General features: G+C 36.9%; 6 protein-coding genes, 2 long non-coding RNA genes and 8 pseudogenes across 14 annotated transcripts; 6 read left to right on the top strand and 10 right to left on the bottom strand.

Annotated features, from left to right (window-relative positions):
• Positions 1–14362: 14362 nt before the first annotated feature.
• On the bottom strand, positions 14363–16431 carry LOC147563657 (tetrahydroberberine oxidase pseudogene; annotated as a pseudogene). The gene has a single exon (XR_015224963.1). The product of XR_015224963.1 is annotated as a tetrahydroberberine oxidase pseudogene (transcript).
• A 1915-nt stretch (positions 16432–18346) lies between these two features.
• On the bottom strand, positions 18347–20314 carry LOC147563656 (tetrahydroberberine oxidase pseudogene; annotated as a pseudogene). The gene has a single exon (XR_015236607.1). The product of XR_015236607.1 is annotated as a tetrahydroberberine oxidase pseudogene (transcript).
• Positions 20315–25452: 5138 nt separating this feature from the next.
• Positions 25453–26765, top strand: LOC147563655 (uncharacterized; annotated as a pseudogene). Its single transcript, XR_015224961.1, has one exon. The product of XR_015224961.1 is annotated as an uncharacterized LOC147563655 (transcript).
• A 2540-nt stretch (positions 26766–29305) lies between these two features.
• On the bottom strand, positions 29306–30415 carry LOC147563654 (uncharacterized). Its single transcript, XR_015224962.1, has 4 exons — positions 30020–30415; positions 29884–29947; positions 29475–29542; positions 29306–29361 (listed from the first exon to the last, which is right to left on the bottom strand). It is a non-coding gene; the product is annotated as an uncharacterized LOC147563654 (long non-coding RNA).
• A 903-nt stretch (positions 30416–31318) lies between these two features.
• Positions 31319–33198, bottom strand: LOC147563653 (F-box protein SKIP28-like). Its single transcript, XM_086639341.1, has 2 exons — positions 32781–33198; positions 31319–32192 (listed from the first exon to the last, which is right to left on the bottom strand). Exons 1-2 carry the CDS (start codon positions 33078–33080, stop codon positions 31542–31544), a joined length of 951 nt encoding a protein of 316 aa, XP_086495467.1. The 5' UTR covers positions 33081–33198; the 3' UTR covers positions 31319–31541.
• A 647-nt stretch (positions 33199–33845) lies between these two features.
• Positions 33846–36537, bottom strand: LOC147563652 (Dynein light chain type 1 family protein). The gene is made up of 2 exons (XM_086639363.1): positions 36174–36537; positions 33846–34115 (listed from the first exon to the last, which is right to left on the bottom strand). Exons 1-2 carry the CDS (start codon positions 36405–36407, stop codon positions 33942–33944), a joined length of 408 nt encoding a protein of 135 aa, XP_086495489.1. The 5' UTR covers positions 36408–36537; the 3' UTR covers positions 33846–33941.
• A 543-nt stretch (positions 36538–37080) lies between these two features.
• LOC147563651 (uncharacterized) lies at positions 37081–45278 on the bottom strand. 2 transcript variants are annotated; one of them, XM_086639301.1, is made up of 11 exons: positions 43997–45278; positions 43128–43385; positions 41880–42122; positions 41539–41688; positions 39630–41038; positions 39163–39236; positions 38950–39031; positions 38751–38876; positions 38522–38628; positions 38086–38246; positions 37081–37608 (listed from the first exon to the last, which is right to left on the bottom strand). In XM_086639301.1, exons 1-11 carry the CDS (start codon positions 44435–44437, stop codon positions 37330–37332), a joined length of 3330 nt encoding a protein of 1109 aa, XP_086495427.1. In that variant the 5' UTR covers positions 44438–45278; the 3' UTR covers positions 37081–37329. The 2 variants fall into 2 exon arrangements, with proteins under 2 accessions (XP_086495427.1, XP_086495435.1); XM_086639309.1 differs by having other exon boundaries at positions 39630–41035; positions 43997–44977.
• A 10134-nt stretch (positions 45279–55412) lies between these two features.
• Positions 55413–64356, bottom strand: LOC147563649 (endoglucanase 8-like). The gene is made up of 7 exons (XM_086639320.1): positions 63975–64356; positions 63478–63885; positions 63297–63389; positions 62935–63096; positions 56419–56530; positions 56137–56300; positions 55413–55935 (listed from the first exon to the last, which is right to left on the bottom strand). The coding sequence occupies exons 1-7, from the start codon at positions 64215–64217 to the stop codon at positions 55606–55608; spliced, it is 1512 nt and encodes a 503-aa protein (XP_086495446.1). The 5' UTR covers positions 64218–64356; the 3' UTR covers positions 55413–55605.
• On the top strand, positions 57685–60351 carry LOC147563650 (uncharacterized). The gene is made up of 3 exons (XR_015224955.1): positions 57685–58008; positions 59046–59220; positions 60016–60351. It is a non-coding gene; the product is annotated as an uncharacterized LOC147563650 (long non-coding RNA).
• A 7314-nt stretch (positions 64357–71670) lies between the features above and the next one.
• Positions 71671–73314, top strand: LOC147563648 (tetrahydroberberine oxidase pseudogene; annotated as a pseudogene).
• A 14316-nt stretch (positions 73315–87630) lies between these two features.
• Positions 87631–89012, top strand: LOC147563647 (tetrahydroberberine oxidase pseudogene; annotated as a pseudogene).
• Positions 89013–98000: 8988 nt separating this feature from the next.
• On the top strand, positions 98001–102417 carry LOC147563646 (tetrahydroberberine oxidase-like). The gene is made up of 2 exons (XM_086639286.1): positions 98001–98662; positions 101302–102417. The coding sequence occupies exons 1-2, from the start codon at positions 98002–98004 to the stop codon at positions 102228–102230; spliced, it is 1590 nt and encodes a 529-aa protein (XP_086495412.1). The 5' UTR covers position 98001; the 3' UTR covers positions 102231–102417.
• A 429-nt stretch (positions 102418–102846) lies between these two features.
• Positions 102847–104595, top strand: LOC147563645 (tetrahydroberberine oxidase pseudogene; annotated as a pseudogene). The gene has a single exon (XR_015224947.1). The product of XR_015224947.1 is annotated as a tetrahydroberberine oxidase pseudogene (transcript).
• A 2129-nt stretch (positions 104596–106724) lies between these two features.
• On the bottom strand, positions 106725–107747 carry LOC147563644 (disease resistance protein RPS5-like). Its single transcript, XM_086655751.1, has one exon. It carries the CDS (start codon positions 107745–107747, stop codon positions 106725–106727), a length of 1023 nt encoding a protein of 340 aa, XP_086511877.1.
• A 573-nt stretch (positions 107748–108320) lies between these two features.
• Positions 108321–112690, bottom strand: LOC147563643 (disease resistance protein SUMM2-like; annotated as a pseudogene).
• Positions 112691–115365: 2675 nt separating this feature from the next.
• On the bottom strand, positions 115366–117686 carry LOC147563642 (conserved oligomeric Golgi complex subunit 4 pseudogene; annotated as a pseudogene). Its single transcript, XR_015231181.1, has one exon. The product of XR_015231181.1 is annotated as a conserved oligomeric Golgi complex subunit 4 pseudogene (transcript).
• Between the last annotated feature and the right edge of the window lie 16480 nt (positions 117687–134166).

Here is a 134166-nt window from a genome sequence, read left to right as displayed (position 1 = left end):
CTTTTGACAAGGTTCCCTTTGTCGAAATAACTCAAATAACATACCGTTGCGTTCGTCTCGTCAAGGGCTTGAATTTCAAGCTTTGGCTTGCTCAAAACCGATTCCGTATGAATAAGATATTAATTTTCGAAGTTTGGGTTTAAATATGGAAATATGTGAAATATTTAAGGAAAGTCCCATATCGGGTAAGTTAAAGGAATATGTAGGGTTTATAATAAGCTGCTCTCCCATACTATAGTATGAATGAAATAAAGGTCCAACGATTTGCGTGGTTTGCACCACGCAAACCACGCACGCGCACGCGCACGCGCGTGGGCATTTAGGGCGCATTGGGCGCTTTAGAGGCGCTCGCACGCACTTTGCACTTTGCACTTTGCACTTTGCACTTTGCACTTTGCACTTTGCACTTTGCACTTTGACTATACGCTAGGAGCATAGAAGCCTTTGTTTTATTTTAAATACCAAAGGCAATCCGACGGACAAGATTAAATCTACATCCGACGGACCAGATTAAACCCGTGGATCAGTACCTCCTTTCTTCAAGAGGGTTGTGACTTTTCCCCCCAAAAGTGAGGGTTGTGACTTTTCCCTCCAAATGTGACTGTTAACAAACAGTCACCTCTCACCTTTAAATAAGCCATGAAACCAGACTTCAAAATTCACTTCGAATTAAGAGAGTTTAAGGCATTCAAGAGTTTTCAATACTTACTGACGTTCGAAAGAGTTTTCAGATCTAAGTACCTCCGATCCGAAAAGGTAATCCGTTGTATCCTGGGAGACAAATCGCCTATACTTTTGGTACAATAAACAGGGCGAATTATTGTCTTAAGGAAAGAGATCACTCGTCTCAGTTCTAACTAATATAATTTCTGTTCTTTATCCTCTTTCTTATTTTATTAGTTAAAGATACAATTTGTATCTGAAATTTAAAAACAGAGTACTAACCTTCTGTTTTTCATTTAAGAAATTTTAGTTAAAATACTGACTGTTTATCTCTGAAAAATTTCAGAAGGATATTATCATTGTTTAAAAGAAACAAGACGATAATATAGTATACGGATTAAAACAACAATCTTAAGACAATAATTTTATTTTGATTTGTATACTGAAAGGTGTATTCTGTTTTTCAGAAAAAATGGCAAGCAATGTTGAGTCAGAATGAAATCAGTTGGTCCAACCACTCATGCTGAAAAACCCGAGAAGTTCTGCGGGATTGATTTCAAACGCTGGCAACAGAAAATGTTGTTTTATCTGACTACCCTTGGGTAGGTCAAATATTTAACAGAAAGCAAGCCTGTGTTGAACGAAGATGGTGATGTTCAACACGTATCAGCAATCGAAGCATGGAAACATTCTGATTTTCTATGCAAGAATTATATCCTTAATTCCTTAGATAATGGGTTGTATAATATTTATTATGTTATGGATACTGCAAAGGATTTATGGGAAACTCTAGCAAATAAATATAAAACTGAGACTGCTGGAGTGAAAAAATTCATAGTAGGGAGATTTCTTGAATTTAAGATGACTGACATAAAGTCAGTAATGTTACAAGTTCAGGAATTCCAACTCATACTACAAGAATTAAAATCAGAACATATGGTTACAAATGAAGCTTTCCAGGTCAGGGCCATGATAGAAAAATTACCTCCTGGATGGAAAGATTTCAAAAATTATTTACGTCACAAAAATAAAGACATGTCCCTTGAGGAGTTAATTCTAAAACTCCGAGTGGAAGAGGACAGTAGAGTTGCAGAAAAGAAAAATGAAAAGTCTTCTTCTGATTCCAAGTTTAATATGATTGAGGGTGGTTCCACACCCAACCAAAAGCGTCAACGTCCTCCTAGTCAAGGAGCAGCCACAGGTAAGTCAAATAAACGAAAGTTTGAAGGTGACTGCTACACTTGTGGCAAGAGAGGACATCTTGCAAAAGATTGTCGTTCGAAAAACGGCAAAGTCAAGAAATATAAGAAGTCAAAAGGAAAGATCAAGGCAAAGAATCAAGCTTCTGTAGTAGAAGATAATGAGCCCGAAAATCTATGTGCTATGGTGACGGGAGTAGAAGACATTTCTGAAAAATTTCAGAAACTTAACTTGTGTTCTATGATTTCTGAAGTAAATCTCGTCGCAAATTCTATGGAATGGTGGGTTGATACGGGAGCAACAAGGCACATCTGTGCCGACAAAAATCTTTTCTCAAACTATACCGAAATAAATGGAGGAGAAACTTTATTCATGGGAAATGACGCTACCTCCAAGGCCGTGGGAAAAGGAAAGGTTATTCTGAAATTTACTTCTGGAAAAGAAGTAACTTTGAACAATGTACTGCATGCCCCAGATGTTCGAAAGAATCTTGTCTCTGGGTCTCTACTTAGCAAGAACGGTTTTAAACTTGTTTTTGTTTCTGATAAGTTTGTACTTTCTAAGAATGAAATGTATGTAGGGAAGGGATATTGTACTGGGGGGTTATTTAAGTTAAACGTTATGACTGTAACTCCTAAGAATATTAATAAAGATATTAGTTCTGCTTACATTGTGGACTCTTGTGAAATTTGGCATGAAAGGCTAGGTCATGTTCACCATAACTCTCTGAAGAAGTTAATGCACATGAACCTAATCCCGAAATTTAATACAGACTCTAAAACAAAATGTCATGTATGCATAGAATCTAAATTATCTAAGAAACCGTTCCATTCAATTGAAAGAATAACAGAACCATTAGACTTAGTACATAGTGATCTATGTGACTTAAAAATGGTCCAGACAAGAGGAGGAAAAAAGTACTTTATAGCCTTCATCGATGACTGTACAAGGTATTGTCATGTTTACTTATTGAGAAGTAAAGATGAGGCGATTGAGAAATTTGAACTTTATAAGAATGAAGTTGAAAATCAAATGAACAAAAAGATCAAAGCTTTAAGAAGTGACAGAGGTGGTGAATATGAGTCACCATTTGCTGAAATTTGTGCCAAAAGTGGCATTATTCATGAAACTACTGCCCCTTACTCACCCCAACAAAATGGTATAGCTGAACGTAAGAATCGAACTTTAAAAGAAATGATGAATGCTATGCTAATAAGTTCTGGACTACCCAAAACTTGTGGGGGGAAGCTATTCTTTCAGCAAATTACATATTAAATAAATTGCCTCATAAGACAACAGGTAAAATACCATATGAGATGTGGAAAGGAAGACCACCGTTGTTTAAATACATCAAAGTGTGGGGGTGCTTTGCTAAGGTGATGGTCCTTCCTCCTAAAAGAGTCAAAATAGGACCAAAAACAGTAGATTGTATCTTTATAGGACGTGCCATAAATAGCAGTGCCTATAGATTCTTGGTACACAAATCTGAGATTCCGGATATACAGATAAACACTATATTGGAATCCAGAGATGCTGAATTCTTTGAAAATACGTTTCCATACAAAACGAATTCAGATAGCTCCTCATTAAAAAGAAAACGTGACCAAACCGAAGTGGTAGAAGCATCTAACAAAGATGAATCTGAGTTAGAAAAAGAAACACTTCAAGAGATTGAACCCGAGTTAGAAACTGAAGAACCTCGAAAAAGTAAACGGACAAAGGTGGCAAAAACCTTTGGTCCCGATTTTCTGACATATCTATTGGAAAATGATCCACAGTCATTTGTAGAAGCTATGAGAAGCCCAGAAGCTTCCTTCTGGAAGGAAGCTGTAAACGATGAGATTACGTCCATCATGTATAATCACACTTGGGAACTAGTAGAATTGCCTCCAGGTTGCAAGCCTTTAGGTTGCAAATGGATCTTTAAGAAGAAAATGAAAACAGATGGATCAGTCGACAAGTATAAGGCAAGACTTGTAGCAAAAGGGTTCAGACAACGAGAAGGTCTTGATTACTTTGACACTTATTCTCTTGTAACTCGAATCACCTCTATTCGGTTGCTACTGGCAATAGCATCCATACATAATTTAGAAATACACCAAATGGATGTAAAAACTGCTTTCTTGAATGGGAAACTAGAAGAAGAAATATATATGAGTCAACCAGAAGGGTTTGTCATTCCCGGCCAAGAAAGAAAAGTATGCAAGCTAGTAAAATCACTTTATGGGCTAAAACAGGCTCCGAAGCAGTGGCATTTGAAATTTGATAATATATTGATATCAAATGGTTTCAAAATTAATGAATGCGATAAATGTGTCTATACTAAGACCACCGCAAATGGATGCATTATCCTATGTCTATATGTAGATGATATGTTAATTATGGGAAATAATTTAGATATCATAAATAAAACTAAGAAGATGTAGTCTAAAAATTTTGATATGAAAGATTTAGGCAAAGCAGAAGTCATCCTTGGCATGAAAATTTCTAAAACTGATAACGGAATAAGTTTATCACAGTCTCATTATGTTGAGAAGATTTTAGAAAAATTCTGCAAGACTGACCAAAAAGTTGCAAGTACACCGATAGACCCAAGCATTCACTTAATGAAAAATACGGGTCAAGGAGTCAGACAATTAGAGTATTCTAGAATTATCGGCAGTTTAATGTATCTAATGAACTGCACTCGACCAGACATAGCTTACTCAGTTAGCAAACTGAGTAGATATACAAGCAATCCCAGTAACATACATTGGAATGCTATCATTAGGGTTCTAAGATATCTGAGAAAAACTAAGGAATATGGGTTGAATTACACCAAATATCCCGAAGTACTAGAAGGGTACTCCGATGCAAATTGGATCTCAGATACAGATGATAGTAAGTCAACTAGTGGATATGTGTTTACACTAAGTGGGGCTGCCATTTCATGGAAATCTTCAAAGCAGACGTGCATAGCTCGATCCACAATGGAATCTGAATTCATTGCTCTGGATAAAGCAGGGGAAGAGGCAGAGTGGCTGCGAAACTTCCTGGAAGACATTCCAATTTGGTCCAAGCCTGTGCCAGCAATTAATATACACTGCGATAATCAAGCAGCGATTGCAAAGGCACATAGCAAAATGTATAATGGTAAGTCTCGTCATATAAGACGTCGACATAATACCGTAAAGCAATTGCTCTCAGAAGGAGTCATAACTGTAGATTATGTCAAGTCCAAAGATAACAGTGCGGATCCATTTACAAAAGGGTTATCTAGAGAGTTGGTAATTCCATCATCGAGGGGAATGGGGCTACTGCCTAATGAAAATGAGTAAAGTCATAACGGAAACCCAACCAAGCTGACTGGAGATCCCAAGATCTTGGTTCAATGGGAAACTGAAGTTATATACTGACTCGATAGTAACACTGAAAGAGAAATATCTCTTACCCATTCCTATGATGAATCAGTGTTGCCTGCAAATAGAAAGGATAAGCATTTGGCTTTTAGTAATTACTAATTTTAGAATTTCTTCTGAAATATGGTATTGCAGGATACCATTAAAAGAATTACCTATATGTGTGTGAACTGAGGCCGGTTCTATGAGAAGGTCGTAAAGGCAGACTTCTTTAACACACACACGAAAACCTGGGAATGTTCACGGCCGAAATGAACACAACCGAGAACTACAGAAAGTAAGGAACTAGCTGTGTGATAGTTATTGCATTGGTATGCAGTTCATAAGACTCAGTTCAAGACATATGTTCACTAAAGTCTTTGCAAACCCGATAACTATTCGCTACGGAAGATTCAAAGCCAAAAGCTATCTTTCCCGATGCAGAAAACTTCCGTTTGAGAACTATAGCAATGCTAACAGCATATTCGAAAGATCAATATTTATTCATGTGGGGGATTGTTGGAATCGACTTTCCAGTAGGAGCGTTTTTTGCCCTTTTGACAAGGTTACCTTTGTCGAAATAACTCAAATAACGTACCGTTGCGTTCGTCTCGTCGAGGGCTTGAATTTCAAGCTTTGGTTTGCTCAAAACCGATTCTGTATGAATAAGATATTAATTTTCGAAGTTTGGGTTTAAATATGAAAATATGTGAAATATTTAAGGAAAGTCCCATATCGGGTAAGTTAAAGGAATATGTAGGGTTTATAATAAGCTGCTCTCCCATACTATAGTATGAATGAAATAAAGGTCCAACGATTTGCGTGGTTTGCACCACGCAAACCGCGCACGCGCGTGGGCGAATGGGCGTTTAGGGCGCATTGGGCGCTTTAGAGGCGCTCGCACGCACTTTGCACTTTGACTATGCTTCTAGGAGCATAGAAGCCTTTGTTTTATTTTAAATACCAAAGGCAATCCGACGGACAAAATTAAATCTACATCCGACGGACCAGATTAAACCCGTGGATCAGTACCTCCTTTCTTCAAGAGGGTTGTGACTTTTCCCCCCAAAAGTGAGGGTTGTGACTTTTCCCTCCAAATGTGACTTTTAACAAACAGTCACGTCTCACCTTTAAATAAGCCATGAAACCAGACTTCAAAATTCACTTCGAATTAAGAGAGTTTAAGGCATTCAAGAGTTTTCAATACTTACTGACGTTCGAAAGAGTTTTCAGATCTAAGTACCTCCGATCCGAAAAGGTAATCCGTTGTATCCTGGGAGACAAATCGCCTATACTGTTGGTACAATAAACAGGGCGAATTATTGTCTTAAGGAAAGAGATCACTCGCCTCGGTTCTAACTAATATAATTTCTGTTCTTTATCCTCTTTCTTATTTTATTAGTTAAAGATACAATTTGTATCTGAAATTTAAAAACAGAGTACTAACCTTCTGTTTTTCATTTAAGGAATTTTAGTTAAAATACTGACTGTTTATCTCTGAAAAATTTCAGAAGGATATTATCATTGTTTAAAAGAAACAAGACGATAATATAGTATACAGATTAAAACAACATAGTTTACATAAGATAACAATGAAAAGATTTACTAAGATACAAATCTAGGTTAAGTAATTGACTAAGTCCAATTCGGTTGTGAGGAGAGGATCGGCTGGTATATGGGTAGACCCGGATGGGTCATGTATACACAGTGTTAATAGTTTTGGCCCGGTCGTGGATGGGGGAAGCTTCATAAATGGATGTATTTGGATCATACCTTAAGCGAGAAAGAAGGTGTTTGTCTGGCCTCGAGGAATTCATTGCTTTCCCACAATTGAGAGTTCTTCGGAAAAACATCCGTCATTACATTGAATAGCATAGCTAGGGTGTTAGATTTCCTTGGTAAGAATTCTGTTTTATTTCAATGAATCTTTAAGTACAATTCTAATCTCCATTTATAGGTAGAGTTTAGAAGAAAACTAAAGTTAGTTACAATCTTAACAGAAATCCTAATTAGTTAGTTTTCCTAACTAATTCTTTATTTGCTACAGGTGCCTATAGAAGTTTCTTGTTGTGCTTGACCATCACACCAGACTTCCACACCAGACTTCATGGACTATTTTGACTTGGACTGCTTGACTTGGACTTGGACCACAACCCTAGTCTGTATTGACCATTTGACTAGAGTTGACTGTATAAAAGAAAATGTCTTGCCCTATTTTCATTTCATCTGGTTCTCTCAAACCCTAGTTCTTACAACCCCCCTCAAACGAATGGGGAAGAGAGAGACGATGAACCATTAGTTTGGATCTCAACTTCTGAAACAGATCAAAATCTAAACCCTTTGTAAAGATGTCCGCTACTTGATCTTTTGTGGGAATATGAAGAACAACAACCAACCCTTCCGAAACCAGATCCCTTACATAATGAAAGTCGACTTCAATATGCTTCGTTCTCGCGTGGAAAACTGGATTGGAGGCTAGGTATTTCGCACTTATGTTGTCGCAGTAAAGCTTAAATGGTTTCTGTAAAGGAAACCGAAGCTCGGCCATCAGGTATGAAATCCATACGACCTCAGTTGCCATTGTTGATAAGGCTTTATATTCTGCCTCTGTAGAGGACTTTGCTACTGTCGCTTGTTTCTTTGAGCTCCAAGATATGATGTTTGACCCTAAGAAGACACAGTACCCAGCAGTAGACTTTCTGGAGTCAGGACATCCTGCCCAGTCTGAGTCTGAGAAAGCTGTTATTGTTGTTAGATCACTTGGAGATAATCGAACTCCAGAACCAACTGAGCCTTTTAAATACCTGAGAATCTTCTTGACCAAAATTAGATGGGTTGAAGTAGGACTATGCATGAACTGAGCTGTGTAGTTTACAGCAAAAGAAATGTCTGGTCTGGTTAATGTCAAATATTGCAGAGCCCCAACTAGACTTCTGTATTCAGTTGGATTGGAGAGAATTTCACCATTGTGAATAGATACCCTTTGTCCACTAGACACAGGGAGCTTTGAAGGCTTTGAATTTAATAACCCAGGTTTCTTGAGAAGTTGTAGTGTGTATTTATTCTGAGTTAACAATATGGAACTTGAAGTTGTATCATAAGTAACCTCTATACCCAGAAAATATGATAATAAACCCAAATCTTTCATCTTGAATTCTCTGCTGAGATCAGTAATGAGAGTACTTATTTGAGTATTTGAGCTTCCTGTTAGTATTATGTCATCTACATAGAGTAGAAGAACCATAATATCTGAGTTACTATGCATGACAAACATTGATTGGTCTGATCTGCTCTTCTGAAAACCATATGCATATAAGAATGTTGCAAATTTATTGAACCAGGCCCTTGGTGCCTGTTTTAGGCCATACAAGGCTTTGTGTAAGTGGCAGACATGAGTCTCTTTTCCTTGTTGAACAAATCCAGGTGGTTGTATCATATATACTGCCTCATCTAAAGTTCCATGTAGGAAAGCATTTGATACATCTAGTTGTTTTATTTGCCAAGATCTTGAGACAGCAATAGAAAGAACTAATCTGATGGTATTGGATTTAACAACTGGACTAAATGTTTCTTCATAGTCCACACCCTCTTGTTGGTGAAAACCCTTTGCTACCAATCTGGCCTTATATCTTTCAATAGTCCCATCACTTTTCTGTTTCAATTTAAAAACCCACTTGCAGCCAAGAATATTCATATTATCATTTGAGGGTACTAGAGACCATGTCTTATTGTCTTGTAATGCTGAAAATTCTTCATGCATAGCTTTCACCCATTCATTATGTTTTGAGGCTTCTTTATAACTAGTGGGTTCAGTAGGAAGCTCCAAAATGGATAAGAAAGCAACATCTAATAGGTGAGATGATGAATAGTGGGCAACAAAATCAGATGGAAGTTGCTTTTGCTTCACAATACCATTTCTGCCTCTAGTGATAACACAATCAGTCTGTTGTTGTTGGACTTGTAGTGTTGAGTTTGCTGGTGTACTAGTAGAACCACTAGGAATGCCCAACTCAGGAGAATATAGACAACTAGATACTGTGTTTGTTGGTGGACTAGTGTTAATACTAGATGTGCCCAAATCAGTTGAGACAGGCTGAATTGTATCCAAAGTAGGCAGAGGTAACAAAATCTGAGAACTAGTATTCTGATCACCACTAGGCATAGAATTATTGATGTGAGCATAGGGAAAATTGTTCTCATCAAAAGTGACATGCCTAGACATGTAAATCCTTTTAGAAACAGGATCATAACATCTATAACCCTTGTGTTCAGCACTATAGCCCAAAAATACACATTGAACACTCTTAGGGCTGAGCTTATCCTTTCTAAGTTCTCCTAGATGAGGGTAGCAAGCACACCCAAAGATTTTCAGTTGTGTGTAATCAGGAGATAAATGAAATAGAGTCTCAAAGGGAGACAAACCCTTTAATGTGGGTGTTGGGACTCTATTGATAATGTAGACAGCAGTATTGAAAGCATCAAACCATAAAGTTTTTGGTAATGAACAGTGAAAGGATAAGGTATTACCTAATTCAGTGATGTGCCTGTGTTTTCTCTCTGCCTTACCATTCTGTTGTGGAGTGTAAGGACAGGAGCATCTAAAGAGAATACCATTTGAATCCAAAAAGGCTCTAAAGTCACCTTTCTTTAGCTCAGGTGCTCCATCAGATTGGAAATACACAATTTTTGTCTTGAGTAAGTTTTCACTTGTTGCCTTAAAGTGAGTAAAGCACTTTATACTGTCTGACCTGAGCTTCATTGGGTATATCCAACTATATTTGCTATAGTCATCTAAGAAAAGTATATAATATCTTGCCCCATTAGGAGTGCACACAGGGGCTGGTCCCCAAATATCACAATGAACTAGATATAAAGATGTATTAGTTGTGGATGAAGAAGTCTCAAATGGTTGACACTTGCTTTTACCCAATTCACAAGACTTGCAGAAAACCTTACTTGTGGTGTTAGAAACAACAATCTTATTCTCCTTATGTAGTTGCTTAATGATCCCATTATGAGAATGTCCTAGTCTGGCATGCCAAATGTCAAAACTAGTAACAACATGTGCCACATGAGCCTGATCAGAATGTAGATTATGTGAATGAACCTCTATAGGGTAAAGATTGTTCTTAACAGGACCTTCTGCTAGAACTTTTTGTGACCAAATATCTTTAATATTGTAACCCCATGGTGAGAATTCAACAGAACATGAATTCTCTTTTGTAAACTTGGATATGGACAGCAAGTTTCTTTTTAGGGTAGGAACACAAAGTACTTTATTTAGAGTAAAATCATGACTTGATGTAGATAATTGAGAATTTCCAATACTAGAGATGGAGAGAAGATTACCACTACCCACCATGACAGCCTCTGTTCCATTATATGGCTGAATAGACTTGAGATTTGCAGCTGAATGTGTCATATGGCTGCTGGCACCAGTATCAGCTAGCCAAGCTTGATCTTTAATATCTGTCTTATGTGATGAGGTGAGAACATGACACTCTTCATTTATAATAATATCATCCTCTGTCTGATTTGTATCATTTATGATTTCTGACTCACATTCTAGAAATATATCATCACTATCAACACATATTGTTGTATGACATTCATGAAATACATCAGTAGAGTCATCATCCTCATACACATAGTCATATATAATAGCATTATTGCATTCTAGAAGGGATTCATCTTCATATAGAAAAGATTGAGACTCAATAGGTTCCTTGGGTGTTCCTGAGCCTTGAATTTCCTGCTCACTTTTAGACTCAGTATGATATCCACTGTGGGACTTGTTTTTGATAAACCTAAAGTAACAAACCCCAGCAGAGTGACCCCATCTTTTGCAAATGCCACAAGGAACAGTAGAGAAATCAAAATCTTCTGCTTTTTGATTCTTATGCTTGATGTTATCTGAATGAGTATGCTGCTGTTGGGATGAAGACATATCCCTTTTTGCAGAATTTTGATTTCTATAATATGAAGGAGATGGCTTTTTAAATTGTTTATTCACTGTACTCCTAACATAATAGGCTTCTTGATCTTCTTGTTTGGAAATAAGCCACTGTTCATGTTGGGTGAGTCTAGACTTAAGTTGTATGAAGGACAATAGTTCATTGTTAGCTCTTAAGGCAATGATAAATTGATCATAATCTGAACTAAGTCCCTGAATAGCAATCCTGACCAAGTCTGAATCACTAATTCTATCATTGACAGATATAAGAGAATCTGCCAATTGTTTGATCTCTCTGAGATATTCAGAGATTGAAACATTTCCCTTCTTGATGGACTGTAGTTTCTTTCTAAGTTGGTCTTTCTTAGACTCAAGACCTTCATTATGGGTAAGGTTAAGACAATCCCAAATTTCTTGAGCTGAATTCAGTCCATATGTATCATAATAGACTGACTTGGATAAAGTACTCTTAAGGTATGATTTGACAAAACTCTCTTTACTTCTCCATATTTGATAATCAGGGTTAACTTGCTCAACCCCATGTATTATTTTAAGTTGTGGTGGTGATTCAATGGTACCATTAACAAACCCTAGAAGATCATATGTTACTAACAATGTTTCCACTTGATCCTTCCACATCAGGAAGTTAGAATCATCAAGTTTTTCTGTGATAAAACTAGTAACAGAAGAGATAGGAGGAAGGTTACCAAGATTTGCTGAAGCCATGATTGAATGTGGAAGCGTGCTTGAAGACAAGTCTGAAGAAACAGTAAGTTTTCCTTGAAAACTTGATTAGATTTCTTCTTCTTTCTTCAAATTTATCTATAGAACTAAGAACTGATGATGAATTTTACTGAGTTTTGATCATCTTTTTGCTTTGTGTTTGATTTTACGAGGTTTGAATTGATTGCTATTGAATTCAAGAGAAGGAAACCCTAATTTTGGATCTAATCTGAGTCTGATACCATGTTAGATTTCCTTGGTAAGAATTTTGTTTTATTTCAATGAATCTTTAAGTACAATTCTAATCTCCATTTATAGGTAGAGTTTAGAAGAAAACTAAAGTTAGTTACAATCTTAACAGAAATCCTAATTAGTTAGTTTTCCTAACTAATTCTTTATTTGCTACAGGTGCCTATAGAAGTTTCTTGTTGTGCTTGACCATCACACCAGACTTCATGGACTATTTTGACTTGGACTGCTTGACTTGGACTTGGACCACAACCCTAGTCTGTATTGACCATTTGACTAGAGTTGACTGTATAAAAGAAAATGTCTTGCCCTATTTTCATTTCATCTGGTTCTCTCAAACCCTAGTTCTTACATAGGGACTAAAAGATACAATTGAGAGATGGATTTATTGCATGAAGATTAGGGCAATAAAATAACTTGCGAAATGGGACTTCATTGATATCGTATTGAAATGCAGATGAAAGACTGACAGTCGACTTTTATCTGGAATGCGAGCCAATAAGAAATGAATAAATAAAACAAAATAAAATAATGGTACGTGGTTCCTATTCAGTAATACTTGTAATTGTATTACGAAAACTAGCCTAGAGACGAACGGACCTATTATATAAAAAACGATTCACATTACTGCGGATGTCACTGGTCTAAGATGCTTAATGACTGTATGGGCCCCTTCAAGCCATTCGTGGGGAAGGTGACTGAAGAGAGCATGAAGCAGAGCAACTATATCACCTCAAAAGAAACACATTAGAGTTCTTACTTGTATTAGTGTAACTAAGCATAGGTTACTATAGAAAGCATGAATCTTAGGTTACAGACAGCTGTTTCCAGGAAAAGTATCTCTTGTGTAGGTCTTTTCGATCTATGGCAAACTCTCCAATTGCTCTAAGCGCATCAATCGGTCAAGGGTCTGAGAGAAACTCTAACACACTATGGCTAGGTTAGCATTCTGGTCTTAAGCAAATCAGTCCTACTCGGTCACTCAGCGGTTAGAGTATCGCTTTCATACGGTGAGAGTCGTCGGTATAAATCCAATAGTCGGTAAAACCGGCCGAAGCCCTTGCTTTTGTCAGCATCATAACAAGCAATGACTGGCGGCAAGGAGTCCGACCAAAGCATCAGTTGCTTCCACTTTTGGCCTCCTTCGTCTGACAGACAAGGAACCCCCTCTTATTCTCTTCATGTATGTGTGTCGTCTGCACCGTCTAGGATAGACGAACAGTTGGGTTTGTGTACCTGGGTCCTAAATTTGTTATAATGGTTTCTGGCTAAGATACCATTTTAAGTTTGTGATCATCAAACTCAAAACTAATTGGCAACGAGTAGAGAGGAACAAGATATTAATATTGGTTATTAGAGTACCGTTTTCCCATGTGGCTTTAGATAATTTAAGACTTGTCGAAAAAACTGACATTGAAGTTGCTCGAAATCGACAAGGAACTGATCATCTCCTGGAGGAAGCTCAAACTCTTGGTTGAGAGTTTTGCCCTCTTTAGAGGTTTGTTCCTGGGTGAAAATGTGTTAGTTTGAACAAAATAACCACACATTCATTAATGCAATCAATCAAGTTAAGGTTGATGAACTACTTTAAAATTGATAAAGACATTCAAACGGATCAAGATTTTAGAAGTGAAGAAACAATTCTTAGGGCAAATCCAATGTATGGGGGTTGGACTCCCAAAATTCAAATTTGGGGAACCCAGTTCCCAGCCCTCATGCTCCAACCCGGGAGCCCCGGTGCTGGGAGGCCCATGCTCCCGGACTCCCAGCCCCGAATGTGACCGTGGGGGTGTTCCCAACAGTCACATTTGGGGTGGATTTCCACTCCACTTTATTTTATTTTAAATTTTTTAAGCTGATTATTTTTATTATTTTAAATACTTCTTTTTAAAATATTGTAGAGTGAGGACAAATTATACCCAAGCGCAAGTACAAGCACAAGCACAAGCACAAGCCCAAGCCCAAAACCCAAGCCCAAGCCCAAAACCCAAGCCCAAGCCCAAGCACAAGCACAAGCACAAGCCCAATCAGAAGCCCAAGCACAAGGTAGAGGTTGAAGAAATCCATGAAAGCAGTTCGAGAACGATGGACTTCATAAGCTCTCCGACAAAATGCTCTTTGGTTTTGGTCCTTTGTTATTTGGTCCTTGGTGGAAATTTAGGTAGTTATGGAAATAGAAAAATGTCGCTAAAATATATCAAAATCTAATTCTCTCGTTTTAACTAAGGGGATTTCGTACAATTTCTTAGACTGTGATAACTGAAATATTTGAAAACATACTCATTTTATAACGATCGATAATCTTACCATCAAGAAATCATTCCGTTATTATACTATCCATAATTTATATTTATAGGAGTAATTACCATTACCATAGGTGAAGGGATTATGTTGGAAAAAAAAAAGACTATGTGTTGAACATGATTAGTTAGAATAAAAAATACAAGAAGGCGTATTTGATAAAAATCCTAAATTCAATTATCAAAGCCAACTACGCTATCTCGATCTTGTATTCTTGTTTGTTTATTCCTATTCCCAAACTAAGAGTAATAGGAGGAATACTTTGTTTATTTTTGAAGAAATTACCAGGATCAACCATGCTCTTTACTTTCACTAATCTCTCGAAGTTGTTCTTGAAGTATTTCCTACCCCAAGCCTTAGCTTTGGAGTAACTCATAGCTTCACCGTTCTTGTAATGACCCAAATCAAGATCACCATAGTTGAGATATGCAGTTCTTGGAAACTTTGTAACATAACTACCCATATACTCATACAACCTTCTCAACCAATTGACATGCTTTTCCGATTCACTTTCGTCAAACCACTTTACCATGTATAGAATATTGTAAATATTTCCAACTCTATGTGGAAAAGGAATTTCAGATTCCGAAATCTCCTTCATCCTTCCACCATAAGGAGTTAAAAACACCGAAAGCGAATCTCCTTCTAACAATATTTCCCATAGCTTTTCGAGACCATCTTTTGGTATTGGTACCTTTACATGATCTGATTTCACCTTCATGAAAGCCTTGGACAAAGGATCTCTATATAGTAAAAATTCTAAAGGAGTACCTGGTGCTATAGAATATAGACGAGATTCAATCCAACTCATTTCAATGCACTTCTCAGCTTTCAACCCCAATTCGGGGAAGCTTTGTTCTATAATGTGGAGGAGTTTGGTAGTTTCACCAAGAAACACGACGGAGAATGCAGCTTGTACCGTTCTTTCCCGTGATCGGTTATTAGCATTAACTAAAGTAAATGTTAGACCAATATAGAGATCTTTGTCGAGCTTATCAGCAACGAACTGCCACCTATGAACAAGATCGGTTGCACCTTGTTCTAATGTTCGGTCGATGGTAGCAATGGTTACAACTGGTGGAACAGGAACCAACTTGATTTTCCACGAAAGAATGACACCGAAACTCGCCCCTCCCCCTCCTCTAATTGCCCAAAATAGATCTTTCCCCATTGTTTCTTTGTTCAAAATTTTGCCATCAACATTGACAATTTTAGCATCAATGACAAGATCAGCTGAAAGCCCATATTTCCGGACCAAAGTACCAAGCCCACCACCACTGAAATGCCCACCAACACCAACAGTAGGAGCAAACCCAGCTGGGAAGCCAAGGGTTTTGCTCTTCTCTGCTATTCTATAATAAACTTCACCAATGGAAGCTCCTGCTTCAACCCAAGCATTGCTATTTTCCACGTCAACGACGATGTTCCGAAAATTGACGAAATCGATAAGGACGAACGGGTTATCGGATATATACGAGAGACCTTCCACGTCATGACCTCCGCTCCGAGTTTTTAGATCTAATCCAGTTTTTTTGGAGCAAATAACAGCAGCTTGAACATGGGACTCATGGGAAGGTGTAATTATGAAGAGAGGTTTTGGTGAAGTTGGCTGCATGAATCTGAGGTTTCTAGCAGAGGAATGTAAAATGTTCAAGTAAGAAGAGTTGGTTTGGGTGTAAAAAGGGATTGGGTTGTTCTTGGGTATGTGAACAAAGGAAGAAATAAGGCACTGAAGAAAGTGATCTTGAATTGAACTTGATGAAATAGTTGAGAATTGGAGGAAGAATAACAAGAAAGGAAGTATGGGAAGTATTTTGGAGATTCTTGACCTTGAAATGCCCATTCTTTTTAATCTCTTACTCTTTCTTGTTTCTTGATTAGAATTATGAGATATTCCTAATGGTATAGATGTCTTAAGTTGAAAACTCATCAGAGTTGAAATAGACATGAATTTAGGGAAATGCTTTCAGTGATAGCCTGATAGTTAGAAGTTGACTTAAAAAAACCTATGTGGCATCTTGTTTACCATATAATTCCATCACTTGTCTTTTAAATCTCAATTATTTAAAATGGAAGGTAAAGATTGTACATTTAGTGATTCTACCTTATTGTAAAATTTCTTTACTCTAGAGTATATTTTTCCAGTTGTTCGAGATAATCACTCTAAGTGGTATCTGATTTGACTTCTTTCTTAGCATCGTACTCTTATGGATTGTTTTTCTTCTTAATTATTTAAAATGAGAAAGTACGATTTGTATCATCAGTGTTCAGTAAAACTTTGCATTACTATTCTATTTCATAGCGATATTTCACGTAATATATTTCTATTTTTACATAGCATAATACAATGTGATAAATATCTTCTTCAAATCTTGTTATGATTAAAAGAATATACTATAATAACTGGCATTCTAGAACAATTTCAATTATGGATTCTCTTAGTAAGTCATTAATTCCTTCTATAGCTAGAAAGATCTTGAAGATGGTAGTTAAATGTAAATTTATGAATAAAGTTATATAAATGTTAAAAAAACCCTTGAATTATTATATTATACTCTTCAATTATTGAACCCCCTCCACTTTTATTCTCTTCTCAATAAGATCCTTCCATCCTTTATCTTCATTTATCCTTATCTTCGGTCGTGACACTATTCTGTCTTCACTTTCGTCCTCATGACCTCAACCCTACCTCCCCCCTCATCTTCATCTTCTGTTACCATGAATTACCACCATCACGACCATCGTAACCACCATCTTTGTCGATTCTATATGCTCTCTTCCTTGGACATAGAGAGAATTTCGGAGGTTCAAAAGTATTAATCCAAATGCAATGAAGTTACTTTGGTCAACCTAGATTGACAAACTTCTTAGAAAAGTTTACCGTCCATCAAACATTCTTTATATGTGTAGAGCCCACATCTTTCTTTAAATAGATTTAAGTGTGTGTCACATGAATGAAATTTTAAATTCTTTTAATTGTCATTGTTACCAAATATAAAAAGGGTTATTTCCCATATGGCCCTTTACTTTGTGACCAGCTTCCCGCCTGGCCCCCCACTTTACGAGAAATACTCATATCCCTTCCGTTATAACACCGTTACTCTCTCTTCCAACATGTTTTCTCTCTCTGCCACCTCGTCAAAACCAGCCACCTCATCACCTTCTCCGGCAAGGTCGCCGGCCGGCCAAATTTCCGGCCGGCGACCTTCAAATATAAAAAAAAAAAAAATTTCTTTTTTTCTCTCTCTTCTCTCTCTCTCTAAAAAAAAAAAAAAAATTTTTTTAATTCTCTCTTCTTCTTCTTCTTCTTCTCTTCTCTCTCTCTTCTTCTTCTTTCTCTATCTCTTTCCCCCCTCTCTCTATTCTCTCTCTCTCTCGACCTCCGGCGACTACGCCGGAGGTCGAGAGAGAGGGGGGAAAGAGAGAGAGAAAGAAGAAGAAGAAGAGAGGGAGGAGAGAGAAGAGAGAGAAAAAAAGAAATTTTTTTTTTTTTTATATTTGAAGGTCGCCGGTCGGCGACCTTGCCGGAGAAGGTGATGAGGTGGCTGGTTTTGACGAGGTGGCAGAGAGAGAAAACATGTTGGAGGAGAGAGAAAAAAAATGGAAGAGAGAGAGTAACGGTGTTATAACGGAAGGGGGCCATATGGGTATTTCTCGTAAAGTGGGGGGCCAGGCGGGAAGTTGGTCACAAAGTAGGGGGCCATATGGGAAATAACCCATATAAAAAAGAAATTAGTTCTCTTATTCTTTTCACTTGAGAATTTGTTCCAAAGAAAGATATCCCTCCAATATTGTCTTTTTCTCTTAAAATTAATAGAATCTCTTTTCCGACAAAGATTTGAGTATAACTAAGAAGTAAGAAACGATACCATTTTTTAACATCACTAACCGTTATTTCTTAACACCATAGTGCTATTCAGGATAGAAGCTAATACCTAAGACAAGATGACAAGGTTTAAATTTATTTAGTACATATACTACCGGTTATGTTTGTGAAAAAAAAAATACTTAACATGTGAATACGACATATAATATCTCAAATCACAACTTGGACCACACTGACAAGAAAGATGCAGGCATAAGAACAAACTAAACGAGGCATAATTGATCTAAATCGCATACCTAATATCTAGGCTTCCTCATAGACTTGTTTGTTCGTCGTTGTACCTAAACTAAGACTAATTGGAGGGATGCTCTGTTTGTTCTTGAAGAAATTACCAGGATCAACCATGCTCTTCACTTTCACTAATCTTTCAAAGTTGTTCTTGAAGTATTTCCTACCCCAAGTCTTAGCCTTGGAGTAACTAATCGCCTCGCCGTTCTTGTAATGACCTAAATCAAGATCATTGTAGTTGAGATACGCCGTTCTTGGAGATTTAGAAACATAGCCACCCATATATTCGTACAACTTTCTCGACCAATCAATATGCTTCTCAGATTCACTTTCGTCGAACCAATTCACCATGTATAGAATATTGTATATGTTTCCAACTCTATGAGGGAAAGGAATTGCAGATTCTGAAATCTCATTCATCCTCCCACCAAAGGGAGTCCATAACAACACAGGCATATCTTCTTCTAACAATATTTTCCATAGTCCTTCGAGCCCATTTTTCGATATTGGTACTTGTACATGGTCTGACTTCACCTTCAAGAAAATCTTCGACACTGGATCTCTATATAGTAAAAATTCTAAAGGAGATCCTGGTGCTAAAAAGTAGATATGAGATTCAACCCAACTCATTTCAGTACATTTATCGGCTTTCAAACCCAACTCAGGGAAGCTCTCTTCCATAATTTGAATGAGTTTGGTAGTTCCACCAAGAAACAAGATGGAAAATTCAGCTTGTACCGTCTTTTCCCCTACTCGGTTGTATGCTAAAGTAAACTTTAAACCGATATAAAGATCTTTGACAAGCTTATCAGCAACAAACTGCCACCTATGAACAAGGTCGCTTGCCCCTTCTTCTAGTGTGCGACCGATGTTAGCGACAGTTACAAGAGGGGGAACGGGAACCAACTTGATTTTCCACGAAAGAATGACCCCGAAACTCGGACCTCCTCCTCTAATAGCCCAAAATAGGTCTTTCCCCATAGTTTCTCTGTTCAAAATTTTCCCATCAACATTGACAATTTGAGCATCAATGACAAGATCAGCTGAAAGCCCATATTTTCGGTTCAAAGTACCAAGCCCACCACCACTGAAATGCCCACCAACACCAACAGTAGGAGCAACCCCAGCAGGGAAGCCAAGGGTTTTGCTTTTCTCTGCTATTCTATAGTAAACTTCACCAATGGAGGCTCCTGCTTGAACCCATGCATTACTATTCTCCACGTCAACAACGATGTTCCGAAAATTGACGAAATCGACCAGGACGAATGGATTATCGGATATATACGAGAGACCTTCCACGTCATGGCCTCCGCTTCGAACTCTAAGGTCTAATCCAAGTTTCTTGGAGCAAATAACAGCTGCTTGAACATGAGATTCATGAGAAGGTGTAATTATAAATAGTGGTTTTGGTGAAGATGGTTTCAAGAATCTGAGGTTTCTTGCTGAGGATTGTAAAATGGGTAAGTAAGATGAATTGCTTTGGGTGTATAAAGGGATTGGATTGTTCTTGGGTTGGTGGACAGAGGAAGTAACAAGGCATTGAAGAAAGTGATTATCACCATTGTTATCATGAATTGAACTTGAACAAATGGTCGTTGAGAAAAGGAAGAAGAAGTAGAAGAAAGAAAGTATTTTTGAGATTATTGATCTTGAATTCTCCATTTCTTGATCTTTTACTCTTAATTCTTTGTTTCTTGAGATGGATTATGTAATTCAAAATGATCATATTTATAATGCCTATACAAATGAATTTTTAAAAATAAATGTGATTCACAGATTATCATTATTTTTTAAGAAAATCAAAAAAGTCTATACCAAATCCTGTTGTCATTGGCATTCTAGAAACATATTCTAAATCATTATGTTACATTTTTATGAAAAAGAAATGTGAACCAGCTATATGTTATTATTATGTTAAGAAGGCAGGTATAGAGTCTATGAGGAAAAACAGACTCCTTTTGTGTTGAAAACAGAGTAAGTGTGAATCACATTACTAATAATGTAAGAGTCAGTGGCTCTTTTTGTATTATTATTATACTGTTATTATTACCAACTACAAAAAGAAATAGATTTTTCACTAGGATTGTATAACATTATTTAATGGGAAGTTGGTATCCTCGTGTTACAGTTTATTTGTTCTTTCCTAATAGATACTAGATAATATACGTTGGTATCCTCTTGTTACTTCCAGATTTATCTAATGTAATTTATAGATGCTAAAAAAATTTAAAAGGTAGTTTGTTTCACCCTCTGCCAATCGTTCTGAATAATAGTTTGTCTATTGTTCTACAAAGTTCTTTTTTATAGGCTTTAGTATAATGTCACGGTAGTAATGTGCTTATTTCATCCTTACTATACATATGCTTTATTTCAAATACGAGGATGCAATCTACATGGTTTATTTCTAAAGCCTCTCACATTAAGCTTGGTAGCAAATACACTATCTTATATACTAAAACACCTCGGTCAATTATGAGAGAGATAAGTCTGGTCATCCGTTTTTTGTTGAGAATTTGATAAAGATCAAATTTAAGGAAAGAAATTTTCGTTTTCAACAGTTTCTAACCCTTTAAATAACTTCGAGAACAACCAAAGGTTATTTAAGTCATATCCACATACAAAATGTTGGAGATAAATTCTTTGATTTTAATTGTAGTTTAAATTTATTTTCTTCCTTCGCAGAGGCGACTAAAACTCTTATCGCGTGACTAAAACCATGGGCGGAGGTACTTGGAGACCATTCCTGGCTGCAGCCAGGGATGGTTTTCCCAAGTATCTCTAGATAATAGTCATTAAGAAACATGCAGCCAGGGAGTTTTATTATGCATCTCAAAGATGGTAGTCATTAGGTAACAAATAGCTTAGTGGTGAAGCACTTACTTGACACACTTCAGGTTTTGAGTTCAAATCCCACCTTAGTTCAACAAAAAAAAAGTTCAAATCCCACCCAAGTGCACTCATTAGTTTTCTTAGATTTGTGCTCTCAAATTTCAATTTTTTCTTATAAGAAAGTGTTTCTACACTTATAACTAATCATTTTACCAGTTCTATTATTTCAAATAATATTAATGGTGATTAAAGTTGTAGTTTACTGATTGAAAATTTGATTTGTGTCCGGAATTTCAACTCTCACAAGATACGATTTTATTCCATAATTTAAATGAGTAAATACTAATCACTAGTATATATTTACATTGTAACATTTACTAAGATCAGTCAAGATTAATAAAAATAGTATATTCGCAGAGAGATGTGTGAAGATCAATTTTGTCAACTTTCAGTTTTGCTCCCGCTGCTTTGGTTCTTTTACGCTTTAATTTGAACTATATGCCGCTAATGAAATAAGACTATACTACATTTACAATGGATTCGTAAGGATGACAAATTACATTAGCGATAATCTCAGTAGTTTAAATCATTGTTAAGAAATTCATTAATCATTATTCTTGGGGTTAATAAAAGTTTTGGCGTTCTAAATCAATATCGACTGACTTTTGGCGAGAAATATTTGGATACACGCTCGTTAATTAACTTAGTTAACCAATTATAAGTGTACTAAACTTACGTCTTCAAACAAGAGATCCACGAAAACAAAAGACATCTTTTCTACCATTTATTTTATAGCAATTATAGGCTAGTCAGGTGTGATTTCAAATCCTGGCTCCGCCCTTGACTAAAACCCTCCATGACGGTTCACCTCAGACCCTGGCCGTAGAGATAGACTATGAAAGAGATAGAGGTTTGATGTGGTGTGAAAATGTCACATTTAGGTCACTTAACTTTGATGAGTTAGTTCTTTTCGAGTCTTATTTCTAATTATTTATGTGTTTTTATTGCTACGTAGTTTATTTGTGGTTTGGCGTGTAATTCGGAATAAAGAGAGCAAATTATCACATTTTCATCTTATGCGGCAAAAGGGAAGAAAAGAGCACCAGGGGTATTTTGGTCATTTTGGTCAAAATCAGAAGTCAAACAACAAGTGAAGTCAATGACGAGTCCGACGGTGAAAACGGAAGTTGATTCGGAGTTCGGACGGGGAAGTTGTGGAAGAAAGAAGTCGAGGTTCGGTCTTAAAACAAAGATTCTATGAAGGCACCCCCCTTGATTTCCAAGTGAAGATTAAAGCCCAAGTCTAAAACCCAAGAGCCTAGATATGAAGGAACAAAACCCAAGCCCAAAGAAGATGAAAGAAGGAAGAGATTTTGGAGGCACCCTCTTTATGGACTCAAGTTTGAGTCAAAGTCAAGTCTTGACTAAGTCTAGGGTTTGAGTAAAAAGAGAGGGTCAAGACACTATTCATCTTCTTCATCAATTGAACAACCAAGCTAACAAGAGGAGTGAGGAAGAGGAGGCTAGGTTTTGTTTGTTCTTGAGGGCTTTCTAGGGTTTGGATTTGAAGAGAGAGGAAGAGAAGAAGGAGAGGTCGGCCAAGCTAGGCCGGCCAACACATGAGGCCGGCCTAGTCTTGGCCGGAAGAGCAAGGTTGCGGCTGTTAGAGAACAGCATCTCGAGCTCCATTGGAGCAGCTCGGGCAGGAGCACTCAAGCACGGGACGAGCACGGGACTAGCACGGCAACAGCACACACCAACAAGAACAGCACGGGCTGTTCTTCACGGGACAGTGAGCTGCTCCGAGCAACAGCTTCTTCACGGGACGAGCTGTACTTCGCACGGGATGGCTGCTCCATAGCTCGGGACAGCACGGACCTTGCACGGGACGCGGCTACTAGCTGGAGGATGCTCGGGTTTGCTACATTTGGCCGGATTTTGAGTTGGCCTGAATTCCCCTTTCTTTGGCCGGATTTTTCATGGTGTTCCGGCCACTTTTTTGGCCGGAAACCATAGGGCTCTTACTCCACATGTCATGGCCTTGCTACCCCTTGTGTTCGATTTGATTTTTGGTTGAAATTGCTTAGAGAGAGAAAGCTTGGTGAAGCTTTAATGGAGGTTGTGTTCTAAATGGAGAAGATGATGGTGGTCGCTATGGGGAACCCAAAATTTGCTAAGGGGAGATCGGCTGAACCTTATCTACTCATATTTTCCGACGAACCTAGCCTCGAACTACATCGAAAAAGGGGGATTTCTCATCATCTTCTTTTCATTTATTACTTATCACCATGTTTAGCTAAATCAAGTGTGTCGAGTATATGGATGAAATGTGATGAATTTGTGATTATGTTTGATATGATTTAATGTTTTGATAATAAATTGATGTTCTCTTATTTTGATTACTTGTTTCAATCGTTTTTCATGTGTCTTATCAAGTACTTCGCATAGTTAATCGATTAGGCAAAGTGATCAATATCGATCGTAGTCTAGATTCAAATTTCATGTGTCTTGTCATGCACTTCACATAGTTAGGCGACTAGACGACACATTCGATGATTCGGTTTTCATCGTTTAGGAAGTTTGTTTGACTAAGTATTATCTCCGGACATACGTAGTGCTTATGAACGTCCACCTTAGGAATCGAGACTAGATTTACATCAATCCATTCGATTGGACCGTACATAGTTATAGGTTTATTATCATGGATTCCCGGACTTCGACACCTCGCTCACTTATTTGTCTTTCGACTTTTGTTGCTTCCCGACTCTTGTTTCTCCGAACTCTTCTCTCAAATCTCTCTCGCCCTCTTACATTGATATTTTAGTTTGTTTTACTTGCTTTCTTCTTTGTTGCTTATTCGATTATAAACCTCACATTACTTTCTTTTATTTCCGCTTTTGTTTAAGTAAGCCTTTAATATCTAGACCGAGGGATAAGACCCTTCGATATCCAAACTACCTTCCTATCCTTGGATCGATCCCGGCTTTGCCGGATTACTACTTGATACCTCCGCTTGGGTGTGCAACCTTTTCGGGTGCATCAAGGTTGATGGATGTCCATAGTGGTGATCAGCCGAGAGGGTGATCGGTCATGATGAAAAACTGCCCTCTAATATAATAAAGTTAATTTAGTTAAACTAGACCGACTAATTTTTTCGAAGTTTTCCATCCCTTAAAGTAACTCCAATCTTGGAGGGGATGAGCCCCCAAAAACCACTTTTCTTTAACATAATTAAATCAAAGCGCTCTACATCAAAAATCAACTCTAACCGTGAGGGGGTTCAGGCCAAAAAATTGTGCATGTATCAAACACGTGTGTGGGAAAAATGTGTGTGATTTACAACTCCTTAACGTACGCTCTCAGACCGCCAATATATTATATTCATCGGATATTTTTCCAAATAACTTCAAATTTTTTTTATTTCTCCCAGTCACCGTATCATATGTGAGTTTCAAATAACAATAAACAAGTAAAACATCTTCTTCTTGTGTATACGACACCCGTGGAATTTTTGTGGTCCTAGTCGGGTCATAAACACCATCAAATGTTGAGGAGATATGTAGTGGTGTTTGTTCGGTGTCATCATTTCCCTAATTCAACAGACGGAAAATTAAGAGACATCAATTCCATAAACCTTTCGTCGAACATTTTTTGCACATCTTGAGGATCTGTTATATGAAGAAACAGTTAAAATAAGAGAGAATGAGAAAATTATAGAAGAGATAAAAAGAAAATGCAAAAAAATAAGAGAAAAATGAGTGTGCGAGTTAAGTACGAGTTGGTTCTCTATTCATAGGGGAACCAACCCAATTTGCACCTTTGATGAGCCCCTCCACATGACTGTTAAGAGCCCCAACGGTCATGTGGGAATCGGCTTTAAAGGGACTCAATCGACTCTACAAGAGAAAAATGAGTTTGAGAGTTAAGTAGAGTGGATTGAGCTCCTCTTTGGGTTTGAGCTTCAGTTTAACCCCTAGAGGAGACAGTTGGAGGGGTTGAATTTTGGGCCTCAACGGCTCACCCCCTTAGGATTAGAGTTTTTTTTTTTTTAGAATTCGACTACGATGTACGTTAGTCGTTACAAGACATTGATACATCATGAAGATGTGATGAGCACGATAACCGCCTAATTTAAACCATGAATGAAAGAGGCCTAAAGCCTAAAAACATGAAAGAGACCTAAAGCCTGAAAACATGAAAGAAGCCTAAAGCCCGACAAATTTATGACATACTTTATTTATAGCCTAAATTACATGGGATAAATCTTGATGGCAAACTGGTTCCACCGAGACTCGATCCCACGACCTCATGGGCTTAAGAGGGGTGTCCAACCTCAAGGCAAACTGTTTCTACCGAGACTCGATCCCACGTCCTCTTAGGCGATATCGGTTGGCCCCAAAGCATCTCCCTTAGTAGACCGGCCCTTCCCTAACATTACAGGTTAGCCGTGTTCAGATAGAAAACAGTTTACCTCCCATACAAAAGCAGATCCGTCATTAGCAGATAGCCAAGCCAAGAGCAAAACCTAATAACCTAGAGAGAGAGAGAGAAAGAACGATTTATATCTTCTAGTAATCGATTCTTTCTGTAATGGCGTCGTCTATACTATCTTCATTCAAGTACTCAGATAGTCTAGTAGTTGTTGGAATCTCAATTTGCACAGCTTTTCTTTGTGAAGCAATTTCATGGCTACTCATCTACAGAACAAATTCTTACAAATCTCTCCGTTCAACAATCGACAAAGCTTCTAAGAAACTAGAAACCATGAAAACAATTGAACCTAAAGCTTATACAAAGAAATCAAAAACTAAAAAGATCGATCGTGTTGAGACTAGTCTTAAAGAATCAAGTCGTGATCTTTCTCTCTCTAAAATCAAATCTGGAGCTGTTGTTGCTCTTGTTCTTTTCGTTGTTTTTGGATTCTTGAATTCTCTTTTTGAAGGCAAATCTATAGCTAAATTACCTTTCTCACCTGCTAATATTGTTCAGAAGATGAGTCATAGAGGTATTCCTGGTGATGATCCAACTGATTGTTCAATGGCTTTCTTGTATTTCCTTTGCTCTATTAGTATTCGTACGAATCTACAAAAATTTCTAGGGTTTGCTCCTCCGAGAGGTGCTGCTGGAGCTGGACTTTTCCCAATGCCCGATCCGAAAACAGCTTAACTCGATTTCAGCCCCCGGTGAGGATTTAGGTAATCGGTGGTGATCTCTTTTTTTTTTTTAGGGTTTATATTTTGATAATTGACTTGTTAATCGCGTTTTAACACGCTATTTGTACAAGTACTCTGAGTAGCAATTGTGGATACATTGTGGTTTCTAATTCATGATTTAATGCATATTATGGTTTGTGTTATTGGTTTGATTCAGAATCATTATGGAGTAATTGATGAAATCATGAAATACATCTAAACTTAATTGAAATCATTAACCTAGTACTGATATTCTATTGATGTAGTTTAATTAGATGAAAGAGGTTTATAACTAGTTTGAACACATGATTAAGTGAGAATTAGTGTAGTGTTTGTTCATGAGACTTTATTGGAATATCAAAATTCATATAGGATAAAGTTTACAAGAATATCAACCTCTGTCGATTATCATCACCCAATGTGGAGAGGGCAAGGTTTATCATCTTCGAGTTGCAACCCTATATGTTATGAGAGCTAGAAATTTAGCCCTAGAAGTTCTTTGGAGCGAGAGATTCGTAGATAAATAACTTTCGCTATAGTTAGTATGTCGTGTTCAGTGTTCTTCTATGTCTTCTCACTATAAGAGATCCTTGGGTTTATATGTTACCATATTTCCGATAAGAAGGCAAAAAAGTTACTCCATAATTTTCTTGATCGGCTTTCAAATGTAACCTTTCCAACCTATCTCTGTTGATTTTCGATAGTTGAGTAGTTTTATGAAATGGATCCAAAGCTTCAACGAGAATACACACCCAATTAGGATGCCTGCTATATACCCTTTCTAGTTCGTTTGGTCATGTTAGGATTTTATGATAGTTACAAGAAGCTAGAGTTCAGTTCTAGGGGTGCATTTTGGTGACCCCAAATTCCCAGTCTTTAAATGCTATTCGTTACTTTGGGTTAGAGTCAAATTGTGACATACGAAACTAGGATTTAGTTCTAGTTTTTTCTGCAGTCAATGCCATAGGTATTTTGTTCTATTTAAAGTTTGAAGCTTGTTCTATTTATATTTACAATTGTTGGATAAAGGCTCTGCTAGAGAGTTTGGTGTTTAAGTTTCGCCATTAAGTTAAGTCTAGGACTAGATAAAGTTGTTGGTAAATGCTATTGGGTTTAATGATAAATTCCCGAAATGTTAAGAGTGTAATTGGCATCTGCCGATTATAGTTAGGTTCCAGGAGCCAGGGAGAGAGGGAGGCTGTTCATCTGGAACATATCTGAATTTCTCTCTTTAAGGGAGTCTCCTTTTATTCCAGCCCTCAGCGGAGTTGCAGATTGATTATATTCTACGATATAGAGATGGAGCAAATGCTAACTCTTCTTGGGAGATTTGTCAGAGTTGAAGTTAGTTACAGTAAGATTGGGATCGACTGCGTGTAAGAAACATCCAAATAGCATTTTCTTTCTACTCTTCGTACTGTGTTTTGTTCTCGAGTGTCACTTGAATTGGCAAGACTGGGGAAGATAAATGTCACTAGATAGCTCAGTAAAGTATGGGACAAAGAGCTCTATTAGGAGTTCCATGTAGCTGGAGCTCTACTCCTCTTTTCCTCTGTACTTCTTTGCTCTTTTAGAGCTGCATGAGTTGTTTACAGAGAGAGCTTATCATGTTAGTGGAGTTGGCAAGAAACCAAACCAATTCCCTCAATTCTCTTCTTTAACTCTAATTCTTATTAATGGAGCTCAAATTTGTTTAGTTCTCTTACTCTCAAAAGGTGCACGAAATTTAAAAGCGGCTTTTACAACCACAATTTCTCAGCCGAGGTGTATATATATGGTTGGTTCGAGAAAGAGCTAACATCTAGTGTCTCCGTGACTTGGTCCGCTTCGATTCTCACCTCTAACATGCCTCGATTCCTCTCTCGAGTTCTTTTTTGTGCGTTACGATTAAAAATGAGATTGAGATCAGAAAGATACACATGGTACCACCCCAAGAAAGAACAAGTTTACATGACCCACCTCTTGGACTCCCAGTTGAACCGCCTGTGAGAGAAACAAAGATTTCTCTCTCCACGAAGAAAAAAATGGAGTAGCTTTTATGCCTCCACATTAGGTTGTGGAGTAATATATTGATCACATGCGAAGGGCAATTTCGTAAATTATTAACAATGAATCCTCAAAACCCTAGCATAAACGGTTATAAATATAGTAATACCTCAAATGTTTTCTTCATCTCTTTGCCGTTCTTCTATTCTCAAGTTTAATTTTATCTCTTCCCTAACGGGGAAACATAATAGTAGGAAGGTTGTGGTTCTCCTCTCCATAAATTCTGTCATTCTCAGATCTAACTCATAGGTCTGACTGGTATTAATTCTTAATCTATTTCGTATGGTTAAATTTGTTAGATATTTTGTTGGATAGATTGCTCGATGATGATGATTTGCTTTAACCACACTGAATAAAGAATCCTTCTTTAGAGGAATAAATAAAACTTTGTTTATAATATCTAATTTACTCTGATGTTTAGTGGTTTAGGCTAATGATTCTATTAATCAAAGGTTTAATCTCAGTTGTTTTAATATTTTTATAACAACAGTTTGGGATTTTTCTTTTGATTAGTGGGTGAAGTCTTCTTTTAAGCATCAAAGTTTGATTTTTATGAATGGAGTTTGTAAGGCGCAAGATTAACGGAGTGAAGGTCAAAACAAACTTCTTCTTTTAAGCATCCTAGAGTTTGTTTTGACCTTCACTGAATAAAGAGTTCTTCATTTTACTCATCACTCCGTTAATATTCATCCTAGAGATTCCAACCATAAATGCCTGCCATTTACAAGTAGTTTCCCTAAAAAAATATGTTAGACTCGTCCTAATATGGAGTTCCTTAACAAATATCTAGTCGGGAAGTGAAGGGAAGGAAGAAATCTAAAACGCACCTCCTTATAATGGCCATGTTTGTAGGAACAGTTGTTCCAGCTCCATTCATCACACAAAGCTTGGGAAACTACATTATCAACAAAAATAATATAGGAAATAGGAATTTCATAATGAACTAATTAAAAAAGAATAGCTTAAAGACTACATAACAATGAGTCTGTGATATAGAATAGTCGGATGTTGTCAGAATGATACTTGATCTTTTACCTCATTTGAACATTTTTGCAACACAATTTGAGAGAAAAATGGATCAACATTCTAAAATCTACAAAAATCTTAAATTTTCTATGATGAAAGAATTTTAATAAAGAAATATTAAATCATGGAGATTTACAGTAATATCTAAAGAATAAGAAAGATCAAATAAAACCCTAAGATTGAGTTGAAATCTTTTTTTAAATTATATACCAGTTTTTTGCTAGTTAAATAGTAGCTTCATTCCACCATTGAAGCATGTTTTTACCAAGCTTCCCTGCAAAAGACATGGAAATTCTGAAAAGAAATTAAGAGTCAAGTTAGAGAGATAAAGAGGAAGCCTGCGAACCTAGAATAAGCTGAACAAATGATCCACTCCAATCTTGATTCCAAGTTTGAATTTACCCTAATAACACTCTCCATGATTTATTACAATCAAGGAAGAAACAACACTAACCCAATCAATTGAGATGATTTTCAACAACTCAGTTTCAGGGAGTAAAAGGATAAGGAACAGTTAGAAGAAAGAATGTTTATGAGGGTAAATGAAAGGGTGTATTAATGGTGTCTATGTGCATCAATTTGATAACGGAAGGAGGAGGACGAAATCGATCGACATACATTATTTCATGGACCAGAGGAGCATCGAGAGGATGAGCTGATAGGCAGTAAATGGGATTTGGGCGTTTCCTTTCAGAGGAACTAATAGGCAGTAAATGGAGAGAGAGATAAAGCTTTTCTCAATAATCAGGCACATAGAATCAACTTATCAACATAATATAGATTAGAAATGATGGGGTTCAACCGTCCAGATTCATTCACTTGTTTACTTTCTTGTATAAGTGGGTGAACTAATTTTCAATTTATAAGGTAGGTAATAGATCTAACCACCAACATTTGATGAAAAACGCAATAAACGGCCAGATTTATCTTTCGATTTGTCCCAGTCAGCACAAAACATTGTGTTTTGTTATATAGATCTATAAACGTTTATTTTTCAGATAATGAGATTTCTTTTTAATAGTAGTTGACTTAAAAGACATGTGAAAATAAAGATATAGTGTCAAAAAATAATTACATTTGCAACATCTTTGTTTCATTCTTATCTCACTTGTTAAATTAGACTTGGATTTACCAAAGCTTATAAAAGGTCTCTCTCCCTTGTCATCTTACACTTTTAGATATCAACTAATCTTTGTTTTTCATTTTCTTATTTTGGTTCCGTTTTCTTCATTATACTTCCTCACTTCTGCTGCCTATAGACGAAACTAATCGCCAATGTGCATGTCCAAGTTGTTCTATCTACTATAATTGAGACACAAAGGATACAATAATATCACCAACTTTTCTTTTGGAGTGGCTCAACAACATAAAGAGGCAATGCTGTTCTTTCCAATTATCAAATTATCTTCTCTTAAATAGTAAAATTTTATTCCGCCTAAACGGAAAAAATTGAAGGATCTTAGGCGTCAACAACCCTTGGCTGGCGAGTGGGTATAAAAAATTGAAGGATCACGGGTTTGAGACATGGTGAATTGGTGACATTGCCTTATAATTATGACAAATTTACCTAGAATTAGTGTACAGAATAGTTCGATATGGGGTAATTGGAACTTGCAATGAAGGCATGAATAGGAAAAAAGAAAAATTTTGATCAATCCTATTCTTATTCTCAATTGGAAAATGATACCTACTATTTTATAAGCAAAATATCACAACAAAGATTTAACAAGAGTCAAAAGATTATAATAACAGTGAAGTATATACTAGGATTGTGCTCTATGACCCTTTGAAAAGCTTCACCCACATATTGTATGAGACTTAAACTTCCCAATCGCCTTTCACCTTTGATGTAATATTGAGCAAGATGTTCATTCCAATATCGCTTCTTCGATTGTATTCATTGATATACAAAAATCACATATAAATCCATTGGACGAACAACCATCATCGCTTCTCGAACTATAATAATCATCAGCATGTCTAGGACAATAAGGCTTATTACATAGATTGCATTTAGGCATCTGAAGCCAGCAATTCAAACACAACACATCCATACAAACTGTCTCCTCCATTTCTTCATCTTGTTCATTCATACACCCACCGCACCCTTCACACCTCGAAATGCAAACACTGCATCCTCTACACTCTGTTAACACTATGTCTCGTTTCGTTCTACATCTCTCTCTTGGACAATCGAAAACCAACTTGACATCATCGCACCTTGGGCATATTTCCACGTCGATCGGAATACTGGTTTTGTCGTTGTCGTCATTTTCGTTCTTGAATTGTGAAAAATGGTATCTTTGTTGGTGAAAGAACTTGTAATTTTGATAATGAAGGTTGTTCGGGTTTATATTTAAGTATGAATAGAGAAGTTCTAGATGTTCTTTGGTTATGTTATAGATGCCATTCAATTTTAGGTATTTCAAATTGTTGTTACCCACAGTTTGATCAGTTAGGGTTTTCACCAATCTTACAATGCCATCAGATGTTAATCCAGTGCATCCTGGTACATAGAGCTGCAATGAGAGAAGAATGAAACTATGATGTTGGAGTACACAAAACCCATAACATGTTGATTTGAGGTAAATAAGAAACCACAATAGGATCATCAAATCATCATTTTTTCTTCATAATGAACTCCAAAAATTGGGTTTTGTAAAAGAAACTTTTAATGTTCTCTTACAAAGAACGAGCCTATAACCCAACTAAACTATAGCCTAAAGCCCAACATTTAATGTTTTTTTTCGAAACGTTTATGAACTCCAAAACTTGGTTTTTGCAAAAGAAACTTTTTAATGTTTTTTATCGAAACGTTTTAATGCAATGTTGCCACTTTCATAAGCAAACCTGAGATTTCTCTTGCCCTATCACTAGTGATAAGTCTAATTATGTAAACCCTACTGAAAATTGAGAGGGCAAAACGGTAAAAATGAGTTTTTTGCTATACCAAATGAAACAAATTCTTACCAATCTTATCTTATCTCCAATATCACCACAAGCATTTATTTAAAAAAAAAACTAAATCAAGAAAGGAAGAAGGAAATTGATATCTCCCTAATCCAATTAAGCAAGAAAACAAGATATTGATAGATTAAATTGTATACCTTAGTTATATGAGGATTGTTCTCTATCACCCTTTGAAGCCCATAATCTGTAATACCCACACAATTTATCATACTTAAACTTCTCAATCTCCCATTTGCTTTCGAAGTGATCTTAAATAAGATATCATCTTTAACTCGAAAATTCAGAGGCCGGTCGAAAAGAATATCAAGCCAAAGTAATGAATCGTCGTTAATTACTTCTCTTATTGATCTACAAACTTCACTCATCGAAAGAAGCTCAAACAAGTTTAAGTAAGCTAGAGATAAGAATAAGGCTTCATGTGGTTGCTGTGGTTCCATGGTTTTTAAATTCCTAATATTAGTTATGACTAGAACAATATAGGAAATTCATGGTATATATAGACTACTAGAGATACATCTCCAATAGAGTTTAATTTGTTTCACCCACTTGTAAAGTGAGTGTATGTAACGACACAAACTCTTGTCAATAAGCTCATTCTCCTCATACGAAGGCGTGGTCCACATTATACTAAGGACGGTTAAGATGAAGGCGTGGTCCACATTATACTAAGGACGGTTAAGATTTTCTACTCTGCTCTCAGCGTTCTAAGTAGGTAAGCATTGTCGCTCACACTCACCGAGAAGGTCAGCCGACCCCTGCCCTGACGGTTGACGTGGTCGGCCAAGATGGGTGAACCATCTGAGAGAGATAAAATGCTTGGTCCATCCTGGCCAACCACGTCAGTTGTCGGCCAACTTTTTCGGACCAAGCATTATGACTGGTTTTAATCACTTGGCCTACAAGAACCAGAGCAAATGATATGCACAAGACCAACTTGACCTTTAAGAAGTTCTTACTGGATTGTTTGGAACCATCAATATATGGATCTCTAGAATCCTGTGTAAACTCTGTAACGGTGTCTTCCGTTTTCCAAGTTATTCAAACAGCTCCCATATATTCTCCGAAATGGTTTTGGCAAAGTTTGGCCTGTGAACCCAACTGAACTCAGACAAGGTGGTAAAGCGAAGTTCAATTTTGGCTCAAGAAGAAACAGAGATCTAACATCAGTACCCGATTATAAACCCTAAAGAACAAAAGAACAATTGAGAAATGATATTTTGTGCAATGTTCATAATGTTACATTCTCAAGTTGACTTCCATATTATCGTGACATAAACACAAGAATTCAGTACATAATTTCAAATCACATCATTAGTAGGTTTTGTTAAAGGCTCAACAGCGGTCCTAAAAAGTAGAATATAAACCTTGTCGATGGAGAAGTACAAGAAACCTCCTACAGAATGTGTGACATATGAACCGAAGCTTGTTCCGACAATGCAGTGCCATGCTGGACCGTAAGATGAGTCAAATTCCTGCCAGAAAACGAGAGAGAAAATAACATCAAAATGAGGCCACTTAACGTTCATATTTCCGAGAAGGCGAATGAATCTGCAGTTCAAAAAAAGGAGGGATATGTATATGTGATCCAAAATAGGGATCACTCGAGCCCAAAAAACAAAAGAGAATTATAATCCAAGACATATCCAAAGGACTTTGTTTCACTAAGGTCAAGGTATCAGAAACAATGGTCCCAAGTTGTCTGAGCAGAAGGAACAATAGTGAGAAAATGACAACTAAGGTTCCTCTACTAACAAAAATTATAAAATATGGAGGATGGGATTAAAACGGTCCTAATAGGCGAGTAAGAGTACTGAAAGAATAGTATCGGCCTCAAAGTTAATTCGAGTTCGTTCGTCTCTGATCCTTGGAGATGAAGAAGTAAACATACTCAAAAACCTAAAATTTAGTATACAGAACCCACTTGTGGAAAAACGTAGGTTGATCACGAAACTGAAAGAGTAGCAAACGGATGACTGAATAATTTCCTAGTGTAAATAGTTTGAGCTAAAAAATCTGAAAGCCGAAATCTAATAAACATTTGAAGATGTCAATTAGCAGTCATACTTGTCAACGTTATTTTGAATTAATCCACTAGCTTACAATCTTCACAAAAGCTAAGGTAAACTCGGTATGTAAATAACAAAAGAAAAAAGCCAGACTACAGCTTAAAGGGTGGTCACTAGTTTTACATCGTCAAGACTGACTAATATCTTGTCTTAGCATTTGTGGAACAGTTTATGAAAATCGTGGTCAGAGTCGTCAGACAGATCTAAAGGAGCATTGAAAGCTGTTGTAGATTCTTAATCAAGTTATATACTCCTCAAAGAACCCTTACAACCCATAACTCCCTTGATTTTATAGGTTAGTTTACATACACAAATTGCATCTTATGGCCTCTTTATCGGAAAAAAAGAAGTTACACAAGAACCGAGTTAAAACGGTGTGGGAATAGTTCCACAAGGGAAAGGGTTACTCTAATAACCAAGAATATAAGATTTAGGTCCTCTCTACTCATAGCCAATTGGTTTGGAGTTGGATCACCACAAACATATCATGGTTTTAGAGCTAGGCCTACACGTGATAGGCATAATGATCCATGCTACCCAACAAAAAGAATAAAGATATGAGTTGGGCTTAAACAGTGCCCACTAGGGGACATATGCGAATAATCTCACTCCCATATGAGAAAAGGGTTCTCTAGTAACCAAGAATACATCTAGGTCTTCTCCACTTATTGCCAGTTGGTTTTTAGTTGGATGAGCACAAACTCATCATATGATGCTGCGACATAGGGCATGCCAACGTATTCAAACAACAGGCCAAAGTAGAAACTTTAAAATGAAATGGTAACCCACTTAAGAATTAAGACCTCATATTCATGCACATAGGGAGCATCAAACTCAGTCTACTAGAAACCACACATGCATATGCTTCGTAATTTAAATCTTGGGATTAAAAAATTCAAATAACATCATTGCTCTTGGTACCAATTTCGTCTATAAACCTAATTTCAACAAAGTAGTCAACAACGATTTAGGGCTCAATTTGACCAAAATGCAGCACTTTATCAAAGCATATTAAGTGAGTCTAGACCCCTAAACCACAGCCCTACCTTCTTTTCTAAAGTGGCCTTAATTCCACTTAATTTTTGAGTAAGTTGGACCTTTTTCTATGTCTAGGACTCACATTGGATTATTTCCCAAAAAACCCATCTTTCCTAATTAACTTGTTCCTCAAATGCAAAGAACCCATTAACCATTCTTATAGTTCCAATTGTTAGATTGGAAAAGATCTACTACAAAATTAGATCTGGGTATCAATTTTTTCAACCAAAAATGGGGTTTGTTTGTCAAAATGAGAATACTTTATAAGAGTTAAAATGGGTAATTGTTCTTGAAATAAACAAAATAAAATTGTTGATTCAGAAAGACAGTTAGAAACTTCAACTAGAAACCCTTTCCTAAACTGACAAAGAATTTTAATCAAGAGTTAGAGAGAGAGAAGAAAAGGGTAAGTGAGATAGTTAGTACCTTTTTAAGGGCAAGAGCAACACGTTTGCTATCAAGTTTTTTGTTGGGCATGGAATCAAGAGAGTCTCTAGCACAACGGAAAGCTTGGTTTTGAAGGGGAAGAGGCATATCAGAAGCTCTAACTCTGATATTGAGTAGTTCATGATGTTCATGTTGTTCTATAGCTTTCTTCTTCTGAATAAGACTGTTCAAATATCTACTTCTTCTCTCTAACTCTTCCTCTGCTCCCGCCATTAATCTCTTCTCAAGTATGGGTAGTACTACTTCTGTTCATCTTCTTTCTCTCACTTCTCTTGAAACAAACAAGTATAGAGAGAGAAAGAGAGAGAATCCAATACCCAAAAATCTTGTAGAGAGAGAGAGAGAGAGACTTTTGCGTGTAATTTTGTGTGTGTTTGCGTGTACACAAGGACTCACTCCATCGAAACTGAGAAAGACTGGAAGGGGGTGGGGGATGTTTTCTGGTCAGACAGAACAAATTACAAATCTGCTGTCACAGTCAAAGCTACTGTAGATTTATTGACCAATTAGTTCTGACAATCACCTGCCACATCACATTCACATGATCCAGTAATATTTCTGATCTAATGGTATATGACTATACGCCAAAATTTATTCAAAAATTTCATGCTCATTTCTCTTGGGAGTATGGTGTGAGAAATGGATCCAAGGTGCAAAACTAAATCAGAACACATTATAATACTTACACTTCGAGTGGAACATTTCGACCATCGACTGCATGAGACCGGCCGTCTCTCTCTCTCTCTCTCCAACTGGTTCAACTAAAGGCTCGTCTCAGTTAACCTAATGAAACACCAAGGTGTATCATCAAGGTTATAATCTCGAGCGGGGAAAATAATTTATTAAGAGCCAACTCCTAATTAATAGTAAACGTTCCACTCCAAAATTGATTTCCACATATTTTCATACATAAATCTTCACATAATTGATATTTTAAATCTGAGCATATGTTACTGTACATTTTTTACAGGACACTGACAAATAAGGAACTCAAAAAAAAAATCAACAAAAAAAAAGGAACTTAAAAATCAAAGAATTACAACCACCAATGAACTATAATCAACTTTTGAACAAAAACTAATATGGGAAACCCTAAAAGATCAAATGAATGAAATGAACAAATACAAAAAGGATTTCAACCTTCAAGTGTAAATTTAACAGGTAGAGGAGACTCTTTCATTCCTGCGTGGAGAGCCTTCAATATGGTAACGAACTTTAGTAGCGTCTCCTCAGACGACCATTTCAATTTCCATACCTGAGAAGAGCCTGTTGTTGCTTCTGTTTTCTTCTTCCTTGATTTCTTCGCATGCTTCTCTTTTTTGTTGCTAGGATCCATAACCGAAGAGTAAAATTTGTTGGGCACTATACAATCCAGTGTTAACATCACAGACCGAGTTTCCCTGGATTCAATAACCTGAGAAATGGAGCTTAAAGTTTATATCATGCTAATTTCCTTTAATAACCAAATAACAGTAATAATAACATCGATTCAGGTTCCAATCGACAAGCACTCAGGTGGTGTTGGTGTTTCTTTTTTCTCATTGTCTGAATCTGAATCGTCTGACTCAAATGGACCCAAAAGATATTCAAAATAGCCACCCAGTCAGATATTTCAAGTCAGACAAAAACAAACACTCCGAAATCTGATTTCAGTCAATTTAGAGCTCGAGTAAAATTTCAGATCTGAATTGGAAAAAGAACAAACATTACGTCGATTTGGTTTTGATGCTCGCGTCATGGAGTTAGTGGGCATAGGATTTCTATTGAAAAGCCCTATTAGTTGAATCGTACAAAGAAATTCCCAGGGAGAGAGTGCACATTAAAGAATAGAACCTAGAAATTACTTTGTGTAGAAAGTAAAACAGTAAAACGGACAGAAATTTACACTCACCACCTCTGATATGTTGCTAATGCAGCAGCATGAGTCCAGTGAGAAATAAGGGGATGCTGATTTATCATCTATTGCAACTGAGCTTAATTGTTTGAGGTCTTCAATACAAACAAACACATAACCTTCAACTACGAACAGGGATCTCGAAAGCCATGATTCCTCTGTCAAATTATAAATTCAAAGTTTGGTATTAATAACTACGGTAAAATATATCAGTGACCCAGATCCATATATTATACAACCACGAACTGCTGATGCTCATGCGTTGTTGGTCACTTGGTCTCGCTTTTGAAGTTTGAAGTTGAACATAAGGGGAAATGTTCTACCACATTATGGTGAAGAATGCCACAAAGAGTTGATGTGTAAGGCCTCATGTAGCTCAATGTGTGTCAACTACTAATATAGATGTGTAAAGTAACTTAAAAGCAGCACTCACCTTCACTATTGCTATGCCAGAACAACAACATTGAGTACATAAATATGCTCACTTTTAAACCTCCATATATATGTTTCTCAAACGATTCGACTTGGACTTGCTCCAAACTGCAATTTCAAAATTTCAAGGCTTCAGACTCGTCGTATGAAATGAGTCCCCAAAGTACATTGAGATGGTGAATATCAAAGTGTCATCGGAGTCACAGGGGTTATGAGGCTAGAGAGATTACCTCTTTAGTGGACATTCAGTACCAGTTGATCTACAATCAGAGATTTGCAATAATGCTAGTAATTCCCTTGATTTATCAACACTCCTTGTTATGAAAAGATATGTTACATCTGTCCCAGTACGCATCCTAAATAACAGAAATATGAGCAAAAGGGGTTGACCGGTATAAGTGAAGCTGAAAACAGGGACCTCATACTAACCTCAAAAATTGTAGTCCTATACCGATTACAACTTCTTTAATATCACATAGCCTGTGGCACCCAATAACTTTTGAGCTAATCACTGCCAAGATAAACCAATATACACTGCCAAGTTACTAAACAAGTTAAAAATTCAGATGATGATTCTGATAGGATAACTCTGAGCAAGAAAGTAATAAAATATGCACCTAGTGCGACAAGTAAAATGAATACCTGTTCCATCAGAAGTCGCATCAAATAGTAGCATATACAGCTTGTTTTCACTGCTAAGCAGTATGACTACTTCACTGTACACATAACAGGAGAGAAGCATCAGATAATTGCGATTAACAATTTCGAGTTGTAAACTAAAGGCTCACAAGCTACACAAACAAGACTCATAGCTGATAAACCTGGAAAGCAAAAAAATTCATGAATATAACCTTTTAAAAGCTTCAGTTTCCTAAAACTATTCCGCTACTACCAACTACCAGACGGTGCTAATATAGTAAGAATTCCACTCTTGACATTAACAATATCTGGGAAACAAATATTAATTGAACATAAGCAGCTCAAAGATGGGTTACTACCAAAAAGATAGCCTTCATAAAGGCTCCATTCATTTTGTACACTATGAAAAGATTATCGCTTGGTTTAACTGAAACCTACACTATTTACACTGGAAACAACATTACATTTACCTCTCTCTATATCTGGATTCTTCCACAAATATACTATCACAAAGCATGTAGCTTAAACAAGTCTCTGAAGCTTCAGAATCCGCAATATTTGAGTTGAAATAATTCTTTATGGATTCATTAGTCAAAAGATTATAAGTGCTGATCTTGGACAGTATACCTGGTCCACATTCCAAGTTTGCTGAACTCAAGTCTGAAATGCCATTTTGTTTTTGAGATTGCACTCTCCTGTTTTCTGCGCTATACTCATCTAATAGTGGAACAACCCTTCTTTTTGACTTTCGCCTCACTCTCTTCTTCTCCAAACATTCTTTCTCCTCACTCTCATCAGTATCCATGCCGTCAACAGTAGCATTGGCAAACGTGTCATTAGTGCGACTTTGTTGAGTATGGTCCGGTTCTAAATATTCTAGAATTGTGGAGGCTTGTACCTCCGAAGAATTATAGAAGAACTTTCTATTTATTTTGTGAAAGGCGCCACGTCTTCTTTCCCAGTAATCATCACCAGAACGCGCTTCGGGATGATCATCTACAATCCTATTCAATGATTCCTCGTTCAATAAAAGACCAGCTTCAAGTAAAGATGCGTCAGATTCACACATATCATCAACACTACAACTGGTATCACTGTCAGATGATGCAAATGAGCGAGACTCTGCTGAAAGCTGCATAAATTCTTCTTCTAAGTTGTGGCGGCGACGCAAGATGTTTTCTTGGTAATGTGGTGGTGATACAGAGTGAGAAGAGAATGAGTGAGACTCCAGTATCTCATCAATGGCTGCTAACGGTGTACTGCAAACTTTTAGACCTCTACCATCATTGCCCTGGGAAGTCAAAGTTTCAGGAAGAATGGAATACTTTTCTGATGGGAGATGAGCCTGCAATTTTCCCTCCTCTGAATCTAGTTCTCCGAAGTTCGGTGGAGCTTCTGAACCAATCTCCATATTTGGAGTCTTCACCCCTTCACTGGTAGAACGGAAGTACTTACGGGTACCAGGGCCACTCAATATATATGCAGGCATGGTGTCAGATTCTATAGCATTTGGTGTGCTCTCTCCTGAAGCTTGTATAGAGTCAGGGACATACGTTGAGCCTTCCCCGACATGTTTGTAGTATGCCTTGTTCGGCGCATAATTTTCTTTACCAGGACTACTCAACCCTGTAAAGCTGTGGCTGTCAATATCCTCAGAATCCATCCACTCCTTGAACTCGCGGAGCCAAAGAACAGATCTCTCTTTCTTCATGAATTCTACTTTATTCATCAGCCCAACAATTTCTGCTTCACCATCGGAAATGATGTTCTCTTCCCTACTTTGGTTCTCACTGTCACATGAGATCTCTTGTTCAGCAGCCTCTGAAACAAGTCTCCTTTTCTCCTCATCCGCGATAGAAGCGAGCCGAGATATCTTCTTCTGACATAAAAAGCAAAACAAGTTTCAGAGATGATTATGCTGGTACAAATACATTCAATGAAGGTAACTAGCACAAAGTTTAAAAAAAATTTAATGCGCGGAGAGGTGGTATTTTTCAAACTGGAGCGTGGTATCTTTGTATATCCCTATTACTTGCAAAATACCTTTTCTTAGGAAAAAAAAGAACTTGTACAGAAGACTTGGGGCACATGCTTTTTTGATTGTCAATTTCTTGTGATTTAAAATTATTAAGCAAAGTGGCAAACTATGTCTATCTGTTGTTTACTTCTCCATGAATGGTATGTAGTTTTTCTACTTCTCTAGTTAATTTACTTGCCTTATCAAAGGAAGCAGCTTCAAGTCAAGCCTAGAGACATTTTTGAAACATTGACGAGAGAGAGCTAGATAAATTACTATAATAAGCATAAATATTAATATTACATGAGAATTTAAACATAGTAATTTGATTATTATGATAGACTTGTTTAAAAGTCACAAACCCTTTTTGTGTTGCAGGTGCCCTTCCCATGAGCATCAGGTTTAGCAGGAGAATAAAATCCAAACCCAGCAGGTCTACTCAACCTGCTCGCAATAATAATCTGCCTTTCCCAAGCTTCTCTCGTGCTAATTCCCTTGCCATCTAGTTTTAACTACGTCAGACATGCAACAGACACATAACATGTTAAATCAGTAAACATACTCAAAGCTAGAGCAGTTACTATATTATGCTCGAACACAATCAAATGAATTGATGTAAACATGAATGACCTATACACAGAGATAGAGGAAATATATAGGTGGGAAGAAGCGACACTCAATTGCAAAGAGAAGTGTAACTTACTTTTTCTACGTTAGAAAACAAGCTAAATACTTGAGCTCGATACCATCGTGCACAACAAATCGGATTTCCTTCCAACCATAAATTTTGAAGTGATGTAATGCTTGCTAGAATCTCCAACTCGGAATAAGAGGAAATGATATTGTACGAAAGGTCAAGCCCTTCAACTGACTTCAAATTCTCGATCCCGCGTAAAGTTGTTAGAGCATTGTTCCTCAAAACAAGTTTAACGATTGAGCATGCAACCTGCAAAACAAGCCCTCGTTATCGCTCAGCGCTAATGATAATATTAGGTGTTATGATGCGTGAAGCAACTTCGTGGTGCAAAAAAAATTTATGTTCATGAAGTTATTTCACTCATGTCATAGTGGTCCATCTTGAAACAGAAATCCCCGGTTCCAAACTCACACAGTTGGGACTGGGTCAAATTGAGTAACCTTCGCCCTAAAAGGCTAAAACACCATGGGTCAAACTAGAGGCTCAAATAAAACTGAAGTATCAAAAAGACTTGCCCAAACCTCCATGATAATTTAAGCCCATGAACTATGGAAAGACCTCTGAAAGACTAAAACACTACTATTGAAGTATATATTCTTCCTGATCTTCGAAGATTAGTCACTTTGTTAGACACTTGTACCTAGCAACTCTTCCAAGATTTGGTTCCTAATTAATGAACTCAAAAAACAAAACCAGAGAAAACGTTTATTTGCATAGTTATGTCATGTTGATTTAGAGAACCTTGCAATCTTGAAGAAAATTGAAATGGTAGTATAACTCATGTGTTTAACCAAAACCGGCCACCGGAAACGCAGATAGACAGTAAGTTCTGAACCTGCCTATCTTGTGATTTCCGAAATTATTTATTGTGAATCTTTCATATCCTAAATCCTAATACCGATACATTCTACATATACCAATTGAAAGGACGAAGCAAATTTTATACATTTTAAAGGACAAAACATTATGTAGGTTCAACAATAGACTCCTAATTGATAATACCAAACTATTTAAATGAACCTGTTTGATAGCTTGAAAAAAAAACTGGACGCAAAGAAGATATAAACAAGAAGAATATGTCAGGATAAAACAAGTTCAGTTTGTATCATATAAAGTTCACAAAAATGGGTTACTTTTAGATCATATTCTGAGGTTTTTGAACTAAAATTTTCCTATAACGCTATGCGTCATTCACCTATTCTGAGAAATTAAATCAGAACAAACATAAGCAATCAAAAGTCCAGGCACCCTTACCTCTGTAAATGAACCAATTGTCCGCAGGTGATTAAAGCCGAGATCTAAATGTCTGAGCTTATGACATTTATGTAGGTTATCCACTTTCGCAAATTTGTTTCGACTTAAGTCGAGGGTTTCTACAGCAGGGAGCAGTTGCAAAGACTCGTCCATAAGAACCAGGCCATTACAAGCACAAGAAACGAACGATAATCTATTCCACACTGGAGAGTCCTTTATATCCAAAATTCTACTAGCAAAGACATGTCGAAGGGCATCCTGAACAGTGGAAACCATGTTACATGAATATAACACCGTAAGTTTAAAGTAAATTAACATGGTAGTATGGTACAGGATTGGTTATTTAACATGGTATTAGAGCAGAAGACTGGAGAAGGTCATCAGTCATGTATCAAAACTAGCAATAATCGAAATGGAATGTAGATGTGATGATTGCCACTCACTAATGAGTCAAGTGTTTGATGAAAGGTCGTGCCTGTTACTGAAAGACGGGTTTTTCTAGCATCTACCCTCTAGTCATGAAATATTTTCCACTTTTGGAAAGTAATCGTTCAAATCACATAATTGATTGTTACTATCAAGAAAAAAAACTTAATCGTCTATCCAATTGTACCGATTCAAATATTTTTCGTTACAGGGAAAGAACTTCTGACATAACATCTGCCCCTAGCTCTTAGGGGTCATTAGGAAAACCCCTCAAATAGTTACGGTGACATTTATCTTTAACAGTATCAATCTTTTATAGTAATTGGAATTGAAATTTGATTAATTGTTCTTGTCTTTGTTATAAGAAAAAAAAGTAACTGATTCTTAGCACATAAATTCGAAACAGAAACAAGCAATAGAAAATCGCAACTAAACAAACTTACAGTAGAATTGTGGCAAATAATCTTCTCCAAAGTGTGACGCAACTCCAATAGACCTTTTGCAGCTGAAGTTGAAAGATCACATCCACGAAGTTCCAAAACCCTAAGTCGTCCAAAAGGCAACAACGACAATGGTGTCGGATCTCTCACAGACGGTGGCAATACCGAAACAACTTTTAGAGACGTCAATAGGCGGAGAATTCGTCGGAGTTGTTCAAGTGCACGGTGATCTCCAAGGTCGGAGACATAAGCTCGTAAATAATCAACCGGAGCTCCGGCTAAAAGACCTTCAAGTTCTTGAAGAGCTTCAATTCGTGATTGTACATAGTGAAGTCCAACTGGATTTAACTTCAAAACTATTGTTCCTTCAAGCAACGGACCTGCTTGTCTATCTACAAATTTAACCAGGAAATCAAGGTATCGATCTCCTGTTACGATTGCCATATTCCGGCAATAATTTTAGGTCAGAATTAGGAATTTCTTTGGAATTGATTTTCAAAAACAAAAGTAAGAATGAATAAACGTTTAATTGTTGATCGTATATAGAATTGATCAGAACATTTAACAAGGAATTCCATTCGCGAAACAATTTCTTATCGAATTTGAAGATGAAAAAACAGAGAGAAATAGAGAGAGACTCAAATTAGGGTTTCGGAGAAGTTAGAGAGAGAGAGAGAGAGAGAACATCGGAGGAAATGAATTGGAGTGGGAAAAGGGGGAAACCGCCATAGGTGGCCGTTCGGGGAAGATAGTTATGTTTGATTATGTCCAGTCTGGCTTTGCGTAATTAATCACCCGATCTAATCATTGATTAACTCTTCTTAATTTTGTTTGAAATTTATGATATTGACAAAAAAGAAAAGAAATTTTGAAAAATTGGAGGACAAAACACAATGACAGCAAGACTGGACCAAATGACCAACACATCTGGCTGACACCTGGACCTACATGCAGATGTGTTAGTCATATAATTGGAGCATCTCTAAAAACATTTAAAACGAAAAATTTGATCCTCTTATGTGTTTAAATGACTTGGACATTATATTAGTGGTTAGTGTATCATTCTCTCTTATTTGGGATTATTTTCGCTCACCTCCTCGCATCTAACATATTTTTTCTTTTTTCTGGTGACGTGGTTTTTATATCTCCTATGTGTGGGCCTAACTCTGATTGTGTTTGTGATCATCTAGCTCAAAACCAATTGACAGTGAGCGGAGATAACTTAGACATTATATTGTTGGTTAGTATAATTGTATTGGAGATGGTCTACGAGATATGAATTATTGATATCTGAGCCTCAACTAGATTCGTTTAAGTCCTACCTATTTTTCTATTTTATATAACTATAAAATAATTAAGCTTCGCATTTAGAAGGGATCTAGTCATTGACTGTTAGATTTTGATGAAAAAATATATATAAATAATTCTCAAGACGAAAATGCAAATAATAGTAAATTCTCAAACACCTTCAATCGGACAGGTTGCACGGTATTTATAGGTGAAAACAATAAACTATTCAAATTTTTCTTTAGTTTATTAGTTCAAGGGAGATATGAAGTTTAAGTATTGAAAATCCTTTTAGACTTTTAATGAGCAAAAGAATCTCGTTTTAAATGATATTGGTTAGATTAATGGTAAACTCTTGGACCATAATTGGACTTACTCTAGACATAAATGTGCAATTGAAATCAGTCATTTTAATTGGTAACTAGATTTACCTCTTCATCTTTCAACAAAAAAAAAAACAGTAATTTACCTTTCATCTTCTTATCAATTCTCAATACCTTTTCTCTTTGTTATAGTCCAACCCTTTTCGTCCTCAAAGAGAGTATAAAATCTTTTTTTTTTGCCTTTCAATCTATATAACATTCTTTTACTACACATAATCCAAAATCTGTCACGATTGGGTTCATCATAAATTAAATCATTTACTTTATTTTTAGCTTCAAAATTGTTCATCAAGGTAGGATTGTTCAAAGACAAACCACGAGCGTCAAGACAAATTGAAAATAATGAAAGATAGAGATTAGATATTTAAAACGTGTATGAGATATACTTTCTTAAAGCATTATTTGTCCCCCTTTCTGGGTTAAGATAATAAGATTACTAGAAAAATTGTTTTCGAGGATATTACAAGTCTTTCGGAAATCGACACCAAGTAACTTGTGAAGATCCACATTTGAAATTTAAGAATAAATTGTAATTGACAAAGTAATCTCATCTGTAAACGGCAAAAAGAAAATATAAATCTATAATTGCCTCAAAAGGTCTAATAAATTCTAATTTTCAAATGCATCTTTTACAAAAGAAATGATCATCAAAATCTGATTTTATGACGCTTATATAGAAAACAAAAGACATCTTATGGTCCATCACCGTTTGGTGTAATTGTTGGACAGTCGCTCTTAAACCCATGAGGCCCTGAGATCGAATCTCGGTGGAAGATGTTTATCATTAAGATTTACACCGCTTAATTAAGACAATAAATGAAGTAAAAATAAGATTAAGGTGAGCTTTCAGACCCCCTAGGATGGATTGGGGTCTTTATAAGAGCCAGGATGTCGTAATGATGGCGGAGGGCGGAGTCAGGATTTTAAGTTAGACTGGGTTACTCTAAAATTCTTATAGATTATATTTTTTCTTACGAAATATATCTACTTGTAAACTTTGATTTTGGATCAATTTTACAGTGAAAAAGTGTATGTTTTTCTACCACGATCAACACATATTTTAACTTTTTAGCTCAATTCAAAATGAATATATTGAAACATAAACAAATTAAAGCACACAAGTATAAAGTATGCAAAACTATTATTATCCGTTGCTATTATACTCGGTATTTTCAAAGAAATGGCAATCGTAGTAAATATATGACAAATTACGATAAAACAGGATTGTTACTCTTTTTTCGTTGAGGATCAGGATTTTTACTTGAGAAACTAAATATATAGACAAATTATTAGCGAATTATGGACTTTAGTCTGCAAAATTAAGAGTTTAGGACATAGTGTTTCCCACACTTCTCCCTGCTGACGGATGACGTGTCCCGGTGTCACGGCCTTTTTGTCCCGTTAGGTCGACCCGGCATATTATGCTCAAAGACACGGGTCGATAGTGCGGAATATCAAATCCTAACGTACCGTGCGGCGCTATGTATTCCCTCCTAACACATAGCCAGCCTTCCCGAACATATTCGGAGCATCTCGACTATCAAGTCATCTTGGTTCCCGACCAATAATGCGGCATGACACCAACGCGTCCCAACCTACGAGCATAGCTCGAGCCGTCCCGTATAACGCTTCCTTGAGTCATAGACTCTCGCCCACTATAAAGGATACCAACATATGTGCGGAGCACACCAAGCCGCATATGCGGATCTTGCCATCCAGTCTCAAGCATCCGGCACCTTATATCTCGGCTTACCATCCGGACATTGGGCATAGGAGCATCCATCTCTAATAAGCTACCTCATGCCCAACATAGCACATCAAGGCTTGACCCCTTGAATAGCTCAATCCTCCTTATGGAATATGCTAGCACGACGCACGCCTCGCCATGGCATGAGAACATGCAACACCTTTTCCAAAGGAACCCGCAGTAACCTATCTCCAGGTACTGTCCCGAGCCATTTCCTATGACAAGGGAACCCGTGCAATATGCTTCTCTCGCATACGCTAGGCCGGCCTCATGGGTTGCGCCACGAGGATGCTCACTTTCGTGCATACCATGCTAAGGATGGGCGAGCTCCCATCCACGAGGTCTTGACATATGCTGGATGCATATGAGGAAGGGAGACCACCGCCTCCTAAGATGCAAACTTCTTGTTTTGCCTATTTCCACAAGGAAACATCAATCCTTTTAACCAGGCATACTCTCGTCCAAATGACCCTTCGTATCCTTGACAAAGTCTTGAATGCCACGGATGTCCCCGTGCATGGCCTAAGGAAGCTTGCTTGGCACTCTTGCCCTATCTCGACCTCGTATTCGGCCCTACGGCCTATATGCTCGTACGTGCTCCTAGCACTCGTCACGTCATATGCATGCTCAACAATATGCACGTGACATACTCCCCCACTTGTAATGTCGACGTCCTCGTCGACTAAGTTTGGAGTACTTCAATCTTCTGCCTCCACTCCGATGCTACCACTGCACCTTCATGCCTTCGGCAGACCGCACCTCCGTGCGAACTCAACTACGCAGTCTCGTCGCGCAGGTTCCCCCTCCGGGTTAACTCAATCTTCCTTGCAGCCTCCGCCGCTCCTCGAACTCAGGTACCTCACCTCCTCGGCTTCACCTCGAGTTAGCATCTCGACGCCACTGCGTCTTGCCATGTGCCTGCAATGTTGCCATCGCAAAGCAACTCGTCTTCAATGTCACTCCCCTCTGGATCAGACCCAACGTACCCATGTACTCCACGTTCTGACTCCTTGGTTTGCTTGTTCATTGAGACCCTCGTTTCGACCACTGTCCCCAACATCAAGTGCACTCTAGTACCTACGTATCCACTACTTGTACCCTTGAGTGTATGTCACTTGAACTCTTCGCAATGTCGCCCCTCTCTCGATGACCCTTGCCTCGATTGTGCCTCTGCACCTGCACCTCTGTGCAACTCAAACAAGCCTCTGCTTGTGCGCCTCCGCGCTTGCGCCACTTGCGCTCGGCATCATCCGTGCCATCCCTTCCTCGGGAAATTGTCGTGTTGCCTTCGATGTCCACTAAACGAGCACGGTAACTTCTCTCCGCGAGAATTACATGGTACCAAACCATCCACCATTGGCATACTCTTGAGAACGTCCTCCTGACTACATCCAGACACACACTTGCCATTTAATCATTGGCGATGCTCCTTAACCCGAGCATCTTGGTAGGCTCGTGTCCCTCTTGAACACATCCGAACGTACCACCGCATAAGTTCCAACACATCTCATGCAGCACCATACGGCTTACAACTCAATTGCAAACTCGACGTTGTCATATGTCTCTGACGATCTGAACTTGGTTCCAACTATCACCAGAACTGGACGATGCTTAATGTCACCACGACACACCATCCTGAAATCCCAAACGTGAGCTGATCTCTTCTTAGTCACCACGTACTCATTGCACACTGTAGGCTTGAACTCGGTTCCAACTTACCTCCAATGCATAACTCAAACATGGGCCGATCTACTTCAGATACAACGACCCTCATATTACTTGACGGCTTGAACTCGGTTCCAACTACCATCAGTACTTCACTTGGTCTCGTGAATCTGTCTCCATAGACTTCACACCAATATGTCCATAAGCTTCAATGTTGGTTTCGGCTTATAGCACTCATGCGACATACCACACACAAACGTGCTAGCATATCCATGTCTCATCTCAAGTGAGTCCATTCTCTTTGGAACTCAAATGCACTTATACCACATAAGCACAACTTGATCTAGCACCAACTTGCCCAACGATGTACTCTGTCCATCTATCTTACTCTTGACCTCTGTCTTCTGTAAGAAGCTTGAACTCACAACATCACAAGTCACTCGATGCTACCTTCGGCTTAAGCATAAGAGAGTATCCTTCAACACCTTGTTGCCATACCCTGCTCTAACGCTCAAGTATCACTCGGATCAACATAGCTCCACTCTTGGATGTCAATCCAACAAGCTTACTCAGACTAGCTTACCACAAGCTCTCAGCCTGACTCTACTTGCCATCTTGGTACACTTCATACCAATCATGTTGTCCACCTCAAAGGACTCTAACATATGATGTACCCAATGCGCACCAAATCGTATTGAGCATTACTGCACTAAGCTCGCACGCGACTCACCGTGCCATTCTCGGTTCATCCCATCTCTGCACTTGTCCTTACCTCTAAAGGACTCAAGTATATATGGTACCTTCTTGCGCACCAAGTCACACTGAACTCTTACAGCTTGCACATGACTTCTTGTGCCAATACGGTTCCATCTCATATCTCGCATATGTCCTTCATCTCAAAGGAACATAGACCCAAGTATAGCTACCACCGTAGCATCCGTGCACACGGCCTATTCCTTCCATCGGAACTCTCGTCGTCTTATGCACCATGCATCCCTCGACAAAGGTCCCATCCTGTATCACAGCTTCAGAGACCCTATCACCTTGAATGCATCTCACTCTGAAAGCCATCTCTTGGAATCATGCTCTCAACGCTGCTCTTCAAACACACTCCAGTATACCACATACCATAGTGGGAGAATCACTAAGCTCTTCGTCACACTCTTCGAGCATAGATACCAACTCTTAAACCTGCCCTCCAGGCTCTAGAAGTATGCTTCCAAACATACCACATGTTCTTAGGCATAACTTCGCGCTTGTCTCATCAAGCTTCCAAAACATATCCATTTGCCACTATAACTAGGCTCTTGGAACATATCTCGTAAGCTAACGAGCTCTAAGTCCATCCATCACAAGGACCAGAGCAATATACACGCTTGCCTATCCACTAGGCTATTATACCAATTGTTAAATGGGTATCAGGATGCAATACATCTTCACTCGTGCATCTTCATCCTGCTGCTCAGGCTCTGACATCCATTTCTCATCTAGGATCAGAGCACAATACTCTAGCATGTCACTCGGACTCTGATCACAATTCTCATATGGGATCAGAGCACTAATATATCTCTAGCCTGCACCTCTTCAGGCTCTGATACCAATTGTCACGGCCTTTTTGTCCCGTTAGGTCGACCCGGCATATTATGCTCAAAGACACGGGTCGATAGTGCGGAATATCAAATCCTAACGTACCGTGCGGCGCTATGTATTCCCTCCTAACACATAGCCAGCCTTCCCGAACATATTCGGAGCATCTCGACTATCAAGTCATCTTGGTTCCCGACCAATAATGCGGCATGACACCAACGCGTCCCAACCTACGAGCATAGCTCGAGCCGTCCCGTATAACGCTTCCTTGAGTCATAGACTCTCGCCCACTATAAAGGATACCAACATATGTGCGGAGCACACCAAGCCGCATATGCGGATCTTGCCATCCAGTCTCAAGCATCCGGCACCTTATATCTCGGCTTACCATCCGGACATTGGGCATAGGAGCATCCATCTCTAATAAGCTACCTCATGCCCAACATAGCACATCAAGGCTTGGCCCCTTGAATAGCTCAATCCTCCTTATGGAATATGCTAGCACGACGCACGCCTCGCCATGGCATGAGAACATGCAACACCTTTTCCAAAGGAACCCGCAGTAACCTATCTCCAGGTACTGTCCCGAGCCATTTCCTATGACAAGGGAACCCGTGCAATATGCTTCTCTCGCATACGCTAGGCCGGCCTCATGGGTTGCGCCACGAGGATGCTCACTTTCGTGCATACCATGCTAAGGATGGGCGAGCTCCCATCCACGAGGTCTTGACATATGCTGGATGCATATGAGGAAGGGAGACCACCCCCTCCTAAGGTGCAAACTTCTTGTTTTGCCTATTTCCACAAGGAAACATCAATCCTTTTAACCAGGCATACTCTCGTCCAAATGACCCTTCGTATCCTTGACAAAGTCTTGAATGCCACGGATGTCCCCGTGCATGGCCTAAGGAAGCTTGCTTGGCACTCTTGCCCTATCTCGACCTCGTATTCGGCCCTACGGCCTATATGCTCGTACGTGCTCCTAGCACTCGTCACGTCATATGCATGCTCAACAATATGCACGTGACACCGGGTAGATGCAGAGTGAGAAAGTTCCATGCAGTAACTTTTATAGGCATTCTGTTTAATAGGCGCAGATTTATCTATGTGAAAATGCTTATTAATTTTAACTAACAAGAGGGCAAATTACATTGGCACTGCCACGGGCAGCAAGAATGCATGTGTTGTATAATTGATAATTGTGCCTCAATTAGATCCATATGCTTATATTTGCCATTTCTTATTGTAATAAACTAACCTTAGATTTTCAAACGGATCTATTAGTTGACTCTTAAATTTAGATGAACAAGTATAAAAATAATTCTTAAGACTAATACACATTCTAGTAGTTAATTAATTACTAACCACCCTTGAGGCGAAATTATACGTGACAACAATAAACTAATCTAGGGTTGAGGAATAGAAAATTACTAGATCTAGGGTTTGATCCTTTATCCTTGAGAGAATATAAAAGATTTGTTAATTAATAGACATAACAGTAATGAATCTTGGTTGGTATATACTTTGTGGAACGGGTGGAAGATGAGAAATAACCTGATGTTCAACTCCAAGAGTTTGGATCTACAACGATGTTGGTGGCTTATTAAGAATGAGGTAAATCTATCTTCTCCACCAGTTATTTCTGGTTCGTCTAACTCTTCAGTGCAGATCCAGCAGTGGCTACCCCCTCATCTGTCGTTGATTAAAATCAATGCGGACGGGTCTTTCAAAGAATCAGAGGCATCAGTAGCTGCCTTAAGTCGAAACCATTACGGCGATACAATAGGGTTTTATCGAGAAGGTTTCCGGCGCTTTCGCCGCTCCATAATGAAGTAAAGGAATTCTCGCTAGGGTCAGATTTGGCATAAACCCTAGGACATGACGTATTTATTCTGGAAAGCGACTCATCTTCAGCAGTTGGGTTTCTATTCAACGATAACTAGTGTGTTCCATGGCGTTTATCCAACTTGGTTTCGACCATGCGTGGGCGGCTACGATCTCGGTGTATGGACATCATCTACACACCAAGAACTTGTAATACGGAGGCTCATAATCAGCGCATGTCGCTTTAACCCTTCAAGATTGATCTTTTTAGATTTAGTCATTTCAGTTAACTGTCGGTTTAGTTTGTCTTTGATCTTTCGCTTGTGGTTTACTTTTCTTCTACTCAAAGACAGATTATTTTGATTATTTTTGAAAAATTATTTTTGCTCAAAAAAAAAACAATAAACTAATCAAATTATGTTTTTTAGATTTTAATTGAATGGAGATTTGAAGATATACCGATAATTGAGTTTAGACATTTGTTTTAGTCTTTTAATTAACTGAAAAATCTCACTTTCAAACAATCTCCGCTAGAATGATGGTGTTTCAATCAAAATCGGTCGATCTAACATTTTTTTTTTTTGTTGAATAGATAAAATGATATTAAACAACAAGAATTCTATTACAGTACATATTTGAAATAAAATAAGGGATATTCTTCTATGTCTGCGTTTTATTCCTCTTCCTTGCCCACTTTGCCAATCTGTCTGCAACTTGATTAAATTTCCTGTTCACATAAGAAAACTTAACAGATTCCAACCTGGGAATGATTTCCTTTATTTTTTGTATGTTCTTTTTGGTTTGTCATTGTATTTCATTTCTATTTTTTTGCAAAATATTGGATCATTTCTCATAAAATTCAAATAGTTCTTTTGATTTCTAAATTTGATTTGAAAACTTATAAAGAAAGTTTTTCTTCTTTTTTAAGGGTTATTTCTGTTGGGAGATTTTATAGGCAACGCCTAAAGTTGTTATAGGCAATGTAATTTGCAAGCTTGACTTGGTCAATTTATTATGGCCAAATTTGGTTAAAGACAATGATCAAAGTTGTCTTCTTCTTCTTTCTTCGGTGTAAGAATTACATTATTAAACATTGAAGAGTCCAAGTCAAATGAGATAAATAGCCCAAAGAAACAATAGACGTGATTTCTCAAGTTAATCTAATGGAGTAGTGGTACAAACTTTCCATTTTTCTAAATGTATAAACAGATCCCAAAACATCAAAACCCTAATACCAATTCCTAGATTCCAAAATTTTCCAACTCAATCAATTCACATAAAAACATAAGATCCTAAAATATCAAAAACTTACCCTGGATGTCCATTACGAACGTCAATGAACCAATGAATACAGAAATTAGAATGAAATTCTAATGAAGAAGAAGATGGAGAAGGAAGGAAGAAGAGAGAAAGAAAGAAAAAAAAATTAGTCAAGGTCGCCGATCGTCTCCCTCCGACAGTCGGTGACCCGTTAGGTCGAACATTGGTTGAGGCATTGCCTCTTAAGCACCCATTGCCTTTAACCAAACTAGAGATTGTCTTTAACCAAACTAGAGATTGCCTTTAGCGAGATTGCCTATAACAACTTTAGGCATTGCCTATAAAATCTCTCATTTCTGTTTAGTCTCCAAGTTGTGACCAATTGGCAGATTTGGTCTTCAATTGTGTCTGGAAGTCCGAATTGTCACCTAATCTCATCACGCCTTCTAATTCTACCTTTATGACACTTTTGTAATTATGTATTTTGTTTAACTCATCGCCACTTCATCCTTCTCTTTCCTCCATTCACCTTCTTCAACCTAAAAAGTTCGTCGGGAGAAAGCCACCATCCGACGACTTTCTATTGCCGACTTTCATCCTTTTTTTTATTTTTTTTAACGCACTTCTTCCACCACCTCCACCACCATATTCCCCCTTTCTTTCTTTCGTTCTTTCTTTCTCTCTTTCTTTCGTCTTCTCTCCCTCCAACCCTCCTTCTGTTTCGACAAAGGGGAAAATCCTTCGTCAGAACAGAGAGAGGATTATAGGAAGGGAGAGATAAAGAGGGAGGAAGAGGTTGAAAGAGAAGATAATGAGATAAAGAAGGTGGTGGAAGAATGAGCTTAAAATAATGAAGGTCGCCGATAGAAAGTCGTTGGCCAATGACCTTTTGCTTGCGAGCTTGATAGGTTCAAGAAGGTGGTGTGATGGAAAGAGAAGGATAAAGTGGAGGTGAGTTGGGCGTAAATAAATTAGTTACAAAAATGCCATGAAGGTAGAATTGAAAGACATCATGACAAATTTTAAGGATCAAAATAGAATTAAGATCTTTTTGTAATATGCACTCCAGAGTCATTACATGATGTTAATACATCATGAATACATTACTTCATGAACTGTATAAACTCATTATCTACCCTCTCAAAGACATCTTGGGTCCTACGAGTTATATAAAGACTCTTAAGACAACTTAGTTATATAAAGACTCTTAAGACAACTTATGACGCATGAGAGTCCATTTATTTATATCTCTACTTTATTTATAACAACGCTTAAATTTTAATAAATTATAGATTTTCATTTAAACGGGAAACGAATTAGGACCTTCGGTATGTAGAGCGGGAGTCTAACAACTACACCGTAACACCAATACCGTTATAAGTATATTCACATATCATATTTTTGTAATAATTAACTCAACAGCATTTGTCAACATATTAACGACTTGTTTTTGTTGGTTGAATATTGAGGACCATATATATTACATTTTATCACAATAACATTCCCTTTCAACAAAAAAAAAACAATAACGTTCCTATTACATATAAGACTTGCCTCTCTCTCTTTGAACCTAAACCATGTCTGTTTTTGCCTCGTTTTAGTACCTTATATTGTGATTTTCTTATAGAAGTACCTTATTATGTTTGTTACATCGAACCTAAAAGTAATTATGAACTTAAATGTTATATTATTGGTAATTAGACTTCCTTGTCTTCTCTCTACTCTTTCATTTTTATCAAGACGACAAGATCATCTGTTACATAAAAGTTTTCAACTCATTGAACAAGAATTATATACGAAATTCTTACTACAATGCATAATGGTGCCTATTGCGGACCACTATCTCTATTACAATGTTGTTAACAATTTGGGTGAGCCCAAAAATAACCAAGTACGCCCACTAATGGTGCATTAATGTAAGTTGTGGGCTCTGATTCTTGAAAAAATGGTCTTGAATCCGGAAATGCATCTGAAAGATTAGGCCCACCAACAACGGCGCCAACTAGCAAATTTGGATTTGGATTTGGGCTAAGAAAGTAGCGGGACCCTGCTTTACATCCAATCCGCGCTGGGTGGGCCTGAACCGATGGAAGAGAACTGCCACGATGGTGAATGTGTAATGGGTACCTCGGACCATACCCGACCATGTACGACATCTTCATTGGATTATCCCCAAGAATGTAATCAACCTGCAACCAAAAAAGAAATAAATAAGTCAGATATTCTGGGCCCAACTTAATGTCCTATAGAGGATTAGGTGACAATAAAACTTCTGGGCCCAACTTAAAAGTTTGAATATTCTGATATATTTAACTACAAGTAAATCTGACCGTTAAAACTAAGATTAGATTAACATGATGGTTCTAATACGGATTGACCAGATTCGTTACCTGACGTTTAGCCAATCGTCTTAACTGAGTAGCAGAGACTGACGTCTGTCCACATGGCACAACCTTATTGGCGTGGCTTAGATAATTAGAGTAAGCTAGAAGTAGGAAAGATAACGACGTTACATGCTGCATGTTACTTGATCCAGCTTTGAATATTAGTCCACCTTTTTCAATGTCACACACAAAAAGAAGAAAAAGTTAGAGACGATTATGTCGTACAACCGGTGGAAAGTTAATAAATATACAACTTTATTGACAGCCATTAGATCCAAAAACTTGTACCAGGAGAATATTGAACTTGTGATTGAGATAATCCAGGCACTAGTGAACATATAAAGCTATCAGCATTTTGTTGGAAAGATTTGAAATATGGTGACTTTCCCATTAAGACTTCCTATAATCAAAGAAACAACCATTATTTAGAATCACAATATGTATAGTTGGCTTTAATAACAAGTACATTATTCATCTGTCTCAGACGATTGAAAAAATGAGAAACCCCCAAAAAGAGAGAGCTCGAATAAAAGCGAAAACCGATCCAAGTCTAAATAGTAGAGTCTAAAAGATACATTTCGCTTCTTCACTGTTAGGCCAAATATGTTAAGATATACGAATATAATGTGAAATGAGACGGAGAATCTAGGCCAAAATGGCAGCTTAGTGGTTTCCCATGAGGTGGTAGAATAGAATAATAAGGGAATTTTGTCATGTATACACAGAGATAGAATAATATAGTAGTTTATGTGTTTTTATGTAATTTAGTTGAATTTTAAAGTAAGATGTTGGATTTTAAATACGGAGCACCGAATCAGTACTTAATGTCAGTACGGAATACCTTTACAGAAAAAAGATTGAACTGTCATCACATGGTGAGTAAGATTAAAGTTTGACTTAAATGTCCATTTCTGATTGGACAGAATAAACAGCTCAGCAAAATATGTGAAGTGTAGTTTGACACGGTGTACACCATGTGGTTACCATTCCCAGAATGTTAAAAAGCTAGAGAGAGAAAATATGGGCTCAAAAAGCCCAATGGTGATCCAGTTGTCACATCTCATTCACCCCTTCTCTCTCTCTAGATATCTCTATCTTCTGCATATTCTCACAGGGGCCACATGCTTTAGGTTCAGACCAGGACCCACTTCAAGATGCGGCCCCAAGAAAAAGACGGACCGGTAAAGTCAAAGGTTCTATTTCTCTCAACTTATGGGCAATAATAATCACTTGTCAGGTTCTATGGTTTCTGATTCTTCTAACTCTTAATTGAATGGGTGATAGATAGAGAGGAAAATTCTAAAGCCCAAAATTGGGCCCAAAATACTAAACAAAACCCAACCCGGAATAATATCTAAAAAAAAACCCAAAAGATGAAAAGACATTACTAACCTCTTAAAACATTAGCCTTACCTCTTGTGTCCCTCCTCCATTTCCTGCCTATTTCTATCTCTCTCTCCATTTCCCCAAAAAAGCATTAATTACCCTCTCTTACCCACATGACTTGAGTCAGCCAGAAGTGACACTTAAAAGCAAATATTTTCTCTCTCTTCTGCACCACCTCCTCTTCTCTCACTCAAACACTCAAACGCTCCTTCTTCTCCATTTTTTTTTCTCTCTCTCTCTCTCTCTAACGTTTCAAAGCATCCAGTGAAAAGCTCTAGGTTCGTCTCCATTTTCTCTCTCTCTCTCTCTAACGTTTGAAAACATCCACTTTCTCTCTCTCTTAATCCTTCAAAGGCATCTTAATCTTCTCATTTTCTGTTCAAAATCGTTTCAACAAATCTGCTTCTTCTCTCTCTTCTTCGAGCATCAACAGACCCTTATTTTCCGTTGGAAAGAGTTTCACCCACATGTTCGTCAGAGTTTAACACACAGGTACGTCTCTGTTCTTCCTCTAAATCTTCTTCCTCTCTCTGTTGTTGGTCAAGTTTTAGGGTTGTTTGAACATTTTGGGTTGTTTTAAAAAAATTAGGGTTTTGTCTTTCAGATTTAGTACTTTGATCTTGATTTTTGGGGTTTAACTTGCTCTTAAGTTGTTGTTCTTCGTGATTGTTGTCGACATTTTGGTTTGTGATAAAATATTTATGAATTTTGTTTGTGATTTCGGAAGCATGCATCTTCACAGAAGGTAATTTTGGGGTTTATGGGTCTTCATCAAGTTTCTAGATTAGGTTTATTGTAACATTTTGAGTTGTGATCAGAAAATTAAGTTTCTGTGGAGACATTTAGTACTTTGTTTTCGATTTTTGGGTGTTTGTGTTTGTTGATGAAATGAATAGTTTGTTTTAAAATTCTCATTTTCTGTTTTCGACTTTATGTTCTTCGTTAATGTTGACGACATTTTGGTTTATGATTTAAAATTTTTGGATTTTGTTTTTGAGATTCTGAATCATGCATCTTTACAGTAGCTAATTTTGGGGTTTATGGTTCTTCGTCAAGTTTTTAGGTTTGGTTTGTTGATGAAATTACGGGTTTGTTTTAACATTTTGGGTTGTGTTAAAAAATTAGGGTTATGTTGAGACATTTAGTACTTTGTTTATGATTTTTGGGGGTTTTACTTCATTATTACTTTGTTTATGTTTTACCATTTGGGGGTTTGTGTTTGTAAGTCCAGTTTTTGTTCTCTGGAATGTTGATGAAATGAATGGTTTGTTTTAACATTTTGGATTGTGTTCCAGAAATTAGGGTTACGTTAAGACATTTAGTACTTTGCTTATAATTTTTGGGGGTTTTACTTGATTATTACAGTGATGTTATTAGTCAATGTTGCAGACATTTTGGTTTATGTTATACATTTAGTGGTTTTTACTGAGTAAAAATTGATATGTTGTTGACATTTTGGATTGTGTAGAAACATTTTGGTTTTGCTATCAACATTTTGAGGTCTCTTACAAACATATCATTTTGTGAAGAACATTTAAAAAGATGGTGAAAACAACAACAATGAAAAAAGAAGAAGCAGCAACAACAAAACAACAGCCTGTACAAAGAGCTAGCCCTAGAAAGAGGGCTAGTGAAGAGACAACAACTGCAGGGCCTAGTAAAAAAGGCAAAAAAATATTAAAGGTGACTAAATCACAGACCAAGGTAAGATATTCTCTAAACATTTCAAACTATGTTTAAGCATTTTACATAATTTCAAAATATTTTGGAGTATGTTTCATGAATGTTCCTGCATTAATGTATGTGTTTTGGCATTTTGAAGAATGTTTAGGACTGCATATGAAATGACATAAGATGTTTCTCAAACATTTTGCATAATGTTCGGCATTGTATGTAATTTTCAAACATTTTGCATAACGTTTAGGAATGCATACGAAATGATATAAGGTTCTGTGAAAAAAGTTAAAATTTGTGGAAAACAGTGGCATCAGATTTTTGAAAATGTTATCTCATTATTGATTGTGATCTAGCATTTCATATAATGTTTTCGCATTATTGGCAGTGTCCTGGCATTTTGGAAAATGTGGCTTGCATTATTCCTAGGGTTCTGTGTATAGTTATGGAAACTAGTGGCATCAGTTTTTTTTTTTTGTACACAATTTGCAAAATGATCTCGCATTATTGGCAGTGTTCTAGCATTTTAAATAATATTTAGGGGTGCAAGGTATTAACAACAATTATTCCTCAAACAATTCGAATAATGTTAAAGCATTATTGATAATGTTAGAACATTTTCAAGAATGTTTAGGAATTGTAGAAATTGTTCCTCAAGCATTATGTATAATGTAGCATGCAAGTTACCTAATCTTCATCCATTTCAGAATATATTTGTACATTAGTGGTGGTGGTATGACATTTTACAGATTGTTTGCATAAGTCTTACAGTGTTTGTTAGTAATATATAGAAATACTAACATATGTATTACTGTGTTTTTGAAGCATCGGGCGGTGTCATCAATATTGAAGGAAAACACAAGATTGTGGAGATTAAACCTGAATTGAAAGTGTGGTTGATATTTTGTGCTTTGGGGAAAGAAGTTCTAAGCAATAGTGAAGTTGTTTTTGAGAAACGGTGTTATGTTCACATTCGTAAACCCGCAACGACTTCAATTTTGCTTAGAGGACAAACAAAAAATGATTGTAAATTATTTTGTATGGTATTGTACTGTTTTTGTTTTTTTTTATGAAAGAGTACTGTTTTTGTTTGCTGTAGGATCTTGATGTTGAAAGAATATGGAGTACATTTGTTTAATATATTATTTTTGTTCTTCAAAATATATGAGATGCATAGACAATAAATAGTTTGTCTGAGGAAGTAAACAAAATGTGAAGACACAACCAAAGATGTATAGACATGTTAGAGAATGTCGACAAAATGCTGGCCATGTTGCTAACCTTATATGATTCAAACTCTATATAAATATCATTTTTGTTTAAGAAAATATATGAAGCCACAATCGATAATGTTCTAACATTATTATGAATGTAATCTACAGTGTTGCCTTTGTTTTGGATGAAAAAGAAATCTACAAAAGAATAGTTAACCAAGTAAGTATCCATTCTTTCAACATCTTTCGGAATGTGTAAAGAAATAAACAAAATGTAAAGACACAACCAAAGATATATAGACATTTTGAGGAATGTTGATAACATTATATGATTAAGAGAAATAAATATCATTTTTGTTTAAGAAAATATATGAAGGCACAATCCATTCATTCAACATTTTTCAGAATGTCTACTTGCAAACACCGGCAAGAGCATGTAAGAGTACCAAGATTGACGGAATGACGTGGAGTGGAATAAACTTAAAAAATAAGTGGGCCTGCCTCGACGTAACTCACGTCTCGGCAACTTTGAATTTCCCATCCTTAACATCATTAATGGAGGGGCAAAGAAATGTATTCCATCCAATAGCGGCGTCTCCGTGCTTTGTCATCTTGTTCATAATCTTCTGTCGAATGGCATCCAAGAGTGTTGTTACAACATATAGATGAATGTCACAACATTATACGGAATGCTTAGTTTGTTTGGGTAGTGGCCAGACAATTTAACAAATGTTAAGGCAAATTCGGAAATGTTACACAACGACGGAGTATGCCCGTTTCAAAATCAAAAGTTCTCTCATCAGCGGAGAAGTGTAGGTATTTTAAATTGAATTCTGCTTTGCAATTTAACAAATGTTTTGACACTGCTTAAAATGCTTAGAAAACATTAGACTGATCTGAACATCTTTAATACAAAATTGTGCTGAACATTTTTCAAAATGTTCACACATCCTTTAAATTGTTAACACAAATTGTAAAGTGTTTTTAACAAAACGAGAACCAGTTGCTACTGTTAACATAACTGTACGGAATAGTGTTAACACATCCCGTAAAATGTTTAGACAAACTGTAAAATGTTGCTTACAAAACGAGAAGTGGTTGCTAATATTAACAAATCTGTACGGAACAACAATGAAAACACCATGAAAATACCCTAAAATCAAGAACAACCTCACCAATGGAGCTTCAAATAAGTAGATCTACAAATCTATATATTTAGCTCTCTACAAAATTATGAAAACACCATGAAAACAGATTTGATGTTTTTTTAACCTCCATTAAAGAAGATGATGATTGAAGATAAAAGATGATGAAGGTTGCTCAAACGAAGAAGATGATGAAGGTCGCTCAAACGAAAAAGATGATGACTGGAGATGATGATTGAAGATGATGATTGAAGATGATGAAGATAATGACTGAAGATGATTGAAAATAAAGAAAGATAATGAATGTTCTTGAAGAGGGTTTAGGTTTATGTAGAGACAGAAATCTGGAAAAAATTTAGAGAGAGAAAGAGATAATGAAGAGGGTTGAAGATGATGAAGTTGATGGTTGAAAACGATGAAGTTGATGCTTGAAGATGATGAAGCTGGAAATGTAGAGAGAGGGAAAGCTGGAAAAAAAATTAGAGAGAGAGAGAGAGAGATAGAGAGATTTGGTTTTTAAAGAGTGAGAGGGTGTTGATTTAGGTTACATATATATAAGAGGGCAAAAGAGGGAATATGAAAATAAATAAAGTCTTAGAGATACGAGTTGGGTCCGGATTGAGCATAGGGATGCGTATTTGGGTTTGATTTGAGATATTAGTTGATTATTGGGTTTTGGGTGGGTTAATAATCCCGGTTGGGTTTTTTTTGTATTTGGGCCCAAATTTTGGGTCTTTCATCAAAATTTTCTGATAGATATAGGGCCGTTAGATTGAAATGGACCCACTTCTGAAATAAGAACGTTGATGAGGGTAATTGTGTCATTTTCAAAGGACCCACTTTAAAACGGTAGTTTAACGGTCAAATAATAAGGGAGAAAAACACAAAAAGACAACCTAAGGAATGCTAGAGGACTAGCTCAAAAGTGTACCTTGATGGTTAGCATAGATAATCTATTTTATTTTCTTCAAAAGACTATTTATTATCAGGTTATTTCCACCCAAACTTTTTGGACAAAATTTCGTTGTCAATTGTACTTCAACCGACGTAGAAGAAGGCGAAAAAAAAAGGGTCAAATCGGGTAGGATGGGCGCAATCCCCTCTTACACCCCGTTAATGGGTTGGGACATAAACCTCGAATTTCGGCTGACTTCCACCCTCTTTTCTAGTATTTCATTGATATTGTTTGTCTTAATGGATAGAAAATAAGGACTATGTTTTGATCATTTAACGTACAAAAACACCTTAAAATTAAGCAGTAAGAGGGAAAAATAGAAAAAGAAACAGGGTGGAAACAATATTTTTCTTATATTAGTTGAAATATTTTGGGTTGTACTTCTAACTATACGGAAAAATTTACTAGTATAAAAGTTATGGCGGATTACCTTGGAAATGAGGACGTTAATACCAGCATGCTTGTTGTCCCAACCGAATTCATTAATACTTTCTGAAGCACCCAATACTTGCTCGTTTCTCACTATATACTCTCTATATTCCCGCCTTCTTGACGCCTTATGTAACCAAACCGCCCCCCAAAGCAGTTCATCCTGCTCAAAATACATTTTTTTTAATATTTCAACCCCAGTTCACAGATATCAAGCAATAGTCAATATTATCACACATTTCAACATAAAAAAAGTGATAGAATAATCAATTTCACTCTAGACTAAATTAAATTATCCCAAAACCAATCCAAAATAGTGAGTCAGATTTCAGATCTGATTCGCTGAAATGTCTTATAATTTACCTGGTACCCACTAACGTCGCAATAAAATGGACAAACTGCGTATCTTAAACTACCACTATATGCACCTCTGTGTTTATCAGCAAACTCAAACACCTAAAAAACCACACGAGATATTAGAAATTGAATTTCTCATGAGATATTTAAAACTTGGAGGGAATGATTTAGTGTAATTGTGACGTACAGAAATAGCTCTGGCAAGTAGTAAACGAGAGTATTTAGGATCACGTTTACGAAATACGATTGAAGCAGCAGCTAAAGCAGCGGCTGTTTCACCAGCCACGTCAGATCCAGGATGGGACCCATCAATTTTATAAACGGCTCTAGATGTATCCATATCTTCAGGTCGTTCCCAACAATTATGATCTGAAAAAGCATTGCCTACTTGAACATAAACGGTACCTTTAACTGCCGTTACTTTTAACAGATAATCTGTTACCCATTTAACGGCTTTAATGGCGTTTTTTAGTTCAGGTCCCATATTTTTACCAAAATCAATTATACTCCATGAAAGTAACGTCGCTGTAAAAGCCATTGGGAAACCGAATTTAACGTTATCACCAGCATCGTAATAACCTCCCGTTAAATCTACCTGTGAAAAATTTAAACGCCGTTAGTTGAGTTCAGTTAGTTTAGGGGGGTAATTTTTTAGTGTAATGGTGATGGATGATGAAATCTTACACCAGCGGCTGATCCATCGTTGAGTGCTGAATCTCGACGCCATTTTAGTCGTTGATCTGGTGGAAGTTTACCTGACCGTTGACCTTCAAAGAAGAGAATACTTTTTCTTAAAGCATCACCGTAGTTGTGGCTGGTGGCGTATGACGGACGATGGTGAATTGTGAGTAGGAAGAAAATGAGGAGGAATTTTAGAGAGAGAAATGACGCCGGAGAAGAAGAGAGGAGGAGTGGGTTTGGCGCCATTTCTAGAGAGAGAAAGTGGGAAAGTGAGGAAGAAGGTTGAGAGAGAGAGAGAGAGGATGGTTTAGTGAAGTCTATATATAGTGGCAGAGTGAGAGTGAGACTAGACGATTGTTGGCTTTGGATTCTCAATAATAAACTGTGAGACGAATGGGCGTGACACGTGGCTTACAGTGATTGGTGGACTCGGTCTTCTATGTAAAATCAGAATAGGACTTGCTTTACTAGCTGGTTTAGTTCGCATAATGGATCTACTGATATAAGGGGTTAGTTTTTGGGTTGTGATTATTTTTGGCTGAGCCTAATAGGGCTTGAGACAAGTAATGTAGTGAGTAATTAAACAAGAGAGACCGTGAATATACAATACGACCACATGAGGGTATAATTCGTATTCAGTGAGTGCAGATAGCCCTAAGATCTCAATTTTTAAAATTAATTCTGAGAGGCGTGATCTTAGTCAATTTAAAAAAAAATTAGCAATTATAATTTCAATTATTTGATAAATATAATCTCAACTTTTAGAGATAAATTTAGGAGATGTAGTCTTACCCATTACAAATGATGGTTTATTCTAAAAAAGACATCATCTTTGGTCTTCCCTTATTATATAACAATGGTTCATAACATCGATAAACAATTAGTTTTGGTAGTTGTGAATTTCAGACTAACTTCAAACCACACATGTGTCATTTTAACTGGCAATTCTACCTAATAATAGTCTCACATGGGAGAAGGGCGATGTAGCAACCAAAAATTTAATATCAGCTGAAAAAAAGGCACACGTGTTTCGTGTCAACCAAAAAAAAAAAACTGGACGCCACACGTGAAGGGACATGTAAAAATAGTATCACATGGGAGAATGGCGAACTAACAACCAATAATATAATGTCTAAGTCCTTTCTACGTATTGCCAAATTGGTTTTTGCAATCAAGAATATAATGTTTAAATTTAAATATCTTGTGAAGGACATTTTTGTCAGAAGTTACGCATGTGGTTGATATGTGAACCACTTAAATGATATTTAACGGAAAATTGAGAATGAGGGTCAACGACATACATATTTTCATTTTGGTATTGTAGTCTTATTATCACTAAATAGCCGAGAATGATGTCTTAATAACCCTAAAAAAGTATGGAAGGTAAAGTACTCGCCGTGATGGTAATAAAATCAAAATGTCATTCTTGTATGAAGTTTCAAAGATGCCTTCTGCGAGTGTTGAAGACACCACTTTCCCTTAATCCCTTATGCATTCTTCTAAAATTTGCCTTGGAGGGAGACAACTCCAACCTTATAAACGGCCCCTTTAAAACTTTTCTTACCATGTTATCAATCTTTTATTATGTTTGTCCTAGTGTATCAACTTAACTTAGTATCATGATAAATTAACCCAAATCTATTCCTTTAAATTAACAAATTGAAACTCATCAATTTCTTATGCATCAAATTTTAGTCTATATAGACCCCAACTCGAGTTAAGGTGGTCCGACCGGGTTGAGGTTCATGTGAGGGGGATAAGGCACTTTATGGGGTGGGACATGGGATGAAGTGATAAAGCATTTACTACTTTTTTGTGTGGGACCGAGCACCGCTTTCACCGATTCACACTTGGCACATGTGTGTCGGTTTAGGACCCACCGCTCGAGATCTCTCTTCTCCTTTAATATCATTCTTGGTTGTTGTTGCTACACAACAAACAAACATTCCCAACTTTCGAAAAATAGGCCATGGAATTGGTGAAATCCCTAGAAAGCCCCTATCTAAACTTATGATGATATTTCTCTTCCCCAGCATAAAATGATAGTGATGATTATTAGGTTGTAGAAAAATTAGTCATTTGTTATCTTTTATCATTGTTTACTTTCATCTTCTCACTAGATTGAAATGCCTCTTCATCGTATGTTCTTCTTTTCATTATATCATCATCTTCATTTTATTTTTTATTACATTTGTTTCTCTTCCGCCCAAGGTATACATATAGAGGTTCATAAAATTCTTTTGTTTCGAAAAAAAAGCAATCAAATTGAATTTTGAGCGATAGAAGGAAGCAATACAATGTCAACTTTTACCTTTGCATAAGTTAAAGGATATATTTTCTTCTTCATTTTAAAAGTATATTCTGGTTGCATAAACACTTGTATCACTTTTTAATTTTGAGAAACAATATATAGCTTTTTTTTTTGTTGAAAGGACAATATATAGGTTAATCAAGTAAATTTGTGTACCTTGTCAAGAGAACATTCTCTGCCGGTAACGTGTGAACTATGAAATTGTGATGCACGGTCTTACGTGCTACATCTTAGGTTTCCTTTTTCTTTTATTTTAATTATGGAGTTCATACTAAAGTGTCTTAGACATGATTTGCCAACTTATAAATGTCTAACTTTTATTAAGAACCGAAGCACTAAAAGGTCTAGAGTTTAATATCTCTCTTTTGTGCACTTGGAGTCTTGGACCATCTTTTGTGCACTTGGAGTCTTGGACCAGCAGTAGTCCATTCACTTTGAAAACCCAGAGGTCAAAATTGATACTCAGTCTGGAGTGAGAACTTTATCTTTGAAATGTGTCAAAGATAATTTACAAATGGTTTGTTTATATACTCACAATTCAAAAGCACTCTTTTAATTTACAGCATTGAGTCTATTCAACGGACTTTCTGGTGGGGAAAACCCAAAACTTTCCATACTATCAACTGGAATTCTATTTGCAAACCTCGCAAATATGGTGGTCTCGGGCTTCGTCTTCCTCAACTCGACAATCAAGCTTTCCTTCACAAACTGAACTGGCGTATTATCAGCAACCCGAAGGCTATTTGGGTCCAAGTGCTGAAAGGGAAGTATTTTCATAAATCCCAGAAACCTAAGCCCCCCAAGAATCATTATTCGTGGCCGTGGAAATCTATATCGAAATACTATGATCAAAGTGAGAGTCTGATTTTTTGGAATATTAACAAAGGAGAACTAATCAATATTTGGACTGACTACTGGATACCTAACCATCCTCCACCTATTCTTAATGATAGAGGTTGTAACTATGACCGGGTTTCTCAACTTATCACGAACGGTACGTGGAATTTAAATGAAATAAATAAGTACTTTACTAATGAGATTTGCAGGGCGATACTTAGCATCAACCTTAATCCTAATGATGAAGATAAAGCAATCTGGACATTGACTAAATCAGGTAACTTCTCTCTTAAATCCATATACAATTTTTTACGCACCAATACTATCTATAATACGCAGGACCAGATGGACTGGTTTTTCATATGGAATATGAATACTATTCCTAGGATCAAACTATTCCTATGGAAGTGCTGTACGAATAGCTTACCAGTAAAATCAAGGATCGGCAAATTCATCGGTAATAATTACTCCTGTGAGAACTGTAATGAGGAGGAAACCATAAATCATGTTATGTTGCATTGCCCGTTTGCGAAAGCAACTTGGTTTCATTACCAAGTTAGAACTGATCACATTAGTACCACTATTCAATGCATACACCAATGGAAATCCCTTGACGAAGAAACTATTAATTTGTATGCTAAAATTCTTTGGTTTCTATGGAAAGCCAGATGTGAAAACTGTTTTTCGACGATTAAACAAAATCCAATGCAAATGATAGAAAGGATAAACAAAACCACTACTACCCCTCTCAGAACTGAGAGTTGCACTACCACGAAGGGTAAAAAACAAACGGTTATACAAACATGGAGACCTCCATCGACACCTTATATTAAAATCAATGTAGATGCCTCTTTTGTTAACTTACATGAACAGGCAGGAATCGGTTACATTATGCGAGATGCAGAAGCCAACTTTATACTGGCGGTAGCAGATAGTGTACGAGGGCAAAATGCTGAAGAATGTGAAAGTTTAGCGGTATTATATGGTCTACTTAGCGCGAGGCAAATGCAACTATCTTATGTGCATTTAGAAAGTGATAATAAAGCAATAATCCAAGCTCTCAATGGCGAGGAAGGATGTATTCAATGGCAATCTCAAAGTATCATCCGGCAGATCAAAGACATCAAGGAAAACTTTTCAGGAATTATATTCTCTCATGTGTCTAGGAATAACAATAATTATGCAGATGCGTTAGCCAAATGGGGGCGAGCTCACGGGTGTAAGAAACTTTGGAATGATGTTGTGTCTTTTTTTTCGGATTTCTAGTTGTTATGTAATAGACGCTTGGTTTTAATGGTATTTTCCTTCATAAAAAAAAACTACACTTACACTCTTCATCAAAAAAAAAACTACACTTACACTCACTTTTTATATACTCTCACTTATGCATGACTTCTTAAGTTGCTTGATCTTGTGAGAATCAAATGAGAGGACTACGTAGCTATTTATACTAGTCATAGGATGTCTTTAGATTATACAAGACACTTTCTAGAAACTTTCCTAAAAAGTCGTAGAAACATTATTCTAAAATTAGTTTTCTAGAGTAGACTAAAAAAAGAACTATCTGGACACATTCCATCCCAGAGGAAAAATTCTCCACAGAGAAATTTCTTAGAATATGAAGGAGAGTTTGATGGTGAAAGACAACTACCTGACAATATGAACATATTCCATCCTTATGATGTACCTAAACCAATTAATATATGAATTGTCTACAATACTCGAGTGATCCTGTTGTTAAAATGTCTCTCTTTGCGAATAAACTTCTTTCATGCAGAACAATAAAAGATTTTACGTATCATAAAGTGGTGGAAAAAAATGGAATAACACAGCCCGACCTATTGACTAAGACAAATAGAGTCAATGGGCACCCGATGGACATAACTGTAAGAACCCGACCAACACATTAAAAAAGAGGATCTCGTCTTCTCGATCCGTCACGTACATACATGTGTTACACACGTATATTATTTCTAGAAATCATCTTGACCGCCAGATCTCTTATTTACGATCCATCTTATATAATTTCGTTGTCATTGATATTCGTTCAATCTTTAACCGCATTTACCAACTTTTTTGTTGTGACTTAATCCTTCAATCATCTTCAAAACACATCCACAATATGAGAGTTGCAAGAAGACGAGTACGAAGAATCAACAAGTATTTTTTCTCTCTGCTCCAACTTGCGGGGGGGGGGGGGGGGGGCGGGGGGGGGGTAATAGGATACGTGATATAAGACGGATCGTAAATAAGAAATCTAGCGGTCGAGATGAGTTCTACAAATAATATACGTGTGTAACACATGTATGTACGTGACAGATCGAAAAGACGAGATCCGACGAGCAAGAAGAATTCAGAATATATTTGAAGATATGTGAATATATTTGAAGATATGTGAAGATATGTAATATTGAGTATAATATATTCAGAATATCTCTTGTAACTATCTAATGGTAATATCTTTAAATAGGAGAGGGTTCTAGGAATCAAACTGGATGTAGGTCTTGAGTATCCGACCGAACCACGTTAAATTATCGTGTTATTACTTTTTGTCCGTATCTCTGATTATTATATAATTGTGAATTTAACATATAGAACCAATTTATGGAAATTTCAGTATTGTTCCAACTTGAAGCACATCTCGAGAACGAAACTTCAAGTTTTCTTGCCCATTAGATCAGAGTGATATAACCAGATCTGAGCAGGATTTGACTCCCCATTGTTAAGACTAGGATCTTGGCTCATTAATATAGTAATCAATTATTTATATTGTATTTACTTAGAAAATAAAGTCATAATGAAACCTAAATCTGTATAATTCAATTGAATTAGATACTACTAAAACAAGAAGTAATTAGCATAACCTCATTTCTTAAAAATCAGGTTAAGTCGAAAACAGAAAAAAAAATTTCAGATTTGTGGAGGAATCAGAATTGGGCCCAAAAGGCTAGTAAATAAGAGATATAAGACGGATCGTAAATAGGATACGTATATAAGACGGATCGTAAATAAGTGATCTAGCGGTCGAGATGAGTTCTAGAAATAATATACGTGTGTAACACATGTATGTACGCGACGGATCGAAAAGACGAGATCTGACGATCAAGAAGAATTCATAATATATTTGAAGATATGTGAAGATATTTGAAGATATGTGAAGATATGTAATATTTAGTATAATATATTCAGAATATCTCTTGTAACTATCTAATGGTAATATCTTTAAATAGGAGAGGGTTCTAGGAATCAAACTGGATGTAGGTCTTGAGTATCCGACCGAACCACGTTAAATTATCGTGTTATTACATTTTGTCCATATCTCTGATTATTATATAATCGTGAATTTAACATATAGAACCCGTTTATGGTAATTTCAGTATTGTTCCAACTTGAAGCACATCTCGAGAACGAAACTTCAAGTTTTCTTGCCCATTAGTTCCATTAGATCAGAGTAATATAACCAGATCTGAGCAGGATTTGACTCCCCATTGTTAAGACTAGGATCTTGACTCATTAATATAGTAATAAATTATTTATATTGTATTTACTTAGAAAATAAAGTCATAATGAAACGTAAATCTGTATAATTCAATTGAATTAGATACTACTAAAACAAGAAGTAATTAGCATAACCTCATTTCTTAAAAGCAGGTTAAGTCGAAAACAGAGAAAAAAATTTCAGATTTGTGGAGGAATCAAAATTGGGCCCCAAAGGCTAGTAGTACCTTAGCCTGCAAGAGCAGGACTTTCAGGTAACTCAGTAGGACAATTTTGTTTTTCAAAGATGGATGATACCATAATTCAGGATTTCATAGGTATTTTTTTGGGTATTTTATCGTTTTCAATGATAATTCAGGATTTTATAGGTATTCTTCTTGCGTATTTTATCGTTTTCAATTTGTTTTCATTGACTTTCGTAATGTTTTTGCAAATTTTTTACATAACCCATATATTTGGGAGTAATTCGAATGCCAACTCTTCGTTTGAGTAAGTTAATTTACATAGCAATTTATATATCAAAACTGTTGTATTATTTTGAGCTTGTCATGTCGTTTATAAGTTGATTGAATTGGTAGCTAAGTTTTCTAAGTCATTGCATATAAACAAAACATGGATAGTTGCAAGGGTAAAACTAGGTTGAAGAATTTTTAATTATCTCTTGTATCTATTGATCATCTCAATGATAAGTACTGTCCCGAAAATCATGGTCTGAATGCCGACTTAGAATGCCCTCAAGTAGAAAATGAGCATGCTACGTCTGTCCCTGGGCCATTTTTGGGCCGTGTAGCATTGATGTGCCACTCCCATAGGCCTAAATGAAAAAAATGAGCATGTCATGTCAGTATTCGGACAATGTAAAATCGTTTCGACAAATGTTCCACAACTAAATGTAAATTAAAAAAAAAGGGTAGATATCATACTACAACATGTTTGAGTCAACCCTAAATCCTTAAAAACTAATGACTTAAATTGCCCTCTCTCCAATATTTTTGAGCACTAATTTTAGGGTTTTGTTATTGGTGCAGCATAATTCATCAGTTATTCTTTCAGATGAAGATTTCAGCTAATAGTTCATCAATTATACTTCTACTACTACTTCCATTCTTCCTCTTCTTTATTTCATTTGTAACTTCAACCAAATCTTCAACTTATCATGAAGATTTTCAATCATGTCTTAACACTTATAGTAATCCTTCAACCACTATTCCATTTTACACCCGAAAAAATAATTCTTATACATCAATCTTAGAGTTTCCAGCACACAATCTAAGATTCTTGTCACATAAATATCATACAAACAAACCCCAATTTATAGTTACACCCATGCATGAATCTGAAGTCCCACCAATTGTTATATGTTGTCAATATCTTGACCTACAAATTAAAGTTAGAAGTGGTGGTCATGACTATGAAGGTCTTTCTTATACATCAGACAATGTTCCGTTTATCGTTATCGATTTATTCAATATTAGATCGATCGATATTGACGTGGAAAATCGTACTGCGTGGGTTCAGTCTGGTGCAACCCTCGGCGAGCTTTATCATAAAGTTGCAAGAAAAAGTCCAGTTCTAGGGTTTCCTGGTGGAGTTTGTCCTACTGTTGGTGTTGGTGGGTTTCTTGGTGGAGGTGGGTATGGTAATATGTTAAGAAAATATGGGATTGCAGCTGATAATGTCATTGATGCTCGAATCGTCGACTTTACGGGCAGAATACTAGACAGAGAAACAATGGGTGAAGATTTGTTTTGGGCTATTAGAGGAGGTAGTGCTGGTGGAAGCTTTGGTGTTATCCTTTCATGGAAGATTAGATTGGTTCCTGTTCCATCTACTGTGACTGTTTTCACAGTTGACAAAACCCTAGAACAGAATGCAACTGAACTTGTTTATAAATGGCAAGAAGTTGGACATGAATTTCCAAATGAACTCTTGATTAGAATCATGGTGAAGCTTGTAAATGACAGTAAAAATGGAGATAGAAAAACAGTTCAAACTTCATTCAATTCATTGTTTCTTGGAAATGCAAAAGAACTTGTTACTTTGATGGGAAATAGATTTCCTGAATTAGGGTTACAAGAGAAAGATTGTATAGAACTTAGTTGGGTTAGATCAGTACTATATTTTGATGGATTACCTTTTACTGGTCCAAATGATGAAGAAATACTACTAAATAGAACTCAAGGAAAGAGTAGATATAAGGCTAAATCTGATTATGTACAAAAACCCATTTCAAGGGTTGGATTCGAAGGGTTGTGGAAAAGATTGTTACAAGTAGAAGATCCTCATTTGGTATTACTTCCTTATGGTGGAAAAATGAATGAGATTTCAGAATCTGAAATTCCTTTCCCACATAGAAAGGGAAATATATTCAAGATTCAATACTTGGTTTATTGGAACGACGAAGGAATTGAAGAAGCCGAAAAGCATATTAATTGGATGAGAAAACTATATAATTATATGACACCTTATGTTTCAAAGTCTCCCAGAGCTGCATATATCAACTATAGAGATCTTGATTTAGGTCAAAGCAAGAATGGCACATCAAGTTACTCACAAGCTAGGGCATGGGGAAGTAGTTATTTCAAGTCTAACTTTGAAAGATTAGTACAACTGAAAAACAGATTTGATCCTGATAATTTCTTCAGAAATGAGCAGAGTATTCCAACTAATATTGCTTCTCCTTGGGGGAGAAAGTGAGAGAAAGGAGAGGGTGTTTCGACGCAAATAAACGAATTGAATTATATGTTTTCTGTCATCCCTAATTAAGATTATATATAATGCACCATTGAAATTGATATATTAATATAGTATTAATATTATATGTTGTTTTTTTCTCCAATACTTGTATGGGGCATAACCTAACGAAGACCTGTTGTTCCTCTGGTTATCAATCGATAAGTCGATTCTCTCTGTCTTGGCTTGTTTTAGACAGAGTTTTCTTTCTCTAACTTATAGAGAGATAGACTATAAGCGAATAATGATTTATCAGTATTCCTTCTTTCGGATTAACCGAATTAGATGTTAATGTAGTCGAGGCGAGAATAAGTTCTCTTTCCTTAAGACATTTTACACCCCCGTAACAGTACCAAACGTTAGGAGGTATGCCATCGGGATACAACGACTTTCCTTTCAGAATTTTAAGATGGTAGTTCTATATTCTGAAAGCGGACGAACCTTCGTAAGTATTATGAGCTCTTGGACTAATGCGGATGATCTTCTAGACGCCTTAAGTATTCCGACACACAGAACACTAATGGTTAGAAGAGAAGAGAAGAAGAAAACGAATTACTTCCCAATAAGTATTCCGACATACAGAACACTAATTGTTAGAAGATAAGAGAAGATGAGAATGAATTTCTTCCCAATAAGTATTCCGACATACAGAACACTAATTGTTAGAAGAAAAGAGAAGAAGAGAATGAATTTGTTGTGAAGAATAAAGTGGGTTTGGATGGTTTTATAGGAATCGAATGGGTGCATTTGCCTTTTGGGATCAAAAGACATATCTCTTCAATTCACGGACTAAAACTGAATTTAAGAGTCGGTTGCATTATGGGACGTCAGATTTCACTTGAAAACACGGAGTGAACGCCATCCGTTAGATGGAGAGTGCGCGTGCCCGAGAGATTCCCAACAGAGGAGAAATCTGACCGTTAGATGATGATCTGGTGGGATCCCGCACTTAGCCTTACACGGGATTAACGCCCAACGTTGGATCTTGTAGATCCAATGCTCCTGGAGTTGTCCCAACGCAATCCCGAGAGATTTTGCGCGCGCCCGTTAGATGCGCTCGGGTAGAACGCCAGCCGTCCAGATTTGGACATGCGTGTTTTGCTCAAACGGTCCCAAATCTGACTTGTCCTCTTTGACGATTTAGTCCCTATTTCAACCGATCTTCGTCCAAACTTTAAACTTGAATTTCTCATTCATTCATCCGGAATCGGATTCGAGTGATTCTTTGCTCTAAATTGAAGAGCTCGACGAGACGAACACAATGACACATTTTGTTTCTGAATTTGACGAGTCGGTTCGAGCCAAAATCGGCTCCGTTTCCAACAAGACCAAGTGGAATAATCTTGGGGATGGGAGGCCTCAAATTGTTGTTACCAAATAGTTGGTTTGCCATGTTGTTGAGCTTAGAAAATTATGTTAGTAGGCTTTGAGGTGCTTACAACTAGATTTTTAGATTTAATGTTAAATTGGATTTCATAATCACTCTGTAATAGCTTTAAGTTCCCTTTCTTTAGTTCATTTTCTCTGTTTTTGATTTCTTTGATGTTCCAGTGCAACCACCGTGAGTGCGCGCCTCATAGCTCAAGTCCTCTGCAACCCTCCCTTTTAATCAACGATGATATTAGCAATTTCCAAAAATAAAGATTCTCCATCAACCGGAACGTTGTTCCGTAAATAATAATTGGTTCATAGCTGGGTTACAGTTGATCCAAGTAGGTCTTGATTTAGGTCAAATCAAGAATGACACATCAAGTTACTAACAAGCTGGGCTTGGGGAAGTAGTTGTTTCAAGAATTCAAGTCCAACTTTGAAAGATTAGTACAAGTGAAAAATAGATTTGATCCTGATAATTTCTTTAGGAATGAACAGAGTATTCCAACTACTAATAGTAAAGTGAGAGAAAGGAGAGGGTTGTAGAGAGTTTTTTCGATGCATTGGATTAAATATTTATTATCATCCCTAATTAAGATTATATATGATGTTTTGGTTTCTCTAATGATCAAGTTCAACCACCTTGGTTGCCTGCCTGTAAAGCTTTATGAATTTGTTGAAGGGAATTTGTATTATTCAATCTTCTCAATTCAATAATGTCAATTACAAAGATGTCTCATCTCTTTATATACAACTTTCTTGATAGAAACTTAGAGAGAGAAACACTGAAATTAGGTGAATTAGTTATAACTAACTAAATGTAGTTAGTTACTAATTCACACAAGTTATCTGCACATGTGGTGGGAGTGCTCCTAGAGAAATACTGGTTCCGAATTAATTGACCCAAGAGTGCCTATAAACTTGGTAGTTAATTCAGTTATCTTCATCTCCAACTAGCTGTGATGTTGCTGATGACACTACTCTCTTACAACCCCCCTCAAACGAATGATTCACCACATGAAGAACTATGAGTTTGCTTTCAATAAAGTCAAATTGGGAGAAGAGAATACCCTTGGTAAAAATGTTCGCAAGATTGGCTTCAGAAGGCACAAACCGAATCTCCAATGTAGAACTTAACACCAAATCTCCGATGAAATGAAAATCTATTTTAATGTGCTTAGTTATAGCATGGGACACAAGGTTAGATGTTAGATACTTAGCACCCATGTTATCACAAGAGAGAACCATAGGAACCTGAACTGAAATGTGCAACTCTTCAAGTAAATAGGAAATCCAAAGGAGTTCTGATGTAGCAAGAGAGAGCCCTATACTCAGTTTTTGTAGATGATCTGGAGGCAGTTGGATGCTTCTTGGAGGACCATGACACCAAGGTAGAACCCAGAAATACCCCTAACTGGGAGATCGCCCAGGACAAGCTAGCTAGGAGGCATACTCTCTGTTTCGCCCCCGACACCGAGAGATTAACCCTGGAATCATTAAAAGAATGAGGGGGGTATGTGTAAGCTACGTCTCTGTCTCACGCCCTAAACTGGGGAGACAAGAAAGTGCCTACAGCTTACCGACTCAATCCCGGAATCTCATTAAAAGATCCCAGTCGGTTACAAATCTTAAGTGTTTAAGTACGCTTGGGCTTCAAGAGTCTAAGAGGAGAAAGTATCCCCCCAAAGATCTATCACTTCGGAAAGATATCTACGAAGTATCCTTGAACTTAGGAACTTCTATTTATCCAAGATCAGAGATAGACTCTAAGGGAAACCCTAGATACGCATAAGAGGAAACTTCTCTAAACGGTTTGACGGCCAACGCCTCACCAGAGCCACTAATCAAAGTAGGCTTAACATCGCCTCTACAAAGAACACCCTGACTGTCTTGAGCGTCGGAGAGGTTTTCGAACTCTTTGCAGGTTTTTCCCACTGGGATCAAGGAAACAGAAGCAAGGAGGAGGAGCTGGAGCTTGAAGAAAGGAACTTCCCCAATCTGAATTAGAGAATCCAGAGAGAAGAGAAAGATCACCTACCAGCCCCTATAGTTCCTTCGAGATCTCAGAACTTTCTTCAAAAGAATCAGATGGCTGGACTTAGGCTGATGTATAAATTGAGACAAGTAGTTTACACTAAAAGTGAGATCAGTCCTAGTCATAGTAGCATACTGTAGTCCCCCTACCATACTTTTAAAGAACAAAGGGTTATCAGTGTCATTACCATCCAATTTTGTCACCCTCTTTCCGACTGAGACTGACACCAAACTGGGTTTTGAGTTAGAGAGACCTGCCTTGTCTAAAAGCTCAATGATGTACTTAGTCTGATCAATAGTAAGGATGAGGGAGTCCTTTTGAACCTCAATACCCAAGAAATAATGAAGATCACCAAGTTTTTTCATCGCAAATTCTTATGCAAGATCAGTAAGAAGGTGATCAAGGAGGGAAACACCAGTTCCAGTGAGGGTGATATCATCCACATAAAGAAGAAGAATCATCATTTGCCAGCTGATTGAAAAACAAAACTTGATGTATCTGAGGTGCTTCTAACAAAACCCCACTTCTGAAGATAAGTAGCAATTCTATGGAACCAAGCTCCAGGAGCTTGCTTGAGGCCATATAGAGATTTATGTAAATGACACATAAAGTCAGGACAGTGGGAATCAACAAAGCCTGAAGGCTATTTCATATATATTGTTTCAGTGAATTCTCCATGGAGGAAAGCAGTTGATACATCTAGTTGATGGATGGGCCACTTCTTAGTTATTGCCAAAGTGAAAACTACCTATACTGTTTGAATTTTGACAACATGGTTAAAAGTATCCAAATAGTCTACCCCTTCTTGTTGGTTATAACGCTGAGCTACTAGCCGAGCCTTGTACCTTTCTAGAGAACCATCATAGTTATATTTGACTTTACAAACCCACTTGCACCCAAAAACATTCATAGATGCATGGGATTCTAGGTGTGAGTGACCAGGTCTTGTTCTTCATCAGGGCTTGAAATTCATCTTCCATAGCCATCTTCCAGTGTTCATGTTGAATGGATTCTTTATAGTTTTTAAGTTCAACAATAGAAGACAGAGCCACATAAGAGGGAAAATGGAAGGCATGCGTTACTGTGAAAGGACCACATGATCATGAATAGTCTTTGGTTTGATGATCCCACTTTTGAGTCTGGTTTGCATTGGATGACCATTCAAAGGTGGTAGAGATGAGTCTTCTGTGAAAGAAGAGTCACCCAGAGGTTGAGCGTGATCCAGCTGATTTGAATTTGAAGGAAAAGAGTTGCTAGATGCCTGGGGAAGAGAAGACTCTGAATTGGAAGAAATCTGAGATGGAAAAAGTAGATTTTCCAAAAAGTGTGTTGTATGATAAGAAGGGACTGACATATGAGAAGTGGTTGGTAATGATGGAAGGGGAAAGATGTGATAAGAAGATGATGGCTCAGACAACAAGTTTGTAGGAGTATTGATAGGAGACTGAGGTGTGGCAAAGGGAAATGAGGACTCATAAAAAATGACATGTCAGGATACATATTCCTTATTCATAGTAAGATCAAAGCACTTATATCCTTTATGAATGGGGCTATAACCAATAAAAACACATTGGGCTGACTTTAGGCTGAGTTTGTCATCCTTGACATTTCCCAAATATAGGTAACAAAGTGAACAAAAGACTTTTATCATAGCATAATCAGGAGATTTTTGAAGTAAAACCTTATATGGAGTTTGACAAGAGAGCAACTTACTTGGAGTTATGTTGATAAGATGGTAGCAGTAGAGTAAGCATGAGATCAGAATTCCTTTGGCACAAATGCTTGAAAGAGAGGATTGTTCCCTACTGAGGTAATCTTCCTATTTTTTTTTTCTGCCGTACCATTTTGATCTGGAGTATAGGGGCAAGAGCTTCTAAACACAATTCCACACTTAGTAAGATGAGCTTGAAACTCTCCTTTGCTCAGTTCAGGAGCACCATCACTTTGGAAACACTTGATTGGTAATGAGAAGAGTTTTTCATTTTGTACATAAAAGTGTTGGAAGCATTTAAACTGTCAGACCTTAGCTTCATTAGATATATTCAGAAGAACCTGCTATAATCATCAAGGAACAAGATATAATATCTAACTCCTGAATTTGTTTTGATGGATGCTGGACCACAAATATCACAGTGAACTAGCTGTGGGGAGTAGATGAGCTACTCTATGATGTTGAGAAAGGTAATCTTTGGCTCTTTACCAACTGACAAGAGGAACACACACTTTTAAAGTCCTCTGAGGTGACTCTTATCTTATTTTCTTTTTCTAGGGATAAGATAACCTCTTTAGATGTATGCCCAAGTCTATTGTGCCATACTGGAGCTGTAACACTGGCTACATATGCTTCTTCATACCCTTCTATCTTGATGGAGTAAGATTCCATCTGAAAATCAATACTATAGAGATTGTTAACCATTGGTCCCTCTGCCAAGACATCTTTGGACCATAAATCTCTTATGGAAGCCCCATGAAAGAAATTCAACACTACAAATGATGTAGACTTTGGCGGAAGCGTAAAACTAATAGAATCCATTAATAAAACTAAGAAGAAACGATAAATAAACGGAAGATAAACTGTAATAACTGTAATAAAGAAGATGCAATCAAGAGTTTTTGTATTAGAGAATTCAATTGTATGTTAAAAGACAGACTAGACTTCTCTTAGATAGAGATTATACTTTCCTAGTTAGACTCAAATAAAGAAAGAAGTTAACTACTAATAATACTTTCCTTGATTGCTAGGACTCTAAACATGGAAATCCTAAATACTAAACTGGGAACTTATATTAATATAGGATCTTGGCTGTTGGGCTCGTTGTTGGGTTGGCCGTGAGACCCATTAGTGGGATGGCCGCCATCATACTCCCCCTCTGTGGAATAACTTGTTCCCAAGTTGGTGTTGTCATAAATCGGCTCATCCGGATAAAACGGGTAGATGTCGAAGATATTGAAAGTGTTTGAAATATTTAAGTCCGGCGGAAGATCAATAACAAACGCATTATCATTGATTTTGTGAAGAATTTTGAATGGACCAAATTTCTTCTGACCGAGCTTCTTAAAAGTACCGGCGGGGGTTCGTTGCTTGGAAATATAAACCATAACTGAATCACCTTCTTCGAAACTTTTATGAATACGATGGCGATCGGCGGAAGCCTTATAAGTCAAATTGGTAACGAAATATTGTTGCGAACCTCGTCATGTAACGCGAGGGTATGAGACGCTAAATTGTCTGCGGTGGAGTCGAAGTCCGAAAGCGATGGGAGGAGAACGAGGTCAAGAACATGTTTTGGCCGTGAGGTATAAACAATGTCGAATGGTGCCTTCTTAGTCGTACGATTAACAATGCTGTTGTACACGAATTCTGCATGAGGAAGTGTCGTTTCCCAATTGACACCTTTGTCTTTAATAATACAACGAAGTAAATTACCGAGTGAACGGTTGACAACCTCGGTTTGCCCGTCGGTTTGAGGGTGACAAGTACTACTGAAGTTAAGTTTAGTGTTGAGTTGCTTCCATAAAAAATGCCAAAAGTGACTTTGAAATTTGACATCTCGATCGGAAACGATACTTTTTGGTAAACTATGAAGACGAACAATCTCCCAAAAGAATAAATTGACTATATTAGACGCATTGTCTGTTTTCTTGCATGCAATAAAGTGAGCCATCTTACTAAAACGATCGACGACGACCAAAATTGAGTCGCGTCCCTTTTGGGACCGTGGAAGTCCAAGAACAAAATCCATAGACAGATCTTCCCGAATAGTAACCGCAGTTGGTAAAGGAGTGTAAAGACCCGAATGTTGAGCTTTGCCTTTACTTGTCTGACACGTATAACATCGTTCAACAATGCGGGAGGCGTCCCATTTGAGCTTAGGCCAGTAAAACCGTTCGGGTACCAATGTAAATTTTTTGTCGCGTCCAACATGGCCTTCGTTGTGTAATTCCCGTATAATATGTTCTCGGAGAGAGGAGATAAGAATACACAATTGTTGTACGTGAAATAAGTAACCAGAGTTGATAAAAAACTCACCTGAAGATCGGCTGGTAATGCAGTTATCCCAAATTAAACCGAAATCTGGATCATCCCTATACTGCTCGGAGATGGCGTCAAAGCCTGGAACGTGTACCGTCATGGTCGTTAGGAGACTTGCCCGGCGGCTAAGGGTGTCGACCACGGTATTAGAGGACCCAGACTTGTGTTTAATGACGAAATTGAATCGTTGGATGTAAGAAATCCATCTCATATGCATTGGATCGGCGGTTCGTTGGTCGTTTAAAGTTTGTAATGCCTTGTGGTCCGTAAAGAGTACAAATTCGACCCCTATAAGAAATCGATGCCAATGACGGAGGGCTCGGTAGAGAGCATAGAACTCAGACTCATACATAGTCCACTTGCGTCTGGCTTCTCTTAGTTTTCACTCTTGAATTCGATAAGTTTCTTATGTTGAGAAAGAACCGCTCCTATACCAAGTCCGGAAGCGTCACATTCGACCTCGAAGAGTTTGGAAAAATCCGAGAATGCTAAAACTGGTGCGGAACAAAGTCTTTTCTTAATGGTTGCAAAGCTCTCATCTTGTTGTGGTCCCAAAAAAAAATTGCATTTCTTTAAACAATCAGTTAGTGGAGCCATAACTGTACTGAAATCCCGTATAAAACGCCTGTAGAAAGAAGCTAAACCGTTGAAACTGCGAACTTCGGATGGTGAGGAAGGGGTTGGCCACTCTGAAATAGCTCGGACTTTAGCAGGATCAACCTTCATGCAATTTTTGCTGATAATAAATCCCAAGTAATAAACCTCCTCTAGGAAGAAAAAACTTTTCGGAACATTCATGTATAAAGAATTCTGTCGCATGACATCAAAGACCGCTTTAATATGGTCTAGGTGGTCAGTTTTGGATTTACTGAAGATGAGGATGTCGTCGAAGTGTACGACCACAAATTTATTCAAGAATGGTTTGAGAATCTGATTCATAAATTGCATAAACGTGCTAGGTGCATTAGAAAGACTGAAAGGCATGACCTGTATTCTTTCATAGGGTAAAACTCATCACTTGGAAGATTTTTTTTTTCTCGAAGAAAATACCATTATTTAAATCCTCGCCATTATTAGGATTAAATGATGGATGTACGGGAGGCTATTAAATTAGCTTAATTAAAAAAAGTTTGGGGAATTTGGCCAAAACTCCCTAAGAAATTATGACTTTGGTTAAAAAGGATTCATCAAAGTTTTTTAGGCTTCACCTCCCTGATGGCAATTATGTAATTTTCAATTTCAGTAAAAAGACCAACCTAACCCTAGTCTAAGAAAATACCTTGCAAACACTTTGCACTGCCTTGCAAACACCTTGCACTGCCTTGCAAAGCCTTGCAAACACCTTGCAGAGCCTTGCAAACACTTTGCAGAGCCTTGCAAACACCTTGCATGGTTTTTGCAAACACCTTGCAGAGCCTTGCAAACAAATTGCAGAGCCTTGCAAACAAATTGCAGAGCCTTGCGAACACCTTGCAGAGCCTTGCAAAAACTTTGCATGACTTTTGCAAATACCATGCACAACCTTGCGAACACCTTGCAGAGCCTTGCAAAGCTTTGCAAATACCTTGCAGAGCCTTGCAATGCCATGCAAATGGTTTGCAAATTAGTTTTTGAATTGATTTAACATAAAATTTGTTACAAATTATTATATTTTGTCTAATAGAATGTTGTATCGAAAAACTAGCTAAAACCCCTACAAATTCATAATAGTCATTTTATAAGCTCTAGCACCATCGTTTTACTTTTCTTCGAAAAACTTCCAAAGCTGTCATGAAATTCTCAATTTGAACATAAATACCAATCATGATTGTCCAAGAAAAAATATTTCTCATAGGCATTTCATCTAACAACTTTATAGCTATTTCAACCAACCTAAGTCTTGTATAACCAACTAAAGTTGCATTCCAAGCAACAACATCTCTTTCAAGCATTTTATCAAACACATTGCTTGCATCAACTATACTTTCACAACTTCCATATAAATCCAACAAATAAGTTTGAACATAAACATCAAAACCAATAAACTGTCATCCATCATTCATAACTCAATGAAAATAAAGCAATGAAGAAGTTGGATTATACCTTGAAACACTATCAAATTCTCCTTCCATTGAAAGTATATAAAACTTTCTCTATCTAAAATTTAGAACCAAAAACTAGATCAAACCCCTTAAAAGCCTCTTCAAACAACAAGCAAATAGATTAAATCACCAAAACCTAAAAACATCAAACCTATCTTATAGCCAAAATCGATTCAAACCCCAGAAATTCTAATCGGCGTCGACAATCCAACTCGGTTCGTTCATGAGAAAAACTCAAATTCTTGATTTATTAGTTAGATTATTACTAGGTATTTCTAATTGAATGAAGGGTATTTTTGACTCTTAAAAAGTTGGTGCCTTTAAAAATGTCCTTCAAGCCTATTTTGATAACTTACTTGGGGCCTAGCTAGTTAAAATGATGGGTTGTCTTTTTAACAAAAAAATACTAGAAATTGGGCCTCCTGAAAAAGTTATGGTTAGGGACCTTGACCCCTTCTTGAAAAATAATACATTATTGTTCACATTGGCACCTAACGTAATATAATATTCTTCCGAGGACATATTTTTTTTCCCTAGATGAATAAGATTCTCTTAAAGTTCAACAAAAAAAAAAGAATAAGATTCTCTTTTCTAAATGACATCCCTAATGTAAGATTCTAAAACTTAAAAATGGTTTAGGTGATATATCATAAGTGAACAATTTTGTTTTTAATGTTGAGTGGGGAACTGAGGTCGTCAAAAGCGAACTCAAATATTGAGTTTCTTCTCGAGACATCATAGACTTAACTTTCGCCACATCATCTGTACACCAAATTCCATAGGAGAAAGTCTTTTATGAAAAACTCAAAGAATCCTAGGCAATTCTTCGAGTTTTTGAATATGAGACTTGAATTTAGAGCATGTCCAATGCAACACTCAAACTCTAAAACTTCAAGCGCCATTTAAATTTCAAAAACTATCTCCAATGCAAAACTCATCATGAATATCTAAATGATGTGGCAAGATTTATTCTAGAGATCCTTAAAATGACATTCTAAATTTAGAGTGTCTTCTTGTGATCTCTAAGTGTCACATAAATAAATCAATTAATTTTATGATTAAAAAAACTTTTTTTTTTTTTTTTTGTAATTCCATTACAATTGGTATTGATACATCATAGATGTGATAAGCTCAATTACTACCCATACAAACTCAAACAAACCGGGCCTATAGCCCATCTAAACCATGGCCTGAAGCCCATCTAAACTATGGCCTAAAGCCCATCTACATTATTATTAATACCCTAATAATCCCATTATTAAAAAAACTTTTCTTAAGTGTTACATTTGAAAATGTTTTCTAATAGAGTATCTGTAAATGAAAAATTTAAGACAAAGATCGTTTAAATACTTACTCTCTACATCTTAACATCTAAGATTTTTAGAATATTTCTTGAGTCTTCTTTTGGAAATGCTCAAAGACAACACTAAAATACGTTCTAAAAGTTTTACTAGAAAATAATTACAACCGGCACCTTAATGGGTTGATAGCCTATCCACTACCACAATTTTTGCAGTCTATTTTCAAATGTAGCAAGATCATACAAAAGATATCAAAAATAGAATCAAACACAACATTGTATTATTAAGTGACTAACATATTAATTAGGTTATTAGAAAAAAACAAAACAACAAGTATCTCTTATTTAACTAATCCTTTCTTATGGTTTTTTCTTTTTTTGTTGAAAGGTCCTATCTTATGGTGGGGTATCACTCACTTATTTACCCCGCCCGTTTTCGCTTAAGATATTTAACGGTCGGTGTTTCAGAGAAATAAGAAAGTTTTCCGGAGAAGAAAGTTTTGAGTGGAAATAAATTTTTTTATTTTCTCCAAACACAATCTTGTTTATTTTCTTCTTTTATCTTCCCCTCCCACCACCATAAATTCCGGCGAGCATAAACTCCGGCGACACCACCGAGATTAATTCCACGACCATTAACTCTCTCTTTTCCTCTCTTCTTCCCTCTCTCTTTCCCTTTTTCACTCTTTTATGATTCTGGCGAATGGCAAATCCCTTCGCCGGAAACGTCTGGTTTTCCAGATGAGTCTTGTCTGGAAAACCAGACGAAGCGTCGTCTGAACCTGGAGACCAGATCCAGGCGAAGCTCGTCCGGAAAACTAGACGAAGGAATCCATCCTTCGCCTGGTTTTCCAGACGAAGGGTTCCGACGAAGGGACCATTCCATGACAATAGAAGAAAGAGAGAAGAGGAGAGAGAGAGAGAGAGGGAGGGAGGGAGAGAGAGAGAGAGGGTGAGGGAGAGGAAGAGAGAGACAGATGAAGTCGCCGACCGTCGCTGGCAACATCTGGGCGGCGACTTGTAAGGTGCGTTTGGTTTCCCACCGTCTTCCCCGAAAACTTTTCTGCTTTCCCCAAAACGTTGGCCATATTTAATATTGGGGAGGTAAGAGAGCCCGAGAATAAACCGTGAACCCAATTTCTAAATCAACAACTATAGGTAGCACTAAATATAGAGCGTGGTCATGGCCGGAACTACTTATTTCACCTTATATAGTGCTGATGTGTACAAACCATGTAAGCTTTCGAGAGAGAATTGGCAAGTGTTATTTATTTTTTGTTTTTTGAGATAAACCCGAACTTTCATACGTAGGAGATCAATCCAGAAAATTACACGGTTTGAGGTTTTTGCCTCTTTTGAGTACAATATGAGATTTACACAAGTAAATAACAAAACAAAGTTTACATTTGTAAAGTACAACATGAAGCAAAAGGAGTACAACATGACAAAAACTAAATGAAAGACCTTAAAAAGGTCAAAATGAAAAATCTAAAGATCACGAATGAGAGGATCCTAAAGTCCATAAATTTTATTATACTTAAATATAAGTAGGAATGATGAACCAAGTAGAGAAATGGAGAGCGTGCGATCCCGTTAAACTGAATTTTGTAAGAACACTCACTAAATCTTCTTTCTTGCACTTGCAATCAATTGGATCGTGGACTATGGATTGATAGTTAGATGCCTATTCATTATATTTTCCGTAATTGTTTAAACAAGAAATCGTTGATCTTCATCAATGGACGAATCATGATTCCACACTATTCATGAAGAACCACCAAACTGGCAGTCCCAAAATATCGCTTGATACCGGCAAATGTATCGGATTCCAGAAAAAAGCGACGAAGAAATCCTTAGCCTCCTACAATCAGGCAAAATAGAAGAAGAACTAGATCAGGTGGAAACCACCACCCTTACCAACTTCCTCCTCCCTCGCTGACAATTGATAATGATTAGTATGCCGATGATTTGTCGATATTGGTAAATCTGATTTTCTCCCCGTACCAACATTTTCACCTCATTTCTGTAGTTACACCACTCCGCTATACTCCAAAACTCTGCAGGGATGGTAATAGGTGTAAAATTAAGACAAAGAAACGAAAACAACACACTTAACTATGAAGGTAACATGCCTTCGCAGGAGAAAATCGATGATCTTTTATTATGTCTAATGTCTTATTAAAATAAGAAAGCACTTTTATTATGTCTTATTAAACAACAAAACTTGCACATTACTATTCAGGGGGGATCCATGGGGGTGCGGCTGCACCTCCTGGATCCTCCGGAAAAAAATATAGTAGTAATAGTAATTTTTTTTTAATATATATATATAGGTGTATCTAAGATATATATATATATATATTCTGATGTAATAAGATGACATAAAAAAGGCTTTGGCTTAGTGGTTAAAGCGTGGGTGTGGGACCATGAGGTTTTAAGTTCGAGTCCATGAGGTTTCAGTATTCTTGACACTATGCTACTTAGTTCTCAGCTTAATAATTACATTTACGATATGAGGCAGAATGATGATTTCTCAAATGACATTTGAGCTCTTGCTAGAACATTGGTGGAAACTACGAGAGCTAAAGCATATCATTTAGTTTAGTTGCTTATCACTTTAGCACTTACTTTGCCAGTTGCTTCCATTGAAAGAGCATTTTCAGCTATGAAGCTAGTTAAACACGCTTAAGAAACAAGATGAGTGATCCGTGATTGAATGATAGTTTAGTAGTCTTTATTGAAAAAGAAGTTTTTAGTGAAATTGACAATGAGACGATTATGCGAACATTTCAAAATATGAACTCTCATAAAGATCAATTGCGTTTGTGATCGTTGATGTATTAATATAATTAATGAATATAAGTATTTTGTTAATTACTGTGTTTGCAAAAAAAAAAATAATTTAATTATATAAATCCGCACCCCTCAGTGAAAATCATGGATCCATCCATGTTATTATTAAGCTCTATATTTGCTGTCTAATTTCCTTTCCTTGTTCTAACATGAGTCATGATTAGACTATAAATAGTACCATTAAGGTGAGACTCAAAATACAGTGATCACTATACTAATTACTAAAGAAATATCACAAAAATGAGTCTGGCCACTTCAGCCTGTTTCATACTTATTTCAGTTCTTTCTTCTTTCATTTTGTTCTCAATTTCTTTGGGAGTTTCAAGCTCAGTTCATGAGCACTTTCCACAGAGCCCTTCCCAACATTCTCTTTCATCTATCTTGAAATCCATCATTGATAATCTAAGATCCAGATCACCAAAAATTCCAACTCATCATGAAGATTTTTTTATCATGTCTTAACACCTTTGGTAATCCTTCCATTACTATTCCAGTTTACACCCCAAAAAACTCTTCTTATACATCAATCTTAGAGTTTCCGGCTCAAAACCTAAGATTCTTATCACATAAATATCATATAAATAAACCTCAATTTATAGTTACACCCATGCATGAATCTCAAGTCCCACAAATTGTTATATGTTATCAATATCTTGACTTACAAATTAAAATTAGAAGTGGTGGTCATGACTATGAAGGTATTTCTTATACATCAGACAATATTCCCTTTATTGTTATCGATATGTTTAATATTAGATCGATCGATATCGATATAGAAAATCGTACTGCATGGGTTCAGTGTGGTGCAACCCTCGGCGAACTTTATCATAAAATTGCAGAAAGAAGTCCAGTTCTAGGGTTTCCTGGTGGAGTTTGCCCTAGTGTTGGTGTTGGTGGGTTTCTTGGTGGAGGTGGGTATGGTAATATGTTAAGAAAATATGGTCTTGCTGCTGATAATGTCATTGATGCGCGAATTGTTGATGTTAATGGAAGAATACTAGATAAAGAAACCATGGGTGAAGATTTGTTTTGGGCTATTAGAGGAGGTAGTGCTGGTGGAAGCTTTGGAGTTATTCTTTCATGGAAGATTAGATTGGTTCTTGTTCCATCTACTGTGACAGTTTTTACAGTTGACAAAACCCTAGAACAGAATGCTACTGAACTTGTTTATAAATGGCAAGATATTGGACATGAACTTCCAAATGAACTCTTGATTAGAGTCATGGTGAAGCTTGTAAATAGTAAAAATGGAGAGGAAAAACAGTTCAAACTTCATTCAACTCCTTGTTTCTTGGAAATGCAAAAGAACTTGTTACTTTGATGGGTAATAGATTTCCTGAATTAGGGTTACAAGAGACAGATTGTATGGAGATGAGTTGGATTAAATCTGTGGTAAATTTTGATGAATTATTTACTGGTCCAAATGACGAAGAAATATTACTAAGTAGAATTCAAGGAAAGACTAGATATAAGGCTAAATCTGATTATGTACAAAAACCCATTTCAAGGGCTGGATTAGAAGGGTTATGGAAAAGATTGTTACAAGTAGAATTTCCTCATTTGGTATTACTTCCTTATGGTGGAAAAATGAATGAGATTTCAGAATCTGAAATTCCTTTCCCACATAGAAAGGGAAATATATTCAAGATTCAATACTTGGTTTATTGGGATGATGAAGGAATTGATGAATCTGAAAAGCATATTAGTTGGATGAGAAAACTTTATAATTATATGACACCTTATGTTTCAAAGTCTCCAAGAGCTGCATATATGAACTATAGAGATCTTGATTTAGGTCAAAGCAAGAATGGCACATCAAGTTACTCACAAGCTAAGGCTTGGGGAAGTAGTTATTTTAAGAATAACTTTGAAAGATTAGTACAAGTGAAAAGTAGAGTGGATCCTAATAATTTCTTTAGAAACGAACAGAGTATTCCAACCATTACTACTTCTTATTTGGGGGAGAAAACGGGAGAAGAGGAGTTATAATTCTTTCAGTGCATATAAACAACTCGTAATATTATGTCTTTTCTACCATGTCTGATTAAGATTATGAGTGTGAATGTGTCATGTGCCTTTGAAATTGATATCATTAATATTGATACATTATTTTTGTTGCGATATATGGTGGTGTTCCGATCTAAGCTACTAAACTCATTTTTTCCCCATTTATAGTGGAGTTTTGGTACACAACGGTCTCTCGAAGTTTTTTAAGCTCGCCATTGAAATCAAAACTTTAATTTGATTGATTTTTTTCATCAAACTTCTTTGGTTTTTGTTGAATATGTCCCAAAGATAATATGGTTGACAAAAACATCATTTAAAAAAAAAAAAATGAAAGGACTGATATCTTCACTGTGCTTTACATGACATCCCAACTAGATTGGCACCTCATGAAGCATCTATCATTAGATATCATCACCTGATATTATTAATAAATGAAAAAGAATTACAAATAGAAGGCGGGACTTAAAGCCTGACCCTGATAACAAGAGATCTCATAACGCACCTAAAAATCAAAGTCATCTAAACCTATATGAATTAATACCATTTACATCTTTGTGGACATAGGGTAGAATAAAAGTAGGCGCAACACTCCGCCAATTAGCATTTGCCAATGAGCAACCTTCATTTGCTAGCCAATCAACAACAACATTTCCTTTTCTGTAAATATGTGAGACTCGAAACTCCATTTCTCTAATCTGATCTAAAATGTTTCTCCAATGGTTCTGCAGACGGCAAGGAACTATGAAGGTGTTACTAAGTGCATGCAAAACTAACATAGAATCATATTCCAACCGAATCTTCTTTCAACTTCTGGTCCACCCATATTTACAACATGTACTATACAACCATCAACTCTGAGTAGACCGAGTTTTGAATACCCAAAGGTATGGCAAAACAACCTAATACAAAGCCTCTGTTATTTCTAAATATCCCACCACAACCAGAAACCCCTGGATTACCTCTCGATGAACCGTCTGTGTTGACTTTTACCCATTTGACTAGAGGCACGTGCCAGTCAACTTGAATAATTTTAGGTGCTTTTCTTTGACGCCCTGTCACTTTAAAATAACGAAGAATGGTAATTTCTCACATTGAATTTTGCATAGAACCGCTAACCAGCCGCCCAGACTCAAAAGTAAGACGCCAAATGACCGAGATAGCTTTGAAGATATCTGGAATAGTACTATAAAAAATGTAAAAGCTCCTGGTCTCCCAAATAGTCCAGAAAGCCGAGATTACTGTCGACAAATATAAGCCTTCAACCTGCTCTGAGAAGCCAGTTGTGAAGACTCCCTCAATCAATTCTGAGCCAGTTGAGTGTTTGATATTACGATCAAATACCGAGTCGAGCCAAGGCCAAAGCTTTAATGGAACATTGGACAACCATAAAATGTCTGATTCCAGACGTCAGATACTAAATCATGTAAAGTATGATGCTGTAACCACATAGACTGAAATCTAAATCTAGAGGGGAAGGGTTGCACCTAGTGTTCTGCTATTATAAGAAGAGGATAGTGATCAGAGGATACCCAATTTAAAGTGCAACAGTCCGTAGATGTCCAGAATGACCGCCAGGCCATGTTACAAAGGCTACGATTGAGTCTCATCTCAATGTGTCTACTGCCATGTTGACCATTAGTCCAAGTGAACCATGCTCATCGTGTGTCCATGTGCATCAGGTCACAAACATCTGCCATGATTCTGAAATCTTCACACGGTAGACGCATATGAAGCTTTCCACCATTTTTTCATGAGATCCCAACACTGTGTAAAAGTCTCCTATAACATTCCATGGGCCGACAAAACTTTGAGCTTCATTAGCCAGTCCAACCAAAGATCTCTACGAGTTATATAATTAGTACTAACATAACCTGCGGTAAACCGAACATGAGTGCCATCCACTACAATCTCTATTGTAACCTAATGACGAGAAACTGAGACTATAGAAGGCGAAATGTTAGTAGCACAAATACCCCAAATTGATGGAATAGACGGGGAGCAATTATTAAAAGTAAAAGGTTGCATTTGAATAGAGTTCCAAAAACTACTTTGAATTGAAGATACCTCTACCTTAGGTTTTGATAAGAATAATATATCTGGTCTATGTAAGAGACATAGATTACGAAGTGCTGATATGAGTATAAGGGTTACCTATACCACGAACATTCCAATATATTACTTTCATGGAGAAAATGGGCGGGTGGGGCGTGTCTTACCGTCCCGAGTCCAGGTTGGATATGTTTCTTCTCGCATATTAGGAGGTTGCTTTTGCATTTTTTTTAAGCCATTTCTTTTGGGACTTCGATAGTGCTTCCTGAAAGTTCTCATCTTCTGCCTCCACTTGATCATTCTAGTTGGACATCAGTGCTATATCCTCCCCTGCTATAGTATCAATCTGGTTCTTGGATTTTGTGACCTCTATTTCATTTATAGAAGAATCTCTAGTGTCATTAGTGTGAGCTTTGTTGCCAGTGGTAATACTTGGAGTGGCATAGACTATGGTCTGGTCCTTGTCACTTGTGGGTGATCCCGTTATATGGTGGTGATTGGTGCTCATGAACAACTCTACTTGCTGCAGCAACTATGACTTCTTCCATCACATTTGAAATTAAATTCACGACTTTCACACTATTAATTTGGTCATCGTCTGAGGAATCACCTTTTTGAACATTGTCTCCTCCGTTAGGACTTATCCAGACTATGTATTACTGCCTTGTTTTGATGTTGATTTTCATTGATGTCACTTACAATTGCTCCATTAACTTGATTTTTAGGGTTACAAAAAATCATCAATGGGGAAGAGTTGAGCTCGATTTCTAGGGTTTTGTAACCGTCGAAACAAAGCCAATTCATAGACACAGTTGGAGCAGGGGAGATCTGCCCTGCTCGTGCTGCGTGGATTTCCCCCAAAACACATTGTTTTATAGAATCTTACCATAAGAAAAACGGAAGAACTATCCATCTTTTTCTTAGTAGATGTTAGAAAATTCCGTGATTGATTTCCCACTAGCCGTTTCGTCTAGGACTAGGTACTTTTATCCTTTTCCTCGTACCGATCGAAGAACTCATGTAATCATAGAGAAGATAATTGTCGTACGAGTAATTTGTCAACTCTTCTTCTATCCAATTGAAATACGCACTGTTAATTAAACCCTTTGATTTACTGTAACTTTGGTGATATAATGGTACTATTCAATAGGTTTCATTGAGAGAGCGAAATGACTTCGTCGTTTTAGGGATTGTTCAGTAAACATACAAGGTTAAATCAGGGATTATATACTCATTGTTGGAATCGACTCTCCAGCAGGAGCGTTTTTTGCCCTTTTGACAAGGCTCCCTTTTTCGAAACAACTCAAATAACGTACCGTTGCGTTCGTCTCGTCGAGGGCTTGAATTTCTAGCTTTGGTTTGCTCAAAACCGATTCCGTATGAATAAGATATTACTTTTCGAAGTTTGGGTTTTAAATATGGAAATATGTGAAATATTTAAGGAGAGTCCCATATCGGGTAAGTTAAAGGAAGATGTAGGGTTTATAATAAGCTGCTCTCCCATTCTATAGTATGAACGAAATAAAGGTCCAACACTTTGCGTGGTGCGCACGCGCGTGGACGTTTAGGGCGCTTTAAGGTGCCTGCACACACTTTGCACGTCGCTAGGAGCATAGAAGCCTTTATTTTTATTATAATACCAAAGGCAATTCGTTGGACAAGATTAAATCTACATCCAATGGACCACATTAAACCCGTGGATCAGTACCTCCTCTCTTCAAGAGGGTTGTGACTTTTCCCTCCAAATGTGACTGTTTGTTAACAGTCACATCTCACCTTTAAATAAGCCATGCAACCAGACTTCAAACTTCACTTCGAATTAAGAGAGTTTAAGGTATTCAAGAATTTTCAATACTTACCGACTTTCGAAAGAGTTTTTAGATCCAAGTACCTCCGATCCGAAAAGGTAATCCGTTGTATCCTGGGAGACAAATCGCCTATACTGTTGGTACAATAAACAGGGTGAATTATTGCCTTAAGGAAAGAGATCACTCGCCTCGGTTCTCACTAAAGTAATTTCTGTTCTTTATCCGATTTATTATTTTATTAGTTAAAGATACAATTTGTATCTGAAACTTAAAAATAGAGAACTAACCTTCCGTTTTTCGTTTAAGAAATTTTATTTAAAATACTATCTGTTTATCTCTGGAAAAATTTCAGAAGGATATTATCATTGTTAAAAGAAATAAGACGATAATATAGTATACAAATTGAACAACACTCATAAGTATATATGTTGTCAACACTTTAAAAAAGTGCTTAAAAAGTGGGATTTTTCAAAAAAAAGTTCCGGAAGGTTTTTCACTGAACAATACTTCTGAATATTAGAAAAACTAAGTTGGGTAACGTTGGAAAGAAATACAAAGACATGTTGACCAATTTGGATGGTGCAGTTTGAGAAGTGCCATATGTTACTTGAATAGTTGAAAATATTTACATTAACAAAAAATCTCCTATCCACGAATATAATATGTGACGCTTGCGGCTTGATTAGAAAATAGGGACAAAGTTATAAGTAGATGTATCAAATAATGACTAATATGGTTTCCCCTCTTAGAATAATATATTATAATTAGGGGTTGTTTAGTAATTTGCCCTTTAAAGGTTTTTTAGTCTTTTATCTTTACTATATATTTGCTATCTTGAAAATTTAGTTGAACTAATGAATAAGCCACCGTTAGTGTGTTTCTCTCTCCTTCTTCTCTTTCAATATTGTTATTGATTTTTAACATGGCATCAGAGCCTTTAAGATAAGGAAAGAAAGTTTCATCACCATTAAAGAGTATTAGGAACAAGAAAGACGTTTTGAATTGGATTTGTTGGCTTGTTTCGTTTATGAATTGTTGGCGGGTTTCTTTTAAATTTGTTGGTGGTTTTTAATTTTGGAGAAGAGGACAGGTCTGGTTTGGATTGGTAGGCAGTTTTGAATTGGATTTATTGGTTGTCCTCCATTTTGGATTTGTTGGTGGGATTTGTGGGTGGTTTTACATTTGTTGGTGTGATTTGTTGCTAGTATTTGTGGGCAGTTTTGAAGAGTAGAATTTGTAGGGTTTATTGGCTGTTGTCGTTGTTGATTTGTTGAAGGCTAGATTGGATTTGTTGAAAGCGGTTTTATTGTTTTACTTGGCCGTTTTATATATTTGGGAGGTTATTGGGTAGTTTTGAAGAAGGCTGATTTGTTGAAGGGGATTTGTTTGAAGGCTGTTTTGGAGAAGGTGGTTTTATATATTAGGTAGTTTCAAAGAAGGTTGTTTTATATATGTGGGAAGTTTGAAATTTGAAGAAGGGTGTTTTGAATAATACTGTTTTTATTGGGTAGTTTGATTTGGCAGTTTTGGTTTGGTGGTTTAGTGATATTGGGTTGTCACAGGAAACTTATATAGGGTGCGTCTATAGGCGCCTCCTTAAATTGCTGTAGGGGCCTGTTTCTATAGGCGCATCCGTACGGACATAGCTTTTTGCGTTAGGCGCCTCCAAGCACCCCCTTCTCCTTGACCAGTTAACCCAACCCTTATTTTAGTGTGTTTTCAACTTTGCCCTAACTCTTCTCTCTCTCCTAGGGAACATATGATTCCAAAAGCAACCGCAACATCTTCCTTCTCTTCACACTAATTTCGTGTGCAAATCCTTGTACAGGATGTTCAATCTCAGAAGCTGATTGGGACAGACCGTAGGCATGTGGCATTATATTTTGTAGAGAAGCTGCAAGTACCTGATGTTGCAGCTTCCACTCCTGACTTGTCATCTTTCCGTTTGAGTCATTCTTCTTCTAGTTTTTACTTATGGCGTTCTTGTCTTGGTCATGTTTCAGCATCTAGGTTAAAATATTTAGTGTCTACTGGTTCATTAGGAGATTTGCAGGTTAAGAACATTTCTGATTGTAGTGGTTGCAAACTTGCAAAATTTTCTGCTTTACCTTTTACTCGGAGTCTGTTTGTTTCAGTTAAACCTTTTGATTTAGTTCATTCAGATGTATGGGGTCCTTCTCCAGTTCCCACAAAAGGAGGATCTCGATACTATGTTTCCTTTATTGATGATTGCACTCGTTTTTGTTGGGTTTTTCTTATGAAACATCGTTCTGAATTCTATGATATTTATCAACAGTTTCGAGCCTTAGTTAAAACACAATATTCCTCTATCATTAGGTGTTTTAGATGTGATTTAGGTGGGGAATATACTTCAAATAGGTTTCATGAATTGCTTGCTATGGATGGAATTGTTCATCAATCTTCGTGCACAGACACTCTTGAGCAAAATGGTGTTGCTGAAAGGAAGCATCGGCACATCGTTGAAACTGCTCGTTCCTTATTATTGTCTGCCTCTGTTCCTAGTGAGTATTGGGGTGAAGCTGTTCTCACTGCGGTAAATTTAATTAACAGAATTCCAACTTCTCATTGTTCAGGTTTGTCTCCATTTCAAAAATTGACAGGGCATGCCCCTGACTACTCGTTTTTAAGAGTCTTTGGGTGTATTTGTTTTGTTCTTCTTCCTCGTGTTGAGCGTAGCAAGTTATCTCCTCGTTCTGCTGTGTTTGTGTTTCTTGGTTATGGTGAAGGTCAGAAGGGTTATCGGTGTTATGATCCAATTACTCATAAATTTTATGTCTCTCGTCATGTTGTATTTTTAGAGCATATACCTTATTTTTCTATTCCTGCTAATGCTCATAATGTGACTCCCTCTAACCTAATCCATATTGATCCTTTTTCTGATGTTTGTAATACTCCTACTGCTCATGTTGAACCTGTTGCACCTGATGTTGCTGACCACCTTCCCGTTATCCTCATTGTGTTCGTAAGTCCACTCAGTTACCTGATTTTGTTTATTCTACTTTTTCTCCTTCTTTTACTTCTTTCTTAGCATCTATTCATTGTCACTCTGAGCCTTCTTCCTATAAAGAGGTCGTCGTTGATCCTCTTTGGCAAAAAGCAATGGCTGAAGAACTCTCTGCTTTGCATAAGATGGATACATGGGATTTGGTACCTTTGCCCTCTGGTAAACGTACCATTGGCTCTCGTTGGGTATACAAAATTAAAACAAAGTCTGATGGGTCTATTGAGCGGTACAAAGCTAGACTAGTTGCTAAGGGGTATTCGCAGGAGTATGGGATGGATTATGAGGAGACTTTTGCTCCAGTTGCAAAAATGACTGCTATTTGTATGCTTATTGCAGTTGCATCGGTTCATCAATGGCATATCTCTCAAATGGATGGCAAAAATGCTTTCTTAAAGGGAGATCTTCAGGAAGAAGTTTATATGACTCCCCCTCCTGGTGTTCCACATAAACCTGGAGAAGTTTGTAAGCTTAAGAAAGCATTATATGGTCTCAAACAGGCACCGCGAGCTTGGTTTGAGAAGTTCTCGAATGTAGTTACATCTCTAGGCTTTGCTCCTAGCAATCATGATTCAAGTCTTTTTGTCAAATGTAGTGTTGCTAGTCGCATTCTTTTGTCATTGTATGTTGATGACATGATTATTACTGGTGATGATGTTGATGGTATTGCATCTTTGAAGTTGCAGTTAGCTAGCCAATTTGAAATAAAGGATCTAGGCACTCTCCGTTATTTTTTGGGGATTGAAGTAGCCTCTACCCCACAAGGTTATCTTCTCTCCCAGTCCAAATATACTGCGGATATTCTTGAGCGTGCTCGTATCAGTGATACTCGGACAACTGACTCTCTTATCGAGTCTAATGCTCGTTGTTCTTCTGCAGATGGTACTCCTTTAGCAGATCCTACACTATATCGTACTATTGTTGGCAGTTTGGTTTATCTCACTATTACTCGTCCAGATATTGCATATTCTGTGCATGTTGTTAGCCAGTTTGTGAGTTAACCTACTACAGTTCATTGGGCAGCTGTCCTTCGTATTCTGAGATATCTTCGAGGTACTTGCTTTCAAAGTCTACTTCTTTCATCGACTTCTTCCTTGACTTTGCGAGCATATTCAGATGCAGACTGGGCGAGCGATCGCACAGATCGTAAGTCTATTACAGGTTATTGTGTATTCTTGGGTGATTCTCTTATTTCTTGGAGGAGCAAGAAACAAACTATTGTATCTAGATCATCGACTGAAGTTGATTATCGTGCTATGCCATCTACGATAGCTGAGATAGTTTGGTTACGTAAGTTACTTGCAGACATGGGTGTTTCCATTCCAGAGCCTACTCCTATGTATTGCGACAATCAAAGTGCTATCCATATTGCTCATAATTCAGTTTTTCACGAACGCACCAAACACATTGAGATTGATTGTCACTTTACTCGGCATCATTTCACTCACGGCACCATCAGTTTGCCGTTTGTCTCATCCACTATGCAGATTGCTGACTTGTCCACCAAGTCACACTCGGTTCCACGCTTTCATTTCTTAGCTAACAAACTCTCGATGCTTTTCAACACCGCACCATGAGTTTGAGGGAGGGTGTTAGAACAATATATTATAATTAGGGGTTGTTTAGTAATTTGCCCTTTAAGGGTCTTTTAGTCTTTTATCTATACTATGTATTTGCTATCTTGAAAACCTAGTTGAACTAATGAATAAGCCACCATTAGTGTGTTTTCTCTCTCCTTCTTCTCTTTCAATACTGTTATTGATTTTTAACATCCCCCACAACATTATAGAAATGGGTTACTTGGAAACTACGACAGCTCTAGACTCTTCTAGTAAAGTGAATTAGATTTCTAAATCACAGCTTTGAACAACTTATTTTTATTTCTTTCACCTTTTCTTCCCCAAAACAATCACGGCTTTGAAAGTCCTAGTTGAAACTCAAAGTCCTCATTTTGACCCTTTTTAGAGCTTCCATGAACCTTCAAATTATTTAATCTAACTCTAATCTATAGAAAAATCATGATTAAGTTGAAACAACTATAAATATAAAACCCATCACCTATTTTACATATAAACCTTAAACAAACAAAAATATGGGTACTTCAACCCATTCTTTAGTACTTATAGTTTTATCTTCTTTCCTTTTGTTCTCAATTTCATTGGCCACTTCAAGCTCACTTCATGAGAGTTTTCTTCCATGTCTTTCCCAACATTCTCAGCCACCCATCCCAGTTTATACCCCAACTAGTTCTAATTATACAACTATCTTAGAATCCACCATAGAGAACTTAAGATTCATATCACCCACTACTCCAAAACCCAAACTCATAATTAGGCCTTTACAAGAATCCCATGTTCAAGCAGCTGTAATTTGTGCTAGAAAACATGGAATTCAGATCAAAACTCGAAGCGGAGGTCATGACTCCGAAGGTCTTTCTTATGTATCTGATGTTCCTTTTATTGTTATTGATTTGTTTGATTTTCGATCTGTCAGTGTGGACGTAAGAAGTAGTACGGCATGGGTTCAGTCTGGTGCCACCATTGGGGAACTTTACTATAGAATTGCAGAGAAAAGTCGAACGCTTGCATTTCCTGCTGGATTTTGTCCCACTGTTGGTGTTGGTGGTCATTTTGGTGGAGGTGGCTATGGTACCCTGTTTAGGAAATATGGTCTTGCAGCTGATAATGTTATCGATGTTCGAATAGTCGATGTTAATGGAAGAGTGTTAGATAGAGAAACAATGGGTGAAGATTGTTAGAGTATAAAGATCGAGATGAATCGAGATCCGTAGATATCCGTATCAACCGTCCAAGATATACGAAGATATTATTTATACTTATCCTAGATAGACTCCTAGGAAAATAAGATACCCGAATCACTCTATAAATAGAAGTGACCTCTATGTATTTTATATTGAATTGAGTTGCATTGAGTCTTCGAGTCTGTAACCAATCAATCCCACAATTGTGGAAATAATATAATCCAGCCATTCATGGCTTTCTCCGTGGATGTAGGTCGTGATCCTCCGACCGAACCACGTAAACTATTGTGTTCTTTATTTAGTTTGTGTGTTTCTATTCATCGAGGTTTTACCTTTTCACATGGTATCAAGAGCAGGTTAATCAATCCTGATCAAACTTTCGCATATTCTCGATTTTTTATGGATCGATTAAATTATCCTAAGCAGGTTCATCAATCCTGTTTTATCAAATTTCTTTAGCTTCCGCTATTATCAACGTTGTTTTCGTTGTGATCGATAAATCACTTTGTCGATATTTTTTGTCCAAGTTAATCTTGTGATTCTCTGAGCAGGTTAATAAACCCTCATACATGCTTCCGCACATCTCCGACGTTTTCTTTTCAAATCGTTGCGATTCCATTATCATTCGATTGGTCAATTTTTTTTGGAAGCATTAATGGCTTCCAAAACCCTTCATCTCAATCTTTCAATTTGATGAAAAATCAATTGTTTTCTTCTCGGTTTCGGACAATTTCCATTGCCCTCTTCTTTTTGGTTTTTAGGCCGACGAACATCTCTACAACTTTGGACAACTCAATATTGGTTCAAAGTTAGTATCCCTCGAACAACTTGTTCTCTCTCGGTTATCTCTACTTATTGAAGCCGTACTTTTCGCCGATCGATTTTCCGGCTTCTCTTTTACCAGTTAGGTTATCCGACTGGACCAGTTCCTCCTTCAATGTAGCAATCTGTTGATCTTTTTCCATGGAAGAAACCTTAGGTTGACCATCTTCTTTCCTCAACAGATTTACTTCCTCCTTCATCAGTTGTCGTCACGTCAATTTGAGAGGCATTGATTTTGTTATATACTATAATTTCCAGTTACTCAATCACATATCATTGAATCTAATATAAGCACCACTTCAGTGGATGCTTATCTCTCCTTAAAATCACTGGTTCAATTTTTTTCTCTCCCAATGATTTTGATCTCACATATGCTTTCCACATCTCCACATATTGGATGTGCTTGGAGCAATCCGTATTCCAGCTTCCACAGCTTTCCAATATCCTTTTACTCACCTTAATATTGTTGTTCCATCAGCTGCGATGAGTTCACCTTAATCCATCATTCCCTCTCTATATATATAGATATGTTAAGTTGCAGGGATGAATCTGATTAATGACTTAGTTTTTTTATTCATACTATACTCTGTTTCCAGTTCTGTACAAAACTTTGCTTTTGACTCAATCGATTGGATTTTCCTTTTACCTCAGATTTGGGTAATTCTAGTACCCGATTTCAATTTATTCAAAATCTATAGTTTTCCATCTTTTTGTTGTGGTATAATCTATTTCAATCGGTCCACTGCCTAAAGTTTTCAAGTTTCTCATCTTTCTCCAAATGCCAACTTTTTGTTGCCATTCATTCATCTTATGATGTTTTTATCACTATATACTCATCTTCTGGAGTTGTCTTCTTAGCGTTTATGGTGTTCCATCTCTACACCTCCAACATCAATCTTTTATCATTACAAGTTATCCCAGAGTTCAAATGTCCAATACATCGGTGAACTATCCATCTCTACTCCTCCACCATCTTCTTATGGATTAGCAATGAAGAAGAAATTTAGTTTTACAAGAAATTAGAAACTGCGAAGAAGAATTCTCGTCCAAAGAGATTACAATTTTAAAGACACACACGAAAAAAAAACGGTTATGAAAGCATCACCCAAAAGAGTTCCTCAAGTATTCTTTGTTGGTTTCAAGATGGATCGAAATTAGGTAAGAGAAGGTACATAGTCGGTAAAACAAAAAGATTATGTTTGAATGGGATGGTACCACTGATCAAGTTTTCCGTTCTTGTACTCGACAAGAACCAAGCTAAAGTTACTTATAAAGTGAAGTTGCAGACAAAGTATTCACCGCGATTGCCAATTGTTCGACTTCAAACAAAAAAAAAATCAAGTTCAAGTTCAAGAGCAAGCTCTGACTCCGATCGTATGCGAGCGACATCCATCTTTTCCAAGTACAATTTTCAAGTTGGAAACTCCACAAGTTCCGCTTCCAACTTGAGGGGGAGTGTTAGAGTATAAAGATCGAGATGAATCGAGATCCGTAGATATCCGTATCAACCGTCCAAGATATACGAAGATATTATTTATACTTATCCTAGATAGACTCCTAGGAAAATAAGATACCCGAATCACTCTATAAATAGAAGTGACCTCTATGTATTTTATATTGAATTGAGTTGCATTGAGTCTTCGAGTCTGTAACCAATCAATCCCACAATTGTGGAAATAATATAATCCAGCCATTCATGGCTTTCTCCGTGGATGTAGGTCGTGATCCTCCGACCGAACCACGTAAACTATTGTGTTCTTTATTTAGTTTGTGTGTTTCTATTCATCGAGGTTTTACCTTTTCACAAAGATCTGTTTTGGGCTATTAGAGGTGGTAGTGCTGGTGGAAGCTTTGGTGTCATTCTTTCATGGAAAATCAAATTGGTTCTTGTTCCACCCACTGTGACTGTTTTCCTAACCTCGAAAACTATTGAACAAGGGACAACTGCAATTATTCAGAAGTGGCAAGAAGTTGCTCATATGCTTCCTCGAGAAATCTTCATCGCCCTCACGTTTACTGTCACGAATTCAACGGAAAAAGGGAAGAAGTTAGTACAAGCTTCATTCCTATCTTTGTTCCTTGGAGACGTCGAAAAGCTTCTATCTTTGATGAATGAGAGATTTCCTGAATTGGGTTTGGAGAGAAAAGATTGTTTTGAAATGAGTTGGATTCAATCCGCAGTTGTGTTAGGTGGATATCCTATTGGAGCTCCTTTAGATGTCTTACTGAATAGGACTCAAAACAAGGTATTCTCTAGGTTCAAATCTGATTATGTGAAGAAACCCATTCCACAAATAGGACTAGAAGGACTTTACCAAAGATTAGTAGAGACCGAGACCGCTAGTGTGGGGTTCATTCCATATGGTGGGAGGATGAGTGAAATTTCAGAACATGAAACTCCTTTCCCACATAGAGACGGTAACTTGTTCAAGATTGCTTATTACGTTAGCTGGGTAACACCAACGGTTGAGGCATCTATAAAACATAACCGTTTGATAAGAAGAATGTATAAGTACATGACGCCTTATGTTAGTCAGTCTCCAAGAGAAGCATATGTCAACTACAGAGATCTTGACTTAGGTCAAAGCAAGAACGGTACAACAAGTTACATGCAAGGAAAAGTTTGGGGGAGTAAGTACTTCAAAAACAACTACGAAAAATTAGTATATGTGAAAAGCAAAGTTGACCCTACAAATTTCTTTAGAAATGAACAAAGCATCCCAAGTGTTGCAGCTTAGCACTAGAACTACTCATGTTAATTGCCTATGAAGAAAGAACACGAAACTTCACTTATATGCTTGGAATTTATGTCATATTGTAGTTCTTTTAATTTGTAATGAGTAATCAAAGTTATTTTTGTTAGATACTAGGTAAAAGTGATAATAGTTGTATATCGTTCTGGAATCAATCCCACCTCGATGGCAGTTTGTGAGCAATCTATGTTCAAAATTACGAAAGCCATATGGAGTATGGACTAAGTAGAATATATGTTCTGCCAACAACCCTTGGTCGGAGTGGTAAGATGTTTAGTCTTCTACTTTAGAAGTCAAGGGTTTGAGGCATGCTGACAATTTAGAAAAAAAAAAAGTGAAAATTCTCCTAAAATCAAGCGAAGAGTAATTATTGGAAAGTATACAAGACATATGGATTAGGCGAAACACGTTAAATATACAAGTAGGTTGAATTCTTGACTCCTCAATTCTAGTACATTAATCTATGTTCTTGAAGATAATGATCAAATTAAGAATTCAACTTCGAGACCGTCTAGATTAATTAATGATATTAATCTATAGAAGAATCACAATGAAGTTGAGATTATATATAACAATACCAATAACACAACAAAACAACACAAAGAATATGGGTACTTCAACCTCTTCCATACTAGTTTCACTACTGTCTTACTTTCTTGTGTTCTTGGTTTCATTGGTTACTTCGACCTCAATTCATGAAAACGTTCTTCGATGTCTTATCCAATATTCTCAGACACCCATCCCAGTTTACAGCCCCAAAAGTTCAAATTATACATCTATCTTGTTATCAACCATTGACAATCTGAGACTCATATCACCATCTACTCCAAAACCCAGACTCATAATCACACCTTCGAAAGAGTCCCATGTTCAAACAGCTGTAATTTGTTCAAGAAAACATGGAATTCAGATCAAAATTCGAAGCGGCGGTCATGATTTTGAAGGTCTTTCTTATACATCTGATGTTCCTTTCCTAATTATTGACCTGTCCAATCTTCGAACAATCAGTGTGGAGATAGAAAGTAGTACTGCTTGGGTTCAGAGTGGTGCAACCATAGGCGAACTTTATTATCGAATTGCAGAGAGAAGTCGAAATCTTGCATTTCCAGCTGCAGTTTGCACCACAGTAGGTGTTGGTGGGTTTCTTGGTGGAGGTGGGTATGGTTTTCTCCTTAGGAAGTATGGTCTTGCTGCTGACAATGTCATTGATGCGCGAATTGTTGATGTTAATGGGAGAATACTAGACAGAGAAACAATGGGTGAAGATTTGTTTTGGGCTATTAGAGGTGGTAGTGGTGGTGGAAGCTTTGGTGTTATACTTTCATGGAAGATCAGATTGGTTCCAGTTCCATCTAGTGTGACTGTTTTTATAACCTCTAGAACCATAGAACAAGGAGCCACTAAAATTTTTCAGAAGTGGCAAGAAGTTGCTCATAAACTTCCTAAAGAGATTTTCATTTCTGTCAGATTTAGTGCCATAAATTCAACCAAAACAGAGAAGAAAGCAGTACAAGCAACATTCTTCTGTTTGTTCCTTGGAGGTCTCAAAAATCTTCTCTCTCTGATGGAAGAAAGATTTCCGGAGTTGGGTTTGGAACGTAAAGATTGTACCGAAATGAGTTGGATACGATCGACACTCTACTTAAGTGGATTTCCGATTGAATCTCCATTAAATGCTTTACTAAATAGGACTCAACCCAAGGCTTTTCGAAAAATAAAATCGGAATATGTGAAGAAACCCATTCCACAAATTGGATTAGAAGGGATTTGGAAATTATTATTAGAACTTGAAACGGCTGGTGTTTTGTTTGTTCCTTATGGTGGGAGAATGAGTGAGATTTCAGAACATGAAACTCCATTTCCACATAGAGATGGAAACTTATTTAAGTTGTCATTTTTGGTGACTTGGGCAACACCAGGGGTTGAGCAATCGAAAAAGCATATTAGTTGGATTAGAAGATTGTATAAATATATGACACCCTATGTCTCAAAGTCGCCTAGAGAAGCATATGTGAACTACAGAGATCTTGATCTAGGTCGAAGCAAGAATGGCACGGCTAGTTACTTGGAAGGAAAGGTTTGGGGGAGTAAGTACTACAAGAATAACTATGAAAGGTTAGTCTATGTGAAGAGCAAAGTTGACCCTGAGAACTTCTTTAGAAATGAACAAAGCATTCCAAGTATTGCAAATTGGGAAATAAACTAGTAGAGATGATTTGCTTGATTATGTAATAACAAATTGAAAGATCCATTTTTATGTATCATAGTAATGCATTATTATAGTTCTTTCTTTTGTATTACAAGTAATGAAAATAATAACAAATCAAACTTGTTTTGTGTTGTTGATTCACTAATGGGGTGGTGATCTACTCTAAAAAGAGGTTTTCCAGTTTAGTTAATGTTTAGCTGTCGTTTTAGTTCTATCAAATATTGGCAAAATCATCTAAAAGTTACTAAATTAAAATTTCATTTGAGCAGCATGGTTAATTAACCAAATTATTGGAGAAAACTATGACAAAATTTCGTATTTGACTAATCATTTTGTATGGTATGATATCACTTCGTTAGACTATCTCCAAACCATTTTAACTTAAATGTTTAACATCTGATGCACGGAAAATGATTTAGGGTTTAAAGAAAAAAGATTTGGGGTAAGATAGACCCAAGACTATAATACAATAGGAAATTGGGTCGAAGACTCAAATTTACAAGTTATATCTTTTTTAGTTAAAAAATCCAAAAGTTGTATTTTTCAGTTAAAAATAAAAAATTTGTATTTTGTTAGTTGAAAACCAATATTTTTTGTAAAGTTGTTGCAAAGCTGTCTCAAGGTGTTAGAAAACTATCGCACGGTGTTGTAAAGTTGTTGCAAAGCTGTCACAAGGTGTCGCAAAGTCGTTGCAAAACTGTCGCAAGGTGTTGCAAAACAGTCACAAGGTGTTGCAACGCTGTCGCAAGGTGTTGCAAAGCTATCTTAAGTTGTTGCAAATTAAAAAAGTACCTAAGGAACTGAAGACTAAAAAAATTTACTAATCATTTTTCATCAAAAGTTTGATTAAATTTCCCATTATACAAAGCCCATTTTCTGAACATGTTAGTGAGATTTTTCTAAGATACCGAAGACTTGTTTTTTCTCCCCGCACACTTTTCTAGTCTTGCTACAATCAAGTGGGTTTAGGTAGTTGTCTATTTCCATCAAATATTCGTAAAATCTCAAAATAAAATAAAATATAGGAAAACAAATTGACTACGCCTAGAGTCGTATTAGTTAGACAAAAACTAACACATCTGGTTCTTGTTTAAATATTTAATAAGATCAAAATGAGTCTTAATACAGTTACCTAAATATATTTAAAACAACCAGCATCTATTATCTAAATATATTTAAAATCACACAAGATCAAAATGAGTCTTAATACATTTACCTACTTCTCAAATGCTAAACTAATCTTTCTTGAAAACATTGGGTTTTGTCAACACTTGGTTGCTCAATTGATTGATAGTGTTGACATAAACTCCAAAATCCTGGAGTAATATTAAAGAACAAAAAAACCTAAACAGACTCTAGACAAAAATCTATATAACTTACTGTGATTCGCAGGTTAATGAATTATAATAATGGGAAACACAAACCACAACAAGCCAATTTTTCTATAGAGCCTGCTTTGTTTTTCTTGTTACCTAGCAATTTTCATAAAATTGTGCCTTCTTTGTAGAGATAAAAAGAAGTCTAAGGGAATGGTGGTTAATTTGTGGTCATAAAACTTAAAACTATTTGGTAAGCACAAGAGAGGACACACACCTTCATGTGTGGAGTTCTTTGAGACATGAAAAATGTATCTTTTAGACCAAACTCGGGCATGCGGAGCTCTGAAACTATGTTAAGTTTGTGGTCATCCAACTCAAAACAATTTAATGAGTAAAGCGGACTAAAATATTATTTTTTTGGTTACAATAGTACCCTTTACCAAGGTGGGGCTATTTTCCAAGGGTTCTTCAAGTTCACCTAGTAGAAAATTTCTAACCATCATAGAGTCATTTGGCTTGGGATTGGAGACACAAAAGTTCTTTTCAAAATAACAAATATAAATTAAGATCTTTGCATAATAGCATATACGAGGACTTAATGATAAAAAGGAATCAAAGTTAGAAGTGATTAACAAAAGGATTCACACTAATACTCTACCAAGATTTGATGATGGTGATAGTGAAAGACCCTTAATGTGGTTTAATGCACATGACATGAAATTTAGTGTATAAAACTTGTACTTGCTTATTACAATGTTTTTCGAAGCAAAATCATTCAGTTGTCCAATTTCATTACACACATGGATGAGCCTTCGCTTGTTGAACCAAAGACAATTAAGGAAAAAAAACTTACTATTTTCCATTTTGACGAAAAGATATATAATCAATATCTTAGAGTAGTTCCGACAAAATAAGGACGACAATAGGACTTGATGGTATCATTTTCCCATTCTAAGCTTTCCCACCATTGGTACCCTCCAATCCTCCATAGATGCCTCTTAAAGTATTGTTCTTGATCACACCACTATTGTTGTCAAAAGGTAGCTTCTTTATGAGGTCACAGTCCAACACTTGTATAATTTCGAGAGCAGGGAAATCCAATGGATTTGAACATATCCTCGTTAAGCCATATAATTTAGTCAAATATATATGTTGCAGCTTCGGGAATGGCTCTAAGAACTTGGGATAATCATCACCAATTATTTCTTCCAAGTTTTCCATTTTACGTAGTTCAAGTCTTCTAAGGTTGCGAGCATAAACAAGCCATGTAAGGTTTTTTAATGAGCCACATTTCGCAATCTCCACATGTTGAAGGTTTGCAAGAGAGAACTCTGATTGTTGTTGAGGCGAAGAAGGCAAGACATTATTCATCACAATCTGTATATTGTCTGAATAATCTAGACCCAGATACTCTAGACTTTGCATCCCCCTCCCACTGATTATTAACTCTTTCAAGTCATCACAATATGCAATATAAAGTTGTTTTAAATTCTTAAAGTTGGCAAGACTTAAAGATGAAGAAGATGATTGTGATAGTGAAAGGGAGGTCAAACCATCACATCTTCTAATACATAGACGTCTTGTGCATAACTCAAATTTGCGAATGCTTACCAACTTTTTCAGAGCCCAAAGTGTACTTATCGTGATTCCGAGATCATTCAAGTGTTTCAAGCTTTCCAGTTCCGTTAAACTTGGGCCATCTTCTGTCTCCCAGTTATAGAAACCAGATCTATATACGTCTAGTACACGTAACTGTGTAAGACAAGATATCACCCCACAAGGTATTTTTCCGAGATAATTTGTTTCTGACAAAAATAAGTACATCAATTCTACCAAGGATTTCAACTCATTTGGTAGCTCTGTTATACCTGTACCACGTAAATTGAGGTATCGTAATATTGATAATCGACAAATATTTGGTGATAATTTATCAATTATTCCCTCCTTTATGCTTAGAACTCTAAGGTTAGGCATATGTTGAAAAAATTCATTATTTTTCTTTGCACTTTTTTGGGTGCATAAGAATATCAAAGTTGAAATTTTTGAGCAATTTGGTGAAGGGTGCTTCTAAAGGCACCAAGCCAAAAGGCTGTTAGCATCCATCTCTATTAGCACCAGGCCCAACTGCTCATTTCTCTGTTAGCACCGTTCAACTATGTAGGCACCAGTCAAAGCCAACTTAACCCTAACACCTCCATCCGTTTATCACAAAATTAAACAAAATCTACCGGACGGACTGAACCAGTCCGAGCCTTAAGAGGACCAAACAGATCCGTTGATCCGGGACTTAAGAGGACCAAACGGATCAGGTGATCCGGGACTTAAGAGGACCAAACGGATCAGCAGATCCGGGACCTAGGAGGACCAGACGGATCAGCTGATCCGGGACCTAAGAGGGCCAAACGGATCAGCTGATCCGGGGCTTAAAAAACATCCCAATCCTCACTCTCTTTCTCGTGAACTCGACCATGACCAGCTCCTCTGCTACTTCTCGCAAGGTTTTCTTCATCTTTCTCTCTCTAAAAACCCTTATTCTCATCTCTCTCTCTACCTTTCTGAATCTTGCAATATTTCTTCTACATTTACAAAGGGGATATAGAAGGAATGAAGATGAACATGAGAAGGAAGAGGAGAGAAAATGAGTTTATTTTGTGGATGAAATTTGGTGAAGAAGGAAGAAGAGAGTGGACCCATTCTTTTCAATTTTGTGTATTTACTAACGAGAATATAAAGTAAATAAGAAAAAATGAATTTTTTTACTTACACGATCTAGATGAGCACACATGATTTTTGTTTTGGAAAGAAAATGAATTGGTATTCTTTTTATTTTGGAAGAAGAAGATGGAAGAAGCAAATGAAGGTGAATGTCACCCACATTAAAAACCGGTGCTTATAGAGAACCGGTGCTTATAAAATTTCCGGATGCTAACAGTCTTTTGGCCCGGTGCCTTTAGAAGCACCCTTTGGTGAAATACTCATATGGTAAGAAAATTCAGTAGCCACTGATATCCTTTCTGCCTTCTCCCATTGATCAGGTCTTGGTTCGAAGCCATTGTCAGCCAAATGTTTCCCCTTGCTTTTACCATAGTCAGAGACTATCCATAACGCCAAATCACGAATTACATCATGCATTTGAACAGCCCCACGGCTGAGGATATCACTTTGCAACAAGGAAACACCCTTAAGATATTCGATGATGTCATGACCTTATGCACGACCTTCGTCTATGTTATCAAAATCGTCTAACAATCCTTCAGATATCCAATAATCAACAAGTGTTTCTTTATCTATAAGATGATCTTCGGGGAATAATGAACAGTAAAGGAAACAAGATTTGATTTTTTCGTTTCGCAAATTGTCATAGCTAAACTTTAAAATCTTTAATACTTTATCTTCCATACCTGGGAACTCTGCGGCTGATTTACGGAGTACGGTCACTGCATGATTCCATTCTTGCAGCGTCCTCTTGCTAGCCATAGCTCGGCCAACAGTTATGAGTGCTAGAGGTAGACCAAGACATTCTTTTGCTACATTTTTCGCAAGATCAAGTACTTTTTCATCGCATTCTAACGCTTGTTTTCCTACTTTCTTTTGAAATAGACTCCAAGCTTCATTCCATTCTAAGCAAACTACTTTCATTGTTTCATCAGCTTCCATTTGTCCACAAACAACCTCAGATCTAGTCGTGAAAATGACCATAGATTTTGTATTACAAGTACTATCATTGTCGAAAGAGGGAACACCTAATTTTTCCAAATCAATGCGTGTCCAAATATCATCCAACAACAACACGAACTTCTTCTTGCTTAACACCTTGAATATGTGTCTAGCCTTTATGTCCGGATCCATGACGCAGCGGAAAACTGATAAAAGCCTTAGAACTCCGTCTAAAGACTATAGAACCAAAACTAATAAGATTAACTACTAAAATACTTGAATTTTATTGATTGAGCTGAATGAATGAAACAACTCCTAGATTCCCTTTATATAGACTTAGGGTTTCCGTAACCTAATCAAACTCAAATAACAATTTCTAATAAATAAAATACTAGTTTCCTAAACCTAATCAAATTCTAATAACAACTTCTAAATAAATAAAATACTATAATCTAAAAGCTAAAAGGTTTCCTAAAAATATAAAACTGCTAAAAATAATAATTTTCTACTAACAAAAATATTATGCTACTAAAATAACTAGATTTTAAGATATCCAAGATACTTGGAATATCTCATGAAAATCTCCCTGCATCAGTCTCCTCCACTTCAAAGAAACTCGCCTCGAGTTTACTGATTGATTGGAAGGTTGTCTTGAATGGTACACCCACGAGAAAACTTTGTCGTGAATTGTGCATGGGAATCACCAAGCTATCAGATTGGACGAAAGACTTTCTTAAGTCACAGAAAATTTTCTGACTATAATTGTGATGTGATTCAAACTCCCTTTTCACTCCAAAAATAAACTTGTATAGATCATGAGTATAGTGATTGAAAATTACGAACTTCGATGAAGACTTTCGAATAAAATTACTTGTCAATCCGTGTGAAACAATTTGAGATTCGCAAAATTCTGAGAACGGATCTTCGTATGAAGGAACTTCAATTGGACTAATGTCTGACTTCCGAAGTTTTTCACCTTCCTTTGATTCAGCTTCTTGAACAACGACCTTTGTCTCAATTTCCTGAACAACTTCCTTTGACTCAATTGGTTGAACCACTTATTTTAACTCAATTTTTTGAATAATTTCTTCAGAAATAATTATGTTATTGTGTAAATTGATTTTAGGAGACTTATCCTTGAACACAATAACGTCGGATTTTGCTTCATGAACAATATTGTTTGAATCGTCTATGGTGATAATTCGTGGTGGTTCAACATTCTCTAAGGGAGTCGTTTTTACCTTTTTATTAGTTAAGTGAGGTTGTACTTCCCTCCGAAATCCAAACTTCCTATATTCCCGTTCCTCAACTTCAATTTTTAGGGCCAAGTTGTACGCATCTTGAATAGTCCATACTGTAACTATCCCCACTTTTTCTCGCAAACTAAATTTTAATCCGCTTAGAAATCGATTTGCTACAACATCTTCATATTCTATAATGTTCTCCATATTGTTTCTTTGAGCCAGTTTTGAAAACTCCTCATAGTACTCACCCACCGAACGCAATCCTTGTCAACAGTTCTGGTAAGTCATAAACAAGTGTTGTTGATAATCTGGTGGTAAGAACCTCTCCCTCATGTTTTCTTTCATAGACGGCCAATTCTGGATTGGAGCCCTTCCTTGCCCCTCTCTTTGACGTTGTAACTGATCCCACCAAACAGCAGCACTTCCTTTCAGTCTACAAGCAATAATGTTTACCATCTGTTCACCAGGAACAGTATATGACATATTCACTTGCCGCTCAACCTCATGTAGCCAATCAAGGAACTCTTCGACCGACAAATAACCATTGAAGAGTGGTATTTCTTCCTTGATTTTGTATTCATCATAATATCTACGCGTATATAATTGGTTAGGATAATAGTTACCTCTATTTTCTTGGTTGCCAGCATATTGTTGAAGTGGTTGTGCTCTGCCTTCGTTTCCATTAACAGCTTGGTTGTGGGTGAATCCCTCAACACGTTCTCTGTTAATAGGTTGCCTAGGGTTTGTATTGACATTCAGGTTGTTAATCATCTCCATAACTTGGGTTAGTTGATGACTCAAACCGTCAATTTTTGCCCACATGACATTGTTACCTCGTTCACCGTCGAGGTTTGTGTTTCTAACTTCGTCATCTGCCATTAAGCCAAGAGAAACCTCGCTCTTGATGCCAACTGACGCAGCGGAAAACTAATAAAAGAGTCTTAGATCTCCGTCTAAAGACTATAGAACCAAAACTAATAAGATTAACTACTAAAATACTTGAATTTTATTGATTGAACTGAATGAATGAAACAACTCCTAGATTCCCTTTGTATAGACTTAGGGTTTCCGTAACCTAATCAAACTCAAATAACAATTTCTAATAAATAAAATACTAGTTTCCTAAACCTAATCAAATTCTAATAACAACTTCTAAATAAATAAAATACTATAATCTAAAAGCTAAAAGGTTTCCTAAAAATATAAAACTGCTAAAAATAATAATTTTCTACTAACAAAAATATTATGCTACTAAAATAACTAGATTTTAAGATATCCAAGATACTTGGAATATCTCATGAAAATCTCCCTGCATCAATCCATTTCTCCGGAGGGCATCGACAACCCTAGTGATTTTACGATTTCATTTTGAACTGTTTGTAAGTTTGGATACTGAGAAACCACAACGTAGACCACCAAATTGAAGTCATGGTTCTTTCTAAGGAACTCATTGTTGAGTTTCTTCATGAGTGTAGTCTTTCCAACTCCACCCATCCCATACATACCCAAAGTTCTTACTCTATCATCATTAACAAAACTCCAACATTTTTCTACATTTGGTTCCATATCCACAACCATAGGTGTTGGAATCTCTTGGACTGGATCTGGTTCGCGTATATTAGCAACAACATCAAATTCTCCTTCAATCATTAACTCATTCAAAGATGATAACTTTTCAATCACCAAGTCGCCAAGCTTGTAATCTTTCAGAGTGTTACGTGACCGACAAGAACAACAACAACGTTTGATTATACTATCATTTGAATTGATTAGTTCAATGTTAGCTGGTTGTTGTAAAATGTCATCAACTTCTTGAACAATGGTTTGTACTCTTTCAAGCCAATCCTTAACTACATCGGTTCGTTCCATTGGTTCACTTATGTTTGATTCAGCGACATTAACCCTCTTCATTACGTCGTTTCTTCTAGCCTTTAATTTTCCCACTGAAGTTGACAAAGAAATCAGATTTTTTTGGAGGTTCCAGACCTTGGCAGCTTGAGGAGAAACACAACCCATATACGAACGACGAGGTCGACAACAGGTGTCACAAAATCCATTGAAGTTTAAAAGTTTCAGCTTATAATGGTGAAAGTTATATAGAAGAATGGAAACAAGATGAAGAAGAAATGGCATTAAAGAAGAAGTATTTTATAAACTTACATTATTAATACAATATTTACCAATTACCATCTGGTAAAACAAAATTTGAGGTCAATATTAAAGATTTGTTAATTTGTTAGTCCTTAAACAAAAATCGAGGTCAATGAGGAATCAGACAAGAAATTGGATCAACCTCACATGGTAAGTGAATCTTACTCAATCTTTTGCTTGTCAAGGTAAACAAAAAAAAAAAGGTATCATCCCTAGTAAGCTACCAAAACCAATAACAAGGGGGGCAGTTGGAGGCAGTTTGGGGAAGTTGGTTTCTTTGTTGTTGAAAGGTATCAGAGCTAGACCTACACGTGATAGACTTTTTTTTGTTGAAACATACACGTGATAGACTTAAGAGGCACACATGTTTTACGTCACCCAAAAAGAAAAGAAAAACATAAGTGCTAGGCTTAAAAGAACGCTACATGTGAAAGGGCGTGTGAGAATAATGCCACTTTTTTTTTTGCAATGGGTATCAGTTCTTAAATTTGTTAATTTTAGTGAGAGGAAGTTAGTTAAGAACCTTTTTTTGATGAAATAGTTAGTTAAGAACCTTCTTAACATACTTTATACAAAATTTTATAAAGGCACCTCTCTTAATTCTATTTGCACTTCATAAAGACACCTTTATTCAAACTTATTTCATTATTTGGCGACACTCCGATTACACCTTCATCATCTCATATCCATACTTATGGATAGGGGTGGGATTTTGGCCCGAAAATCCGAAATCCGCCCACGACCGTACGAGTCCGAAGAGTCCGTTACCGTCCAAAGTCCGAGCGTGTCCGTATCCGCCCGACCGAAAGAACTTAAGCGGACGGACGCGCACATAGGTCCTTGTCCGGTGATCCGACCGAGTCCGCCCGCTTATATAGTCCGCACGACCGAACTCGTCTGTTTATCAGACCCTTTATACCCTTCCGCCTATATGATTGGTTTTAAGCCTTTAGATTTGTAAAGTTAACTACAACCATGAGAGTTCAAGAGTAAAAATATCTCACAAGTAACCCTAGAATCCACAATACATCGATCCTAAGCCATGAGAAATCTCAATGATTATCTTTTAATTTTGTATTCATTTACTTTTTCGAATTTGAAGGTGGGAGTTTAGAAAGTTGTATTTAGCTACTAAACAATTTTAATTTCGAATAAAAAATTCTTTATCTGTTCATTAGTGACCGGTGTCCGCCCGACCGATATCCGGTTTGCCCGACTATCAAAACGGTCATGGACGGGTACTTTGTTGGAGAAAAATCCGAAATGTCCGCCCGTTTTGTCCGGATGTCCGAGTGGACACTTAAGACTTGTGCCCATTTCGCCCGGACCGATGGAGTTAGTGTCCGTTTCCCACCCGTCCAGACCGATTCCCACCCCTACTTACGGACATCCATCTCGAGATCTTGTATCTTAGAATGAAAAGAGTTTTGGACAAGCCTATGGTAAGTATATAAGCAGGCTGCTGATTTGTAGGGATATGCCTAATTTGCAGGCGACCAACAACAACCAAGTCACAAATGAAGTGATAATCCACTTCAATTGTTTGGTTATGGCATGACAGATGGGCTGCAATATTTTTGGCACCCAAATTATCACAATAAAGTACGATGGGAGAAGAGATTAAATGATGTAGCTCCTTTGAAACATAGGAAACCCAAAGTATTTCAGCTGCAGCCTGAGATAAAGCCTTGGATTCTGCTTCAGTGGAGTACTTAGCTACTGTGGCTGTTTCTTTGAAGCTGAACCCCAAGGTATTTGTCAATAAGCGAATTTGATTTAACTTTTAGGCGACGAGCAATGATCCTCTTAAATTTAGGATGAGTATTATGAGAGAAGAAAATACTAGATTTATTGAAGTTGATCATTTGATCTGAGGAGCGACACAAAGAGGAAAGAGTATCTTGTAAATTATGAATTTGATCAGAGGAATTTTTACCAAAAATGATATAGTCGTCCGCAAATAGAAAGCGATGGATGTTTAACTCCGGGACTTTTATTGGAAAACCAGAGACATAATAAAACACGTTGAAGAAAGAAGATGACTATGATTTTCCATGGCTAAGATGAACAAGAAAGGGGACTCCGCGAGAAGGAAGGAAAGTTTTGCCAGACCTTCCATCGATGAGAATAATAGTTGAGGAAGTAGAGATGCAAATTGCTATAAGATTACACCAATGAGAAGAAAATTGTAACTGCTTGAAAAGAGTTAAGAGGAACCACCATTCGACACAATCGATAACCTTAGACATATCTAATTTAAGACCAAGATAACTCTTGTTCCTTTAATTGTTTTAAAAGAGTGAATAATCTCATGAGCAATAATAATATTGTAAGTAATCGACCATCTCATAAAAAAGAAAAAGTAATTTGTTGACCCGGGAGGAAAGCAGATTGGAGAGGAGAGATGATCTCGGCGAAACCCGACTTAAGGCGATTGACTAGAATCTTAGTAATAATCTTGTAGGTGGTGTGATGTAGAACGCAGCGGAAATTAAAGAAGACGATAAAATTAAACAAAGAACGATAAAATAACGATGAAATAACTCTAAATACTTAAAACTTTATTAAACTTCAATGGGGTTTCTCTTCAACTTGAGAATAATGGACAAACAAGATATCCTTTTATAGGATTCTGGACTTTCCTAGATAGACTTGAATTAGACTTTCCTAAATAATTAAAATACTGCAACTTCCTAAATAACTAGACTCAAATCTGGACCTTTCCAATTATTGGAAATACTAAAATAACATAATTTCCTAAACCTAAATTCTCTAATAATCATACTAAAATTGGGACTTCCTAAAACTATTCTCCATGGCCGGTTAGCCCTTGACCCGGTTTGGTCATGGAAAAAGCCTCCACGCCGGGTGCCCCTGCATCAGCTTCCCCTTCTTCCACGAGGTTCGTCCCGAACCGTTTCGACGAAGAAAATAATGTGAGCCGCCCGTATACGCTGAATTCCGCCATGGCGATTCGTAATTCCCACTTCAAACGAAAGTTGCTGAAAATCTGTAGAAGATAATGATGTATTAGGGAACCCACTATAATCTGGACCCCGTGACGCGCCGAGATTCGCAAATTCAACAATAGTGAAGAACCATCCAACAAATCGCGACATCGACCGTCATCTTTTAGCTTCAGGAAAGAAATCACAAATACGACCTTCTTTCTTAGACAAACAACAATGAATGTCGTCTTCCATTCCAATATGAATACCACCTTTTGTCGTTTAATAACCACCTGAAATAACCTAACAAGGTTTTGACTATCAAGTGAAAAGGCGAATCGTGGGGAACAAATAAAGATTAACAAATTACTTGGTTCCCAAAGAAAATAACGATAGATTTTTGTCGCATTCGGAACTGTCTTACCCAATCTCAAGTTGGCTCTTGTCTCACCTTTTAACTTAGCTGTAGATATGTCAATCGTAGCTTCACGTGACAATTCATCAATCGCTATAGCCTTCCTAACACTCTCCACCATAAAGGATTCTTCAAAAATCACATAGAACTTAGTAATTTCCTGAACCACTCTATTGAAGTTTCCACTTTTAAATAATTTCGTTGCTTTTGGATCCAAATCTGGATCAACAGATCTCAAACCCCTAATTTTGGACAATATGAATTTGGTATAATCCTCACCCAACTGTGTCAATGACAAGATTTCTTCCAAATACAACTCGATTTCCTTCGGATCGGGACTTTTTGTAGTTCCAACAGAGAGTAGGTTCTTACTATAAGAGTTAATTTCATATTCTAATCTACTCAATTGCCTATACTCCATATATTTCTTCAATATAAGCGAACCTCGAGTATCACATTCCTCTTGAAGCTCACATATGGCATAAAGAATTCCATCTTCACCACAAAGACTCTGCAAAATCTCAGCATTTTCTTCAACAACCAAAACAATATCTCTAAACAGCTTTGTGAAACAACCGACAAAATTAACTTGATTAATTACTCCACCGTTGTTGTGTTCCTGAAGTTCCTCTAAGTGCTCAAATTTTGATCTAGAGCTGAATGCAATTACTTTCTTTAAATAAGAAACATAAACTTGTAATCCTTCATCTTCAAGACCTAACAGTGAAAAAAACTCAATAAACCGTAAAATCGTCGTATGATCACATTGATCTACGGCAGAAGACAATTTATTCCTAACAATTCCTTCAAGTTGTTTCGTTGATGAAAGAAGATGTTCTCTCTGTTCAGATCCAAAATCTTTAAATTTCTCATCGATTTGTAAAAATATTGAAACATATTTGGCCGCTGATTCATAATCTTCAGTTTCTAATGCTTTTTTAACACCATCAATACAATTACCTCTTTCAACAATAGCATCAATTCTAGATAAAGTAGAGTGAACACAAGATTGAACAAGATCTAATTCTCTAACTTTTCCACTTACCTGAACAACAAGGTCACAAGTTGATCGAACATTAGTCAACATATAATCTGAATCAGCTTTAACAATCGCCAAAACTTCTTCGGATTTCTGCAAATTAATGAGTGTTTTCGCAAGATCTGTTCTTTGAGATAGTAAATTTTCGAGTTGAACATCGATGCCTCTTTGATAAGCTATGTATTCGTGAAGGAGACGAGTCATTGCTCCTACATCAGTAAGATTACGAACATTGTCTAGGGCTTCTGTACTACCAAAGTTAACTGAAGAAACTCCCTTTTCTTCTTCTTCTTTGATGGCGGAATTTGGAAGCACTGTGTTTGGTGGTTCGTTTTGAATTGGTAGAAGTATAATCTTCTTCCGAAGCCAAAAGAATTCAAAGGTGTTCTCGCGGCATCTGTGAACCGCGTCCACATCATAAATCCATGGTTTGCCTAAGATGAGATGACAGTTCTCCATGTCAACAATATCACAACAAAGGTAGTCATGATAGTGGGAACCGATTGAGAACGAAAATATGCATTGTTGACTAACTGCCAATTCGTTTTTGTCAGAAACCCAACCGAGTTTATATGGGCAAGGGTGGTCGTAAGTAGGAAGACCGAGTGCTTTGACTAGGCGAAGTGATATCATGTTTCCTTCGCTACCATCGTCAATAATAAAGTCACATACCTTATTGTTGATGGTAAGTCTTGACTGGAAAACGTTATGTCTTTCCGCAGGATCCAGAGGTTTGGGAAGGATGGAAGAAGACCGTTGAAGTGGTGAATTCGGCGGCGGTGAATGAATAGAGTACGGAGGTGGTGACGGTTGGTATTGACGAGGAGACGGTTGTGGAGGATTTTCTCGTGCGATTTCTCCCGGATTCCAATGATAATTGTACGAGTCGTTATTCACATATAAACATGAGCATTGATTCGTTATCTCTTGATGAGTATAATTTGATTGAATATAATCATCTTGACGAATATAATAAGATTGATACTGATGTAACTGGTCTGGAAAAAAATTTCCAGAATCATTAGCCAAAAACTTTGGTGGCTCTGAATACCACATGATGTAGAACGCAGCGGAAATTAAAGAAGACGATAAAATTAAACAAAGAACGATAAAATAACGATGAAATAACTCTAAATACTTAAAACTTTATTAAACTTCAATGGGGTTTCTCTTCAACTTGAGAATAATGGACAAACAAGATATCCTTTTATAGGATTCTGGACTTTCCTAGATAGACTTGAATTAGACTTTCCTAAATAATTAAAATACTGCAACTTCCTAAATAACTAGACTCAAATCTGGACCTTTCCAATTATTGGAAATACTAAAATAACATAATTTCCTAAACCTAAATTCTCTAATAATCATACTAAAATTGGGACTTCCTAAAACTATTCTCCATGGCCGGTTAGCCCTTGACCCGGTTTGGTCTTGGTGTCTCTGCTTTTACATTCACATATTTTATCTTCATATTCCTGAACAAGTTAATTAGTATTTTTCCTAACAGAATAGAGTTAATAATAAGTAAGAAAAACTTGACTGATTGTGAATAGGGTCGGAAAAACGGTCTGGAAATCCGAAACCCGACCCTAATCCCCCGGATCGGTGAGACCCGACAACCGACAAGAACCCGGTTCGGGCGGACCCGAAATTTCGGTCGGGCGGGACTCGGGTAAGGTATCTTACCCGAGTTCCGACCCATTACACTCGCCCGCCCAATAGTAAACCCGACCCGACCGCCCGTTAGCAAGGTTTACCCGTCCGCCCGCTACATACCCGAGTCCAATTACATGATCCAACAGCTGAGACATCCCCAGTCGTTGGATCGTAAGGGGTCAGACTAAAAACCCTAGCCGACCCTTCATATCCTCTTAAATACCCCCAAACCCTAATACCCTATTTTATCTCTTTAGAAACATCCACCACTCCACCGCCCTCTTCTCTAGGTCTCTCGCTTCTCCGAATTTTTCTCTTTCTTTAGTCTTTACCACTTCACTGAATCTCTCTCTAATACCCTACGTTTCTCTATTTCTATAGTCTTTTGAAACCTTCATCCTAATACCATAAGTTTCTAAAACCTTCATCCTAATAGCATAAGATTCTAAAATCTTCATCTTAATACCCTAAGTTTCTAAAACCTAAGTTCATCTTACTCTAATTCATCCATGATTCCGACGAATGATCTTAAATTGGTTTCACTTTTAGTACCTATCCATAAATTTCTCATGGAAATTCAACTTGCGGTCTTGCACCATTGAAGTCATTGGAAGTTGGAAATTAGGAATTCACTGATCACGAGTAAAGCTTAGAAACAGATCCATGTACTCTATAAAATGTATGTTTCAGAGATGAATCCTATTGATGTAATTTTTGTTTTCTTTTTTGATGTTGATATTGTTATATTTGATGTAAGTTGTAGTTGACGATGATGAAAGTTGTAGATCCTAACTTAAGGATCTATTTTATTTGTATTAGAATTTTTGGGTATATGGCCCAAAAAATTGCCCCTAATAAGAGATTTAGTCCCCTCTAATCCCATAAGGGGTATAAAAACCAAAATAATATTAGAAATAGATATCTAATCCTTTTGGTTCAATCTAGAGAGCAATCACAAATCCCTAGAATAATTATACTTTATTAATACCCAGACTAACCTTTCTTAAATATATAAACAGTTATAAGATCAAAATCGGTTAATATATTTTCCATTTTTATCTCACTGTTTCTCTCTCCAATCACGTTTTATATTAAGCAATCGTGATCTTATCATAATAAGCAAGTTTTGTAACTGATATCGTATTGTTTCTAATAATCTTTTCTCTCTCTCTCTCCCTTCATCTGATTCGAACGTAAATCCTCCATTAAAACAGAATCATTTGAGTTGCAGCAATCATAATCACCATTCTTAATCAGGTAAAACATTCATCTGATTATAACTTTCTTTGATTTTGTTTTAGTTTATGAAGATGTTGATTATCTATCTACATCTTCCATTAATGCAAAGAAATTGTTAAAACTTCATTAGAGCTAATCAAATTCAGGTAAACAATCTTCTATTTAATGTTTCTGTTTCATATGGATATGAAATTAGGATTTTCTTTCTCTCTCTAAGGATCTATTGAATGATAGCTAGTTTGATGAATTAATTCTTCATTACTGAATCTTACAAATTCAGTTTAATACAGAAAGATTCAATCATCTAAAGATATGTAGATTAAGCTTAATGAGATTTGTACTTTTTGTTCAGATCCGGTTTTCAATCCTTTTGGATAATTGAATCGTGTTTTTACCGTACGGTTCATCGTAACAGAATTATCAGTTCCTGTACTTTATCATAAAGTATCATATATTATTGTAAATCATGCAAACAACAGAAGCTCAATGATTTTGAGCTTGTAAACACCATTTCATAATTCTCTAACAAATTATATATACTTTATCAGGTTTTTAATGAATGCTATATTATGGCTCATAAATTACCTGTTTGCAATACAACATTACGTATACTTTAATATAAATCAGTGTTCGTTTCTTTAACATAAAACATTCGCAATATTGTTATACCTAATGATTGATTTAGAATAAATTATATATAATTTATACTAATGTATGCTTGATTTATCTTACATCAATATACTTTATGCAAAATTTATTTGTATTTATTATATTTCAACATGTTATCACAGATGGATTCCCAGGCAGAATCAACAAATCAAATTAAGCAAATCAAATTGAAATCAGAGGGTTGGGATAAGATATTTACAGAAGTAGGACAGCTCTCTCCCGGTGGTGCCAAAGCATTTCGATATGCTCTTAGGCAATATAGTATTAACACAGGACATGATTTCAAATTCTTAAAAAATGATACAAAGCGTGTTACTGCTGTGTGTCCTGTGGAAGATTGCAAATGGAGAGTGCATGGATCGGCACCATTAAAATGCGAATCGATGTTCATTTTGAAAGATTTGGAAATGAAACATGACTATGCTGATTTCATTAAGAAGATCAAAAAACCCAAAATCAACAGTTCTTTTGTTGGTAAACTTATTCTTGATGATGTAACAAGAAGTCCAGATCGTTCCACTAAAAGTTTGAAGAAAGATTTCTTGAAAAACTACGGCGTTCAACTTCCATATTACTACACTTATGAGGGGAAGAAAGTTGCAATGAACGAAGCATTTGGCCAGGAAGGAGATTCATATGCAAAACTTAAATGGTATGCTGATGCCTTTTCACGTACAAATCCAAACGGCATAGTCCGATTAGAAATCGACGATGTTAGTCGTCGATTTCAAAGAATTTTTATAGCACCACATGCTTGTATGGCTGGATTCAAATATTGTAGACCTGTTATACGTTGACGGAACCTTTTGCAAAACTCGTTTTAACGGTTGCATTCTAGCTGCTGTTGCTAAGGATGGAAACAATGGTTAGTTACCAAACTTTTTTCTAAATATAATATATTATGTCTTCAGTTTGTATACTTTCCTGTCATTATTCATAATTTTAATATTCCCTCCATAATTTAGAAAAAAGTTTATAAAACCAATCTACATTACTTATGCTTTACGTGCAATTTAGACATATTTGATTACAGTATTATGGAATTATCTAACATAATTCGTAATTGGGTTATTTCCCTAATGGCCCCCTACTTTGTGACCAGCTTCCCGCCTGGCCCCCTACTTTACGAGAAATACCCATATGACCCCCTATTACCGTTAACTTTAACTTTCCGTCACTCTCTCTCCTCCATCTCTTTTTCTCTCTCTGCCATGTCACGCCACCTCATCACCTTCTCCGGCAGAAATATTAGGTTATAACTAACTCTTTGAATTAGTTAGTTAAAAGTTGTTTTCTCTCTCTAAACTTGTTTCTGTTATTACTCTTTAAGCTCTCTTGATTAACTATAAAAGAGGGATTGTTTTCTCATTGTAATTAACATTGAATTGAGAAGTTAATAACAGTTTTTACTTCAAGAAATTCAGAAATTCTTCATGGTATTAGGGCCAGAACCCTAGATTCGATTTTCAAAGAGAAATTGAAATCAAGAACACAAGAAGGAAGCTAATCTTCTGTCATCAAAGAATCAGAGATACAGTCTTCATCATCAAAGAACAACTTCAACATTGAAAGATGAATACGAATCAAAATCAGGTATCTTATAATCCAAATCTCACAAATCTTATATCTGCTAGATTAGATGGATCAAATTTCCTTGTTTGGAAAGATCTGGTAGAGAATGCCTTCATTGGAAATGACCTAGTTTGCTACATCGATGACACCTATAGTGAACCCCCTCAGTTAACTGTAGTGGAAGGAAGAGATGTAGCAAACCCAGCTTATCTCCAATGGCGAAAAACTGATAGTTTTGTGAAATCTTGCATAAAAGCAACAATCACACAATCTATTGCTTCTGATATCCTAGGGTTAAAGACCTCTAGAGAGATTTGGTGCTACTAAGAAATGGTGTTTCTTCAGGAATTTGAAGCCCAAAAATCCTCATTAAGGAATAAACTTCATAATTTCATGAAGGGTTCATTATCTATATCTGAATACCTAAGCAATATTAAAAACCTTGCTGACTCACTTGTAGCTGTGACTGATAGAGTCCCTGAATCTGAGTTGACAAGAATTGTTCTTCAAGAATTAGGGAAAGAATACTCACAATTTGTCATTACCATACAAAATAGAGATGGGTTGCTAAGTTTTGGTGAAGTTAGAAGTAGATTAACCCATCATCAACAATGACTTAAGGAACAAGAGACACCTGGTGATCAAAGTGAACTATATTTTGTAAAGAAATTTCAGAATAGGAACAATTTCAGGTCATCACCTATGAAGTTCTCAAATCAAAATCAAAGTCTTGAATATGGACAAAAGGCACAATTCAGACCAAATTCAAAACCATCCATGACCCAGACAAGAAATAGTTTCTTTGATTTTACAACTGTACCTTGTGGTATATGCTATAAGTGGGGTCACACAGCTAGACAGTGTAGGATGAGGTTCAAAGACTTCTCTTCAGAAGCTTCTAAGTCTGCAAATAGAAATTTTGCAAATCTACATCTTCAAGAAATTGAAGATGAAGAAGAAGAAAAAGAAGAATTGGATCCACAAGAATGTGAGAATGAACAAGCTCATTATGGTGCTGACCTAGAAAATGAAAGTTCAATCCATGAGAATGCTTATCTATCTTTAAATACAAAGGACAAAAGGTGGATAGCTGACACAGGTGCAACAAGTCATATGACTCACACAAAGGAAAATCTTACTTCTGCCATTCCTTATCAAGGATCAAATGGAGTTATGATTGGAGATGGCAAATGCCTGAATATTGCTAATACTGGTCAAGCAACCTTAGTTACTGGGTCAAATGCTTTTCAACTCAAGAAGGTCCTACATGTTCCAACTATACAGATAAACTTGCTGTCAATATCAAAATTTACAAAAGAAAACTTTTGTAGTGTGGAGTTTCTTCCTTGGGGTTTTCTCATAAGAGACCTATGGTCCAAAGATACCCTAGCAGAAGGTCCAATGGTGAATAATCTTTAAAGCATAGACTTTCAAATGGATCCATATGTGTTACCAAAAGAAGGGACAGAAATAGCATGTCTAGCAACAACAACTGCTGAGATATGGCACAATAGGTTGGGACATGCTGCTCAGGAGGTGATTCTGTCTTTGGAAAAAGATCGATAACATGATTAAGATTACTTCAAAGAACTTTAAGAATGTGTGTTCATCTTGTCAATTGGGAAAAAGTCAAAGATTGCCCTTCTCTACTTCAGAAAATAGCACAACTACACCTCTTCAGTTGGTGCACTGTGACATTTGGGGTCCAACATCTGTTACAACTAAATTAGGGATCAGATACTATATACTTTTCCTTGATTACTTTAGTAGGTTCTTCTGGATATACCCTATGAAACTAAGGTCTGACAGCTTGGAGTGTTTTGAACATTTTCAAAAACAACATGAAAAGCTTTTCTCTTTACCCATCAAAAGCTTTCAAAGTGATGGTGCACCTGAATTAAGCAAAGGAGAGTTTCAATCTCATCTAAAACAATGTGGGATTATGTTTAGAAGCTCCTGCCCATATACACCACAGCAAAATGGTCGAGCAGAAAGGAAAAAACAAGCAAATCACTTAAGTGGGTAATACCCTATTGTTCCAAGCTTCTATGCCAAAAGAGTTCTGGTTTCATGCTTATGCAGCTGCTACCTATATTATCAATAGGACTCCAAGTAAGCTACTAGACTATAAAACTCCTTATGAAATTCTTTTTCATAAAACTCCTGATTATGCTATGCTTAAAGTCTTTGGGTCTCTTTGCTATCCTTATTTGGGAAATGTTAAAGAGGATAAGCTTTGCCCTAAGTCCTCCAAATGTGTTTTTATTGGGTATAACCCATCACACAAGGGGTATAAATGTTTAGACATTGCCACTGAAAAAGAATATGTCTCCAGACATGTAATATTTGATGAGTTTTTTCTTATGCAACTGAGATGCACCTATCCAATTCAAGTTCCAGCTTGGAGAAGGAACCCACTTCTTCGTATCAAATTTTTCCCTTACCTTCATTACCTGAAAACATGGATATATCCATTCCCTCCTATCATACTACCTATTCCTTAGATGATCAGACTCTTTTGCCTTCAACTTCAGAGAGTTCTATCTCTCCTATTCCTTTCCCTAGCTCTTCTCTCATTGAGCAGCCTGAGGTTGTGGAGTCTTCTATTTCCAGTCCTACTAATGTTCCTAATGTGCCAGATTCTAATGTCCATCCTATGAGAATTAGGCTAGAAAAGTGGTATTGTTAGGCATAAAACCATTCCTAACCATGTGGCACACTTTACTGTTCCTCATGCTCTCATCTCAAGTAGTGATGCTTAAAAGGCCGGGTCGGGCCGGCCCGGGGCTGTCCAGGCCTGGCCTAGCCAACCCGGGTTGAGGTGTCCCGGGTCGGGCCTCAACCCGGGTTGGCTACACAAGGGCCCAGCCCGGGACTGGGTATAGACCCAGGCCTGGCCGGGCCGAGTTGAATCCGGGCTGGGTCCGGGCCAGCCCGGGTTTTATATACTCCCTCCGTCCCATTTTGTTTGGGTGTTATTCCTTTTAAGAAAGTCCCAAAATGTTTGTCCACTTACTTGAAATAAGACTCATTTATTACTAGTTTTATTGACGTTTCCTAATCTACCCTTACTTTTAATACTAATAAAAAATTTCTATTGGTTCTACACTAGTTCCAATGTAGTTTTAATTGTAATACTCTAAAGTAAATATGGGTAATATAGGAAAATACATTTAGTTAGGAAGCAATAAATGAAAATCCTTAATAAGTTGGATCTCCCAAAAGGTCAAACAAAATGAGACGGAGGGAGTAATTTTTTTTTCTTTTTTTAAATTTGAAAAACCTAAATTTAAATTAAAAAAACATAAATCTATAGTTTATTTTGAATATATAAATTAAAAGTTTAGAGACGATTTTCTATAAATAATGACATGATTTAGAAATGACTTTTGGAAAGATTTTAGGAATAGTTATTAGTTAATAGGATATGATTTTCATAAATAAGTATAGAAAAGATTTTTAGAAAGAGTTTTTTGAATTGATTTTAGAAATTACTTTGTGAAAATAATTAATAGAGGGTGGCTTACATAAATAAATTAATAAGTTTAGGAAAGATTCTATGAATATATTTTTGGGAAATGATTTTAGAAATTATATTTTGAAACTAATTAGTAGAGGATGATTTACATAAGTAGGTTAACAAGTTTAAGAAAGATTTTTGAAAAGATTTCGTGAAAGTGATTTATTAGAAATTACGTTTTGGAAATAATATAGAGGATGATTTAAACAGATAAATTAACAAGTTAGGAAAGATCTTTCGAAAATATTTTATGAAAATGAATCTTTTAGGAATGATTTTGTTGGATAGATCTTTTCGGAAAGGAATGTTTTCAATCTCTATGAAATTTTTAAAAATAAGGCATAGAAAAAAAAAAAATAGGTTTTGACGGGCCGGGCCTGGCCCGTCGGGCCAAAACCATAGGCCCAGCCCGGACCCGGAATAGAACCCGGGTTGGCCAGGCCCGTTTTTCGTACGGGCCGGGCCTGTACGGAACGGGCCGATCTCGGGCCCAAACCGTGCCGGCATGGCCTTTATAACATCACTAATCTCAAGTGTCACTTTACCCTCTATCATAGAACCCACAAGTTACAAAGAGGCTAGTAAGAATGAGCATTGGAAAAGAGCAATGGAAGAGGAGTTCCATGCTCTTGTTAAAAATGAGACATGGTCCTTGATTCCTAGAGAACCACATATGAATGTGTTGGGTTGTAAGTGGGTCTTCAAGGTTAAATACAACTCTGATGGTTCCTTACAGAGGTATAAGGCTAGGCTTGTTGCTCAAGGGTATAATCAACAAGAAGGTATAGATTATATGGAGACTTTTAGTCCAGTTGTTAGAATTCAGACAGTTAGAGTTGTTCTTACTCTAGCAATTACTCAACAATGGCCTATTCATCAGTTGAATGTGTCTAATGCCTTTCTCCATGGGCACCTAACTGAGACAGTGTATATGAAACAACCTCTAGGCTTTGCTGCTCCACAATGCTCTGATTTTGTATGTCACTTAATCAAAGCTATTTATGGGCTCAAGCAGGCTCCTATAGCATGGTTTACCAGAATAGCTACATATCTTCAAAGTTGGGGTTTTATCAAGAGTAGTTCAGATACATCAATGTTTGTTTTTCAGTGTGATGAGCAGATGATGGTTCTCCTTCTTTATGTGGATGATATAATCCTCACTGGAACCACTGTTTCTCTCCTTGATTAACTCATAACTGATCTCACTAAGGAATTTGCTATGAAGAGACTTGGGGACCTTCATTATTTTTGGGGCATTGAGGTTAAGAGACATGCTTCTTCTTTGGTTCTCATCCAAACTAAATATATTCATGAATTGCTTGATAAAGCAGGTCTCTCGGATTCTAAGCCTAGTGTGATGCCAGTATCTGTGGGCAAGAGACTTTTCAAATTGGATGGTGAACTCATTGACAATGGTGTGTTCTATAGAAGCATGGTTGGGGGTTTACAATATGCAACAATGACTCGACCAGATCTCACCTTTAGTGTCAATTACTTGTCTCAGTTCATCCATGAGCTTAGGACAAGTCATCTTGTACTTCTTAAGAAGGTACTAAGATAACTAAAAGGCACAATTGGGGTTGTTATTAAGATTAAGAAATGAAATTTGTCAGTGTTAAGAGAATATTCAGATTCAGATTGGGGAGGATGTCCTGACACTCGCAAGTCGACTAATGGCTATTGTATTTTTTTGGGTTCTACTTTGATTTCTTGGTCTTCAAAGAAGCAGGCTATAGTTTCTAGATCTTCAACAGAAGCTGAGTATCGCGCTATCTCTCTAGCAACCTCTGAGCTATTGTGGGTATCTTATTTACTTAGAGAACTTGGTGTTTCAGTCATCACCATAAAAGAGGGATTGTTTTCTCATTGTAATTAACATTGAATTGAGAACTTAATAATAGTTTTTACTTCAAGAAATTTAGAAATTCTTCAGGCTTAAAGCGTAGTTTTTCATTTTAAAAGAAATAACCAAAAAGAAGAGGCTTATCACACTAATAACTCTCAATTTTCATTTGAATATATCTAACTTAAAAAAGATACTCCCCTTTGACTATAGATAGATGTTAACTTGAAAACACATTTAAACTAATAGTATATGTCTTAGTAATAATTTTGTCGTTATAATTTTGTGGAGGAGTCTTTACTATTAACATCACACAATAACCAAACTACCGAGGACCATATGAAGTTGAGCAAATCCAATTGAATAAGTTTCTAGGTAGGTAATGGTTCTAAAATTTCAACTCATATCACATTGATGCAACATTTCAAAATATTTTTCTTTGACTTTCTTTTATATAATGTTGTATAACTCTCCGAGTTTGAAGTCATAGTCTTGAATAGTTTAGAATGGAAATCACTTATTTAAATATCTAAGTCAATTGTTATATTTAAAAAGTTTATCCATCAATTTAAATTCTTGAATTGTATGAAGAAAAAATGATTTATCCAAAGTCGAACCTTCAAATAGTCAAACTTGTATTTGTTGGGATATTTCATCATTATAAACAAGAATCAAATATATTATCAAGTCTAAACAATGAAATCCAGGAGTCATATTTGATGAACAGAGAGATGAAATTTAAATGATTTACTAACCTGAATCATTAGAAGCCATGATGATGATGAAGCAAAATCTTCCAAACCTAGAGAGATCTCTGTAGTAATTTTGTCTTAATGGGAAGAGAACAAAATCAGAGTGATATCTCTCTGGTGGATTTGCCCCTTTATGAATCGGAACTCCCAACCAGTTATTGGAAGTTACCAAATTATTACTAAAGAGCCCATCATTCTTTAGTAATAATACTCAAGGGCTCTACACAATGCATATCTATAATATGCCCCCCACACAATATAACTGATATTAAATAGGTCCACATAATAATTAATTAGACCACAAAGGACCCTCAATCGAAATAGCCAACATATTATATATTATGAACCTCATATTAAGTCCACATAACCATTAGTATTGAAAAATACTAACAATCTCCCACTTGGACTTTATATGATTCTGAGTTATATAATACGAAAAACTTTAGTGCGCGCATAAAAGGCTATTTCTGAGCTTAGAAATATCACGTCCAATCTGGTTCATTAATCACATCAGCAAAGGATCAAAACGGCGTTCGTCGCATTTGTTCATGACTAGACCTTTAATGGTCACATTACTAACGTAATTAACAACATAGATCAAGTGTGGATGTGTAGCTTGGAAATTACATGTTATGTGATCTATACATGCCTATTTCCAACTAATCCAGCGACTCCATAGAGTCCAACTTTCTCCAAATGATTCCTTAATAGAAAGTTGTAGTACTGAAGTTCAGAATATTGAGATGAAATATATACTTTTATTAATACTTAAAACTTGTACAAGATTAATACAAAATACAGTTATGTCCAAAGAACATAAAACTGAAGGATCCAATAAAATGACCAAATAAACTCCCACTAATCAATAATATCAAGGGGTCCTAGAATCCCCATACGGACCACATGTTCACAAAACACTTTAGGCGGTAAACCTTTAGTGAACGGGTCAGCTATATTGGAGTTTGTGTCAATGTGCTCAATGCACACTAAACCATTCTGAACTCGATCTTTTACCGCAAGATACTTTATGTCGATGTACTTAAACTTCGAAGAACTTCTGTTGTTCTTTGAGTACAAGTCGGCTGCCTTATTGTCACAATAAATCTTCATTGGTCGTTCAATATTATCGACCAATTTCAAGTTAGAGACAAAATTTTGAAGCCATATAGCATGATTAGATGCTTCAAAGCAAGCTATGAACTCTGCTTCCATGGTTGAAGAGGCTATAAGAGTTTGCTTAACACTTTTCCAAGAAACAGCTCCTCCAGCCATCATGTAAATGTATCCGGATGTTGATTTTCTACTATCAATACATCCAGCAAAATCTGAATCGGAGTATCCTACGATCTCTAGGTGATCATTTCTCCTGAAGGTGAGCTTGTAATCCTTCGTCCTCTGTAAATATCTCATAACCCGCTTTACGGCCTTCCAATGATCTAGACCTGGGTTACTCAGATATTTGCCCAACATTCCTACAATAAAGGTCAAATCTGGACGTGTACAGACCTGTGCATACATAAGACTCCCAACTGCAGACGAGTATGGGATCGCCTCCATTTCCTTCTTCTCAAGATTCAATTTTGGACATTGGAGCAAACTAAATTTATCACCTTTTGCCACAGGTGTGTCTCCTGGTGAACATTTTTTCATGCCAAAGCGTTGGAGAACTTTATCGATATAAGCCTTTTGAGAAAGACTGAGGATGCCTTTTGAGCGATCTCGGTCTATCTGAATACCCAAAACAAATGAAGCATTTCCAAGGTCTTTCATTTCAAAATTATTTGAAAGAAATACCTTAGTTTCATGCAACATGCCTATATCACTGCTTGCTAGTAGAATATCATCTACATACAACACCAGGATAATGAATTTGCTCCCACTCGTTTTGAGATATATGCACTGATGCACCCGAAAAGGTTACACACCCAAGCGGAGGTATCAAGTAGTAATCCGGCAAAGCCGGGATCGATCCAAGGATAGGAAGGCAATTTGGATATCGAAGGGTCTTATCCCTCGGTCTAGATATTAAAAGCTAACTTAGACTAAAAGGAGAAAAACAAAGGTAAACGAGGGTTTTGATTGAATAAGCAATGAAGAAAACAATTAAAGCAAGTAAAACTAAATTAAACGAGAAAGTAAACGGGCGAGAGAGATTCGAGAGAAGAGTCGGAGGAACAAGAGTCGGGAGACGGTAAGACTCGATTCGGGCAATAAATAAGTGAGAGAGGTGTCGAAGTCCGGGAATCCATAATGATAAACCTACGACTATATGTAGTCCGATTTGGTGTGTCGAGGTACAATCGATATTCGACTCATAAAGTAGATGTCTCTAAGTACTATGTATATCCGGAGATCATACTTAGTCAAACAAACATCATAATCGGTTAATCCCGAGTCATCGAAAGTGTCGTCTAGTCGCCTAACTATGTGAAGTGCATGACAAGACACATGAAATTATGACTTAGACTACTATCGATATCGAATACTTCGTTTCGTCTATTAACTATGCGAAGTGCTTGACAAGACACATGAAAATACGATCAAAACGATAATCGAAATAAATGAACATCAATTTATAATCAAAACATCAAATCATATTAAACATAGTCACGAATTCATCACATTTCATCTCATATAATCGACAAACTAAAGTTAGCTAAACATGGTGATTCAATAAGAAATGGAAAGGAAATGGTGAGAGAATCCCCCTTTTTCGATGTTGGTTCGAGGCTAAGATCGTCGGAAAATATGAGTCTTTAAGGTGCAGCCGATCTCCCCTTAGCAAATTTCTGGGTTCCCCATAGCGACCACCATCATCTTCTCCATTTATCACAAACCTCCATTAAAGCTAAACCCTAGCTTTCTCTCTCTACTAATTTCTAACCCAAAATCAAATCAAACTACATGGGAAGCAAGATCAAGACATGGGGAGCAAAAGCCCTAAGGTTTCCGGCCAAGAAAGTGGCCGGAAACCCTAGATAATACCGGCCAAAGAAACAAGAAATCCGGCCAAGAAACATGAAGGTTCCGGCCACATAGGTGCTGTCCCGTGTGAAGAAGCTGCTGCAGCCGCATCCCGTGAGGAAGGTGCTGCTCGGAGCAGCTCTGGTCGCGTTTGCAGCAGCTGCCGGTCGCGTTTCTGCCGGTCTGCTGCTCCCGTGAAGGCCTTAGCAGCTGCTGCTGCTGCTGGAAGCTTCCGTCCGAGCTCGGGAAGCTTCCCGAGCAGCAGCTCGGCTGCTCCCGTGCAATTCCCGAGCTGCTCCTATGCCGGAGCAGCTGCTGTCCGCTCCTTGTGTGGTGCCGGCCAAGTTGGCCGGCACCCCTCCTCTCTTCCTCTCTAACTCAAACTCTCAAACCCTTCTTGCTTCTCTAGGTTTTTGGTGATGAACACTCAAACCCTAGCCACCTCTCCTTGCCTCCTTCCCTTCCTTGGTTCTTGAATGATAGAATAAAGAAGAAGATGAATAATGTATTTGACTCCAACCCTAGACTTAGTCAACCTTGACTTTGACTCAAACTTGGGTCCATTGGGTGCCTCCAAAATCTCTTCCTTCTTTCATCTTCTTTGGGCTTGGGTTTCATTACTTCATATGGAAATCAAGAGGGTGCCTTCATAAAATCCTTGTTTTAAGACCGAACCTCTACTTCTTTCTTTCACAACTTCTCCATCCGAACTCGGAATTGACTTCCGTTTTCACCGTTGGGCTCGTCTTTGACTCCTCTTCTCATATGATTTGCTTGAAGTCTTTTTCTCTCATTTTGGGCACATGAAATGATAGTGATAATTCGCCATCTTTATTCCGAATTCCATGTTTAGCTCCAAATATGGTACCTAAACAAGAAAAACACATAAAATATTATTGATAACACTCGACAAGGACTAATTAGTCTAAGTTAGGCTCTCCAAATGTGACATTTTCGTGTCACATCAAGATCCCCAAACTTAAACTTTGCTAGTCCTCGAGCAAATAAAACAAAATAAAAGCCTAACTCACTTTCGGAGGCATCCCGGTTGCATTTAGCGTATGCAACAAGCCTTTAAACCCCTAGGTTACCCCTAGTGGACGAGTGTTGTCTCGTGAGGGTTTCCATAGATGACACCCACAAACATCGAGTTTCAAATACACAAGGGTCCAACAACCACATCATATATAAGCATGGTTCATATAGTAAAGGGTTTAAGCATGTCAACACATAATGAATCAAGTAAATAAGCTCTTGTAAAAGCTAAAGGCCTCTTCACTAATGGTCTTACCCTAAAATGCAAGTGTCATACCATAATAAGCACATCTATGTTCCGAAGTCACAAAACCTAGATTCCCAAGTTAGTACATTTCGCCTCGACTTCGGCCTCACGGACATACACTCCAAAAATGAAATCACTCAAGAATGGTTCGCTCGTATGTGTGAGTGTGATCACTTAACTAGGACTCAACACATAAAAAGGGGTGAGGACAACATTTTGGAACAAATGATCTTCGAAAAGGAATTAGTCACTAATAGAGTGGGGAAGCTCACTCACCCTTCTCACCCACTCTACCCTATTAAAAATGCCTTCTAAAGTTTAGCGGATACTAGAGATGGATGATGATGGTGGATTCCCGAGAATTTCGACCTCTTCATGATGGTAGAACCTCTTAAGCATCTCAACATTTGTTTCTTGCTTCGAATACTTATTCATGAACAAAAACACCAACACATATATACAATCACATTACTCACACAAAAGAGCTAACACATGCTCAAACATACACAAAAATCACTTTATTTCACTTTTTCTCTTTTTTTATTTTTTTTCATCACTTTTTTTTTCGCTTTTTCACTTTTTTTTCTTTTTTTTTTTCTTTTTCATAACACAAATACAATCAACCAAAACAAAATACAACACACACAACTCTATTCTTGCAATCAACTTTTTCCATTTCATACTTGCTTTGACATTCTTCATTCTTTCTTCTCATGTCTTCATTCTCGAGATATAAGATGATGATGGTAATGGAGTATCCGCCTCCCTCTAGTTGACACTCTTATTGGGTTTCATGGACTACAAAGGCAAGGTTAATTCGCTATCCTAATGTCACTCCTAGTGGCTAAGAAAGTTGAGCACACGAGATCAAATGAGCTCTTTTGATAGTTACGAGGTTGAGTAGCTCTTCATTCTACTCGGAGTTAGCGCGGAAGAGTACACTCGAAGGACAATTTAAGCTTTGAGCTCTCACATGTGTTAAGTCTCCACTAATGACTACTCTAGGTCTCTTAGAGATGTTTCTTCTTCACTAAGATGTTACTCCCATAGTATAACACAAACACTCAAGGACTCGACTTTCATGCAAAGACCATTAGCAATCACAAAACTCATCAACTCGACACATATCCATCAACATTCTTAAAACTATCACTATAATCACATGCAAATCTACTCAAAATGTTCAAAAAATTTCAAAATTTGGCTAATTTGAACCCTTTTGTCTTTGAAACCCATGGTCATGCATTGGTTATGGTCATATCCCGCATCCCCAAACTTAAAACTAACATTGTCCTCAATGTTCTAAGCATACACTCACCAAAAGACAAAGAGACACATCAATTTAAAGAGAAGAGTGGAGAGATATTACCATAACCGAAGGAGATAAAAATGGATACTACCAAGGCTCATGTATAAAGAGGTTCCAAGTTGATGCCAAGCTC

The sequence above is a fragment of the Eschscholzia californica genome, unplaced genomic scaffold, assembly GCF_041429995.1.
Source record: "Eschscholzia californica isolate CP2 unplaced genomic scaffold, dmEscCali1.0.p SCAF_1, whole genome shotgun sequence".
NCBI lineage: Eukaryota > Viridiplantae > Streptophyta > Magnoliopsida > Ranunculales > Papaveraceae > Eschscholzia > Eschscholzia californica.
The sequence above is the reverse complement of the archived record's forward strand: the minus strand, read 5'-3'. Positions and strand labels throughout refer to the sequence as shown.

Coding starts and splice junctions, on each gene's coding strand:
- LOC147563653 (XM_086639341.1), bottom strand. CDS start 33,080: ATGGAACCACAGCAACCACATGAAGCCTTATTCTTATCTCTAGCTTAC. Junction 32,193..32,780: donor ACAATCCTCATATAACTAAG/GTATACAATTTA, acceptor CTCTCATTGCAG/CTCTATGTACCAGGATGCAC.
- LOC147563652 (XM_086639363.1), bottom strand. CDS start 36,407: ATGGCGGGAGCAGAGGAAGAGTTAGAGAGAAGAAGTAGATATTTGAAC. Junction 34,116..36,173: donor TTGCTCTTGCCCTTAAAAAG/GTACTAACTATC, acceptor GTTTTCTGGCAG/GAATTTGACTCATCTTACGG.
- LOC147563651 (XM_086639301.1), bottom strand. CDS start 44,437: ATGGCAATCGTAACAGGAGATCGATACCTTGATTTCCTGGTTAAATTT. Junction 39,032..39,162: donor TGCGACTTCTGATGGAACAG/GTATTCATTTTA, acceptor TTATCTTGGCAG/TGATTAGCTCAAAAGTTATT. Junction 38,629..38,750: donor ACTGAATGTCCACTAAAGAG/GTAATCTCTCTA, acceptor TTGAAATTGCAG/TTTGGAGCAAGTCCAAGTCG.
- LOC147563649 (XM_086639320.1), bottom strand. CDS start 64,217: ATGGCGCCAAACCCACTCCTCCTCTCTTCTTCTCCGGCGTCATTTCTC. Junction 63,886..63,974: donor ACGATGGATCAGCCGCTGGT/GTAAGATTTCAT, acceptor AATTTTTCACAG/GTAGATTTAACGGGAGGTTA. Junction 56,531..62,934: donor TTAACGTCCTCATTTCCAAG/GTAATCCGCCAT, acceptor CTTTGATTATAG/GAAGTCTTAATGGGAAAGTC.
- LOC147563646 (XM_086639286.1), top strand. CDS start 98,002: ATGGGTACTTCAACCCATTCTTTAGTACTTATAGTTTTATCTTCTTTC. Junction 98,663..101,301: donor AGAAACAATGGGTGAAGATT/GTTAGAGTATAA, acceptor CTTTTCACAAAG/ATCTGTTTTGGGCTATTAGA.
- LOC147563644 (XM_086655751.1), bottom strand. CDS start 107,747: ATGCCTAACCTTAGAGTTCTAAGCATAAAGGAGGGAATAATTGATAAA.